Source organism: Arachis stenosperma, chromosome 5 (genome assembly GCF_014773155.1).
Source record: "Arachis stenosperma cultivar V10309 chromosome 5, arast.V10309.gnm1.PFL2, whole genome shotgun sequence".
NCBI lineage: Eukaryota > Viridiplantae > Streptophyta > Magnoliopsida > Fabales > Fabaceae > Arachis > Arachis stenosperma.
The window spans coordinates 6,015,877-6,160,055 of NC_080381.1; the positions used below are offsets into that span (position 1 = coordinate 6,015,877).

General features: G+C 34.3%; 12 protein-coding genes and 1 non-coding gene across 13 annotated transcripts; 5 read left to right on the forward strand and 8 right to left on the reverse strand.

Moving 5' to 3' along the window:
- Positions 1-3,135: 3,135 nt before the first annotated feature.
- Positions 3,136-4,228, reverse strand: LOC130982171 (glycine cleavage system H protein, mitochondrial-like). Its single transcript, XM_057906054.1, has 4 exons — positions 3,972-4,228; positions 3,807-3,895; positions 3,558-3,728; positions 3,136-3,475 (listed from the first exon to the last, which is right to left on the reverse strand). Exons 1-4 carry the CDS (start codon positions 4,084-4,086, stop codon positions 3,347-3,349), a joined length of 504 nt encoding a protein of 167 aa, XP_057762037.1. The 5' UTR covers positions 4,087-4,228; the 3' UTR covers positions 3,136-3,346.
- A 7,444-nt stretch (positions 4,229-11,672) lies between these two features.
- Positions 11,673-12,200, reverse strand: LOC130980331 (uncharacterized). The gene is made up of 2 exons (XM_057904023.1): positions 12,059-12,200; positions 11,673-11,980 (listed from the first exon to the last, which is right to left on the reverse strand). Exons 1-2 carry the CDS (start codon positions 12,198-12,200, stop codon positions 11,673-11,675), a joined length of 450 nt encoding a protein of 149 aa, XP_057760006.1.
- A 42,423-nt stretch (positions 12,201-54,623) lies between these two features.
- On the forward strand, positions 54,624-59,953 carry LOC130982058 (protein phosphatase 2C 29). Its single transcript, XM_057905904.1, has 4 exons — positions 54,624-56,649; positions 57,310-57,423; positions 57,909-58,173; positions 59,084-59,953. The coding sequence occupies exons 1-4, from the start codon at positions 54,823-54,825 to the stop codon at positions 59,206-59,208; spliced, it is 2,331 nt and encodes a 776-aa protein (XP_057761887.1). The 5' UTR covers positions 54,624-54,822; the 3' UTR covers positions 59,209-59,953.
- Positions 59,954-61,691: 1,738 nt separating this feature from the next.
- On the reverse strand, positions 61,692-61,819 carry LOC130984531 (U6atac minor spliceosomal RNA). Its single transcript, XR_009088464.1, has one exon. It is a non-coding gene; the product is annotated as a U6atac minor spliceosomal RNA (small nuclear RNA).
- A 340-nt stretch (positions 61,820-62,159) lies between these two features.
- LOC130981875 (protein ABCI7, chloroplastic) lies at positions 62,160-64,862 on the reverse strand. The gene is made up of 3 exons (XM_057905617.1): positions 63,939-64,862; positions 62,908-63,167; positions 62,160-62,665 (listed from the first exon to the last, which is right to left on the reverse strand). The coding sequence occupies exons 1-3, from the start codon at positions 64,794-64,796 to the stop codon at positions 62,356-62,358; spliced, it is 1,428 nt and encodes a 475-aa protein (XP_057761600.1). The 5' UTR covers positions 64,797-64,862; the 3' UTR covers positions 62,160-62,355.
- A 4,673-nt stretch (positions 64,863-69,535) lies between these two features.
- On the forward strand, positions 69,536-72,125 carry LOC130981876 (NAC domain-containing protein 71-like). Its single transcript, XM_057905618.1, has 4 exons — positions 69,536-70,293; positions 70,546-70,844; positions 70,927-71,253; positions 71,343-72,125. The coding sequence occupies exons 1-4, from the start codon at positions 70,137-70,139 to the stop codon at positions 71,628-71,630; spliced, it is 1,071 nt and encodes a 356-aa protein (XP_057761601.1). The 5' UTR covers positions 69,536-70,136; the 3' UTR covers positions 71,631-72,125.
- A 1,590-nt stretch (positions 72,126-73,715) lies between these two features.
- LOC130981874 (aluminum-activated malate transporter 12-like) lies at positions 73,716-76,143 on the reverse strand. The gene is made up of 6 exons (XM_057905616.1): positions 75,696-76,143; positions 75,466-75,606; positions 75,101-75,373; positions 74,903-75,024; positions 74,667-74,804; positions 73,716-74,574 (listed from the first exon to the last, which is right to left on the reverse strand). The coding sequence occupies exons 1-6, from the start codon at positions 76,027-76,029 to the stop codon at positions 73,942-73,944; spliced, it is 1,641 nt and encodes a 546-aa protein (XP_057761599.1). The 5' UTR covers positions 76,030-76,143; the 3' UTR covers positions 73,716-73,941.
- A 1,845-nt stretch (positions 76,144-77,988) lies between these two features.
- On the reverse strand, positions 77,989-81,160 carry LOC130981873 (MND1-interacting protein 1-like). Its single transcript, XM_057905615.1, has 2 exons — positions 79,499-81,160; positions 77,989-78,739 (listed from the first exon to the last, which is right to left on the reverse strand). The coding sequence occupies exons 1-2, from the start codon at positions 80,993-80,995 to the stop codon at positions 78,224-78,226; spliced, it is 2,013 nt and encodes a 670-aa protein (XP_057761598.1). The 5' UTR covers positions 80,996-81,160; the 3' UTR covers positions 77,989-78,223.
- Positions 81,161-101,884: 20,724 nt separating this feature from the next.
- On the forward strand, positions 101,885-104,225 carry LOC130979764 (protein LOL1). The gene is made up of 6 exons (XM_057903302.1): positions 101,885-102,238; positions 102,348-102,511; positions 102,670-102,783; positions 102,858-102,971; positions 103,052-103,161; positions 103,915-104,225. Exons 2-6 carry the CDS (start codon positions 102,445-102,447, stop codon positions 103,954-103,956), a joined length of 447 nt encoding a protein of 148 aa, XP_057759285.1. The 5' UTR covers positions 101,885-102,238; positions 102,348-102,444; the 3' UTR covers positions 103,957-104,225.
- A 3,939-nt stretch (positions 104,226-108,164) lies between these two features.
- Positions 108,165-110,429, reverse strand: LOC130983228 (uncharacterized). Its single transcript, XM_057907427.1, has 2 exons — positions 109,975-110,429; positions 108,165-108,944 (listed from the first exon to the last, which is right to left on the reverse strand). The coding sequence occupies exons 1-2, from the start codon at positions 110,212-110,214 to the stop codon at positions 108,708-108,710; spliced, it is 477 nt and encodes a 158-aa protein (XP_057763410.1). The 5' UTR covers positions 110,215-110,429; the 3' UTR covers positions 108,165-108,707.
- A 3,364-nt stretch (positions 110,430-113,793) lies between these two features.
- On the forward strand, positions 113,794-118,278 carry LOC130983252 (AT-hook motif nuclear-localized protein 8-like). The gene is made up of 5 exons (XM_057907458.1): positions 113,794-114,663; positions 114,752-114,804; positions 115,311-115,442; positions 117,215-117,376; positions 117,551-118,278. The coding sequence occupies exons 1-5, from the start codon at positions 114,057-114,059 to the stop codon at positions 117,827-117,829; spliced, it is 1,233 nt and encodes a 410-aa protein (XP_057763441.1). The 5' UTR covers positions 113,794-114,056; the 3' UTR covers positions 117,830-118,278.
- Positions 118,279-119,300: 1,022 nt separating this feature from the next.
- Positions 119,301-120,200, forward strand: LOC130982339 (auxin-responsive protein SAUR77). The gene has a single exon (XM_057906311.1). The coding sequence runs from the start codon at positions 119,539-119,541 to the stop codon at positions 119,917-119,919; it is 381 nt and encodes a 126-aa protein (XP_057762294.1). The 5' UTR covers positions 119,301-119,538; the 3' UTR covers positions 119,920-120,200.
- Positions 120,201-127,162: 6,962 nt separating this feature from the next.
- LOC130981961 (AT-hook motif nuclear-localized protein 23-like) lies at positions 127,163-128,801 on the reverse strand. The gene has a single exon (XM_057905739.1). It carries the CDS (start codon positions 128,367-128,369, stop codon positions 127,500-127,502), a length of 870 nt encoding a protein of 289 aa, XP_057761722.1. The 5' UTR covers positions 128,370-128,801; the 3' UTR covers positions 127,163-127,499.
- Positions 128,802-144,179: the final 15,378 nt, after the last annotated feature.

Below are 144,179 nucleotides of genomic sequence, written 5' to 3' on the forward strand. Positions count from 1 at the left end.
TTTTCATAATCTATACCAGGCCTTTGTGAAAAATCTTGTGCCACAAGTCGAGCCTTGTAGCATACAACTTTATTTTTCTCATTTCGTTTTCTCACAAATACCCACATGTATCCAACAGGTTTTACATCTTCTGATGTACGGACTACAGGTCCAAAGACTTCACGTTTTGCAAGTGAGTCTAACTTAACCTTCATAGCTTCTTCCCATTTTGGCCAATCATTCATTTGTCGACATTCTTCAATTATTCTTGGCTCAAGATCCTTACTTTGATGAATGATATTTAATGCCACATTATATGCAAATATTCATTGACAATTGTCTTATTTCGCTCCCATTTTTCTCCTATAAAGACGTAATTTATCGAGATTTCATCATTTTCACAATTTTCAGGTACCTGAACGTCTTCTGGCGTTAAAATCATATCAGAATTTTGGACAACTACAGGTGTCTTTACTATGTCTTTATCTTTTTCAACAGAAGTAGTATTTACCTCTTTTCTTTTTCGAAGATTTTTGCTTTTGGAACCGACATGCCTGCCACACTTCTGACGTGAATTTGCTTCGGTGGCAATTTGTCTGACTGGGTCATCAATTCAAATTGGAGCATTTTCAGCTAGTATATAGGATTTAGTTATCCTTTTCGTATCAGAAAATACATCGGGCAATTCATTTGCTATTCTTCGCAAATATATAATCTTTTGAACTTCTAGTTTTCATTTCCCTTATCAAGGATCTAAATGTATTAAGGATGATGCATTCCAATTAAGTTCCTTTTCAGGAAGCTTATTCTCTCCCCCTAATATTGGAAATTTTGATTCATTAAAATGATAATCCGTAAATCGGGCTTTAAATACATCTCTAGTTTGTATCTCAAGATACCTTACTATAGAGGGAGAATCATATCCAACCTATATCCCCAATTTTTTTTGGGGTCCCATTTTGGTGCGAAAAAATGGTGCAATGGGAACATATATCACACACTCGAATATTCTTAAATGAAAAACATTTGGCTGCTGACCAAAAGCTAATTGCATAGGAGAAAACTGATGGTAACTTGTTGGCCTCAAACAAATAAGTGTTGCGGTATGTAAAATAGCATTTCTCCAAATCGAGGTTGGAAGATTTGTTCTAATAAGTAAGGGTCTAGCAATTAATTGGAAGTGTTTAATAAGTGATTCTGCTAATCCATTTTGTGTGTGAACATGAACTACTAGATATTCAACGCTTATTCCATTAGCCATACAATAAGCATCAAAGGCATGGGAAATAAATTCACCAGCATTATCATGACGAATTGCTTTGATTGGATTTTCTGGAAACTGTGCTTTTAATCAAATAATTTGAGCAAGTAATCTCACAAACACCAGGTTGCGAGATAATAAGCACACATGTGACCATCTTGAAGATGCGTCTATTAGAACCGTAAAATATCTAAAAGATCCACATGGTGGATGAATATGTCCACATATATCGCCTTGAATCATTTCTAGGAATTCAGGGGACTCAAATCCAATCTTTATTTGTGATAGCCTTAAAATTAGTTTTCCTTAAGAACATGCAACACAACAAAATTCACTAGATTTAAGAATTTTCGGACTCTTTAGTGAATGTCCATGGGAGTTTTCAATAATTCTCCGCATCATGGTTATTCCCGGATGACCCAATCGATCATGCCAAGTTATGAATTCATTTGGGCTAGTAAACTTCTGGTTTACAATGGCATGTGATTCAATTGCACGAATTTTGGTATAATATAACCCATATGAAAGTGAGGGTAACTTTTTTAATATAACCTTTTTATTTGAATCATGAGTTGTGATATAAAAGTACTCATGATTTTTCTCACTCATAGTTTCAATATGATATCCATTTCGGCGAATATCTTTGAAGCTTAATAAGTTTCTCAGATACTAGTAGACAATAGTTCATTATTTTTTATGAATTTTGTTCCCCTAGAAACAAAATTATATCTCTTTCGGAGCCTTCTATCACATGTCAATAATAGTATTACCATATTCTTCTTTTGGCACAAGATGAGCAAAGAATATATTACTTTTGAGAATGGTGTGCGAACTTGCACTATTCGTAACGCATACATCTTCACTATATATCCTTGCCATTTTTTTCAAAGACAAATAATAATAAAATGAGTAAAAAAATTTACGCAGTAAAGTTATTTTTTTAATTGAAAATATTTTTCTAAGAATTATAGTATATACTAAAAATTTTATTATTATTATTATCTTGGCACATTTAGTAATTTAAAAATTCATAAACATAAATATTTTATCAAACGTTATTTATATACGTCACACTTGAAATTCAAATGCATAGAAAATAAAATTTAACAAGAAGTTTCTTACATTATTTATTTACATGAATACTTAACAAACTCACATATTAAATTTTTTTATCATTGATCAAATGGTCAATATTTTTTTCAGGATCCTCAAAGAAATTAGATACATCATAATGAGTGGTGTAATTTTTAGCATCATTTGAAACAAAATTAGACTTCTTTCTTTTGTCGTCCCTCTTCAAAGACATTTGATAAAAATCGACTAGGTATCTTGGAGTATGACAAGTACTTGACCAATGGCCATTTCCACCGCAACGAAAATATTTATTATTTGTTGATTTATTTTACCCATTGTTTCTTTCTTTATCTTATTTCTGGTGAGATCCTTTCTTGTAAATATAATTTTTCTTCCTTCTATAATTTTTCTTGTTACTAAAACCTTGTCATTTACTTCTTTAATTTGTAGCATTTACGGGCTCTTGATAATTTTTATTACTCCTTTTGTATTGTAGTAAATAATATCTTTGAATAATTGAGCCCTTAGGGGCCATGAAATTTTAATGTTCGTTTTAGCAAATAGGCCAATAAAAGAAAAATGGTGGAGAGAAATGAAATGGTTGGTAATTGGCATTGCATTATGATTTAGTAAGAGTTTGTCCATAATTTAAATTAATTCCAATTAAGAAAGCGCTGATTCTGAAAGTACGACAGAAAAAATTTTCTCTTGTCCAACCTACTTCAATTTGTATCAACGTCAAAGTCTGAGAAACATCATCTTATTGTGTATAACTTAAATTAGTTGTGACTTGTACTAAGAACAACATTAACATTAACATATTAAAAATATAACTATTCATATAACACCTTTTCTTAGCATAAATAATTCCACTCCATTACATTGTACAACGGTTTCAAACTTCAAAGTTTAGAAGAAAGGGAAAAGCAGTTGAAAAAAGAAACAGCTATCTATTAAGATAACAAGATGATGATGACGACGATGATATAAGATAGTGAAAAAACAGTTAGTCCGATGCATATTAGAAGATATTCAATGTGCAGCATCTTCTTCTTGGCAGAATTTAGTGTACTCCTTTGGTCCCAGCAAGGAATCCAATTCAGCTGGACTATTTGGCTTTACTTTTATCATCCATCCACCTTCGTACGGGCTCGAGTTTATCTTCATTAATGTCACAATAAGCATAATTGTTAGTCTGCTAATTAATATATATTGACTTAGTAAGTAACTAACATATACATACCAGGCCAGGGGTTTCCTTAAGAGAAGCGTTAACCTCAATGATTTCACCAGAGATTGGAGAGTTGACATCACTGGTTGCCTTCACACTCTCAACGGCTCCAAAGCTACCTCCTTGTTTCACTGAACCACCTGGTTCAGGCAGATCTACAAACACAACCTCTCCAAGATGATCCTGATTATGCAAATTCAATTTGTTGAATTCATTACTTCAATTTCATTGGAAATAACTATATGTGTAGTAATAACAAACCTGAGCATGGTCAGTGATTCCAATGGTGGCCACTGAGCCTTCATGTTTGACCCATTCATGTGAGTTTGCGTACTTGAGTCCATCCAACACTGCAAACATGATAATTAATTAAGCAAAACAAAATGAACGAACAGAATAGAGTGTATGGTAGAATGTTATATATACCGGTAGAGAAGCATCTGGAGAGAGAGAAGGGAGATGAGAGGTGATGAGTTCTACAAGCTGCTGAAGATAGTTTGAGTACATTTGCAGTTGAAGAAGCCCACAGCCTGAGTGCCATGGTTCTAAGAAGAATATGATAGAGAGATACGTGTGTCTATTTTATCTCTGGCAAAATTTTCCCTTTATCTTGGATGTATGGTAGCCAGCCAATACCTCATCCTTATACTTTGTGTTTCCACCGTCTCCTCTATCTTATTCTTCTTTAATGTTATCCATAAAACATATGCTACTATTACTCTCTTTAAATTCACTTTAGACGAATTTAATTCTTATCAACCAATTGCTTCCTTCACAGGACAGAACCACAGTCAAGACTAATGCCTTCTTTCATTGTTGGGCTCTCAAAGCCCACTGTACACTTAGACAAGAAAAAAATAGGTTTTACTCTCAACGAACAGTTTCATCTTTCTATGACATATAAATTGAAAGAAAAAAAATTAAGAATCTGCCGAGAGCTCGAATCCTGACTTGTGCATTCAGCAACTCATTGGTCAGCGATAAATTGTTAAATGGAACTTAAATCCACAGCGGATTAACCTTTAACCGTTGAAGAATACCGTGGACAATCAAATAAAAATTTGATAATAACAAAAAAAACAAATTTATAGTTATTATTTTAAAACTTTAATTAACAATTTAAAAATAGTTATAGCCATAATCTTAAACAAGACATAATTATACATTATATTTTCTCTTTTATTACTCTAAATTTTCTCAGTATTTATTTTCCTATTCATATAAAAATTTAGTTATTTCAAATCATATATTTGTCCATTAATATATCAAATTTTTACAGCAAAAAAATTAGGTTTTATGGATTCAGAAGATTGCAATCATTTGTGCCAAAGCAAATATCATGCAACGTTGGCCTATACTCAATTCCCAAAGTATAAATGTACAGCTTTTTTATTGTTTGAAATACCTTTACTTCAAGTTCCAACAGCACCCACTATCTTCAAATTTTAAATGGTTTTGGCTCTCACTCACTTTTCTCTCCTGAGTTATTAATTAAGTTGAAAATATTTAAATTTGTTTTTAGGTTAGTAAAGTAAAGTTTAACTTTGATAGAGAAATTGTAAAGCACGTACATATGCATTTGTGCATGTTTGAATTAAAGTTTGTAAACAATAGTTTGTATAAAATTATTTTTATAAAATTAATTTTAATTAAAAATGAATTAGTATTAATATGATTTATTTTTTACAATTTTATATTAAAATAAATTATAATAAAATAAATATTGTTTGGATTATATTATTAAAAATTATTTTTAAGTAAAAATTTACTAAAGAACATGAATTTAAATTATTATTTTATTATTTTATTTTAAATATTTAAATAAATTTTATGAACCAATTTTATAATAAAAATTAATATTTAATTATTAAATTAAAAATAACATATAAAAATGTACAAAATATATTTTATATCAAAAACAAAAATAATATATGAATAATATATCAAAATATACTCTATTAAATTATATTATTCATAATTTTTTTAGTACTTTAAGTACTCTTTTATTTAATATTATTTTAAATTATAAATTTTAATTATTTATCACTTTATTATTTATTTTGTTCTTTTTAATAGGATCAATAATTTATATTATAATAAAATTATAATAATAAACTAATATACAAGTATTACACTCACAAATTTTAACAGAGACAAACAAAAAATAAAAAAATTTATTCATAACAAAAAATACAAATTTTATAAAAAAATATCATTATATGTTTAAAAGATTTGAGTACTAAAGAGATTACAAAAAGAGAAATAAAGAGTAGAATTGATATATAAGAAAAAAAATAAACATTTCAATATGATTTCTTAAACGTAGAAGTTATAATTTCTAACTTTTTATAAACGCACGTTGAGAACATAAAATTACTTTTATGTTTAGAATAAAAAAACATTCAAACATAAAAAGAAAACGTTCAATATACTCAAACGTATTTTTTTAGGTTTAATTACTCTGTTAGTTCCTATAGTTTCGTAAAATTTTTAATTAGGTCCCTATGCTTTTTTACTTTTTAATTTGGGTCCCTGCACTAATTTTTTTTTTTCAATTAAGTCCCTCTTAGTAGTAATTGACTTAATTTTATAGGGATCCAACTAAAAAAAAGAATTGGTATAAGGACCTAAATAAAAGGAAAAAAATGTAGGGATCCAATTAAAAAAAATTTTGGTGCAAGGACTCAATTAAAAGAAAAAAAAAGTATAGAAACCTAATTAAAAATTTCGCAAAATTATAAAAACCAACAGAATAATTAAATTTTTTTTCATGCTAAATTAAACACAGCTTTAGAAATTAAAACACCAACTCACTCTTACGTCAGTTATGTCGACGAGGGATCACCAAACAATGACGTAATAATAAAAATTTAATTTTAATATATTATTAATATAAAATAATTTTTTTATATATATCTAATTATATAATATTGGAAGCATTTCAAGTGCACTGAGAGTACCGATGCACCAATTATTTTAACTGTTGATCTGAATTATAAAAAATATATATAATATATATTAATTCAGATCAACGGTTAAAACAATTGGTGCACCGGTACTCTCCGGTGCACTTGAAATGTTTCCTATAATATTACATGTGTATTTGCTTGCTTTACTAAGGACTCCAATAAGAATTGTGTGTCTTATTCTTTACTAGTAATGACAGTAGTAGCAATCATCATTATTATCCATATATAGTGAGGTTCGAATTAATTGATTTGACTCATATTGTTGTTAATAACTGTTTAACATGGCATGAAAAAGTTTAAAATACTTTTCATTTTTTTGTTTGTAAAATAGATTAATTTATCTTAAAATTCATTTATATATTAGAACATAGGCAATGAAGTTGTTAATTAGGATTTAAAGTTAAGTCACTAGAATTTGACTTAATTTGATTTTAAAACTAACTTTATTATGAAACATAGTGTCTATTTTATCTATATAATAATAAACAATATAATGTACCCCATACCTGAATTTAATTTACTTTTCTTTCAAAACATCTCTGATCAACAATTCAACACAAACATGCTCATGCAATGAAAATGCTCATAACATTGAAGACTGCAGGAGCAAAATCTCACTGAGTGAGATTCACTGTCTCATCAACCACCAATCAAATAAAATTATGTCGCATATTGTTTGTTTTTACTTGATTTATTATTACAGGTGATCTAATAAACTACAATTATGTGAATTTTTATAAGATTCGTAATTTTGTTTTAGAATTATTTGTTTAATATTATAACAACAACAAAATCTTGTTTCATTAGATGGAGTCAGCTACATTATTGTTTAATATTAATTGAATAAAAAATATATAGCTTTGCTAAATTAACATGTAGAAATGAAAGGAAAAAAATAGAAAAATAAATTTAAATTGGCCTCTCAATTTTTAGGTTGATAAGGTTAGTCATTTCGATTTTAAATCATTATGAAATAAGCATTTGATTCCGATCAACTGCAAAGAGCACTGGGTACAACACATGTGTAGCTTGTGGGGTTGTAAGGAAGGTCCCTCCCAGTTAGATACCTTGAAATTCCTTTGGGTACTAACCTAAAGTTGGTCAAGACCTGAAAGCCTATAATTGACAAGGTAGAAGAGAAACTAAACCTCTGGAAAGCTAAGGTACTAAACAAAGCCGGGAAGCTAGTGCTTATCAAGTCAGTGTTAAATAGTTTGTTGGTGTATTACTTGAGCTTGTATAAGATGGCGAAGGCGGTTGCGGAGAAATTAATTTCCTTGCAGAGAAGGTTTCATTTGAGCAAGGAGGATGGCAGGAATGGTATGGCATTGGTTCGATGGGAGTTGGTGTAGGTCCCAAAGAGGTTAGGTGGTTTGGGAGTGGGAGACGCTATGATTCGAAACACTGCACTCTTGTTTAAGTGGTGGTGGCGGTTTGCGAAGGAAGAGTGTCCTTTGTGGAAAAAGGTGGTATGCTCCTGTAATAATCTGAAGCATGATGAGTTACTGGCCACTCAGATGTTACCTACCAGAAGAGGCCATTGGAAGGATATATACCAGATATGCAGATAACATATCAACTATTAAGGGATAAGATGATTACAAGTTTGTCCATGGAAGTTGGTGATGGTCACCAGACTCGGTTCTGGGAGGATGTTTGGCTACATTGTGGTGCCTTGAAAGATCGGTTCTCCCGCCTATTCTCTGTTTCAAATCAGTGTGTTTTTTTTATTGGGATTGTGGGTGTAGAACTTCCTATGGAGGAGAGAGCTCTTCGAGTGAAAATTGGGACTTGTGGGTCAGTTGCATGAGACTTTGCGACCTGTGAGGCTAGTAAACACTAAGGAGGATAGAGTGGTGTGGAAATATGATAGACTTGGTATTTATTCGACTAATTCTTTTGTGCAGGTGCTACAAGAAGGAATGCTTGGAGAGGATATTACCAGCTACAGCTTCACTAGCTCCATTTGAAAAGGTTTAGTTCCACCGAAAGTAGAGCTGTTTACCTGGTTTGTACTGATAGGCAGGGTGAACACGAAGGAAAGGCTGAGTCGATTTGGGATCCTCAATCAGGAGGATACGAGGTGTGTCTTATGCAACAGGAATGTTGAGCAGGTCCATCACTTGTTTCTTGGATGCGATTTTGCCTAGCAGGTGTGAAATGCTTGGATATCTGTGTTTGGCCGACTATGGTCTCTTCCAGAATTGATGAAGGACCACTTTTTAAGCTGGACAGAAGAACCGCGTAGAAAGAAGGATCATAAGCAGCGGTTGAGGTGTTTCTGTACCGTCATCTGGAACATTTGGATGGAAAGAAATATGAGGATATTTCAGAATGAAAGCAGAGGTGTCAAAGAAATCATCAATATATCCTTGCTTAGCGTTAAAGAGTGGGAAGGTGTGTGCTCTTCGTGTTGTTGATGGCTATGCTGGAGATGACATGAAAAGCTTCTTTATGTTGTGTTTGCTTTAGGTGTTGTTCATTTGCTTGTTTTTACGTTTGCTCCACTCTATTGTGTTGAGCTCCTTTATTTCAAAAAAAATATCTCCTTCAACTAATCAGTCAATGAGATTAACAATTTTTTTTCCAGAATCTTAACTATCATGTGACATATTATTAGGTAAGTTGATATGATACCTAAAAAAATGTTTCATGCAATTCCTAACTACTAAAATAAAAATACAAAAATACGAGTTTTTGTAACTTTATAATGAATAAAACAGTTAACTAAAATTGTGAATTAACATGAAATAATCATATAACTAAATTATATTCTTATAAAAAAGACTAAGATTTAGTTTTTCTAATTATTAAAAGTTATCACGATATAACATTAAAATTTAATAGCACAAAATAATTTTTAAATTGGTCTACCAAATTGATTGAAACATTTTTTTTGTGATATGCAGTGCCAGCTTATCTAATAATATGTCTCGCAATAGTTAAGGTTCTAATGAGATTTTCGTTAATGTCATTGAAGTATCAATTCATGAAGAAATTAATTTGGTTGATAATTTAAAATAAAAAAAATTAATTTGATTATTTAAAAATTGAAAAACTATATTTTTATACTGATCTTACACATCTTAAGTACAAAAGATGGATAAAAAATAATCATAAATATTAGATATTGTACACCGAAATGTGTAATACTTAAAAAAAAAAAACTCGAATGTATCCAAAATAAATTATATCTACATGAGTTGTATAGATTTAAAATGTTGTACACCTGAAATCAGGAAAAAACAATTTTAAATTTAATTGGTTGAGTTAAATATCAAATTTGTCCCTGAAAGATATCTCGATCTCCATATTAGTCTCTGGAAGATAATCAAAAGAGTCCCCAAAAGTTACACGAGTGAATCACGTTTGTCCTTCCGTTAACTCCTTTGGTGACCTGGCTAACGTCTGTTGACGTGTGTCGTTAGCTTCCAACGTGGAAGAGGCCAACATGTCATAACCTATTGTTGACAAGGTAAGTTTGGCAAAACAGTTCAAATAAGTCCCTAAGTGTTTGAAACCTAATCCAAATTTCCACGATAAATAGGTCGCCTTCAGCAATCAGAGGGCCATATGCGTGGGTTCATGTTGAAATTGCTGGTTTGGGGCGACGATGGAGGCAGGAAATGGAGGCCGTGGTGGTGGTGTGTCGTTCCTCTCGAACGGCAGTAATGGTTCCAGCGCCTCAATGCGAACCAGGAGGAAAACCCATGAAGAATCATGTTTCTATGGGTTGAAGGCTGCGATAAGAAAATCTGGGACAGCGGAGAACCCAGATAGACTATTTCGTGCATATCCAAGATACCGGATGAGTGTTATGTAAGAAGTTAAGGATTTTCCATGTTGTTTTGTGTTTTGGGGTTTTGTTTAATTTTTTATTTTCTGATTTTTGAATTTGCAGAAGGGCATTCACTACAACTACTTTAAGTGGGTTGAGAATGATGAGTATGAAGGGATGGGCGAAGGTGGAAGAAAGAAAGATTATGGGGCTGAGCTGCAGGTTGATAGTGACTGTGATGAATGGAGGTTGAAGGTGGCATGGAGACTGGGCAGTTTGGAAGCTGAAGTAAAAGCATTAAAAATGTTAATAGTTTTCCTGTTTGTGGTAGTTGTGCTTAATGTGATCGTTTGTAGTTTGTTATCTCGTTCCAAGTAAAGCAAATTCTGTTGATATGTAATGGTGTAATAAGATGAATCCATTGAATGAGAATTGATGTTGCATTTGGTTTTTTAAGATGAAGACAACACAATCCAATTCAAAGGTTCCAAACCAATTCGGATCACTCTTAAACATTGAGTAGTCAAAGTACTCTTAAACATTGAGTTGCCATAGAAGGCTAGATGTCACATTGTCTTAAGGACCAAAATAAAAAGGTTTAACATGAGGATACGGACCACATCAAAGTCATAAGCTTTTACATGAGGATACAAAACCTAAAAAGTATCCTAGACTAAAATAAAAGGGCATAGTACAACTTTCAGTTACATAGATAACCAAAATGTAGATAATGGAACTTCAATTGCCTTGTGCAAAAAAAACATGGAGTATCCTCACACAAAAACAAATTCAACCATAATACATTTCAACACCAATCAAAGTCATTTATCAGTCTTTCTTGGGGGTTTGAAGCCTGGAGTAGGAACGAAGGTCATAAAGTCGGCCAGTTTTTTAGCAGTGGCTGAACTAGTCCTCTTGATTGTCTCAGCAGAGATAGCGACTGGTGCGGCTACATTAGGTTTAGGAGAGGACTGAAGTTTGGCTTTCCCTTTAATGACCTTTAACTTGGATGGCCTAGCTGTGATTTGTTCCTACATAATTTAATGGTAGATCTAGATTTAGATTTAGCTTATAAAAGAAATGAGATATGTTTAAAAGAAATAACAAATGTTTAAAATAAATCACATATGGCAGATTACCTGTTGTGTTTCTTGGGTTGGTGGTATGCTTTCAAACTGGCTAATATCAATTACTGTTGGAATCTGTGTTGGTGATGGAGCTATATCTGCTGGAGCTAGATTAGGTTCAGCTGGGACAATGCTTGCTTCAGGTCAGCCCCTTCTGCAGCAGGGGCAACCACAGCTAGTTGCAGCTGCAGCTGCCTAGCATGCTCCTCAGCTTCCGTAGCTTTCTTCTTTGCACAGCTTCGCTTGTTGTGTCCTATCTCATGCAATACATGCATCTGATAGGGTTATACTTCCTCTTCATCTTTGTTTTTGACCCAGTAGGTTGTTCCTCTTTGTCCCTTCTCCTTTTTTTCGTTGGCCTTCTAGGCTTTGCCTTAAATGGTGGTGGGACGGGAGCTGGGTGTGGAGTATTTTTCCACAGATCCTGACCTTTCACTGGATTCACATTGAAGCAATAAGTCTTCCTGTACGCTTCCATCTTCAACCAGTCGTGACAATAGTCTTCAGCACGTTTGTCATTCTTATCCTGTATAGCCGAGATTGCGTGCATACACAGCATCCCTTACAAAGACAAATCAATCATTATTTAAAGATCGTGCGTAAAAGTAGATGACAATAAGTAAATGTTGAATTTGTTACCTATGAGTTGCCAAAAGCGACAGCTGTATGTGTGCTTTTCCAGGTCAACCACCATATTGGTTGGCCAGCCATGAACTTCATACAGTTCTTCTTTTTCATCACTAGACCATTGAGGAGCCCAGTGGCTAGACAACGTTGTCATGGCTTCAAGTCTACTCTGCTGAACAGGGGGAGAATCCCTTGATAGTTCTCTAGCTTCTTCCGATTGTCAACAATACTCTTCATGATGATTCTTCTAACTTCCTCAGCTAATGTCAGAATCGGCTTGCCCCTGTCATGCTTGATTTTCGCGTTGAAAGACTCGCAAGCATTGTTGCAGATGTTATCTACCTTTGGAAGTTCACTAAAGTGGGCCTTTGTCCATGCATCTTTAGGTCATTTGTCGAGATATTCCCAGGCTTTTTGATTAATTAGCTTCACTCTGTTCATGTTTCGATTGAATTCAATTGTTGTCCTAGACCGAGCACTTTCCCAAACCATATCTTTCAGTTCAGTGCTTGACCATTGTTTTGAGAAATTGCGCCATAAATACCAGACGCAGAATCGATGGTGTACCTTGGAAAACATTTCCTGAACAGCTGATATTAAACCCTGCAAGTTAAAACAGACACGAGAAGATGTCAAATCAAAATTGTCCCTACAATAACTTCATTAAATCAAATTCATCCCTCAATGTAACTTCATTAAATCAAAATAGTCCTACTAATTCCTAGTCGTAAGTCAATAAAATGCTCACCTTCTGCATGTCTGAAATGAAGCACCATTTGTTCTCCCTGTAGTCTTCCAGGTCATTGTGCAGTAACTCAAGGAACCATTCCAATTGTCTTTGTTTTCAACACTAACTATGGCATAAGCAATCACAAATATGTGATTGTTAGCATCCTGTCCACAAGCTATTAAAACTTGACCCCCATGTAGTGTCTTCAGAAACGCTCCATCAAGACCAATTAAGGGTCTGCAACCTACCTTAAACCCCCTCTTGCAAGCATCAAGACAAACATAGAAGCGATCAAACAGGGGAGGACTGTCAGGCATGGGGATAACAGATACTTGAATTGTGGAGCCGGGGTTACTAGTCAGCAACTCATTGGCATAGTCCCACACCAACCCATATTGAGCTATCTCATCACCCTCCACTATTTTTCTAGCGGCTTTCAAAGCTCTTGTAATGCATGTGCTATTCAGATAGACGTCGCACTTTCTAACAAACGAGTCGTAAACCTCTCGATGCTTCATGGTAGGGTGTTTTCTAAGCTTAGGTACTAGTTTACTCAGGGTCCAGGTTTGGGTTGCAGCTCTATTTTTCCTCCTTCTTAGACAAGTGTGACTATCTACTAGTGTCTTAATTTGCCAATATCCATCTTGTTTATTACATGCACAGTAAACTACCCATGGACAATCTTCAGACTTACAGACAGCTCTAACTCTAACCTTGTCATTTTTTGAAAACAAAATATTTCTACCCCACTGGATTGTATAATCCATAGTTGCTTGCATGAATTCAGACTTGGACTTAAATACCATACTGACCTCAAATTTCAACTGCCTAAACTTTATTTTCTCATTGAACTGAGGGTATACAGCTGGTGATTCTTCATCAGACTCCAACACCTTATCAGAATCCTCTGAATGCCAGGAGTCAGCATCTGAGGCACCATCATTATCATCTAAATCTGGTAACAAAAAGTTGAAAACATAAGATACCATAACATTTGCAAAATAGTTCAAAAAACAAGTAACCCTAATGGAATTAACATACCAGACTCAGAGCTTTCTTCATCTTCAGACCCCTCATAGTTAGAATCATCAGTGTCTATTTCTTTATCAGCTAATATTTTTTTAGGGGGCTTGTGCTTCTCTCTGACTTCAGACCTGCTGTCCCTTTCTCCACTTCTTTTTCCCTTCCCAGAGTCACTGTCACTGTCACTGCTATAGAGGTTGTCTCTTACAACTTTTGGAGGCCTATACAGTTCATCTTCAGTACTCTCATAAGAGTCATGAGAGTAAGTGTCATCTTCCTGGAGGGGAGCTTCCTTCACTTGTCTTCTAGATCTTGTGACTCTGTAGCCACTGCTACTTTGTTTGTCCTTTGCCCCTTGTGAGTTATTGGCTGTCTCTGATGATGAATTTGATTGAAGTGGGACTGATTTAGCCTGATAACTGGTCTTCTTGGCCTGAGGAACAGGCTTCATGGGCTAAGCTGTTGTCTTTTTGGGCTGAGATGTTGTCTTCTTGAGCTGGTGGGCTGGTTTATTGGGCCGAGACATGGGCTTCATTGTTGGATTAGGCTGTGACTTGGGCTGTGAGGTTGTTCTGTTGGGGTGAGAGGTTTGCTTGTTGGACTCAAGATCCATTGTTGTGGGTTTCTTCACAGGTTGGGAACTGCACTTCTTAGCTTCGAAATACTTCCCCTGTTTCAACCTTTCTACTTCCACATTCACTACTTCCTCCTCAATGTGGTCTACTATACAAGGCTGAGAAATACAATTCTCCAGGTATATATTGATTAGATTGTGGTTTCTTCTGCAATCCTTGCACATGGCAACCAAGTCTGCGTCTGTGACTAAGCTTCTCAACCCTGATGAAAGGGGAACTCCAGGATCTTTCCACCAACAGTTTCCAGCTTCAATGTAACCCAACTCCCTATAATAACCCCTTACAAAGAAGACGTCAAGCGTGTCTCCTTCAACCCCTATCAACACCTCCGTATTATCGGGTTCATATACCATATCTCCTTCCGCATTCTTCTTAAACAATCCACCATGGTGAAACACAAAGGTCATCGGAGGACCTTCCATCTACAATCAGAAAAAAGAAAACATTCTTAGCCCACACAGATTGCAACTAGCTATTCTCAATCATAACATAACAAACCCTAACCCCAACACAAACATGCAACAACGAAAACTAACCCTCATTAAAATAAAAGACCCATAACTCAATATCATCACAACGGCAGTCAAAGCAATGCATTCTGACACTTCAACAATAGTCACACAAACCCTTAGCCTCCTCAAACCCCTACCCGTAATCAGACAGAGACATACACAACGCCACCCCTAAGTCATCACGCTACAAACTGACTTCAAAAAAAGGAAAAAATTTTAATGCTTACCTCTAACCGTCATGATTGCTTCTTCCACAATTAATGTTGCTAACAGAGCCGACGACCTCTGTTCTCAGTAACAACACCTACTCGGCTTTGATCGTCAACCAACAACGAGAAACGTGGATGGCGACGTTCGAATGCAAGGTGAAGAGGTTAGGGCATGGCTTGAGGGAGACGAAACATTTTGGAGCCAAACATGGAGATACTTGTTATGGAAGATGGTGAATCTACTCTGCAACGTTTTGAATCTACGCTGCCCACAAAACGACGCCAAGTCATGTCTATCTAGACATTCACTCAAAACGGCGTCGTTTTCCTTCTCTGCCAGCATGGCAGTTAACGTCCCACATGAGCAGACGTTAGCCATGTCATCAAGCAATTTGACGGAAGGACGAACCTGATTCACTCATGTAACTTTCGGGGACTCTTTTGATTAAGTTTATCTTTCGGAGACTAATATAGAGATCGAGGTATCTTTCAGGGACGAATTTGAGTATTAACTTTGATATCTCTGAGCATACATATATGGTCAACTTGCCATATGTTTTTAAAAATATGCAAACAAACTCTCCAAACAAATTCTTTCCAAATGAAAAACACATCTCAGCTGCACTAAAATATAAGTGCGAATGTGTTGATCTCGAGTGTTGAGACTTGATAATAAGGTAAAATTCAGATGTAGTCGATTTCACGTGAAGTTAATAGTTGAGAGTTATTAGATGAAAATTTAGTTAAATTATCTAAGGACTCTCAGTTATCAATTTTAGGTGAAAATCGACTACATCTGAATTTTCGCCTGAGAATAAAGGAACTTTTCTACCACATCCTAATTGCGCGTCACACAAATAGAGATTTATTATATATTTCGAGTATACTTAAGATCGGTTTAAAATTTCATATTTTTTGTTTCAAGTGTATACACTTGAGATCTAATTTGATTAAGACCGCAATCTCAATATATGATATGTGACACATTGTACATAATAATAAATATTTTATGGATTATATATTTTGATAAATAAAATATTTAATTAATTTAAATAAAAAATTTATGTTAGCAAAATATTTACTGCCTAATTTGATTGTTATATCTCTATTTATTATTATTTGATAAGAAATAAAAAGATGAGTAAGACAATTATGGTGCGTAGGCCAATAACTAAAGAAACAAACATGTAGCAAGCTAAGAGCCTAAGACCCTTAAAAAAAAAGTCCAAATTTCAGAACACTTGTCCTTATGCTGTCATGTGAGACTCTGAGATGGAGAATGAATTATATTTTACATGACAAATTAGGAGTGACTTTAACCATAGGGTATCAAACTGATAATTACTATGGCCATGTGGATATGTAAAGATCTATTAGGCTGCTATTGTTTTTTAAACAGGACAAAGAGAGATATACAATAAATATTTAATTAAAAAGTGTTTGAACAGAAAGATATGAATATTAGATACCGTACTTTTAGAATAATTTTTTTGTTTATTTTTAAACAAAAGACAATGATAGACATATCATTTGAGGAGGTGGATATAAATTTTTAATTATTTTTTATAGATAATTTTTGTTATTTTATTATTATTCTTTTTTATTTTCTTACAAAAAAACTTTAATTTAAAATTTTTGTTTATATCGTTGTTTTCAGAGAGATATTCTTTTTTTTTGTTCTTTCTTTATTTTTATGTTTTTTTTTATGTTCTTCTTCTTCTTTCAATTAGGGTAAAAAGATTGAATCTAACATGTATTGAATTTTTTAATTTACATAATTAAAAATTTAGAAGCAAAAAAATAAAAAAAATACAAAAATACAAAAATAATTATATTCACACAATTTTGAATGTTGGTAGCTTTGGTGGACTTGATGAACGAAAAAGAAGACATCTATAACAACGTATTCTTCTAATTTCTTCTTCACGAGTAGTGGTTGATAGAAAAGAGAGTGAACAATGAGGTCACTGGTGGTGGGTTGGCAACTACGACGGCAGGAGACTTGTAGTGATAGTGTCAAATGAGGAGAATAGCTAAAAATTTCATATTTTATATTTTTGAAGAGGAGAAGGAGGAGAGACTAAATTAGCAAAATCAGAATTTATCCTCTACCATCTTTTGGCAATTGAAAAAGAATTAGGCAACAGAAAAAAAGGTGAGAGATAGCGAAAGAGAGAGGAGAATATTAGAGATATATCTATTTTAGTAATTTTGAATAATATTTTAGTTTTATTTATGTGTGTCAAAACATAATACTAAATATTATATTAGTATCTTATACATTATATTTAAACATAATGCATAAAAAATAAATCTTAATATCTCTATTCTATTAATTCGAATATAATATTCTATTGTAGTGTCTAATAAACACAGTTTTAGACTTACCTAGATGCATGAGTTGTTTTTTTTAGAAAGCTTTCTAAAAAGAAGGTCAATGACATGGCTGATTTTTTTTATATGGAAGAAATATTGGTATTTTTTTAGAAAATGGGATTATTTGGTATAATTACAGATAGGTAGATTTTGTAGGTGAAAAGTCAACACGTGGAAGGCGTGTTGGACACGTGGCAGCGTATTGGCCAACATGTGGGGGGCATGGTGCAACACGTGAGGGGCGTGTTGAATGAGTTCCATAATACTGTAATACACTTCAAATATCAATATTCAATCAAAACACCATCTCTATTTCTATATTAAAAATAATTTCTGCAATGACATATAGGTTTTTTTTTTTTTTTTATACACTTAGTTCTTTGACTTTCAATTAAATATTTTTTAAAATCTAATTAGAATTTTTGTACTACAATAATGATATAGATCTTTTTTATATTGAATATTCATTCACATAGTTGTATAACATTGTTTTGAAGTATAAAATTAAAAGGAGTGGGCAACTGCGCATCAAGGAGGTTGAATCGGGTTGAAGTGTATTCGGACAGACCTATCTTAATTTCTAGAAACAAATACTTTAGTTAGGAATTTAATCTGATTGTAGATGATTACAATTCGAAAATTTTGAGTCAATTAAATTTAGATAATATATATGTTTAATAAGGTATAGTGTGATGTAGAGCTTAAAGCCAGAATTTATTAAACATTTCCCTTACACGTATGTTATATTAAATTATTTTAATTTAATACAAAAGTAATATTTTATAATATGTAAAAGTATTGCTTAAAACATAAAAGTCTAACCATTCAACTAAAATTGAACTTCTAGTACTTGGGAGAAATTTTTATTTTGAAAATATACTATTTTTACTCAAAAATATTCAGAAGTCAAAATATTAGCATAATTATTTACACAAAAAATTAAAACTAATATTTTATTCTAAAATATAAACTCTATATAACAAAAATATCTATATCTTAAAAAATTATTTTAATTTTAAATTATCCTTGTTAATATTATTACCGTCACTATTATTATCGTCCAAAAATCTTTTTTTTTTCTCTTTATTTTCTTTTTTCCTTTCTTACCATTTTCCTTCAAAATTAGGATATTGAATAAAATGCTTTTCTTTCATCTCCAATCACTTAAAAGAGAATAAAAATTGGTTTCAGTATTTTAAAGTTTAATTTTAAATCTTCTTTTTTTTATTCTACCGTTCATATTCGAAGATATGAAGATTGAGAATTTTAAATTTAAAAATGATTGAGGATAGGAAAGAACACTAATAATTTAAAGTGTTATTACCTAGTAGAGAGTCTAAGGCATGAAATTTTAACATAGAGAGAAGAAGAGTTGATTAAATTAAGAGTGGTTTTCAAAATGGTCAGAGGCCACACTGTTAGTGTTGCAAGTGTGAGGAGTGTTGCAAGTGTGAGGAGTGTTGAAATTAGTCCCATATCAAAGAAAGCATAGAAGAGTGAAGAGTTTATAAGATGATAGACCCATTTACTTGACACCTTAAAGTTTTGAGTTAGATATGGTGTCTTCTCATCTTATGTTCTCTCACTTGATTCCTTCCCGAAATCTTCCCGGTAGTCGAGATCTCCCCACGGTTGGCCCAACAAAGTGGTATCAGAGCCGATGGTTTAATCGGTCTGGTGGTTTTAAAGGGTATTCAAGGTGAAGCATCGAAAGTCTTCCCGGCAAAGGTGGTTCAGGCGGCGTGTCCCGCTGTGTTTTGCGGCAGTGTGATGGACGAATACTCATGGTGGTGGAGGAGCTAGAGGGGAGTTGATGCTTGATGTGGAGGCTCACACTTGAGGGGGAGATTGTTAGTGTTGCAAGTGTGAGGAGTGTTGAAGTTAGTCCCATATCAAAGAAAGCATAGAAGAGTGAAGAGTTTATAAGATGAGAGACCCATTTACTTGACACCTTAAGGTTTTGAGTTAGATGTGGTGTATTCTCATCTTATGTTCTCTCACTTGATTCCTCCCCGAAATCTCCCCGGTAGTCGAGATCTCCCCACGGTTGGCCCAACACACACTTGAGATGGTATAGTTATATCCAACTACTTGTTCTATTAATGAGAAAACTCCAATGCCATGCTTAAATATGATGCACAAGAACAAGAGAAGCAAGCTAGCTCTTCTTTTATTCCTACTTCTTATTCTATTATTTAGTGCGTGTTGATTGGTGATTAAAATGTTAATTTGGGTCTGACTTGTGCAATGCTGAGGTGTCGCCTGTTTGAATTCCGTGTAAGAAGGTGAGGATGGTACTTATAAGAGACTCCGATACTTAAGTCAGCAATAGTACAAGTAGATTTATAATAGATTAGATTTTTTGGTGACTGAAAAGAAAATAAATAAAAACAAAGAACGAGAAAAAAAACAAGAAACTGCTTAAGAAAGGCAGTCCTGTTGAGTACTACTCTCAAATTCTTTCCAAGGCAACGGAAGCTCCACTTGGGGAGAAAGGGTCCTCATTGTGGTCTTTGCCATGTTGTCTGCTACTGTATTTGCATCTTTCAAGATCAACCGAAGATCAGCACGCCATTTCCAAGACATGATATCTCGAATTTTTAACACCAAAGGATCAATAAACCCAGAGCAATCTTGTAAATTATTGACAATAGTAAAAGCCTCCACACAATCTGTCTCACATATAATGTCTCTTTGTCCCGAGTCACATGCTAAAAGAAAGCCTCTCCAAATAGCAAACAACTCTCTTTGCAAAATGTTATGACTCTCAATTGTTCCCAGACAGCCTCGTTGTCACCTTCCCTTCCAATCTCTGCTAACACAAGCAAAACTAACTCGAGCACCACTGCCAGGATAGCTAGCATCACAATTAATCTTAAAGGTACCCACTGAGGGGGGAATCCAAGAGCCACTAATGGTTGAGGGGATAGACAGTCGTTGCAACTCAAAAATATTTCGGAGCTCCTTTTCCAAGGACAAAGCCATACCAATCACCTTGTCTGTGGTCCAATGGTCGTGAGGATGAAAGATCTCGTTATTCCTCGAACGCCAAATCCACCAGAGACCAGAAAAGAATCTAAAGGGGCGCTGTTTGCTATTATGTAAGAACCAACTCATCAAATCCACTGGTTGATCGGAGATCCCTAAAGCTTGCCAAACAAGTTGGGCTTTTGGACAATCCCGAATACAATGTAATACCGATTCCTGACCTGAGAAACATCGTGGACAGCTATCCGTGTGCGAAATGCCCCTCCTAAAACGAAATGCAGCAGTAGGAAGAGCCTCCCGAAGACATAGCCAGGCCAAAAATTTGTGCTTTTTCGGAACATGTTGACGCCAAAGCCAAAGCCAATTACCCCTATCCTCCCAACTAAACATCTTCTTACTGAGCCACAAATAATAGATTAGATTTTAATTTTACTTGAGGGTATAAGTGTATTTATAAGTGATAAACTAATAACTACCGTTAGAGTAGTTCCACTATTGATGGTGAATAACCGTCCCTTTTAAGTAGGGAATTGTTAGGATATTCTTCTAGAAGTGAGTGAGACTTGAGAGATAGTAAAGATTAGTTATAATTCTTTCAATGGGAAGTTACTTCTTTGTGGTGTCTTGTCTTATCTTATTTGGCGACGATCTTTTTAGACTTTTCCTACTTTAGGCCTGGCTTATATTTTGGGTCAGGATATAAACAATTTGTTTCTTAGAAGAGATAGAGAAAGTTAAAGTGATGCTGAGACGAGGGTGTAAATAATACCGATGATAATAATAATAATAATAATAAAGAGAATTTTAGAATAGTCATTTATTAAGATTTGGATATTTTTGTTATACAGAATTTGTTTTTTATGTGTGAAATGTTATTTTTATTTTTTTGAATAATTTTATCGACATTTTGAATATTCATCCACAGAAATGATAATTTTTTTCTTTGTAATTTGCACTTTTTTTAGATTTTTTCAATTAAAAAAAAACTTTTTGTGATGGGATGGATTCAACTTCTGGTGGAATTTTTTTTCTTTAACAAATCGACCTTAATGTATAACAATCTTAAACTTTTTCACATTTTGCAAAAAATGTGTCAATTTTTTTGTATTTTGCGAAAAACAAAGATTCTGCAAACATGTAAATCACTCAAAATTCTATTTTATTGAATTACACCAAAATTAATCCCATTTTAAAATTAATTTTACGTTCAACTAACATTAATTTTGTTTAAAATAGAACTCTTTAAAATATATATAAATTCAGGTTGGCTTATGATAACCCAACATGAAAACGGCAAGACGAAAGAATTTATAATAAATAAAATCCAGAAAATTAAATTAAAGGAGAGATATTCTAAGCGACTATATTAATATGCAGTAAAAAATTATTTAGTAATAAAATATAAAATATATGAAAAATATTTAAAATAACACATGTAAAATACATAAATATATAATTATAAATTTTGTGGTTAATTTTGTATATATATAATAATTTTATATTTAAATTAGTTTAAAGTTGAATAATTTAATTTTAAATAAAATAAGAAACAACATTTTAAATAATTTAATTTCTCATATATATTTTTAAAAATTAAAAATTAATATACTTTTTTTAAAAATATTGAAAATTTTTTATTTTATTAGAAATTTATTTGTGTATAATAAAAGTAGCACTTAAACCAAATTAGATTGATTTAGTAGTTAGCTTACTAATCCGCTTAAATATGGCTGGCAATGGGTAGAGTAGAAACCCTACCCTATCTCTACCCGCGGATAAGGGGTAGCAGTGGGGCGAGTTTTTGCCCTACCCGATCCCGCCTCGCCCTCCTTGCACTCCACTACTACCCGCTTCACCCTTATCCGCGGGTAGTAGGCTACTCTACTATAACCAGTCCCGCGCCTACCCGCTCCTATAAAAATTTAATAATAGTTTAATTTTTACACATTCATATATAAATTAAAATACAAACATAAAATTTATACAATGTCAAATAACTTGAAATTTAAAAAAAGTTCATACCTTATCAAATAACTAAATTAAAATAACAAACATAAAGAAATTACATCATTAAAATATAAAAAAGTCTTCAATCCTTATTCTTTATAACTTTTCACATCTTCATCATCATTAAAGGTTTGAAAGTCAAGATTCATACCTAAAAATCAAAAGAAATAGCAATTAATAAATTAATTACTATTATGTAAAAAATTAATATAAATGAAATATTAAGTAATATATTACTTTATTTTCTAAAACTGTCTACAGCCAATTTGGCCACACATCAAAGCTTCAATTATGCTTTTTTTGAGCTTTTCGTGATGGGGAGAAATTACACGACTTGTATTAAAAGCATATTCAGAAATAACAGTGGATACCGGAATGACATATATATCCTTGGCTATTTTTGCCGAAACTTTAAATTTCATTTGATTGTTCTTTCACCATTTTAAAACATTAAAGTTAGGATCCTTTTGAGGATGAATTTCCTCCTCAAGATAATGATCAAACTCAACATTTACACATGAACCCCTTGTCATTTTTCTTCTTTTAAGATACACCGTATAATCATCACCCCCAAATATGCTTATATTTTCATTTTCATCAACTTCTTTTGTACCAACACATGACACATCAAAACTCATTTTTTGATTGTATTCATTAACCAACTCATTACACAACTGATGAATTCTGTCAATTTTTTTGGAACATTCTATTGGATCTAGATATATTTTTTAAATTAAAACTCAACCCCAACCATCTTGTACCTAGAATATAAAATAGCAACAACACCCATAATGCTATGAATCTCATCCCAATACTTCTCAAATTTCTTCTTCATGCTAGAAGTAATATTAGTAATTAAAGAATTACTAGAAAGTTGTCATTCATTCAATGAGACTTTTATTTTACATACCAGAGTAAAGTAAAGATTGGCAATCAGAAATTTAGAGCCAGAAAACAGTTGAGTAACATCATAAAACAACTTCAATCTATTACATATTGCCTTGGCAAGTTTCCACTCCTCATTACTTGGCACAATTTTATATTGGAGTTTCTTCTGCCTTAACCTAGGAAAGACAACTCTATACAACAATGCAGTTTCTAACATCAAATAAGTTGAGTTCCACCTAGTCGGACAATCAAGAACCAATTTCTTAGTAAATAGAATCGCTGTTTTAGCACACCAACTCACAAAAAATTTCGTTCATTTTCTACGTTGCAGTCCAATACAATACACTACTACGAATCTTTTCAATACTTTCCTTAACTATACTCAAACCATCCTTCACAATCAAATTCAATATCTGAGCACAACAACGCATATGCAACAATTTACCCCCAACATAAAAAATGAAGAATCTAGACGCCCCAACAGTTCATCTATCATAGCATCATTAATAGAACAATTATCTAATGTAACAGTAGACAGTTTTCTATCAACGTTCCATTCTAACAATATTTTTATTAATGTTTGAGTAAGAACTTCACTTGTATGGGGACAAAAAACATAACAAAAGTTGAAAAATAAAACAAACATGTATGCATTTTAGATTAACGAACCTCAACATACAAAAACAATGCAATGTATAAAAATTTATGAAGTTTTTGAAGTACCTCAATAGGCGCATTTACAACTTTCACGAACTATTGATAAAGTGAGCTGTGACAACCATGTAACCTTTTTTCTTGATGGGAAGTCCACATGTCGCTAGTTATTGTAACTCTACTATCATTTTTATCTAGTTGAAGAGTTAACTTCAGCTTCTCATCCCCAAACATCTTCAAGATGTCTTTTTTAACTGTGTTGCGACTAGGCATTTTAAATGTTGGTTGCATTGATGCAAACACTCACCTCAGTGCATGGTGGTCCACACAACTCAAAGGATACTCATGCAGGATAATCATTTCGGTCACACACTTTCTTGTCTTTGAAGGGTCAAATACAAAGCCATCTTCATTTACTTTGTGCGCTTGTGCTTGCTTTGCTAGTGATTCAAAAATTGATGATTGCCTTGAGTTCGCCACTTTTATTCTCTTACAATATCGGTCCACATGGTTTCTCAATGACTTGGTACCATTCTTCGAATTTGCATTAAGCACACTCTTGCAAAATTCGTATTTTGCCTTCTATTCACCGTCAATTTTTAAATGATTAAAATACTTCCAATAAACACTCTTAACATTAGCCTTATTGTCACATTCAACAGGAGTTGATCCTTTTGGATTTGAGACATTATTATCCGTTACTTGTGAAGTTTCTAAAGTTAAATTAGCATTACTTTAAACTTTAATTTCATTATCGGTAGGAGCAACATTATTATTTTGTGTATTTTTTCTAACATTACTAGCCATAAAATTATTTTAACAAACCTACATTGAAAACACAAAGCATATAACTAAAGATATATACTTGTGGAGGATAATAAAGAGATCAAATAGTTAGAGAGTATAAATTAAATATAATAGTTAGAGAGTATATATAAAACCATAACAACAGTAAAAACAAAATCATAATAAAGGCAAAATCATATAAAATAACAAATGTTAGCACTTATAAAAAAATTTATGTCTAGCACATAAAAAGCTTACAGGATCATATGATAATATTGTATAAAGAAGATCATCATATAAATTACTTAAAAAAGCTACTAATTGAAGCATGACGAGAAAAATGCAATAGTTTCAGTCATGTAACAAAAGTCATGCTTCTCAGTTTCTCAATTTTGTATAATTAGTTAATCAAATTTGTTGTATCATTAAAATGAATAATCAGTTACTCAAATTTTAATAATATGGTCCATTAAATACAAACTCAAGAAAGAATATGATCCACTAAAATAAACAATCAGTTAATTAGATTTTAATAAAAAGTCAATCCAACACAACACAGTTTCTTCTACATATATGCATTTATATAGTAAAATAGAACAAGAACAGAAATCAAAGCTATCTTTCTTTTTCTTATCTTCTCTTAAAAAGATCTGAAACAGAACAGAAATTATCTGAACAAACACAAAATTTCAATCACAATAAGAGGAAACAATTTAAAAAAAAAATACAACACAAAATTTAATGTAAGAAAAAAGTGATAAATGAACAATCTTCAGTCACACTCTAACAAGAACTATGATGATCATGATAAAAAAAAAATGAAAACCATATAATTGAAGCTACCTGATGAAGCAAAAATAAATAATTAAACTTAAAATTAAAAATAAGTAAAAAATAACTAAAGACCAGTATATATGTGAATTGAAGAATAAATCGATCAAGAACTTCCAAGAAAAAATAGATAGAGCATAATGTCAAAGAAAGAAGCATATTCAGATTCAAACATTTAGTGGTTTTTTAATAGAGATGTCTTTTTTTTTATTTAAATGAATTCTTTGTTTGTTTTTTCATTTGACAAGCATCACAAGTGATGTCTTTGTCAAATTTTATCAAAAAAAGACTTCTCACTAATCTTTTCTTGACAAGCTTGTTCATTTGAAACATACTAGCATGGCCCAATCTCTTGTGCCATAGCCACTTTTCAAATTCTTTAGAGTGAAAACAAGCAACATTTTGATCATTTAGTTCATCAAGAGTAAGTCCATACACATTATCACAACGCTTAGCAATGAACAATACATCATTGATCTTTTCATTCACAATACAACACTCCAATCTTTTGAAAGTCACCAAATAACCCAAATCACACAATTGACTTATACTCAAAAGATTATGCCTTAAGCCATTAACCAAAAAGACATCATCAATAAAAGTAGAGTAATCATTATCTATTTTTTCAACAGCAATAATTTTACCTTTTCCATCATCTCCAATGGTCACAAAACCTCCATCATACTTGTTTAGTTTGATAAAAAAAGTTGACATTCCAGTCATGTGCCTAGAACACCCACTATCCAAGTACCACATATCTTTTTTTTTCTTGGATGCTAAGCAAATCTGCATATGATCATTTCAATCGACCTTAAGTATCCAAATTAATTTGGATCCTTTGAAATTAATCCACCTTGGTTGTCCAAGTGCATTAAGGTCACAAACAACATTGTAAATTTGATTTCCTACTTTTCTTTTTTCAAGGAAGCATTGTAAGTAAGAGTGATCAGTTTTCTTACAATTAAAATAATAATTTCCTGAAATATGTTGTTGAAACTGATGTTTATTTCGATGTTGGAAATGATTAAAAGGTTGAGTTTTCCTAATTTTTAAAGGATAAGCATTTCTCCTAACAAAATAATTTTTGTTGTTGCTTTTCCTTTTTGTAAATGCATCTAAACCAGAATTTTTAATCTCATATGGGCTTCTCAATTGTGAAGTTCTTTTAAAAAAATTGTGGGTTTTTAAAAGCAACTTCATTTTTTGAGATATAGCCCAGACCCGACTTGTTTGATGCAGGTTTAGTCCTTGAAGAAAATGATACAATTTCATCAAAATAATATTTTCCAAATTTCTCTTCATAGGAGGGAACATGTACCAGACCATATTTATTCATGATGGATTTTATTTTTGAAGAAGAGGTTATCAATTTTGTTGAAAGGTTATCAAAAACTGCATTATCTTTTGTCACATATCTTAACCCAGATTTTTCAAACAATAGTCTTTGATTTGCAGGTAATTTATCCAAGTTGCTGAAACTTTGAGAAAATTTTGCTAAATTATTGTTCAATTTTTTAATCGTTTCATTTAATCATTCATTTTCAGCAATAAGCTCTTGAGAATGATCCACAATGTGCTTTCCTTTTAGTTTCTCAAGATCAGATTTCAGAAATCTGTTTTCTTCAATAATGTCCAAAGCACATTCGGATTCCTTCACCTTCTCTCTAAAAAAAAAATCATTTTCAACTTTCAACATTTCTTTTTCAGATTTATATTTATTGTATTTTTTCAGTAGTTTTGCAGAATTTAGTGCGAGATCATCAATTATGACATGTAAATCATCTATGGGCAAGTCATAGTAATTTACCTCATCAAGTTGATCTTCACCAATCATGAAGCAGATTTGAGCTTCGCATTTTGAGTCCTCTTCCTCATCCAAATCATTTTCAAACTTTCCAAGATGTCATGAGCACTCACTTCTTTTTTTTCTTTCTTTTGTCCTCCTTTTTGAGTTTTGGATAGTTGTACTTGAGATGCTTAGCCTCCTTGCAATGGTGACAAATCACTTTACTCATGTCCTTCTTATACTCCTTTGAATTTGAACCTTTGTACATGTCTTTGTTCCTCATTATCCTTCTAAGTCTCCTAGTAAAAAACACAAGTTCATCATCTGAAAAATCGTCACTAGACTCACTTTCTTTTGATTCAACTCTTGACTTAAGAGTTATTCTCCTTTTCTTTGAGTCTTGGTTTGTGTGTGTGATTTTATAGGTAAGAAGTTTTCCTCTTAATTCATTATAGGTTATGGGACTTAGGTTGTTACTCTCGGCTAGAACAGTGGCTTTTGTTTTCCATTCCTTTGTGAGGCTTCTAAGAACTTTTCTCACTAGAGTTTGTTCTGTGTGAGTTAAACCCATAGCATCAAGGCTGTTTATTATGATTGAGAATCTCTCAAACATTTCATTAATACTTTCTCCATCCTTCATGTTGAACATCTTATACTCTTTTTGCAGCATATCAATCATCATTTTTTTGACTTGCTTGGTGTCTTCGTGTGTAACCTAGAGTTTTTCCCAGATTTTTTTGGTTGTCTTGTATCTTGACACTTTTCGATACTGCTCAAAGCTGATAGCACAGTGTAGAAGGTCGATGGCGTTAGCGTTAAGCTCCACTTTCTTCTTGTCATTTTCATTCCATTCAGTTTCTTCTTTTAGAGTCACCACTCTATCAGCACTTGTTTTTGTTAGAATTTTGGGGCCGCTTACAACAATCTTCCATATGTTGTAATCAATAGATTGGATGAAGATCTGCATCCTCTCTTTCCAGTAGGCATAGTTCTTCCCGTTGAAGAAGGGAGGCCTGTTGTTTGACTGGCCTTCTGTTAGAGTGTAGGCAGCTGTGGCTGTGCCCAAGTTATTCGCCATTGGACCTTTGCTCCAAGCGGTGAAGTTTGATTCTTGAGACCTTGGCTCTAGATACCAATTGAAGGTTGTAGAAGGCTTAGAGAATGGGGGTTTAATCTATTACCTTTTTTACCTTAAGGAAATAAACCTTTACTTATAAGCTTTCACTTAGATTCTGTTTGAACTGTGCATCGGAAACTTTATGAGACAATTTCATTTTGTCTCATAAATATCAGAAAATAGAACATAAAAAAAGAGAAGAAGAATGACACCAGCGTGTATCCTAGTTTTGTTGCCTTGTGCAATGCAACCTACATCCAATCTCCACCACAACAGTGGTAAAATTTTCACTATAGTTAAAATATTGCATACACCAATTTCACAGGATTGACACAATCCTTTCCCTCTCAAGTTCTATCCTAACTTGACTTGGTTATATTAATACCTAACTTTTCACTCTAAGTGCTAATCCAACTTAAAAAGGGGTACCTCACAGGTACAAGACACAAGACATAATAACTGTTACGGTGGGTAACCGGAGATTAATAAGATGGATGGCTTTGTTTGGCCCAATCGTCCGCGGATGGTGGCTTCCGAGCTGGTTTGCACGTTGGAGCCTCCTTTCGACTTGCGCTCGTGAGTGAATGGGGGGTGGTACCTGCAAAGACACTCCGATGCCTAAGTTAGCAAGGGTGTGAGTAGGTCTAGAGAGTATTGGGCTTAGAGATACCTGAGGGGTGTCAGTGTATTTATAGTGGTGAGCCAATAACCACCGTTGGAGTAGTGCCATATTTTTAGGGTGTTAACCGTCCCATTATCTTAGGGAGGTTAAGATATGGCTCGATAAAGTAGTTAGAGAGATTTTAGGGGTAGTTACTCATTTGAATGAGTGCTTATCTGCCAACTATTCTCCGTCCCGACTTCTTGGGAGTAAGTCGGGTTTGGCACCGACTTCTTGGTGTGAAGGTTGGTGCTTAGTAAGGCTCAATTCTCTGGACTAGGCCTTTTATTTGGACCTGGGACTTCATTATTGTGCCAGGGTATGAACAGTGCCCCTACTTGAGCCCAAGATTCCTTTAGTGCTTGGGTTCAAGTATTTAACTCGGGTTCGTAGCCGACTTTCTCGGAGTAAACACGGGTTTTTAAACCGACGTGATTTTCGCGACCTTTTGTTTCTGACAGTTACGTCTATTCAAGCGTCGTGTCCGTTAGGGATGCACTTAGGGATTGATGGCTTTGGTAACGGTGCACTCTCATTAATGACTGCTCCGTTTTTACCATTATGCCCCTTAGCATGTTCATAAATACTTTCCCTCTCTTTCATTTTTTCGTTTCTGCAATTTTTCAAATTTGCTTTGTTCTTCGTTCGTGCTGCATTCTTGCGCTTGAAGACTTCTGCTTCCTTCAACCTCCACCTTTTCAGATAAAGGTTAGCTTTTCTCCTCTTATGATACGCCTTGTGTTTGCATGCTTTTATTTTGCGGGTAGATAGGTTGGTTTGTAGCTTTTTGGCTTCGTGTCTCCTCCCTTTAGAGACCGTATTTTTTTATTTTTCTTTTCTTTTTTCTTTTTGTAGGTTTCTGTCACCTTTTATAAGAAAAAGAAAATGGCTTCTGTAGATGTTCTTTCTCAGTGGGTTGATGTTACGGTCCTGGGAGAGGAACCCTTGGTTGATGCTGAGTTTATTACTCACCTTCGTAGTCACCACAGGGTTTGTACTTCGGAGGAGGACGAGCCAAAATATGAGTTGGTAATCCCGGGTCCGGAAGACCGGGTTTGTTTTGGGAGGGCCAATGAGGCGGCCCCTCATTTTTTTCTTTATGTATGAGTGTATGATCACCCGTTTGGGTGTTTTTCTTCCTTTTTCAGATTTTGAAATATCTGTTTTACACCACTGTCGAGTTGCCCCTACCCAACTTCACCCCAACTCTTGGGGTTTCTTGAAAATTTACCAGTTTATTAGCCATGCTTTGGACTTCCCGACCTTTTTGAGGATTTTCTTCTTTCTTTTTCACATGACTAAGCCCTTTAGTGGGCTAAACAATAAACAACAATGGGTTTCCTTCCGAGCCATACAAGGTCGGAGAATTTTTACCCTTTTTGACGAGTCTTTCCATGACTTTAAAAATTACTTTTTCAAAGTGCAAGCTATAGAGGGTCACCACCCCTTTTTTCTGGACGACAACTCCTCTCCTCGCTTTCCCTTATACTGGCTGGAGGCTTCTCCTTGTGAAAAGTACAGCCTAGACAATCTGGACGAGGTAGAGGTGGCCATTGTGGGGTTTTTCCAAGAAGTGTGGGGGAGGGCCCCATACTTAGACACTAGGAAATTCCTCCAAGGGTCGCCGACCTTTGTTCAGTCGCAACTAGGTAGTATACGTATTCCTTTTCTTCTGACTTGTATTTGCCGACTTTTGGTTTGCCGACTTGTAATCTTTGCTATTTGTCTTTTTTGCAGACATGGCAAGGAAGAATGCTCAGGAATCTTACCAAAGAGTTCAGGAGGCTAAGGCAATGTCCCGGGCCAGGGCAGGTGGTGCCAGGGCCATCATCTCTCCTCCTCCTCCTCCTCCTCCTCAAAACGTGGGGACTCCCTTTCAACCCATTGTGATTTCTTCAACTTTGTCTCGGCCACTCCCCTCCGCCCGACTTCTTCCTGAGCCGGAGAAGAAGAAGCGCAATACTTTAGAGTCTGGCTCTTCTTTTGATGGTGGGGTTAAGGCGGATGCTCTCGTCTTCGTCCGAAAGAACATCTATCCTCATATAAGTATGGATGATGTTTCTGTTCGAAACCACCTCACCGCTCTGGCTGAGGAGAGTTTTAGGGCGGCGGGTGTTTGTGGGAAGCTTTTGGACATTTTTGAGAAGACTCCTCTCAGCTCTTTGGGGATAACCTCGAAGGTTGAAGAGTTGGAGGGGAGGCTTCTTTCTTACCAGGACCACGAGAGGGAGTTGAAGGAGGAGGTAGCTAAACTAAGGGCGGAGAGAGATAGCCTTCGGGAGAAGGAGAGCAAGCTGCGGGCCCAATGCAACATGGAGGCGAACTTGAGGAAGACAGCACAGGAGAGTTATCAGAGTTTATTTCAAGACCTTGTGTCTGTGAAGAAGGATTTGCTGAATTCTCGGAATGCGTACGCCGAGTTGGAGGACTCTATCGCTGATGGTGTCGAGGAGTCTTGGAGGATTTTTCTGGAGCAAGTCAGAGTTATTGCTCCCGACTTGGATCTTTCTCCTTTGCATCCTGACAAGGTTGTTATTGATGGTGCTATCGTGGATCCTCCTGCCCCCGTGATTGTTTCCGAGTCAGAATTGAAGACTCGGGGGCAGAGGATCATCGAGTCCCCTCCTCGTTCTAAGGACGCTCCGAGTTCTTCAGTTGTTCCTCCGATTTCCTCTTCATCTCCTGTGGCTGCCTCTCTTCCTGGTCCTGATGGCGCTCTTCCTGGCTCTGGTGGTGGTGATCAATCTACTCCTCTGAAAAAATAACTTTTTATGGCTATATGGGGGCTCAGCCTGTGAGTCCCCCTTTTTTAAACTTTTATTTCTTGTTAGTTGGTTGAACAATTTCTTTTGGCCTTTTAAGGCCGTAAACAAAATATTTTATGCGTGCCCCTTTTAATAAGGGTTTTAACTTAACAAAATAAATACCCTTTTTTGGATAAGGGTTTAAGTTACCTTATGCGTGTATGCCTTTTTGATTTTCTGAATTCCCCTTGACCTTTTCTTGAAAACCTTTGGCTTGTTTGTTTTTCTGAGCTTTTTTGTTTAAGGACTTTTGGGACAGCCTTTAAACTTCTTTCTAGGTTTTCCTATCTCTTTTCGTTATCCCTCATATTCAACTTAGTTTTAGTGAGTTCTTATGACTTAGGTTATTTCTGCGATGCGTTTTTCTTCTGCTCGGTCCTTCACTCCGACCTATGGATCGTAGTATTCCCGAGCTTTTCTACTCGGGATCTCGTTTCGACTTGCGAGTTGGATTTGTTCCCGAGTTTTTACGATCGACTTCTTATAACCTCTTTACACCGACTTGTACCTCGTCGTTTTATCCTGACGACCATTTAGGTCGGTTCATGGAATTTTCACGTTTTGTCGAGCTTAAGTCAGTGCGTTTCGTAGAAAAAAAATAAAAAATGAAAAAGGATTTTATAAGAGATATCGTAGATGAAAAAGATCTTTATTAATCGGGGAGGTACCTTTTTGCTACTAAGGGTTTTGATAATCTATTTCCCTTAGCCTCTACTATGATGCCTCATTAAAAACCCTTCTCCAGAAAAAACCCTTTTGGGAAAAAATCATGAAGTTGGGAAAAGAGTACATCAGGGAGTAGAGTTCGCTTTTAGCTATAGTACCTTTTCATGTTACAAGCATGCCACGACCTTGGGAGCTCAGTGCCGTTCAGGTCGATTATTTTATAATAACCTTTTCTTAAAACTTCATTGACTTTGTATGGTCCCTTCCAATTTGCGGCGAGCTTTCCTTCTCCCGATTTGTTGACTCCAATGTCGTTTCTGATTAAGACCAAATCATCTGGAGCAAATGTTCTTCGAATGACTTTTTTGTTGTACCTTGTAGTCATTCTTTGCTTCAACGCTGCTTCTCTTATCTGGGCATCTTCTCGGACTTCGGGGAGCAGGTCGAGCTCCTCTTTGTGCCCCTGTATGTTTCCGATCTCGTCATGGAGAATTACCCTTGGGCTTTGCTAATTGATTTCTATTGGTATCATTGCCTCCACACCATAGACTAGTCGGAAGGGTGTTTCTCCAGTGGCGGATTGGGGTGTTGTCCTGTAAGCCCATAGCACTTGAGGGAGCTCTTCAACCCAAGCTCCTTTCGCTTCTTGCAGACTCTTCTTTAGTCCTGCCAGTATGACTTTGTTGGCTGCCTCGGCTTGCCCATTGGCTTGTGGGTGCTCCACCGAGGTGAACTGATGCTTGATTTTCATACTGGCTACTAAGCTTCTGAAGGTAGCATCGGTGAATTGGGTTCCATTATCGGTAGTGATGGAATAAGGTATCCCATATCTTGTGATGATATTTTTGTAGAGGAACCTCCGACTTCTTTGAGCGGTGATGGTGGCCAATGGTTCTGCTTCTATCCACTTTGTGAAATAATCTATTCCCACGATCAGGTATTTGACTTGTCCAGGCGCTTGGGGAAAAGGACCTAACAGATCCATTCCCCATTTTGCAAAAGGCCATGGAGAAGTGATACTGATAAGCTCTTCTGGTGGAGCCACATGGAAATTTGCATGCATTTGACATGGTTGACATTTTTTCACAAATTCTGTGGCATCTTTCTGCAAGGTCAGCCAATAGAATCCAGCTCGGATTACTTTCCTGGCTAGTGACCTTGCTCCGAGATGGTTTCCGCAGATTCCACTATGTACTTCCTCCAATACCTCGGTGGTTCTTGAGGTCGGTACGCACTTTAACAATGGTGTTGATATCCCCCTTCTGTAGAGGATATTTCTCACCAAGGTGTAGTGTTGTGCTTCCCTTCGGATCTTTTTAGCTTCTTTCTCCTCGTTAGGGAGGATGTCGAATTTTATGTATTCAACTAAGGGGTTCATCCATCCGAAGTTTAAACCGACTACCTCAAGCACTTCTGGTTTATCTTTTATTACTGAGGGTTCCTGGAGGGTTTCTTGGATCAGGCTTCTGTTGTTCCCTCCTGGTTTGGTACTTGCTAACTTGGATAGGGCGTCTGCTCTGCTGTTTAGATCCCGAGTTATGTGTTTGACCTCGGTTTCTGCAAAGCGCCCAAGGTATTCCAAAGTTTTTTCCAAGTACCTCTTCATATTTGGGTCCTTTGCCTGATACTCTCCACTTATTTGGGAGGTCACCACTTGCGAGTCGCTGTATATCATCACCTTTGTAGCACCGACTTCTTCTGCTAGTTTTAGCCCAGCAATCAAGGCTTCATATTCTGCCTGATTATTTGAGGCTGGGAATTCAAATTTTAGAGAAACCTCTATCTGGGTTCCTCTTTCATCTACCAATATTATGCCTGCGCCGCTTCCCGTTTTGTTGGAGGATCCATCTACATAGAGTTCCCATGTAGTTGGTTTTTCCTCTTGATCCCCTGCGTATTCTGCAACGAAGTCGGCGAGGCATTGAGCTTTGATCGCTGTCCGAGTTTCATATCTTAAGTCGAACTCGGAGAGCTCTATTGCCCATTGAACCATTCTCCCTGCAACATCCGTTTTTTGGAAGATTTGCTTCATGGGTTGGCTCGTACGGACTCTTATGGTGTGAGCTTGAAAGTAAGGCCGTAACCTTCGCGAGGCTATTACCAAGGAGTAAGCAAACCTTTCTAGTTTGTGGTACCTTAGTTCGGGGCCTTGTAAAACTTTACTGATGAAGTAGACTGGATGTTGTCCGACCTCGTCTTCTTTTATCAGGGCTGACGAGACAGCCTTGCTTGCTACGGACAAGTATAGGACGAGGTCTTTCCCAGGTACGGGTCGGGTTAGAATAGGAGGTTGGCTTAAAAACTTTTTGAACTCTTGGAATGCCTCCTCGCATTCAGGAGTCCATTCGAACTGGCATCCCTTTCTTAATAAGGAGAATAGTGGCAGGGATTTCAATGCCGAACCTGCCAAAAATCTGGAGAGAGCTGCAAGTCGACCGTTCAGCTGCTGGACTTCTCTCAAACAAGTCGGGCTTTTCATTTCTAGGATGGCTCTACACTTGTCGGGATTAGCTTCGATCCCTCTTTGTGTTAGCATAAACCCCAGAAATTTCCCTGCTTCCACCGCGAAGGCGCATTTTGCGGGGTTTAGTCTCATTCCGTGCAGCCTTATGGTGTCAAAGACTTGAGAGAGGTCTGATAAAAGGTCGACTTCTTTCTTGGTCTTTACCAGCATGTCGTCGACGTATACTTCCATTAGACTCCCCAGATGAGGGGAAAACACTTTATTCATCAACCTTTGATATGTGGCCCCTGCATTCTTTAATCCGAATGGCATGACCACGTAGCAGAAATTAGCTCTGGGTGTGATGAATAATGTTTTCTCCTGGTCGGGTTCGTACATCGGGATTTGATTATATCCCGAGTAGGCATCCATAAATGATAAGTATTGGTAACCCGAGCTAGAGTCTACTAGGGTATCAATACTTGGCAAGGGATAAGGGTCCTTAGGACATGCCTTATTTAAGTCGGTATAGTCGACACACATTCTCCATTTGCCGTTCTGTTTTTTTACTAGCACTACATTGGCTAGCCATGTTGGGTACTTGACTTCTCTGATGAAGCCAGCTTCCAGGAGCACCTGTACTTGTTCTTCCACTATTAGAGCTCGTTTTGGGCCGAGCTTGCGTCTTCTTTGTTGTACAGGTCGGGATCCTGGGTAAACCGAGAGCTTATGGGACATGAGCTCGGGGTCAATCCCAGGCATATCAGAGGCCTTCCAGGCGAAGAGGTCGGAATTATCTCTTAGGAGCCTAGTCAACCCTTGTTTTAGAGTTTTCCCTAGGTTGGCTCCTATATGAGTGTTCTTCCCTTCCTCTTTACCAACCTGTATCTCCTCGGTTTTTCCTCCCGGTTGTGGTCGCAGATCTTCTCTGGCCCTTGCGCCACCGAGCTCTATTGTGTTAACTTCTCTGCCCTTTCCCCTTAGGTTTAGGCTTTCATTGTAGCACTTCCTTGCTAACTTTTGATCTCCCCTTACCGTTGCTATTCCCGCTGAGGTCGGGAATTTCATGCAGAGGTGAGGAGTAGATACCACTGCTCCGAGTCGATTGAGGGTAGCTCTGCCGATTAGAGCATTATATGCTGACCCCACATCAATGACTATGAAGTCTATACTCAGAGTTTTTTATTTTTCCCCTTTTCCAAAAGTAGTGTGAAGGGGTAAAAATCCTAGTGGTTTTATTGGCGTGTCCCCTAATCCGTATAGGGTGTCTGGGTAGGCTCTTAATTTTTTCTCATCTAACCCTAGTTTGTCGAAAGCGGGCTTAAAAAGGATGTCTGCTGAGCTTCCTTGGTCTACTAGGGTTCTGTGGAGATGGGCATTTGCTAGAATCATAGTTATCACTACTGGATCATCATGTCCAGGAATTATTCCTTGCCCATCTTCTTTTGTGAATGAAATGGTGGAAAGGTCGGGTGTCTCCTCCCCGACCTGGTAGACTCTTTTGAGATGTCTTTTGCGAGAGGATTTGGTAAGTCCTCCTCCTGCAAACCCTCCTGAGATCATGTGGATATGCCTCTCTGGAGTCTGCGGCGGTGGGTCTCTTCTATCCATGTCGTCTCGCTTTCTCTTTCCATGACCGTCCGACCTTTCTATGAGATATCTATCAAGCCGACCTTCTCTAGCCAGCTTTTCTATCACATTTTTAAGGTCGTAACAGTCGTTTGTGGAGTGACCATATATCTTATGGTACTCACAGTAATCGTTGCGGCTTCCCCCTTTTTTATTTTTAATGGGTCTAGGGGGTGGCAATCTCTCAGTGTTACAAATCTCTCTATATACGTCCACTATAGAAACTTTCAAAGGAGTATAAGAGTGATATTTTCTTGGCCTTTCGAGACCGAGTTCTTCCTTTTTCTTGGTTTCCCTTTCCCTCTCTTTTGTTGAGGGAGGGGGCCCAGGTCGCCAACTCAGGTCTCTTAGTTTGGCGTTTTCCTCCATATTGATGTACTTTTCAGCTCTTTCCTGTACATCACTTAGAGAAACGGGATGTCTTTTGGCTATGGACTGCGAGAAGGGACCTTCTCTGAGTCCATTGACTAATCCCATTATGACCGCCTCTGTGGGCAGGTCTTGAATCTCCAAACATGCTTTGTTGAATCTTTCCATATAGGCTCGCAAAGATTCTCCGATTTCCTGTTTTATTCCCAGGAGGCTCGGTGCATGTTTCACTTTGTCTTTCTGGACTGAGAACCTCATCAAAAATTTCCTTGAGAGGTCTTCAAAGCTAGTAACCGACCTCGGGGGGAGGCTATCGAACCACTTCATCGCTGCTTTCGATAGAGTGGTCGGGAAGGCCTTGCATCGTGTAGCGTCGGAAGCGTCAGCTAGGTACATCCGACTTTTAAAGTTGCTCAGGTGATGCTTCGGATCCGTGGTCCCGTCATAGAGGTCCATGTCAGGGCTTTTGAAGTTTCTCGGAACTTTAGCCCTCATGATGTCCTCGCTGAAGGGATCCTCCCCACCTAAAGGTGGCTCTTCGTGTTCATCGCGGGAGTTGCGACTTTTGAGGGAGGATTCCAACTGTAAGAGCTTTCTTTCTAACTCTTTTTGTCGTTCCATCTCCTCTTTTAGGCTCTATTCAGTTTCCTTTTGTCGTTCTCGCTCCTGCTCTAATTGTTCCAGGCGGCTGTGGACTAATCCCATGAGTTCAGTTACATGGGGTGGTCCTTCTTTTTCTGATTCGCGCCCTTCTGAGGAGTTCACCTTCGGATTCTTTATTTCGGATGTGCCTTCCCTGTGTTGATTATCGATTTCTTGGTGGAGGTTGAGGTCCACATCGTTGTTGCCTGTGTCCAGATTCTCTTGTTCAGAGTCTGTCTCCACATGGCCTTCTTCGTGGGATCTATCTGCCATCGTTGGATGATCTCTCAGGTCCCCGGCAACGGCGCCAATGTTACGGTGGGTAACCGGAGATTAATAAGATGGATGGCTTTGTTTGGCCCAATCGTCCGCGGATGGTGGCTTCCGAGCTGGTTTGCACGTTGGAGCCTCCTTCCAACTTGCGCTCGTGAGTGAATGGGGGGTGGTACCTGCAAAGACACTCCGATGCCTAAGTTAGCAAGGGTGTGAGCAGGTCTAGAGAGTATTGGGTTTAGAGATACCTGAGGGGTGTCAGTGTATTTATAGTGGTGAGCCAATAACCACCGTTGGAGTAGTGCCATATTTTTAGGGTGTTAACCGTCCCATTATCTTAGGGAGGTTAAGATATGGCTCGATAAAGTAGTTAGAGAGATTTTAGGGGCAGTTACTCATTTGAATGAGTGCTTATCTGCCAACTATTCTCCGTCCCGACTTCTTGGGAGTAAGTCGGGTTTGGCACCGACTTCTTAGTGTGAAGGTTGGTGCTTAGTAAGGCTCAATCCTCTGGACTAGGCCTTTTATTTGGACCTGGGCCTTCATTATTGGGCCAGGGTATGAACAATAACCAACCTAAATAAATATGAAATCACTCTATACTTTTCTCTCAAGTGTTTTACTCAACCTTTTTATCATTCATAGGCTTTTTCTTAATTTCTCACATTCAGCCTTTTTCACTCAAGAAATTACAGAAAAATATACATTGAAAATGAAATTACAATCTGTAAAATATGAAGGAGATTGATGCTTCAACAGCATCTGTTGCTACGAGTTGAACCGGGTTGAGCAAACATTGATCAAGTTCTTCATCTTGGCGAAATGCTTTTTTGTATCTCTTACTAACTTAAGCATTGGAGATATCCAATTAGCCATTGTTTTGTAGGTTTATAAGTTGATGAATGAGTGATTAATCTTGAGGTAGATTGAAGAATTTGAAGATTATAAACAATGGAGGATCAACAAATTGAAGTTTATCATGGTTTAAGTGAGTATATACATGATGAAACTCAAAGGACTGAAGAAAGAACCACCAAAGGATGAAAATTTGGTGATTTTGGGCGAAATGATGTATGTTGCATCGATGCACCCAAGCTCTGCATCGATGCAAAGCACACGACGTGCTATGTGCATCGATGCAAAGCCTATTGCATTGATGCAAACTCGACCAAATTGCACAAAAACACGTGAATTTGGCATTTTTGAGCAACAAAACCCCACATTTTTGCACCAAAGTCACTTTTTATTGCTTTATGTTTATTTGATTATATGAATTGTTAAACTAACTCCTAGTAAGCTAAGAATTTCTATTATGGTTTAAATACTTTGATATTTCCTTCATAATTTTGTTTAATGATTAATGCTTGTATGCTTATTTGGTGAATAACTCAAAATAGGCTTGGTACCCCTATTTTAAGTTAATGTGCATGCCTTGATATATTTCACTTCTTTAGGGGGAATTATGCATGCTTGTTATATATAAAAAGAGGAAATCAAATTCTTTTTGAAAGGGGGAATATCTCATCCTTGAGATTAATAGAGAAATTGAACTTAAAAAAAAATTCATTGTTTTATGCATGCTTCTATGACACATTTCAAACTCCTTTCTTTTTGATAATGTCAAAAGGGGGAAGAAAAGTTTGAGGATATTTGAAGTTTTGAACTTTTGAAAAAGAAGAAGTTTGAGGATTTGAAAAGAAGAAATAAGTTTGCGAAACAATGATTTCAAAAAGACTTCCGCTAAGCAAAAACTTTGATATCTAAATCATTTTCTTTGATAAACGCCCTTTAAGGGAACAAATGCACATATTTAGGGGGAACTCCTGCAAAATTTTTGGTTAAACCTTCTACAAAGCTTTCTATAAAACAAAGTGCATTATTGTTGCTTTCAAAATCATTTATAAATGCATATCCTCAAAATTGGTTTGTCATTATCAAAAAGGGGGAAATTGTAAATCATGTTGCTTGTATGCGAAGTTTGTATTCATAGGTTTTGATGAATGACAAACCAACAAACGACATGAAAGACAAACCAACAAACAACTTGAATGAACAAGCATGATTGAAAGATCAACCAACATTCAACGTTGAGGAATGAAGAGTTGAAAGCAACACAACAACAACAAGAAACTCAAGTCCACAACATTTGAAGACAAGTATAGTGTCTTAGGACTTAGGTAACTTCTTGTTAAGAACCAATTGCTAAATCTCTCAACACACACTCACAAAATGTTTTGATGCACATCTTGCAATTCGATGCTAGCCAAATGGTTTAAAAACTTGTTTTCAAAGGTACAAAAGCATAGGAATTGACTCCAACAAGTTTGAGATCAATCCTAAGCATTTTGAAGTGATTTTAAGCCATTCTTTAAGGTTTGCATCGATGCACACTCATCTTGCATCGATGCAAAGCATGCAACGACTTGTTGCATCGATGCAAAGATGTTTGCATCGATGCAACCTAGCTGAAAATTCAAATTTCAGCGTCAAAGACACATTTGCATCGATGCAAAGTGTTATGCATCGATGCAAATAATTCAAAAACATAAAAACGGCTAGTTTTGACATAAAGGCTCCATCCCATTAATTCCCTAACGTTTCTAAGGTTTGGGGAATCTATAAATGGATGGATTGAAGCCTTATTTCATATCTTTGAGCATTTGCAAACTATCTTGTTCATATTCTTTCATTCTACACATTTTTAAGGTGTTATAATACACAATTTGAGAGAGCAATATCAATTGGTTCAATAGTGCTAAACTTGTAATCATACACTCTTCTAGAGAGTACCCATTTCATCTCAACAATTCTTTGAGAATTGTTTTCTTGTACACTTTGTAAATTGGAGTGTGATCTCCAAGGTTGAGTCAAGAGTTATAAACACTATAGTCGGTGAGGATACCAAAGAGGTATACTAACTACTCAAGGCAAATCTTAGAGAAGGTATCTCTAAGTGGAGTGGGTTAGTATACGAGTGGTGATCATATACCGTGAGGTGTTAGAAACTAAGGACTCGGATTGTAAAAGGTTTTGCGCGAGCACCTTGAAGCTTGGCAATAGTGGAACTTCTCAATTGCGATTGAGAAAGAAAGTGGACGTAGGACAAGGATTGTGCCGAACCACTCTAAATAGCGTTTGCATCTCTCCAAACTCATCTCTTCAATATTATTGTCTTTTACCTTTGAGCAAATAAATTGTGATCGAAAAGTAGCTTCGTAAGTACTTAAGGAATAGCTTAAGTCCGATTGGTGAAAAGCTTGATCAATTTATTTGAGTTGGTGTCTATTGGAAAGTAAAAGCTCCTTATAAATGCTTAGCAATTGAGTTAAGCTCTTGGAAAAATACTAGTACAATAACACTTTTGTATATTGTCTTTAACTTTCGCAAAAATATTCATTGTTGTTGTAATACTCAATTCACCCCCCCCTCTTGAGTAATTGTGCATAGGTTCTACAAGTGGCATCAGAGCTTAACCCTTTGAAAGACTTAACCGTTTAAGGGAAAAGATCATGGCAAGCACAGGCTTTAACAACAACAACACTAGCGAAGGTAACTCAACCGCTAGACCTCCTCTTTTTAGCGGAACAAATTACTCTTATTGGAAAAATAAGATGAGAATTTGGATCCGTTCTCAAGATGTGAAAATTTGGAAAGTGATTGAGAACGGAAATCACATTCCAACAAAGACAACAAGCGCTAAAGAAGGAGAAGCCTCCGTCTTAAAGCAAGTACCGAAAGGAGAAGATGAATATAGTGATGATGATTGGAAGAAAGTGGCAATGAATGATAAAGCCATCAACTTCATTCATTGTGCACTTAATGAGCATGATTATATGAAGATCTCTACATGTGAAACCGCTAAAGAGATTTGGGATAAACTCCAAATCACTTACGAAGGAACCGACCACGTTAAAGAATCAAAGGTATTTATGTTGGTTCATGAATGGGAAAATTTTAAAATGAAAGACGAAGAAAGCATTGAAGAAGCTCTTGAAAGACTCTCCAAGATCTTCAACAATCTAAGCATGCTTGGCACAAAGTACAATAATAAACAAATTGTGACCAAGGTTCTTACAAGCCTTACACCAAAATGGAACTCCAAAGTAAACGCCATTGTGGAAGGAAGGCTCTATGATCAACTTACATTTGATCAACTACGAGGTAATCTACTCACCTATGAAATGACTATGCTAAATAGACAAAAAGGTGAAGAAAGCAAGAAGAAAAGTCTCGCCCTTAAAACAACATCACTACAAGAAGAGAGTGATGATAATGAAGAAGAAGGAGATGAAGAATTTGCACTCTTATTAAAAAGATTCAATAAGTTTGCAATGAAGAAAAATTTCAAGAGCAAAACAAAGGTACCAAAATGCTATGAGTGTGGAGAAGTTGGACACATCAAACCCAATTGTCCAAAACTTCAAAAGGAGGACAAAAACAAGAAATTTAAGAAGAAGGAGAAAGCATACATATCATGGGAGAACGAGGATGAATCCGACTCCGATGACGACGAGGTTGCAAATCTTTGCTTAATGGCAAGCGAAGAAAAGGTACGTGTTGGAGCTAAGGATGCAAATTGGTATGTTGATAGTGGATGCTCCAAACACATGACCGGCGATGAATCAAAATTCACCGCAATAGAGCCTACAAACGGAGGAAACGTGATCTATGGAGACAACAACACCGGCAAAGTAATCGGCGTTGGAAAAGTTGGTAAAAATCCTTCTACCTCCATAGATAATGTTATACTTGTCAAAGGTCTCAAACATAATCTCATTAGTGTTAGCCAACTTTGTGACAAAGGAAACTTAGTCACCTTTGATTCAAAATGTTGTTTGATAAAAAGGCAAGACACTAATGAAATTGTGCTAATTGGGCACCGTGTTGACAATGTATACATGATTAATCTAAATGAAGTCTCCACAAATGATGTGAAATGCCTTGTTAGTAAAAATGATGAAACTTGGTTATGGCATCGTAGAGTAGCTCATGCTAACATGGACCATCTTAACAAGTTGGTCTCTAAAGAGTTAGTAATTGGCTTACCAAAGCTACGTTTTGAAAAAGACGTCATTTGCGACGCATGTCAAAAGGGAAAACAAGTAAAGGCCTCTTTTAAATCCAAAAACATTGTTTCAACAACAAGGCCATTACAACTTTTGCACATGGATTTATTTGGTCCTTCTAGGACTATGAGCTTTGGTGGCAATTACTATGCTTTAGTTATTGTTGATGATTACTCTCGATTTACATGGACCTTGTTCCTAGCAAACAAGAGTGATGCATTTCGAGCATTCAAAAGATTAGCCAAAGTTATTCAAAATGAAAAGAATTTGCATATATCATCTATTAGAAGTGATCATGGTGGAGAATTTGAAAACAATCTTTTTGAAACTTTTTGTGAAGAAAATGGCATTGAGCATAATTTTTCCTCTCCTAGAACACCACAACAAAATGGTGTGGTTGAAAGGAAAAATCGTCATTTAGAAGAAATGGCGAGAACTATGCTCAATGAGGCTAATATTCCTAAGTACTTTTGGGCGGATGCGGTTAGTACCGCGTGTTATGTTATGAATAGGATTATCATTCGACCTATTCTTAAGAAAACACCGTACGAATTGTACAAAGGAAGAAAGCCAAATATTTCCCACCTTCACGTCTTTGGTTGTAAATGCTTTATTCTAAATAATGGAAAAGATAACTTAGGCAAATTTGATGCTAAGGCTGATGAAGGAATCTTCTTAGGCTATTCTTTAACTAGCAAAGCTTTTAGAGTATATAATAAACGCATCATGACTATGGAAGAAAGTATTCATGTCACTTTTGATGAAACTAACCGTTATTGTGCTAGAAAAGATTTTGATGAAAATGTAGAAAACTTTGATTCACTAAATTTGAATGGTGAAGACAAAGAAAAAGGTTTAAATGAAGCCTCTACAAGCTCAACAAAGGATAGTGTTCAAGTTGAAGAAATTGAACCATCACAAGCACAAATAAATGCACTTCCAAAGGATTGGCGTACTTCAAAGGATCATCCTCTAGACAACGTCATTGGTGATGTTTCGAAAGGGGTAACAACTCGATCCACTTTTAGAAATTTATTTGCATATAGTGCTTTTGTTTCTCAAATTGAACCATCTACCATTGAGTCCGCAATTGATGATGAACATTGGGCTATGGCAATGCAAGAGGAGCTTAACCAATTCAAACGAAATGACGTTTGGGAATTGGTGCCTAAACCAAGTAATCAAACAATTGTAGGAACAAAATGGGTTTTTAGAAATAAACTTGATGAAAATGGTACAATTGTTAGAAACAAAGCTAGATTAGTAGCTAAAGGTTATAATCAAGAGGAAGGCATTGATTATGACGAAACTTATGCTCCCGTAGCTAGATTAGAAGCAATTAGAATGTTACTTGCTTTTGCATCCTCTTATAACTTCAAACTTTATCAAATGGATGTTAAGAGTGCCTTTCTTAATGGTTTCATTAAAGAAGAAGTATATGTTGAACAACCTCCCGGTTTTGAGGATTATGAAAATCCTAATCATGTTTTTAAACTCAAGAAAGCTCTTTATGGTCTTAAACAAGCTCCAAGAGCTTGGTATGAACGTTTGAGCAAGTTTTTAATAGAAAAGGGTTTTAGAAGAGGGAAGGTTGATACAACTTTATTTATCTTGATAGAAAACAAAAATATCCTTTTGATACAAGTTTATGTCGATGACATAATATTTGGTTCAACTAACGAATCACTTTGCAAGTTTTTCTCAAACCTCATGCAAAGTGAATTTGAAATGTCCATGATGGGCGAACTCAACTTCTTCCTTGGTTTGCAAATCAAACAAGGAAAAGAAGGAACTTTCGTTAGCCAAACCAAATATTGCAAGGAACTGCTCAAAAGATTTGGAATTGACAATGCTAAGGCAATGGACACACCAATGAGCACTACTTGCTACCTTGATAAAGATGAACAAGGTAAAAGCATAGATGTAAAGAAGTATAGAGGCATGATAGGATCATTACTTTATCTAACGGCAAGTAGGCCAGATATCATGTTTAGTGTATGCATGTGTGCGAGATACCAAGCTAATCCTAAGGAATCTCACTTAAGTGCGGTAAAAAGGATTATGAAGTATCTCATAGGAACATTAAATGTTGGATTGTGATATCCGAAAGGATCCACTTGTGATTTGATTGGTTATTCCGATTCCGATTTTGCCGGTTGCAAATTAGATAGGAAAAGCACTAGCGGCACTTGTCACTTGCTAGGAAACTCTCTTGTTTCATGGCATAGTAAGAAACAAGTAAGTGTAGCCTTGTCTACCGCCGAAGCCGAGTATGTAGCCGCCGGTAGTTGTTGCGCCCAAATTTTATGGATGAAACAACAACTTATGGACTATGGACTCATGCTTGATCACATTCCTATCAAATGTGATAATACTAGTGCAATAAATTTAACCAAGAATCCGGTTCAACATTCAAGAACCAAGCATATTGAGATTAGACATCACTTCATAAGAGACCATGTTGAAAAGGGTGATGTGGTTATTGAATTTGTCGAAACTAGTAAACAACTAGCGGACATCTTCACTAAACCTTTATGTAAAGAAAGTTTTTTTAACATCCGAAATGAACTTGGTATCTTGGATTCTAATCTAATATAATTTGTTTGAATTCATTGTATTCATATTGCTTTTTTTTGTATCTCTTACTAACTTAAGCATTGGAGATATCCAATTAGCCATTGTTTTGTAGGTTTATAAGTTGATGAATGAGTGATTAATCTTGAGGTAGATTGAAGAATTTGAAGATTATAAACAATGGAGGATCAACAAATTGAAGTTTATCATGGTTTAAGTGAGTATATACATGATGAAACTCAAAGGACTGAAGAAAGAACCACCAAAGGATGAAAATTTGGTGATTTTGGGCGAAATGATGTATGTTGCATCGATGCAACCAAGCTCTGCATCGATGCAAAGCACACGACGTGCTATGTGCATCGATGCAAAGCCTATTGCATCGATGCAAACTCGACCAAATTGCACAAAAACACGTGAATTTGGCATTTTTGAGCAACAAAACCCCACATTTTTGCACCAAAGTCACTTTTTATTGCTTTATGTTTATTTGATTATATGAATTGTTAAACTAACTCCTAGTAAGCTAAGAATTTCTATTATGGTTTAAATACTTTGATATTTCCTTCATAATTTTGTTTAATGATTAATGCTTGTATGCTTATTTGGTGAATAACTCAAAATAGGCTTGGTACCCCTATTTTAAGTTAATGTGCATGCCTTGATATATTTCACTTCTTTAGGGGGAATTATGCATGCTTGTTATATATAAAAAGAGGAAATCAAATTCTTTTTGAAAGGGGGAATATCTCATCCTTGAGATTAATAGAGAAATTGAACTTAAAAAAAAAATTCATTGTTTTATGCATGCTTCTATGACACATTTCAAACTCCTTTCTTTTTGATAATGTCAAAAGGGGGAAGAAAAGTTTGAGGATATTTGAAGTTTTGAACTTTTGAAAAAGAAGAAGTTTGAGGATTTGAAAAGAAGAAATAAGTTTGCGAAACAATGATTTCAAAAAGACTTCCGCTAAGCAAAAACTTTGATATCTAAATCATTTTCTTTGATAAACGCCCTTTAAGGGAACAAATGCACATATTTAGGGGGAACTCCTGCAAAATTTTTGGTTAAACCTTCTACAAAGCTTTCTATAAAACAAAGTGCATTATTGTTGCTTTCAAAATCATTTATAAATGCATATCCTCAAAATTGGTTTGTCATTATCAAAAAGGGGGAAATTGTAAATCATGTTGCTTGTATGCGAAGTTTGTATTCGTAGGTTTTGATGAATGACAAACCAACAAACGACATGAAAGACAAACCAACAAACAACTTGAATGAACAAGCATGATTGAAAGATCAACCAACATTCAACGTTGAGGAATGAAGAGTTGAAAGCAACACAACAACAACAAGAAACTCAAGTCCACAACATTTGAAGACAAGTATAGTGTCTTAGGACTTAGGTAACTTCTTGTTAAGAACCAATTGCTAAATCTCTCAACACACACTCACAAAATGTTTTGATGCACATCTTGCAATTCGATGCTAGCCAAATGGTTTAAAAACTTGTTTTCAAAGGTACAAAAGCATAGGAATTGACTCCAACAAGTTTGAGATCAATCCTAAGCATTTTGAAGTGATTTTAAGCCATTCTTTAAGGTTTGCATCGATGCACACTCATCTTGCATCGATGCAAAGCATGCAACGACTTGTTGCATCGATGCAAAGATGTTTGCATCGATGCAACCTAGCTGAAAATTCAAATTTCAGCGTCAAAGACACATTTGCATCGATGCAAAGTGTTATGCATCGATGCAAATAATTCAAAAACATAAAAAACGGCTAGTTTTGACATAAAGGCTCCATCCCATTAATTCCCTAACGTTTCTAAGGTTTGGAGAATCTATAAATGGATGGATTGAAGCCTTATTTCATATCTTTGAGCATTTGCAAACTATCTTGTTCATATTCTTTCATTCTACACATTTTTAAGGTGTTATAATACACAATTTGAGAGAGCAATATCAATTGGTTCAATAGTGCTAAACTTGTAATCATACACTCTTCTAGAGAGTACCCATTTCATCTCAACAATTCTTTGAGAATTGTTTTCTTGTACACTTTGTAAATTGGAGTGTGATCTCCAAGGTTGAGTCAAGAGTTATAAACACTATAGTCGGTGAGGATACCAACGAGGTATACTAAGTACTCAAGGCAAATCTTAGAGAAGGTATCTCTAAGTGGAGTGGGTTAGTATACGAGTGGTGATCATATACCGTGAGGTGTTAGAAACTAAGGACTCGGATTGTAAAAGGTTTTGCGCGAGCACCTTGAAGCTTGGCAATAGTGGAACTTCTCAATTGCGATTGAGAAAGAAAGTGGACGTAGGACAAGGATTGTGCCGAACCACTCTAAATAGCGTTTGCATCTCTCCAAACTCATCTCTTCAATATTATTGTCTTTTACCTTTGAGCAAATAAATTGTGATCGAAAAGTAGCTTCGTAAGTACTTAAGGAATAGCTTAAGTCCGATTGGTGAAAAGCTTGATCAATTTATTTGAGTTGGTGTCTATTGGAAAGTAAAAGCTCCTTATAAATGCTTAGCAATTGAGTTAAGCTCTTGGAAAAATACTAGTACAATAACACTTTTGTATATTGTCTTTAACTTTCGCAAAAATATTCATTGTTGTTGTAATACTCAATTCACCCCCCCTCTTGAGTAATTGTGCATAGGTTCTACAACATACCTTTCAGCCCATGAGATTCCTTTGTTATTTCTTATTTGGGCTTTGTTTGTAAATGTTGCCCACAAGAACAGATTCAGTTTTTTTGTTCCATTTTGGACTGCTGCTTTGTTTACTAATTGTGGCCTGCATCACTTAGTCAAGTATGATCAATACTAATTAGGTAGTTAACCCTAATAAAACAATGTTTATCATCATCAAGTAATTTAATTAATTTCTTAATTCAACAGGGCGGGTTTGCCCTGACCTCGATCCCGCCCCACATTGCTCAACCACACACCCTTGATCGAAACCCACCCCGCTCCGGGTCGAGTTTAAACCCGCCCCCGATCGGGTTGGGGTGGATCGGGTACCCGTGGGTTCGGGTGCTCCTGCCATCCCTAATCGCGGGTTGAAATTTTTATTAAAACTCTATCATATTCTACCTGCGGGTTGAGAATCTCCCAACCCTAATTCTACCCGCACCCTAAAGTTCTAAACCCTATCCTACCTTACTCGCAGAAATATCAAATTTTTTCAAAGCAAATATAAAATTCAATCATTCTAAATTTTATACATATTAAAAAATAAAAAACTAAATACAAATTAAAAATAAAAATAATAAAATCTTAAAAAATTCAACATAAAATTACAAACATACATATTATTATAAATATACAAATATTTTAAATTATTATATTAATTAACTAATTTACTGATAATTTATTTATAATAAATTATTATATGAGAAAGATTATGAATTTAATTCTTATCTTTTTTATTATATATTTAATTTTTATAAAATATGTGTTATACCGAAAAATATACTCGAATTGTTTAAATAGGTGTTGGAGATTAAAAAAAAAAATAGCGCTGATAATAAATTTGAGAGGAGAGTGGAGAAAGGAAATTTGAGAGCAGAGGGGTGACTAGAGTAGAGAAAGGAAATTAGCACCAGAAAAGGTCCCGACAAGGCTTACGTCAAAGTCGAAAACGGTGGACCTAAGTTTCAGCAACTCTGTCAAAGTCGTTGACCAACTGATCTATGTCGTGGGCCCCATACCCGCATAATCAATTTCTCTTATTTCATTTACTTTCTCTAATTTTATATCCAATTTTTATACAGTAAGAATGTCGTTCAACAGTAGTATTATGTTATCACAAGAAGACACTCAAAAAAAAGACAATTTATGTTATCACAAGTCTCTCTCCAACTCTATCTCGTTTTCATAGTTAAATTAAATCTACTTAACTTAGTTTTTATCTAGACATATTTTATATTTAACTATATTATTTTTAATAGATTAAAAATGTTCAAAATGAAAATTATATTTTAAAATAAAAGGTAATATAGTGCTAGAGCTAATTCATAAAAACTTTACATTTTATATATTCATTTATGAGCATGAAGGATGTGTTATCATAGTTTTTGGAATATTTATCAGTATGAAACACGTTTTAACTCTTAAACTAATTTTTAAAGTTGAGTTAGATTTATTAAATTTTAATATGCATTATTATTCCTACAAAATTTGTGTTCCAAATTAGTGAATTAAACATTTTTTTTGTGACTGAAATAAATTAAATAAAGAAAAACAAAACAAACAAAATAAGGAACTGCTTAAATAGAGGGACAGTTCCGTTTAAGGCTATTCTTAAACTCCTTCTAAGGTGAAAGAAGCTCCACATGCGAAAGTTGTAACTTCATCGCCATCTTTGCCATAGTATCTGCTACCGTATTTGCATCTCTCATAATCAAACGAAAGTCAACACGCAAATTCTAACGCATGATATCTCTTATTTTGAGCACCAATGGATCAATAAACCCAAAACCATATTGAGTAACAAGATTAAATGCTTTCACACAATCATTCTCACAAATAACATCTCCTTGACCCACATTCCAAACTAAGAGATATTCTCTCTAAATAGCAAACAATTCTCCTTGAAAAATACTATTACTCTCAATCATTCCCAAACACTTCATTCACCAACTCCCATTACAATCTCTAATAACACAAGCAAAACCAACACTATCACCCGAACCAAAACATTCTTATTTATTTATCTACACACCACGCCTTTTATAATGTAAATAATAAGAATAAAAACGATACTATAGGATTTTTTTTTATTAAATTTTCTAAATACATTATTTAGTAAATAATAATTTAAAGTAATTCATTTTCTAATCTAAATATTACAATTCAAAAATTTAGCTAACTGTTCTTATAGTACTAATCATTGTTCTTTTTAAGAAATATATATTTATTAGTTGTTACTCGTTTTGTTCTTGAATAAGGATAGCCTTTTTATTGAATTAAATAACTGAGAATCATATAATGAGTTGAATTAAATAATTTTGTAAAACATATTTAAACTAAGTATGTTATTTTATTGTTTTATATATGTAATTAACTAATATATATATTAAGGATACAAATTAAGATTACTTTTAGTATAAACTTTAAAATTCTTTTACATCATTAAAATATAATAAAAATATTAAGAATTTATATTTTATTTATTTTTTTAATGGATAATTTTAATATGTAATTTTAAGATATGTAATTTTAGAATACATAGTAATTAATCGGTTATTTCTTAGAGCATCTCTAATGTATAATTTTAATTTTATTTTATTTTGAACCATAAATATTTGTAGAATCATATATTATAAAACTTAATTATTTAGAATTTAATATAAAATTTATTACTCTAATACTTAGTCTCATTTTAATAATAATATTATAATATAATAATGTTACAATATTTATTTAGTGAGAATTTAAGAAATTATACAAATAGTAATATTTTACTGATTTTTCTTTAAAGTAATATCATATTTTTTTTATTGATATTAATATTATTTTAAAAATAATATTCAATATAAATTATAATTTTAAATTATTTTAATTATTATAAAAATAAAAAATATATCTAAAATTGATCCGATTCGAGTTGCGTAGAGGAGCTGGCATCATTGTCTGCGGGGAGACCATAGATAAAGAAGAAATGCAAGCAATAGTCAAAAAATTATCCAAATATATTTTCTAAAAATAGATTAGGTAAAGACAAGTAATAACTAATAAGCAGAATATGAATTGAAATTTGGTTTCCCTTGGGTCAATGTCACTGGTGCCTTCAGACTTCAAGTCTTCAACCATGCGGGAGATTAAATATGGCCGTATTTGGTTCTCACAATTGGATAAAACATTCAGAATAATATATAAAAAATAATATAAAAATTAATATTTTTATATTTTATATAATAAATTAAAATAAATTATAAAAATTTAATTTATTTTTTATTTAAAATTAAAAAAAGTATAATAATAAAAAATATAATTATAAAATATGAATAAAAAAATAAAAAAATTGTATCTTTATTAATATTTTTATATTTTTTAAAATTAATACAAAATATATTAATTTAATATTTTTAAATAAAATATTTTTATTTATATTTTATCTATCAAATATAATTTTATATTTCTATATTTTTATTTCATATCCTAATTCTGTGAACAAATGTAGTTAACTTCACGTGAAGTTGATATTTGAAGGTCGTTAGATAATTTGATTGATTTAACTAAATTTTTTTCTAACCGCTCTCAATATTAATTTTATATGAAGTCGATTTCACCTGAAATTTTTATCAAAAAAGGAAAAAAAGTTGGTTTACTGCTCAAATAAGGAGAAATATGAACTAATTTATTATGGATGAAATATGTATTAATTATTTGAGAGTTTATATGAAAGGAACAAAAAGGATTGGGGTTCACAGCAGTCGCGTGACATTAGACACTGTTCGTCGTTTAGCATCTGCCTTTTTCTTCAACCAACAAACTCTTTGACTTGCAGAGAGACACGGGAACACACACAGGTTTTCGTTTTAAAATTTCATGCTGCTTTCCTACTAACTAAGCTTTTCTTTAATTTAATCTAATTCTGCCTTAAAATAATTCGTTTTATATTTGCTTAACAAAGTTGAGAAGTAGTGTATTTACCATTTAAGTAAACAAAATTTTGAAGAAAATCTAAAACATTGAATGAATATGTGAAATAGGCTTTTATTGCAAATTGCAATTATTAGTAGCGTATTCAAGTACTGTGCCAGTTAGTTATATTTTTCAAGTTCGCCAAGGGTCCCACTCGTTTGAAAAAACATGTTTAATCAATTTGATGGTTAGTAGCACTCAATTGTGCTATTGTTATTACATGTTTAATGATTCCTTAATTATAGAATATGTACGATAAGTTTTGAAGTTCCACTTCAAGACAATTTAATTTGTCTTCATTCATGATCTAGCCTGGATGTGTAGCAACTTTTTTTTTTTAAGAAAATATATTTTAATAAAAATTTAATTTTGATACATCAAAATTTAAAATTTTTTATATAATCATTTAATTAGGTTCATTCGTTTAAATAAATTTTTAAAATATGTGTTTAAAAATTGTTATTTTTATTAATGTACCAATATATATCTAAATATATGTAAAAGTATTTTATATGGTCTTAGCATAAAAATTAAATTCATTGCAATAAAACCAAATTACATGCAAAGTTTACTTCAAACTAAGGTTGAAAATTAGATAAATGAGGTTTTATTATTTTTATTATACACCTCTTTTGTATACTTTCTTGTTAATATATAAAAAATATTTTTTTTTCTTTTCTTCTTATTAATTACTTTCAATACAAAAAATGAAAAGCATACAAAAAACAAATTGCATACACACATAGTGCACATAATATTCATTTAAGAACATCGTTTTTAGGGAGTTTATAGTTTGTTTTTAGCTATTAAAAGATATAAAAAATAATTTAAGGATATCAAAGATAACATTATTTACAAAAGCTATGAAATATTAAAAGTTTAATAATATCAAATATATTAAAGATTATTTTGTTATAAATATTGATTAATTATTGAAGATTTGAAGACCTACTAAAAGATTATAAAAAATTAAACTTAACGTATCTTCTTAATTTATTACTTTTGTCAATATCTCAATAGACATTAAATAAAACCGTTAATGCATTAAAAGATAGAATACATATATTTTAAAATTTTGTAGTGGTGTCTATTTTTTTAAATGAATTTACAGTATGAAAAGAGATTAATTAGTATGAAAAAGTTTAGGGATTAGCAACTTTATTAAATTTTGACCAGCATGTAATTAGCAAAAAAAATGAGTTATTGAATAAAATTTCACACTATTAAATTATTATTAATAATTATTTGATAATTAATTGACTATAAATCACAAAAGTTACTGGTCCTAACACTTCTCTTTTCAAATAAAAACAAAAAAATCTCTATTGTTGATATGCCACGTTTCATAGTGAAATAAAACGATATGCCACTTAAAAAAATGGTTAAATTAAAACATCATGTGTATATTAATTTAGTTTTTGAAAGAATAAATTATTAAGAAATACAACAATGACAAATTGATCATTCATTTGATTAAATATAATGTGTTATAAAAATATTTATATCGTGTTATATTATTGAGTAATAGAAAGACTAATCTAACTTATAATATAATTTTTATGGCGTGATTAGCCAAATATAATATAATTAATTTTTTATGTTATAAAATATGTTATCTAATTTTCTTAATGTATTTATTAAGAAAGCCTAATTATTGTTAGAGTATTCAAATTAAACCTAATTGATAAATATAAGAAAGGAAAGAAAATAATTATTAATAGAATAAAGGAAGTAAACAAAGTAAAAAATGCAGAAGAGAAATTATGATAAAGGCATAAATGAATGTCCAAATTTAATAGGATAAATTCAGGAAAAAGAAAAAAAAAAAGAAAGAAACAGAGTGGATTTTAGAAAGAGGCCAGCTCATGAGCTCATGTAACCGTCAACTCGGACCGTGACAAACAACTGCTCACAACAGACAACACAACAAATATATACTACTCCTACTCTTTTTTTGTTTTTTCATTTCAAACCAACGCAAGAAAATTACCCCTCTCAACTAAATATTTTTATAACAATCCCGCTAGAAAAGGGTCTAGCTAATAACAAGTGTTTTTCAACTGCATTTCATATTAATTAATTAAATTTTATTTTTAAAAATATAAGATTAATAATTATTAATTAAAAATGATTTATCTGTATTTATTCTTTTTATAAATACCAGCACCTGCATTATTATTTCAATTTCAATTAATAAATAAATAGAAGGGGGAAATAAGAAAAAAAATTGGACAAGTCCTTTCTTTTGCTCCTCCTGCTTACTTTCTTTCGTTTCCTCTCTCTTTCTCTCTCTCTCTCTTTCTCTCTCTCTCTGTGACTAGTTTGTTTGTGTGGGTTGGGGAGGGATTTTCTGGGAAAATCGGTGGGTAGAATCTTCTGCGCCGCCAAACACTCCCTTCCCTCCCCCTCAACGCTTCAACTAAACTCAACTCAAATGTCATGGGAAGAACCTCCTCACTCTGCAACCTCTTCTCTTGCTTCGCACCACCCTCCACCAACGACCACCACCAACAACCACCCGAGCTCGCATTCCAAGAAACCGAACCGCTAGACGAAACCCTAGGTCACTCATTCTGCTACGTCAGATCCTCAAATCGCTTCGTCTCTTCTCCCACTCACTCACCCTCTCATTCCGATCGCTTCCTCTCTTCCCCTTCCGCCTCCCTCCGCTTCTCCCCAACCCACACCGAACCCGTTTTCAAGTCCATTTCCGGTGCCTCCGTTAGCGCCAACAGCTCCGCTCCCAAAACCGTTCTCCAATTTGACGCTGATGCCGCAGCTGGTTTCCCTCCCAGGGGCAGTATCGTAAATGGATTCGAAGCCACGTCGTCGTTTAGCGCCCTCCCGCTTCAGCCAGCTCCCAGAGGCAATGGTGAGCCTTCTGGAAGGGCTTTCTTCCTCTCCGGTCCAATCGAGAGCGGAGCTATGTCTGGTCCACTTGACGCCGGCGCCGCCGCGGAAGGGGGAGGACCCGCCTCCGGCGCCGGTGTTCCTTTCTCGGCGCCGCTGGGCGGGTTGTACGCCAAGAAGAAGCGGAAGAAGGGGATCCCCGGGCTTAGGAAGGCGTTCCATCGGAGAAGCCTCTCGGAGATGAAGCGGCCTTGGGTGGTGCCCGTGCTGAACTTCGTCGGGAGGAAGGAAGATCCGCCGGAGACTGAAGGAGGGAGCGGGGCTGCAGCGGCGGAGGTGGGGAAGGGCGAGAGCAATGTGCAGTGGGCGCTGGGGAAGGCGGGGGAGGATCGCGTGCACGTGGTGGTGTCGGAGGAGCAGGGTTGGTTGTTCGTGGGGATCTACGACGGCTTCAACGGCCCCGACGCGCCGGAGTTCTTAATGGGTCACCTCTACCGTGCTGTTCACAGTGAGCTTCAGGGGTTGTTTTGGGAAGTCGAAGAAGAAGAAAAAGCAGTGGAAACTAACCCCTCGTGTGAACCTGCATCTGCACCTGCAGCTGAATCGTCAATGGCTGCTGAAGAAGATTTCAAGGACGATGGAGGGTCAGCAAAGAGAGTGACATTTCAGGTGGAGGGAACGGAGAGCAGGCGGCGCAGGCTGTGGGAGCTTCTTGCGGAGGATGCTGCTGAAGATGGGCTTGATCTTTCGGGTTCGGACAGGTTTGCATTTTCGGTTGATGATGCACTCAGCGTGAGCAAGGAGGGATCATCAGGTAGTAGAAGGTGGATGGTGTTGTCAAAATTGAAGCATGGATTGTCAAAGCACAAGGAGGGCCGTGGGGGGAAGTTGCTACCTTGGAACTTGGCTACGGAAGATAAGGAGAAGGTTGAGGTGGAAACCCGGGCAGAAGAGAAATCTCATGGTGGGGATGGCACTGGCAATGGCAATGGTGGTGGTAGAAGACGGAAAGTGGGTCCAGTGGATCATGATCTGGTTTTGAGGGCATTGTCTCGGGCACTTGAGATGACAGAACTTGCATATTTGGATATGACGGATAAGGTTATCGATACAAATCCGGAGCTTGCTCTAATGGGGTCTTGCCTTCTAGTTGCTTTGATGAGGGGCGAGGATGTGTATGTGATGAACGTGGGTGATAGCAGGGCCATTGTTGCTCAGTATGAGCCCATAGAAGTTGGTTGTAGCAAGGAATCCGGAAGTCATGGGGACGTTGGGTCAGGTGCAGAGAGCATTACAGAGGAGTCTTCATTAGGCCAAGGTGAACGTGCCATCAGGTCGGGGAAGGAGGGTCCTGCTCAGGAAATGAGGTTGGTGGCATTGCAATTGTCCACTGACCACAGCACGAGTGTTGAAGAGGCAAGTTGATTATTCAGCTTTTCATCTCCTTTTAGCTAATTGGATCATTTTCTTTTCAAATGATTGAGTTGTGGATGTGGTGGAAACTGGAAACTTCTCTGTTATTTCCTTTTGTTAGCTGCGTTCTTATGTTCCTATTTCCCTTTTCGGCACATGTTTAATGTCAAACAATTTTGTCTTAGAACTAGTGGAGATTTCATACTGTTGCTTTTTCTGAATTTCCCAATCTTCTTAATTGACTTGCTATTGCCTTATATAATTTCCTCAGTTTTTAAGGTGTTAAATGCTTATTGACCTTGAAGGGTCTAAATTTTGAATTTTTCATATTCTTTATTTATTTGTCTCCCTGTCCTAGTGTATTAATTTGTTTCTTTGATTACAAAAATAGTTCTTTGACATCATTGATCGTTCCCTTGTTTTGTCTATATATGCCCCATCTTTTGGATCTTTACAAGACAACTTTGGTATCATTGCTTTCTTCGTTAACTTCTGTCAAGTTTGTTTTTCTATGTGTCAGATTATGGACAAGTTTGATGAGTCACATTTATAAGTCCCACTTTTAGTAGTTGATGCTGGTATTAAGCTTGTTTTCTTTTTCTTCTGTTGTATTGCAATCTATTATATCAGTTGTCTAAAAGCTTCGCCTTATTGTTTTTGCAGGAAATCATTAGGATCAAGAATGAACATCCTGATGATAGCCACTGTATTGTAAATGATAGAGTGAAAGGCCGTCTTAAGGTCACCAGAGCATTCGGGGCAGGATTTTTGAAACAGGTGTCTTTAAAATTGCTTCATCGTAGTAATACTTCATTCTTACAATAAGCTTGTGAATAATGTTGCAGAGAAAATTAATGATAGGGTGGACTGATTAGTTAAAATGGAAATTGATACATAAATTATTAACAGAAACTATGATTTTGATAATCTGCTCTAAACTTTTATTTATATGCTGCACTTTGAGAACTTGTACATATAAAAATCTGTCATCGGCCTTCCAGATTTTAGATGTTAGTACTTCTTAGTGAGGATCAGTCCTTGGTTTTAGAGTATGCCAAACTTAAATTCTAGCCATGGAAAATAGTTTTACATATATTTTCACTTTGTTAGTGCTTATGTGCTGCTATACATGATCATGTTGAATATAATATTACTTTTTTTTTTTCACCACATCTCTGCTCTTGGCTTGGCTTTATAGACTTATTTAATAACTTTAGTAAATGGATTCTTATGCGATGGTATGATTTTACATGTTCCTGCAGCCAAAATTCAATGATGCAGTACTAGAAATGTTTCGAAATGAATATATTGGAACTGCTCCATATGTATCCTGCTGCCCTTCATTACGTCATCATAGATTATGCCCTAGAGATCAGTTCTTGATCCTCTCATCTGATGGGTTATATCAATATCTAAGCAATCAAGAAGTGGTTTCTCAAGTGGAGAGCTTCATGGAAAAGTTTCCTGATGGAGATCCTGCCCAACATTTGATTGAGGAGCTGCTTGTCCGTGCAGCCAAAAAGGCTGGTAAACAAGCCTTTTCATCTCATGAATCTTTCTTTTACTTTTTGCAGTCTTGTTGAACATGTCCAATATGTTGAATTACCAAATATGGTGAATCGATAATTTATCTGTTTACTTATTTATTTCAAAATATTTTTCCCCCAATATATGGAGCAAGAAGGTTTATAATTAAAATTTCTGATTTTCTCTTCAACTTCTTTTGCTACTGTGTCCTTTTCTTTTAGCTTACGCCGAAAAGCTTTGTGTCATTCTTTATTATGCTATCTTCGTTTCTTTAGTATACCAATTAGTTAACATACTGCCACCAAACTTGTGTTGCAGCCCGTGGTATTAAATCCACAGCTTTATCTTTTGTGCCAACAATGAAAAATTGTTTCTCCTTGCTGCATCAATAACCAAATCATAAGTTTCTGATAAAAAGCGAGCAGTTCTTGTAAGATTTAGAATATGAATACCCTTACGTTTTTTTGGATATATAAGATGCCGTTCTGGGATTCCATTTTCTAGCCTATGTATTTCAACTTGCATCCTTGTGCTGCAGCAACTGGATATACTTCTGTAGATCCATAAACTGTTACTCATTTCCCGATATATATATTCCTTCTTTTGTCACAATGCTATCACTTGGGACTATTGTGGAGTTTTGTAGCATCTATGTGCATTCTTTGAACTTGAATGGTTTGTTTGATTCTCTTATTTAGAGAAAACACTTTTTTGTTACACTTCTTTTATGCTAGTTGATCTGTTTGTATTCAAACTCTGCCTGGCAGTGAGGAAAAGGTAATAGAACAAAAGGGATTGAAATGAAAATATTATCAGTTTAATGTGGATAATATATTTTTGGTGCTTCTCCACCGCCATTAACCTGCAACTTGCGTTCAGATTTGATAATGTATCTTCCTATTTGTTACAGGAATGGATTTTCATGAGTTGCTGGATATCCCTCAAGGAGATCGGAGGAAGTACCATGATGATGTTACTGTTATGGTGATATCACTCGAAGGAAGAATCTGGAAGTCATCAGGGAAGTACCCGTGAGGCCTTGCACAAATTGCTGTTGGCTGTACATATGTGATTGGAGAGCATATCACCCAAGGGTGCGAAAGTGTCAGCAACGAAGCTTCACAACTGATCCACCTTTCGTGGGTCTTCGGTGTTCATATGGATGTTACTCCATATAGAGTTACAGACTGAGGAATTTCACTTATCAATGGCAAGAGGCTAGTCAGCACCCAAAAAGAAAGAATGGTCAAGAATTGGGAGATGCAAATGCAAATTGGTAAAAGCTCAAGAACAGGCATAGGAGATGGTTTTTTTTTTAAGTTCCTTTAGGCGGAAGAGCAAAGTATAGCCTTTTTATAAATTGTTTCTCAAATCCAATCTGTAGTTTTTCTCTTTTCCCCGTTTGTAGATGAAAAGTGATAGAAGTTTTGGATACCGTAGGCTCGTTCCATTCATTTTTTGTTTTTGTTCTTGTCCTTTTTCGTTCTCTGGCAGAGAGCCAAGAGAATGTGGGTGTACATTGGTGGGGATACAAATGTACTGATTGAACTTTTAGTAGTCCCTAGTCGGAAAGGAACTTGTGTAATTGAGGGTGTATTTCCACCTTTGCGGATTAACATTCATCTGAATTAGAGATCTCAATCAAGTCATGTACAATATAATCTGCTCCTTGTGAAAACTAAACGTGGTATCAGATTTAAACATCGATATGATATATCCACATATGATTCCTCGTCATTTGTCTATCAAAGTTTGTGGATAATGAAGGCATTTTGATTCAGACTTCAGAAAAGTCTTCAGATAATATTATATCTATCTATTCTTATTATATAAAAGTTGTTGGTTAAGTTTTTTTACAGTGTTTAAGCTATATTTCTCTTTTTAGTGATGTCATGTCAACAATTTTTACATAATTGATAATATTCTACTACTCTTTCAAATAAGTTTAATTTTACCACTTTTTTTTATTAAATATATCTAAATATATCATGATTATAAAATTAATTCATCATACTAGTACAATGATGTGACTACATTTTCCATTATTGGTACCGTAGTTGATTAATACTAACTACTTTGTAATAAGCTGGTAATTACGACGAATTCCAAGTAATAAAGGTATCCCTAATGAAACCGATACATAACATGTCTGATAAAACAGCTCACTGCCTCCAATCAATCCACCATCTTCTTCTTGTTTAAGTTGAATGTTCAAACTTCAAAGCATATTCCATATATCTATATATCTATCTATCTGTTGCATAGTAGTAGTGGCAGTAGTATAATTGAGATAGTGGTTAAGGTGGTGGTGGCTTGGTTGGTGGGGAAGAATAAATGCCCGGGCAAGAGAAACTGGTCTCTACTCAAAACAACTCAGGAACAGGACAACTTAGAGGTGCTGGTGGTAGTAACTGAGAAGTGAGAACTCAAGCTCAAACACATATATGGGACAGAACACATAATAATAATAATAGTTGAGGTTTCCACTTTCCATTATAGAAACTAGAAAGGGCATCATTTGCATATGAATAAGGGTGAGTGAGTGCCACTCTAATGCACATAGTTGAGTCTTCACCCTTCAGTTGGTGGCAAGAAGAAGGTTCTCTCAATTTATATTTCACAACACAATCCAACAGTATTTATTACTACTAAAAGAAACAAGAGAAGAGTGAAAACCCCTTATTTATTAATTCCCTCTCACCTGCTTCCCTTTCCAGCAAAGCTACAGCCACCATCCTCCATTTACTCCCTCTCCCATTCCTCCTTGCCTTCCATTTCCTCTCTCTCTACTTCAAGCTCACATTTTTATCCCACCATTTCCACCCCACAAACATCAAATCATACAAATTGAACAAGGGATTAAAAGGGTTACTTTATTAGTCTACAGAACTTTCCAAGAAATCTTTTTTATTTTCTTATTTTTTTTCTCTTTCTTCTCCAAGCTCGGTCCCCTTAATTGAGGATGCTCCCGGTTGGTGATGATGATGCCGATGTTCATGTTCTTCGTTTCTCATTGGTTCAACAGTTGCAAAGACTCAAACTTTGCAGCTGAGAGGAAACAACAACCTCAACCTCCACCGCAATTTGGTTCCAACAGTGATAATAATGCCTAACGGGTAATAACATTCCCACCGACGACGCCTCTGTTTCGAGAGCATCAGAAAACACCGCCAAATTCACTTCTGTCATGCTCTGTTATGCTCCATTCGCTGCTTGGTTTCTTGTGTAACGGTATCACCAGCTACTGAGAGAGATTCTGCAACAATTCAAGGGCAACATCCCAGAGGACCCTTTCAACAGCTTGAGTTCATGGGTCTCCACCCCCTGCCAAGGATTACAGAGGTGTTTTCTGCAACGATGAAGGTTCTGTGGAAAGGATCATTCTTTGGAACACTATCTTGGCTGGGGTGTTGTCTCCAGCATGGTCTGGTTTGAAGAGGTTGACGACATCATTGTTTGGGAACCGCTTCAATGGAAGATCAATTTCAGCTCTAAGATGTGACTTGTGAGGGAGAGGGAAAAAAATTGGGTAAGATCCATCTATACAGATGGTAAGCCTTAACCGAGTGTGTATAACAGGAAAGCCCGAAGGCTGTTCCCGTCCCTGTCAGGGGAGATGCCAACCATCTCTCCTTTTCACGAACACAATGAATCTTCGTATGATCTACTTTATAAATGTGAAATGCTTTAATCTTTTACCCGATGTAGGACTAAAAGACGGCAAAAGAGTCGCTTAAAGTTTCCACTTCTTACCTATTAATTGCTTGGACACTTCCACTCTAACTTCCAATTTGCAGAAAAGGAACCGGTTATGCATGGTGATCAACATTTTAATTTTGAATTTTGAATTTGATGTTTTTTTAGTGTGCCATGAAAGTACAAATAACTATGCTAAGAAAATGTCAGCAATCTTTCTTTTTATTTATTATTTTTCTTGGTTATGTGTAACTTCATCCGCTTCTAAAATTATGAAAAATCTCATAATCTTACATTATTTAACAAATGCATTTACCATTAAGAAAACAAATACAACTATAAATTAGTTATACATAATTATACAGGATGCACCAAATGTTATTGATTTAATACACAGTAAACTTTTCATTCTTTCTTAACCAATGGGAGTCCAGAACCATCACAAATAAAGGACCTTTGCTTTGGTTTCGATTCAGAATTTTATGATCATTTTGGCGATGGATCTAGTAAACTTTTAATCTGACTTCGTACTCTCTCTCTGATGGAAGGGTAAGGCAACTTCTCTATCACCTCCCCTCCAAAGGCAAATATTAGAACTCTTCTAGCTGACTTTGGGTCGATGCCACGTGCTCGGAAATACAGGAGTTGGCTTTCTTCTAGATCACTTATCGCAGCTCCATGGGAGCACTTGACATCATCAGCCACAATTTGGAGATTTGGTTTTACATTTATGCTAGCGCGAGGCTCGAGGAGAAGGCTTCTTGTTAACTGTCCAGCATCTGTCTGCTGAGCATACCTACAATAGAACAGTATACCGTTGACACAGAGTGACTCATCTGATGAAGTACAAGACATTTGTAAAACAAATGCATCTATATTAGCTAAATTAATAATATAAGAAATGGCTTAATCTCATTAGACCGTACTGATGAAACACTCCACAATCCACAATTCCACTTTAGGGAAAAGAAAACTCATTAACATATTAGCATAAGACTGGGAATCAAAGATTGAATATTTATTGGTCAAGAGAATTACCTGTTAACCTTGATATTGCCATCAAAAACAGCTTGTCCCTTTGAATGTGCCACAATGCATTTATGAAGTTGACGGGAATAGCCCCGGGGGTGGTCCAAGACCAGACTACTATGCAGATCCTGTGTCTGATCACCAACAGACAAGTGCAAGGTTGATAACTCAGTCACCGTGTCTGGGCCAAGCTGTTGTATATGAAGATTGTGCCTCCCCAATTTTCCTCCCGTGCTTATCTCTGTAAGCTCATATGTACTAGATGATTCCTGCAAACAAGCAACAAAAAATCACAAACTGCTCATCACATTTCTTCAATGTACCACTGTTATAACCTCTCAGGAGAAAAGAGCATTCTTTGGAGTTGTTAGATTTTAAAGGCAACAGAAATACTTTATAGGTAGCGCTTAAATATCATGATCTTCACTAATATTTGTGACTGAAAGCAAGGTTTCAACTACAAGAAATGCTCTTTTTGAACAGCAGGTCCTTTAAAATCGCGTCAATGCCCAGCATCCTAACTCTCTGCTTCCTAAACAAGTTCAACAGACACGTCAATTTTTGGGTTGCGAAGAAAACCCAGCTCATTTATGAGGCAGGCATCACATTAATTGGATTCAATCAAATCTAAACACCAATAAGTTCTTCCTCAATTCCTCACTGCATATCTGGCTTAAACAAGTTACTACCTATAGCTATACATGTATATCATGATGCTAGCAAAGTTGAACAACCCACATCAGGTTCCACATACTATGTACTGGTAAGTAGAATGGCGTGACCTATTCGAGAAACAGCACAAAGCCACACTTGCCACTACCATTTTCTATTTAATCTATCTATTGTCCTGTGATTTCGGTGATTAAAAGTCATAAGGCAGTTCCTTTTTGGTCAAGAAAAGAAAGGCTACTATTTGGTACAAGTGACATGGTTCTACAAGAAGGAATTTTCCCAAATAATCAATGAATTAATGGTACATATTCCAATAGAAGCTATGCTATAGAATCAATCAACACAATGATAAGAGCGAGGTTGTTGACCTGGCGAATAGAGGTCCACTTGATATGTGCAGAACTCGATGATTGGTTTTGAATATAAGAATGAGTAAGCTTAGCACCTTCTCCGACCACCGCCTCCAAAGCGGAGTTTGTCCAATAACAGTCATTCCCTTCTTCCGCAGCCGAAAACTCCTCGATGATACCCACTTCGGCGCCCTTTTCCACCACCACCACCACTCTCGGATTCGACATTCGCATCGTCTTCGAGCCCTCCGCACCTCCCTCGACGGCCAAGTACCTCAAATAGATGGGAGTATCCACGCGGCACCCTTCCGGCACGTACACCACCGTGGCGTCGGGAGCACCGACACCGTTGATTGACCAGAATAGATCGCCGGCGTCGAAAGCGCACATGAGCTCCGTTACGCGGTCAATTATGGGGGTGGATGCGAGAGCGGACAGAGTGCCTACGTAGACGCCTTGTGGAAGCTGGGAGGAGTTGGAGAGGGGCGTGACGGGGTGGCCGTCAGCGATGTTGAGTGAGAGGAAGGAGGTGGAGTCGGCGGCGGTGGGGAGAGTGGTGGTGGGAGGGTGTTGAGAAACGGGGAGGATGTTGGAGTAGCGGAGGAAGGAGAGATCGGTGAACCTGAAAGGCTCGTCTCTGCGGGAAGGCCATGGTGTTGAGAGGAGTGATTCGGAGGAAGCTTCTCGAAGCTTCTGGAGAGGGGCTGTTGAGGAAGGTAGAGAGTCTTCGAGGGTTTCTGCGAGTTCTAAAACGAAGGGATCTGAGGTTACGATGGCTTTTGATTGGAGTGAGAATCTGTTGGGTTTGGTTCTCACGAATTTGTGAGAATTGAAGGAAGGATTCAAAGGTGTTGGGGTGAAGGCTACAGTACTCATTATCTCTTTCTGCTTCCTTCAATCTCTTCACTCCTTTCTTCTCTCTCTGTGAGTGCCTGAGAGACACAACTGAGCGAGTTCAGTATTTTTGGCAATTGGGCTTTTCTTGGGCCTAACACAACTTGGGCTTTTCACACATCCCGACAAGATGTCTGCGCGCCAACTACGTCCTACGTTTCAACTTTCAACCACCTGCGTGCTGACGTCCCATGAATCTATGTCGGAATCATGTCCCCTCACTCCATATTCCATTCTCTGATCTTGCCACATTCAAATGTGTTTCACGCTCATATGCATCAACATCTCATCTACCCTTCAATTGCTTCATACTTCCTACCTACCGTATTAGTATTGGAAAGTTATCAGGTGTACCTAAGAACATCGGTGTTCCAGTTGTTTTAACCGTTGATTTTAATTAATATATATATATATTTTTTATAATTTAGATCAACGGTTAAAATAACTGGAACACCGATGTTCTCGGTACACCTAATAACCTTCTATTAGTATTTTCGTTTGTCATGCCACTATTTCACATACCATATCAGCACTTAATAACATAAACTAATAATAAAAACTAAAATAATTAATTTTTAAATTTTATTTTACTGCCATTAAAATAAATAAGATATTCAGGTCCAGTTTGGATAAATAACTTAATTAAGTTTTTTAAAAAAATAGTTTAAACAATAAATATTTATATTAAAAGTAATTTATAAATAAATTATTTTGTATTTGATTTTTTAGTTCTAAAAGTACTTATTTTAAGAAAAAAGTGATAAAAAGCTTTTTATTATGGGAGAAGTCATTTTTTTAAACTTCTCCTTAAGCATTAAAATAGTTTTTTAGAAAGTTGCAATTTTATTTTAAAAATTGTATCATACATTAATATTACACCTTTTCATAAGTTAAAAGTTAAAAAAAGTCACTTATAAACCTATCCAAACCAACCATAAATATGTTTACTATTTGTTTTTTACTGAAAATTTACTTGGTAAGTATGGTAAGCATTATTATTTGAATTTGGCCCTCTATTCTTTTCCGGTATTTTAAAGTAACATTTTTTAAGTTGAACAGATGCAATATTTAGAAAGAAAAAGCACAAGAAGTGATTAATATATTTCTTAACATTATCCATGTACTAATAAAAGATTCAGCAGCTACTGCGATACCTGCTTCTTTCGCAGAAACTTTTTGTTGGGAAATTACTCGAAATGTTGAGGAATTTCTCAAAATGCTGTCAAGATATTAATATCTTTCATTTCATATTCTGTAAAGAGAAGAGCTCCATTCATTATCTTAACCGATACATCGATCCAATAGGATAAGTTATTATCTTACTAGGTTGTTAGGTGGATTGATTTCTTTGTTTGCTTGCTACACTTGAATGTTGAGCTCTCTTATTTTTAATATATATATATATTGTTAAAAAACGATAGAAGAGATAAAAAAAACATATATAAAAGTTATTTATAAGTGATAAATAAATCATATCAGAAAATAATCAAAATAATAATGCTTCTAATATATAAATATAATAGAAACTAAAAATTTTTGCAAGCCTTCTTATAATTAACCACCTACTTGTAATTGTTGTGGCCTTTCATGTCTCTATTGGGCAAACAGTTTTTCTAAAAGCACTAAAGCCAATCGCATCATAATGCAGCCAAATTATGTATACATGCACCTCATTATTCCTCCCATAGTTCCATATCTTCCATCTTCCATTGATAGGGTTGATCATTCTCCCCTAAGGTATGGTGTCAACATGATTAAAGAGAAGACTTCAATCTATGCGTATTCTCCGCCGCATACTTGTTACTTTACTAGTTGAGCCATTTTATCTTCGATATGCATTTTATTATAAATATGAACTTAATTTTGAAGCATTACAATTTTAGCTAGCTTTCCATCTTATATAACTGTACTTGGTTATCACTAACATCAATTATCGATCTAAAATCTAATCCCCACTTAGCACAAGTTAAGTGACCAAATTGGAAGTTGACTTTTTTTTTTTTAATAACCTCTGAATGGTACTACTGTATAATGCACTTGAGTGTAGTATGAGAATGTTGAAGAATGGTTGTGCATTGCTGTGAACTTGCACCGAGAGTCAAGAGACAAAGAAACCGAAAGGAGCAGACAAACAACAACATCGGATAAGCTAATAAGGTTCATTGTCTTCATGTTTTTGTCCACTTCATTCCCCAATGGAACTGTACACATGGAAATCTTTTATTTTCTTCATTTTCCACCTCACAACCCAACAACCCAAATTCACCCTTGTCATGTGCATACCAAATAAGAAATAAAGAAAATATGTACATAAAATGCCATCCCTTTATTTTTTGGTTTTTCACGGACATCCCAATCTAACCGGCCAAAGATGAATCCGTTGCAAATTATAGCTCTATTTAAAAGCTTATCGTTGACCAATGAGTTATTATATGTGGTGAAATTCAAACTCTAACACTTATTTAAACGAATTAGTGAATTAATGCCAGACCAACCCAAATTAGTTTAGTGTTCCTTTATTGTAAAGGAGAATTTCCATTCCCACCTAGTGACTATGAATCCGAAAAATGAAGTCAATGAAATCTCTACAATGTTCATACGTAATCAATCAAAAGTTTAAATTTCTGTAATAAACACAAAAACAGATCATCTCAACTACTGCTAAGTTCTTTATTTCTTTAGCCATCTATTTGACACTATAGATATCTATATCTTTTCATTCCCTCTAAATGTTCTTAAACTACTCTTAATTCATTGGTTCGATAATATTCTACCCACATAATAATCTTTGCAGATTTATTAATATATGATATCATCTATAGAAAAGTAAAAAGATAAGGATAAGAATATAAGAGAGGATTAAGGTTGGAATAAATGGAGTGTGACACAAGGCAGAAAAAAATTGCTGATAAAGTTGTACATGTGTGTATAACTGTATATATATATAAGCCACTTGTTTTTAAATAGACCAAACTAGCAATACCGTTTCCTATGCACAATGTGAACCCAAAATTCCGTTGGATTAATTAAAATGTAAAAAGAAAGAAAGGGAGAATAAGAATCACATCAAAACTCAAAATAGAAAAACAAAGGCTCACAGCATTGGCAAGAGGAACACACTTAATTATTTTACTCCTTTTGCCTTTTTTTCACATCTTAAAAAGGAATAGTCCCACTTGATTACTGCTTTGTCTAATATAACTTGTTAGCCACATCAGCATAGAAAATAGACCAATGTATAAAATATAAATGAAACCAAGAAGTTTTTAAATGGTCCAATAATGAGAAAATTAACTTTTATTCTGCCCCTGGATGGCTGGGTCGCTCTGCTTTTCTTTGTTTTTTTTTTTCCATGTCACAATGTTGAAAAAGCAAAAGCTTTTGTTCTTGTGTCTTTGATTTCTTCACTAATAAATGTAAAGAGCAAAATGCTTAACCTACAATTTTGTAATGTGATTGTATATAGTTTAGTTTTTTTCTTTTCTTTGTTTCTAAAAAGAAAGCAGATATTACAAATATTAACCATGGACCATTATTCATGCAAGATTAATATAGAAAGAGCCCAAAAGAAAACTAAAAGGTCTTGCATAGTTAAGAAAGAAAAATGTCACAAATATTCTCATTCTCAATCCCAAACTTGTAGCTCTGCATTTTTCCTCCATTCAACCTCAAATGTTATAAAATCCAATGCAAATACCCATGATAGTATGATATCTTTTACAAAAATTTCACAAGGAGTAGGGTCAGATTTTATTTATTTTTATTTTAGTATTTTTTTTTAATTAAAAAAAAAGTTGATTGTGGAGTGGTAAGAATATGGCAGAAAGGACAAAGTTGAAAGCATAATAAAACTGACGTCAAAGCAAGCTTTAATTTTTAACTTTTCTTTGTGCTTTCTTGGTCATACACTCATATCTACGCAAGACAATTCCACTAATTACCGCGTATTTTGCTTCAGCATCCACTCCATAGTCCCTACTAGTTGGTCCCAGCAATGGCAGTTTAAAAAATGGAGCCAGATTGCTTTTAACAATCTACATGTGAATTTTGAAGTGAGAATATAAAAGAGACTCTCTGAAAGTTTTTTAGGAGACTTGGACCCTCACCCTCTTTGATGACACAATCACATGAATTAAAGTGTTCAATCCGACACAATATGATGTGGATTTAACTTGATGTTCAGGGTCTTGGTCGCATCATCCATCCATTTAGGTACCCTATTCCTGTTTTTTTACATGTTCACACAAAATTGAAAATTCTTTGCTTTCTCAGCAAAATTAAGTGATATGATATGTCATATGTGTTCAACCAAAATTGTCCTGCAAAGTTTGTGCTGAGATTTGGGAATTGAAATGTAGTCAACAGTCACCAATAATTTGAACCGCCAAAAATAAACTAAGAAAACATGTTATGAGTTTATATTAAATGTGAGAAACTATATGAATATATGGACTTATATATATATGAACAGAACTAGAAAACTAAAACTTTATAGGTGTGAACGGGGCTGATGAAGTGGTTGGTGGGGCCATTTGCTTTGGAATTTTGGGTGCACTTGAGACAAGCAATCTCAATTCTCAAACTTTCGGTGTGTTGTGTGCAATAATCTTTAACTGTTAATTCCTTCTCCCAACTGTTATATATAGCACACCATCTCTGGCTTCTTTTACTCTACTCTACTCTACTCTCTACTCTCCACTCTCCACTCTCCACTCTCTTCCTTATTTCTATCAATTTTTTTCTGTTTCCAACTCAATTTCACATTCTCCATACAAAGTAACTACATTACTATTTAATTTGGTTCATCTTAACTTCTGGGGCTTTCAAAAGCTTCCAACTTTTTTGGAAAATCTTTCCTACTCAAATTTTGGACTAGTGCCCATTTTTCTTTTGTGAAAGTTGGTATTTGGGTTACACTGATTTGAACATCTGGTTACTTACACCTCAGTTTGGTTCATTTTTTCTTAACGGGGATTAATATCAAAGGGGTGTTGGTGGGGGAAGGGTGTGATAGCTTCATAAGAGACCTCAAATTTCTTTTTAAGACCATGATTCTGGCACACAACGGGTGCCTTCTGTTGAATTCTCGCCTTATTCTTCACAAAGAATATATCATAGACAAAAGTTTCTACTTTTGGATCTTTCAGATTTTTAATAGCTATAGTCTTGGTACCTAACAGGAAAATTCTATATCCTTCACCAACATTCTTGAAAATACTATCTTTTTTGTTGTGTTAAATTGAGACCGGAAGAGACTAGAAAACTGCATATACCTTTGGTTCCTTGTTTCTCAATTATACACTTTCCATTCTGTAAGTGAGAATGGGAGGGGCATCACTGCCTCCGGGTTTTCGTTTCCACCCTACTGATGAAGAACTGATAGGATACTACCTGAAAAGAAAAGTTGAGGAGCTTGAAATTGAACTTGAAGTTATCCCTGTGATTGATTTGTACAAGTTTGATCCTTGGGAGTTGCCGGGTAATCTTAAATTTCACATCTTAATCATTTACTTAAACACAAGAAAGATTTTCATCTATGCTAGTGTGAACATACACTTTATGGATGCTATAAAAATACTAGAAAGCAGTGTTTTGTATGTTTACTTTACTTCAGTGGTTAATAATTATTGCTGAAGCACTAACTTTTCAGCTTTACTTTAGTGTTAAAAATCAATGGAATCAAAAGAAAAAACAATGATTTCGTTTCTAAGAGGCCTAATTTGAATTGCAGAGAAGTCATTCTTACCAAAAAGAGACTTGGAATGGTTCTTCTTTTGTCCAAGGGATCGAAAGTATCCGAATGGATCAAGAACAAACAGAGCTACCAAAGCAGGATACTGGAAAGCCACTGGAAAAGACAAAAAGGTTGTGTGCCAATCTAGTCCATCAACATCAATCATGAAAGCCACCGGATATCGCAAGACCCTTGTTTTCTATCGCGGAAGAGCCCCTTTAGGCGACCGAACGGATTGGGTTATGCACGAATATCGCCTCTGTGATGATCTTGGCCAAGACTCACCAAGTTTTCAGGTAAATATTTGGTTCTAGTCTTTCATATGTTAATGCTTTGCTTTGGATTGGATTGGCCTTAAAGATTTAGTTCCTTTTGTAGGGAGCTTATGCTTTGTGCCGGGTTATTAAGAAGAATGACAAGGCCAGTGATTACAAGGGTAAAAGAGGTGTCAGCAGTTCCAAGAATGAGAATGAGAATGAGAATGAGAGCTCAATGAGATTGTCATCCTCTAAGGAGCACTTGAGCATCTCTGCTGATATTTCTTCTCAAGCAAGTCAGCTATGCAGCGAGAGTCGTTATTCGAGCCCTATAGCTTCTCCTTGTGCATACAATGTGGCTGCAACGGCCGTGTTTGAGCCACCTTCTGTGGACACTAATCCTTCAACCTTCTTGGTCTCCCCTGATATGATTCTTGATTCTTCAAAGGTAGTGTGTTTTGTAGCAAAAGAAGGAACACTTGATTGAGTAGCTATGTGTTAGGGGATAAGTTTATGACATTTTTGCTCAAATTGCAGGACTTTGCTCAAACACAAGATGTTATTTCAGGATTCTTTCCGCATCATGGTTTGCCAAGTACAATGACACCATGGCAATCATTGGAACATACAGAAATTTCATCCAGTTCATCCTACTCAAATTTCAATGGGGAGATAGAATTCTCTGATGAACTAGGCCTAATTGGCCGAATGTCGCGTTACTCAGGACAAGTAGACATGTTAGACTTCTATGGAAATGAGGAAGTGCTGTATGAATATGAAGGATATGACCAGATCAATTCAATCAGAGATCCAAGACAATTCTGAAGTGAAAAGGAAAATTTCTCCTTTTCTTGCAATGCTAAGCATATATGGGAATGGAAAGTAAGGGAGATCTTGATGATGGAGGGATCTCTGAGGCAACGCCTTTTAATGTGTGTCTTGGAGTGAAAAATAATGAGTACAAGCTCCTTCTTCTGCACAAATGCTCTTAGCTATGTTTATCATTTTATGCAGTTGTGTAAGATGCTCGGGTGACATCACATTTTTTAAATTGCACTCGGTGTTTGGTCTTAAATTCATTCACCTTATGTAATGAAGGAGAATTTCTTATGTTTCTTATTATTCACCTTTCTTTACATACTAACTTAGTAACTTACATGAATTGAAATGCATGCTTAAGCATTTGCTTTTCCTCCAATGTTTGCCGAATTTGTTAAACACAGCAAATAACTATGGGATATGAGGCATGAATCATTCTTTTTATATTAAATCTTCATTAAGGTAAGTTAGAGTTGAACTGTATTCTCCACCCTATTCCAAAAGCAAAGAAATCAAAATGTTTGGCTTTGAAAAGTTCCAAATTATATGCAGACAAACTAAAATAGCTAGATTGAGCATATGAACAAAATCAAACTCCTGTTTCTCCTTTATGTCACAAGAGCCGTCATGTATGCTTATCACTGAATAGTTTTTATTTGAAAATAAAGCTTGGGGATGAGTTTTACTTTTAGAGTTGACAAGACATTCCAATCTTTAGTTGCTTTGAGAAGCATCCAACAAGCTTTCTAGGGGCCAACTCTTTTAACTCTTAGTGGGAAATGATCATTAAAATCTTGTTGAGTTTTCCAACAAATTTTTGTTATAAATAAATCAAATTCATCCATAAAAAGTTTCACCTTATCATTTATGAAGAGAAAAGGCAGTGCTATAGTGCAAGCAAACAAAAAACAAAAGATTGAATATCATTACTAAGATTTGACAAATCAGTTTAAGATGAGAAATTCTGTGATATTACTTTATCTTTAGATCAGTGCAGTCTCCTGTGGTGCTATCATTGTTTTCACTTTGGGTGCTATCTTAGTTTGAAATTTGATATAAACCTTATGCTTTTACGCTTTGACCCTCTTGAACTTCCTGTTCAATCCCCCCATTGAATTCACTGCATCCTCACCAAGCAGAGAAAATGCAAATCTATAAATATTAGGGTGTCACATGGAAAGCAAAAAGGAAAAGAGGTTAAGCCTACACCAAATAAGCTAATTAGAAATAGTCAAATGTGAATCATGGATTCTTAGCTACACATTTTCTTACAACACTTGACTAGTTTAACATTACACATAGATCTAAAATCTGAAGCCAGATAGAGCATGGAGAACAAGAATCTAAACCTAGCATGATAAGAGATGAAAGACAGGTTGAATTTTCATGATCATTCTGGTTTCTGTTCACTACCAATATCGGACTAAATTGAGTATTAACTCGTGTCGAAATGGATTAATCCATTCTTTTGGTTAGCAATTTCCAAACACTAACCAAGATTTTAGGGTATGTTTTCTTCTGATTCTGTTGGAAGAGTTTTGGCCAAACAAGAACAAAGAAGATTGAATCATGGACTAATAATGCATGACCTTTTGGATTGCTTTCCTAAAGCAGTAACAACTGTCAAACTATAAACTGTAACAAATTGAAAACAATCTCTTGTTACAATCTTTGGCATCTACCACCCTGTGATTCCCAACCAAAAAGTGTATTATATATGTGACATGTTCCTCACTAAGCAGACATCTTTGATAGAAAAACTTGTCTAACCACTATGCTCCACTTGTAGAGTTGAAAACGAAATGAGTGAAAAGCAATCTCAATGGAAGTTATTTTATTGACACTGCTATTTGATATGTTGATCAATTTCTTGTTGAATGTGGGAGGGACTTTATTTGTATTGGTTGCTAATGAAAAATGAAGAAAAGATTATAGATACTGCCAAAACTTTCAACTATGAGAGAAAGTGGCCCTTTGATATATATAAAAAATCAGAAAAATTCTTCCCTTGTTAGCTTGTTCTCTGATTTTGATATGCTTGCAGCACAATTTGGTGACTATTTGCAATTAAATCCTTAGATTGGGAATGTCTTATAATAATAACAGGTAAGATTCTCATTTTGGTGAGCAATCCAGGTTACAATGGAAGTCAAAAGCTTAGACAGAACACAAATACTAGTCTACTACCCTTTTGACATCATGCATCTTATAACCTGAACTATATTATGATTAAGAGAATGTTTATATTAATAAGTTTCTACTAAGAGTACATTAAAAATTGAAAACATACTCAAAACATAATATATAAGAATTAAGATCATGCATCACCATGTGAAGGCAAATGGTTCTGCATCACATCGACTCGGGGTTCCTCACAAGTCACAACAATGTTATCATCAGGCCTGAAGTCTTTGAAGCATGCTAACCTGCCCAGTTCCTCAATTTCCTCAATGACAAGGTCTAGTTTGGCCACCATTTCCACAAGCAAAGATGCAAAAGCAGCAAAAGGGAGAGCCTCAGAGAACTCAAGGCTAGTGATAGCAATCTTACTCAACTGTGGTCTCAAGGACTTTCCTTCTGTTTCCTTTGAATGTTCATTGCAACCCCTCTTTGTTTTCCATTCCAACAATGCAGAAGAGTCCGTCTTAACGCTCGATAAGGAGAATCCAGATGCCTTTCCCTGTCTTTCTTGGCCAACTTGTGCTGCAGCTATCTTGAACATGCTGTTACCATGGTTGTGCTTGTTCTTGGAGCCCAAGAAAAGGCGTGGCTGGGATTTTATGGCAGTGTTAAGGTCCTGCAGGGCTTCATGGAGATGATCAGAGAGTATTTCTGGAGAGATATGGCGCCGGTGCCTTATGCTGTTAGCAAGTTCTATCAGTGCTTTTGATACCTCTGCTGAAAGCCTTATGCAGGGGTCCTTGAACATGGCTCTAACAGATCTTGGAGTCTAAAACAAATAAAAAAATCAAACTTGAACTATCAATATCACTCTATCAGTGAGATTTAAAGCTCAAACTTATGAAATTACTGATGCATTACCTGAATTTCTGTTCTCAAACAGCCATGTAAAGCAACCACAGTGTATCCGAATTGGCGAAGAACAGCTCCCACTTTAACATACTGCTGCCATGGAAATCTGTGACATGAATGCCTTGGCTCCCAACTTGCATGTAATGCCTATCCAAATTAAAATAGGATCATTGCATTACTAGAAGATCTTCTATCATCAATACTTCATTGGAATAGTGAACCAAGGAATGATTAAATGGACTTACCAACATTTCATCAGAGGATTTTGAATCCAAAACAGCTTTATAGCCTTTGTATATTGGATCCTCAGATGATTTGTCCTCTCCAGAGGATTCAATTTCTCCATAAAAGTATTCATTCACACAAGCTGCAACATATCTCAGCATGGTTAAGTGCTAATTATGGCAAATTATCAATTGATTGTATATATAAATTCATATCACCTTCTATTGATTTTGCTAGGCCTTCAAGCTTGTAAACTGTTGAATTATGGAGATCTTCCCCTGACCAATTTGGGAATATGAGCAAACTCATGAGGAGGCAAATGCCACAGCCTATAGCAATGGTGTAGATTCTGTCATGTGCAATCTTCAACACATTGTCAACCCTATAGCTTGACACAGTAATCAAGTTGAAGGTCAAGAGGAATATGATTATGCCATAGTCATAGTTCTTCTTTATATAGGGAAAGAACCTTGTATAAGTAGCTACAGCTCCTGGCTCAAGAATAACAAAATAAACCTCAAAATTATTAGTCATCACAACCTTGTTGCTACTCAATTGTCACAACCATTATTAAAGTATATACCTATAACAAAAACTGCAGCCCCAATGAAAATAGCTTGAACAACCCTACTACATGCATTTGCAATATATCCAACAATAAATGCCAAAGACCCTGCTAGCAGTGTCCCTAATCCTCTATTCAGCCCTTTGCATAAAGTTGCTCCTGCACCCCTCACAACACGAACAAGATATTAATATATACAAAAATGTTACGTGCGCATAAAAAATCAGCTACTAAATCAGTCATTGTACCTGCAGTGAACTCGAGGACGACGACAACAGTCATGACGGCCCAGATGGCACTCTGGCCAATCCAATGGTACATGGGCTCCAAGAGATACATCAAAGAAACAAGAGTGAGAGAGAGACCAACTTTGAATGCATGGATCAACCTTCTAGGGTCTTCACGCCCCACACTCCACGTAGTCTTCCATGCAACACTAGGAAACTTTCTCATCCTCTCACCAAACACATTTGCACGCTTCATCCACTTCCCATCAATAATGCTTCTGCTTCTTCCATTGTTCTCATTGTTATTATTCTCCCCAGCTGCCATTTCCAACCCTGCATGAACTTTAGGAACCATTTTCTTTTTAACTAAGTTGTAATATATGATTAGTGTTATCAACTAGCTCGATGATCATGCATGTTTGAGCATGCAAGAAAATAATAAAATCGAAGTGGGGATTGTAAATGTATGACATGTGAACCCCAACTTTGTGACACGGAGCAGCTTCAAATTTATAGGGAGAAGCTACTGGTGATGCCATTTTCTACCCTTCATCACATGCATTCCATTAAAGTGAGTAGCTTTAATTTCTCTCTAGTGTTATTTAGAAGTCAGCAAAGCGTGGAACCACATTTATACGATAACTATTTTTGTGGTCAATTGTTAGGAAGGACACATGTGTATGTAAACCATTCAAAATTGACCAATATATTAATCAAAGAAAATGTTAATCTATTGATATTAATAATAATCTTTTTACGACACTATATTATTATATTCTTTTTATAAAAAGCTAAAGCTTATAAAAGTTCAAAACTTATTCTTCACTGCTGCTAATAACAGTTAACATGAAATTAATTTAGGTCGGTCAATTGGTCAGTTCACTCATTAGCTTGAATATAAATTGAGAATTTGAATTACATGTTGTGTATACAGTAATTTATTTATCAATAATAAATTTTTAAATAAAGCTTGGATTTACATATTAGTTCTTAGTCTCTGGAAGTGAGAGATACCTTTAAACCAAAATAATAGAGAACATGCAAAGTTGCAAACGATTGTCTATGAATATATAAAAGATTTGTTTTGTAAAGTGTAAACTTAAAAACATCCACCAGTTCATTGAAGACACGACTAAAACTCCTCCAAAGTGATAAAAAATGATTAAATAATTACGGTTTAGATTAAAAAAAAAGTTGGTTAAATATCTTGAATATGATACTCTTATGATGACTCTTCACATGAAGATAGTATTGTGGACTATTAAATGAGTTGATATATTTAACTAAATATGTTTAATTAATCATCTAAAAATTCACAATATTATCTTTATATGAAGATATCATCATGTGACTATGTGGGTATTTCCTTAAATAAATGAGGGCCACAAAATAAATAAAGTTGCACCGACCAAGCTAAGGGTACGAAGTACGTCCGTCCATGAAGGTACAATAATGCGGCAGCAGAAGTTCAACTAACGGTGCATTATTTTATTTTGTGTATATTAATTCCAGTTTTCAGTAACTCAAAAATCAAAATATTATTATATTCTTGGTGTGATTGAGTGAGAATCTAGCTAAGCTAGCTGGCATTATTAAAGGGTCCAGCTGCCACACACGAACATTTCACGGGAAAAATGTTTGATATGATAATGGCCATAACATAACATAATAATGCGAATGAATATATAAAAAGGAAAGAGGCGAGCCGTGCGTGTGAACTGTTTTGTTTGATTGATGTGAACGTAACTCTATTTCTAAATCAAAAACGTAACTGTCCTCAACAACCAGCTGGTGTTGATGTTTTGTGAGCGGTTCTCTCGTGCACTTCTAACTTGTCCCTCCATGACTTCAATCCATTTGAAGCTCGTATTTCACCATCTGGTTCCACACACAACTTGCCATTTGTGTTGTTCTCTTCTATTCGTATCTTTCTTAGATACTACAATCTATATAAATAGATGCTGCACCATTCTAGACTGAAAACAGGTATACATGCATTTTTGGCCTCTCACTTCTTGATTTTTTAATTACATTTTTCATTCCTTCTATGACATCTGACTAAAATAGAACATATTATATACCTTAAATAGTAACTAATATCACCTATTAAAATAAAAGATTTATATATTTCACTATTCGATTCCCTATTTAAGTAGGATAAGGAATGGATTTCAGTATCAGCATGAACTGCCATTGATACTTAATATTTTCAATTATAACACAAGTAACATATCCCAACATAACATAACCCTAACTATTATGTTTATAAAATGATTTCGGTCACTTGCCAAACACTAAAATGATATAGTTGCCTCTTGCATGTTTGTTATTTACAAGCAAATGGCAGCAACCACCAAAACTGCAGCTATTCAAAAGAGAAGCTGACGCCAGAAATAAAGATTTTATTTATATGCAAATTGCTGATTAGGCTCTCGCCTCACAGCATACAGTAAACAGTATTTTTGGGGGGGGGGGGGGGGGGGGGGGGATAAAAGGGCAAGAAATGACTACAAAGAAATGAGAAGTTCACTGCATAAACCAATGCAACCTTAAGAACCTGCACCAAATACACGGATTCTCTGTTCAATTGGAACCCGGCAGCAGGGACAGGTAGCTTTGCCCTTCCTCCCATACTCCTGGCTGCAGCTACCACACATAATTTGGTGTGCACACGGCAAGAAAACAATTGAAACTTCGTCTCCCTTGCATATGATACATTCTCTAGCACCGTTGACTTCTTCTTCAAAATCCTCAAGATTGTCTAATTCTTTAAGAAGCTTTGTGATTGTCTCCCTTTGGGGCTTTGCAACATCAGAATTGCCTGTCCGTGAAGCTTTTGATTTCCGATGCTTATCAGCAGATCGAGAAGATACTTTAAGGCATGAAAGCTCCTGCTCAAGCCTCAGGAGATCATCCTTGCGACGTTGGAAATCTATCTCTATCTTCAGGCGTAAAGCCTTAAGATTTCTCTTACTGTCAACCTCAGCTGCTTCCTTACTATGGCGTTCCTCCTCAATTAGTACCAGGGCTTCCTCTTTAGCCTTCAACTCTTCCCTGACCTTGACCTGTCAAAAGTTATTATTCAGATTCAACTATTCAGAAGAAGCATGTGCTTGGCAATGAACATTTGTATTAAATAATTTCAGTAAAAAGCATGCATAAACAGAAAATTTCAAAAAGTTCAGCCCAAAAAATGAAGTTCTCAATTCATAGCATGAGCATCAGACTTAGCAGAACGCTGCAAATTCATAGCTTAGTCATAGAAAGGACTTGAATATAATCAACAGACAGAAAACTCAGGTATAGCTAATTAGCAAATAGCAATGGGGAATAACCAAATAATCTACTTCCAGAATTACGAATCAGAGAACACCTGTGTTGCAAATAAATATAATTAAGAAAGCTAAGAACCGATATAAAATCATGTACCCTCCAACAATATCTGTACAAATACGTAAGATGCTATACCTTGTAGGAGCAATTCTCCACAAAAGTGATCAATTCAAGAACACTAGTACAATTAGTGAATTCAAATGGATTCTACTGCATAAACCTGTAATATACAAACACGATCCTACAAATGAAAGACATCATAAACAATAAGGTTTCAAAATCACAATGTAGCTGTAGACAACAAATTCAAGTTAGATCCACATTCATTTGTTCAGGTTAAAGTCCAAAGTCCTTCATGCAGAAAATATAGATTTCAGTATCACAAGAGCAAAAAACAAACAACACATCACAGGTAAATAAAATTCCTTTTAATGGGGCCTGAGTGTGAGCATTGTCTATAAATAAATAGATTAGAGGTGGGAAAGAGCAACCTCAGCTTCTTTCTGACACTGTCTAATCCGAGCCAATTCTTCTTCAATCTCCACTATCTTCTGTTTTTCATCTGAAATCTCCTGTTGTAGCTTTGCTATCTGTTTTTCCCAAGCAAGAAGCCTCTTTAAACACTTTTTCTCCCTTTTCTCAACCTGTGTACAGTTTTTGACAGACTCTGATGCACTCAATTTAGAAGCCTCCAACTCTGCTCTAATTTCTGCATTCTCCGTCTCTAACTTTTTGACAGTTGAATTTGCCTGATCAACTTCACCACTAGTCTTCCTCAAGGCCTCCTCCATCTCTAATAGTTTCTTCATTGTCGCGTCGTCAAGCGCCTGCTTGCCTTTCTTTAACTTCTGAGCCTCCTCTCTTTGGCTTTCCGCCCTCAACATTTTCAACTCAGCCATATCATTGCTCAGCTTTGTAGCTGCTTGCACTGCTCTCTCATGAGCCCAATCCTTTCGGACCTTGAGCTCTTTCTCGAGATCCTTAACCTGATTAAACAGAGCAAGTAACACCTCATCCTTCTGATCCTCTGCAAGAAGCTTCATACAATCATCGAGATTTAGCTCGCGAAATTTATTCATCATGGAGGTAACAGCGTCCTCTGCCGGCCCAGTGCTACCAGCGGGAATGGCCACGGCTTGTGGCTGCGGCAACTGTTTTGAGTGAGCCTTAAAACCAGCAGCGCACAATGCAACATTTCTTTTCAACAAGGACTTCATCGAAGGAGAAAGATTAAACCTTTTTGGGAATTCAATATCTCTCTGCAACCGCAAACTCATCTCATGGCCGCAAGCGAAGACCAAATTAAAATCCGGAGGTCCCCCTCGAGACTCACAAAAATGTGGAGATGGAGACACAACACCAACTGCATTGTCACCAGTGTTGGTGGTAGTAGTAGTAGTAGTAGTAGTAGCAGTACGCGAAGAACAACAAGTACATTCATTGTTTGCAACCGGAACCTGAATTGTGCTAGCCTTTCCGACATGAAAATCAGTGACTAGCAAACACCACAATGCATCACCCTTAGTCAAATTGGGCCTCAACTGCTGCAAGAGACACACCATAGCAGCAAGAGAATACGCCTCCAATTGCATCAAATCGGTGAAAACAGGCATAGTGTCATCGCTACCCTCCAAATTGCCGTTGCTTTTGAGATAAGCCAAGGAATTGTTGAGTATGTTCTCCAGCGCATCGACGCCGCCGAAGCAATGGCCATTGTTGAGGACCGCCTTGAGAGCTTGGTCCTCGCTGTAGCCCATGGACACGATCTTGGAAACGACGTCGGCGTAGACGATCTCCATGTTCCTCAAGAGAAGCTCTTGGAGCTCGTCTTCGGTGCAGAAACCCCAGCTGTAGGGAGGAATGTTAGGGTTTCGGTTGGAATTAGGCGTGGCCACCGTTTTATTATGGCAGGAATCCGAATTGGAATTAGGATTGGGCGAGGATCGAGGTTTGCGATTGGTTCGGGTGTGCTTGTCTTTGGCCCTCATCCCTTTATATCCGATTATTCGTGCAATTTTTGGAAGAGGAGACTCTTGAAGATAGCAAGGAGAAGAAGAAGATGATGATCAAGAAGAAGAAGAGGAGCAGTAGAAGAAGTTGCAGTGATCAGTCGGTGAGTGAGTGAGTGAGTGAGAGAAATGAAGGGGGATTTTTGTGCGTTGTGTTCGTGCTTCGCTTCGCTTTTCCCTCCTCAAGAATAAAAAGTAGACCAATCCAAACTGCAATAGTGAGGTTTAGGGTTTGGGTTTTAAATTTTTTTTTTATAGGAAGTTTGGGCCTGGGGTTTTGAATTACATGGGCCCCATCCATACTCTTTGTCAATTTCCAGCCCTTCTTCTCATGCCCAACAATTTTTCTTATGTTTTTGTAGTTTTTTTTCCACCGTATCTCTACACCAATCTGCTGTAGATTTAAATTTTATTTAAAGATTTTTACCAAAAAAAAAAAGATTTGTTATTGATCAACCTGCAATACTTATTTATTTATTTATTTTTATTTGTTCAAACCCCTAATTCTAAACATCACAGACTCACACACTATACACTCATCCACATATTTAAGAGTTCTACCACTATTTGGCCATTGCCAAAGTTTGAAACTGGATATAACATGTTAAGAGGCATCATATATTGCCACTTAACCTATGCTACAGCTGCGATGTCACATTGAATGTGTGCAATGAATCCCAGCTTAATAAAGGTAGAAGTCCGTTCTATTTCCAAGCTGCTTGGCTATTACATTCTGATTTCTCTAATATAATTAATGTTATTGTGAAAATATGATAAAAGTAGATAAATAGGAGCAAACATTTAGATATGAGAATATAAAGAAGTTGTATCTTGATCATATTCTCACAATATAACGAATAAATAATCATTTCTAATTATGAATAATTTAGACCCTGATAAAATTGATTATACCAAAAAAAAATTAAAGTTACATTTATGAAAGATAAATTATGTTTGACAAAATTATCCAATCATTAATTTTTTATTAATATCATTAAAAAATGAATTAAAATACTCAAACTACCTCTGTCTTATTATCTTCCTCCTTTCAACTCTTTCCTTATTTTTGTTGACACCACCATTGTTAGCCATCTGAAAAAAAAATTACATCATTCTAATTTCATTGTTGTTTACGTCTTCTCCCTCACCACTATTATCTCCTGCATCTTCTTTTCATTTTTTATTCTCAAAAGAAAAAGAAAAAAAAAGGAAAGTAAAACTCAGATCAGAAAAAGGGCAAGGCGGAGCTGAACGACAATCTTCTCTGACAACGCATTCTTCCTCCTTTCCTCCTTTAACTGTTTTCTTTTTCGAATCTTTCCTCTCTTTCGTGTGTGGAGCTTGAGGTGGCAAAGGCATGGACTTTGGTGGAACACCGAGTGCTGCTGCACCATTAGCTATAGATGAGGGATGTGGTTTGTTTGCATGCCCGTGATAACTTGGATTTAAAATATAATTGTAGCGTGAACATCTTTAAATTTGGGTCCTAGTGTAAGAAAAAATTTAGTGTAAACTTATCAATCTTCATTCTAGGGGCCTTGAAAGCAATGATTTCATATGGTTCAACCGCAAACAAAAGATATTGATATCTTTTATCAAATGGTTGCACCTTCTGCTCATAAGAAGATATAAATCGGTAACTTGGTTTTGTTAGGTCTTCAATCTGAAAAATTAGATATTTTGCTTTGTCTCTGATCATATTGCTTTATCACTCGATATCCAAACCGACCAATCCTGACTGTTTTGCGAATGAAAACTTTGCGCTTGTGAGGTTGAGGTTGAGTTGGAGCATCTTTAGCTTCACGAGCAGCATGCTTCGCTAAATTGGTTTGATGTCGTTTCCCTTGCATATGAGCCAAATTGGTTCAATGTCGGCGGCGATGATTCTTGTCTGTATGTGCGCGGTGGTGGTTCAATGTTGGTGGTGGTAGTAGCGGTTCGTGTGTCTGTATGTGAAGTCTCGGTTGTGATTTAATGTCGGCGGCGATGGTAGTAGTTTGAGTCACGTTTTCGGCCTTGTCAATGTCAGCGACGGTGTGTGTGTGTGTGGCAGTGTGGTGTGTGTATGTGTGCAGCTGTGGTTCCGGCCACCGCTACTGTGGTTCAATGCCGGTAGCAGTGGTGGTGGTTTGTCTGTATGTAAACTTGTTTTTTGAGGGTGGTTAACAATGTAAGGGTGGCGGCAGTTATTATATTACCTAACGGGCATCCAATTTAAAAAATTAATATAAACAACACAATTATTCCACAAACAATTCAATTATTCCTAAACAATATAACTATTAAATGTTTAATTCTATATAAAAGCCTTTACTTAAATAATACAAACACAAATAAAATATTATAATATAATATTATATTTATATATCACTAAAATAAAATTAGTTTTTATATAAATAAAAATGTTAAATTAATAATTGACTATCTTAACTCAATAGTAAAGACTTTTTACATTAAGTAAGACGTCTTTTGCATTAATAAAATCTACTCCGCACTTAACACTATGTCATTACCCGCAGAATGGGATTGACAATTCTATCCGACCAGATTAAATAGGTGTATATGGGTCAGGCCACACCGAGTTTGGCCTAACCAAGACCCGAACTAAAATATATACCGAACCTAAATTTTAGACTCAAATCTAATTCTAAACCCGATAAAATTTACACACCTTCGAAATGGGTGAAAACCGAATCTTTAGCATGTAAAAATCTTCAAATCTCCAACCATTATTTCATAATTTACATAATAAAATTCACTTAAAAAATTATAAAAAAAAAACTTCAAATTTTCAATTTCTACTGTTTTTGTTCTCTTCGGTGATTGGTGAAGGATCTCCTTCTCCCATTGTTCGTATCCTAAACAAATAAAATCAAGAGTTAATTAGAAATTTCTCTTAATTTTTTGGTAAAAAATCATATACATCTTTATTAGAAGTTAATAGTTAAAAATTTATAAATAATTTGACATATTTGATTAAATTGATATATAAAATTTTTTTATTATCAAATATCATCATATGAATTCTCCACTGAATTTTAAACCTCTAATGTCTAAACTATCTATATCCACTGTCCTTAAGTTCTAGTGTTCGTCCACTCCAAAATTCAAACACTTTTATACACATTACAAAACATAAATCTATTTTAAAAACAAGACAAATACACACAATAAACACATAATTTTTCATTCAACACCATCATAATGTTCCTATGTTTTCTATTCTATCAAAATCATAAATTTCAATAATCAAAATTTCTAATAAGAAATTTCAATAACAGAAAGAATAATAATGACTTAATCAAAATACTAACAGGGAGAGGACTACGATGGAAAAGCTGGCAGCAACACTGTCAAGGCTTGAGGGGAAGGGTTGAGAGGAAACTGAAATTTGAAGGTGGCACTGTGGCAGGCTCAGGATGTGTGGAAAAGGGCTTATGAGGCATAGAGGCAGTGAACTGAGTGAAGCTTGTGAAGTGAATGCATGCCCCCTAACTCAAGTAGAGAAAATTAAAAACTATGATCCCCCACCAGGCCGGCCCAGGTGACCCGAGCTATACTCCAATCCCAGTTTCATCTCCCATTTTGGTTTTTTTTTTATTCTTTGGTCATTTTTGAGCCATTTCGAGTTCGTGTCAACATGTCCCAAAAATCTTTAGGTTTGTGCGGATCTTTGGGTCGGACCGAATCTTGTACACTCTTAGAATTGAATACCCACAGATAGGATACATATTGTCACTCCTATAACAATGGTAGTGTTAGAGATAAGAAAGAAAGATTGAAGATAATAGGATATGAATAATTTAGGTATTTTAATTCATTCTTTAACGAAATTAATAAAAAATTAATGATTAGATATTTTTGTCAAACATAATTTATTTTTTATAGATATAATTTTAATTTCAGTTTTTTAAGGTTAGTTTTAACAGCTCCTAAATCATTCATAATAAGAAAATGGCTATTTTTTTCAATAGAACACTTAGTAATTATAAAGATAGATTTTTTATTACACAAAAATGATATACAAGAATTCAATACAAGAACTAAGATAATGTAAACTTTGTAAAATTTGTGTGTCTTGAAATTTTTTTTTAAGATTTATTTATAGATAAAGGTTTTAAAATAAATAATAGTGAGATATTATTTACCTAACTCATTTACTAATTAGTTAAAATACATTATGAAAATCTATATCCTATTAGTTGATAATATTCCATAATTCATTATATATAATAACACTCTATACTCTATAATATGATATCCATAATAATAATCATTTTATAACAAATATATACTGAAAGATACAGGGCTGATGAATAGGAATGGCAATTTTTTTTATGGGACTAGGAATGGAAAAAAGTAAGCGGTCTGCAGTCTGGTTTAGTCTGATTTAATTTGACTTATTATAAAATAAGCACAGATTTAAATTTTTTTAAAAGTCTTAATATGCATTAATAGGTCAAATTCAAAGTCACTAATTAGTTTTATTGGCTTGTCAAACTTGTCTAAATTTGTTAAAACATAATTAAATATATAAATAATTTTTTATTATTAATAAAATTATGAGATATTTTAAATTTATTATATTTTATTATAAATATTTTTGTATATTTTAAATACTTTAAAAAATTAAAAATTTTTTTATAAATATTAAACATGACATATTACATATAAATATTTTTTATTAAAAAATAATTTTTTAAATAATAATTTTATTTTTGTAAAATAAATTATCAAATTTTTTAATAAATTTTAAGTCAAACCAGATTGAATAACAGATCAAATCTAATACTTTATAAAAAATTTATAACAGATTATAAATTAAAATTAAGACAATTAACTACATAATAAATTAAGTCTGTTAAAAATAAAACCTAATCTAACTTAGTCTATTTCCATTCCTAGATGACATAGATATCCACAAAATTTATTCGTCGAAGAACAAATTTGAGAGCTATTTTCTCCCCGCTCTCGCGGGGAATGGATATATGTTTAATAAACGTGGCAAAGGACAAGTGGTGTGGATACCCTTTTAATTGTTTTTAGTTTTTGCATCAAAGCTCCACTTATAAAATTGTGCGAAAGTAATTGTTTTTATTTTTTAAATTTTTATATTTGCATTTAAATTAAGTTTGGTGTCATCGTTTTGAACACATTCTAATGCTATGATGTTAGTACTTAAATTTACTTAACTTCTTAAATTAAAACTAAATCAACTTAACCAATATTTAGCAAAAAATATTAAGAATATAAGAAAAAAAATTAATAAAAAGAATATTTTATTGTTAAAGTATTTGTTACAAATGACTCACGTACATTAATTCAAAATTTTTATTTTTTATTTATTTATAATCGGTTTAATTACTTTGTAGGTCCCTATAATTTTACTAAATTTTCAATTAGGTCCTTATATTTTTTTTTTCTTTTCAATTAGGTCCCTGAATCTTAATTTTTTTTCAATTAAGTTCCTGTTAACGTTTAACGTTTAAAAAAACGTTAGCGAGTTGTGAAATGACTTATTTACCCCTGTCTTCTCCCTATAAACACTCTCGTTGAACTATATGAGGTTTCTCTTCTTCTCTCTTTTTCATTTTCAATTTTTATATTTCCTAAATTTATGGCTCAAAGTCAAAGAACCTCATTCATTCTCTCTTCTGGAAACTGTGTTTCCACTTTCCAAGAGCTCCAACCCGAAGGAAAGAAGACACCTGTGTTTCTGTGGAGAGGCAGTAACCGTCCGCCGTTTCTCAGCCGTTTTTAACCATGGTAAAAGGTATGTTACTTGTGGGAAGATACTAAAATGCAATATTTTTTAGTGGATTGATGATTTTGATTGGATTGAGGTTGACGACGGTGCAAAGAATGGGTGGCCAAAGAAAAAGGAAAAACCTTGTTACATAGGGTGTTTCATAATTTTGTAGGGATGATAGATGTCTGCTGTCCTATGATGTCAGCCTAGGATCTTCATAAAGCTTGGCTAGAGGTAGATTTTAGGGTATGACTAGAATGTTAGTTGCATTGGTTTTTTGGTATAGACTTTGAATTCTAATCGTAATTCTGCCTAATGAATCATGCTATGAAAAATATTTTATTGTTAAAGTATTTGTTACAAATGACTCACGTACATTAATTCAAAATTTTTATTTTTTATTTATTTATAGTCGGTTTAATTACTTTGTAGGTCCCTATAATTTCACTAAATTTTCAATTAGGTCCTTATATTTTTTTTCTTTTCAATTAGGTCCCTGAATCTTAATTTTTTTTCAATTAAGTCCCTGTTAACGTTTAACGTTTAAAAAAACGTTAGCTGCTGATACAGGACATTCAGCCAATGAACCAGACATAGCTGCTGAACTAGTGGCTGCAAATGAGAAACTAAAAAATATAATCAAGAATAAAAGGAACTGAAGTTACTCAACAAACAAACAAACGAAGAATAAAGGTGTCCAACGGGCGACTGATATGCAAATATTTCTGGTTTATGATATTGTTATCTTATTGGGAATTGTTTGTTTCAAAATACTAAGCATACTGTACCATAACCCCCAAATTTTCTTTCATCATTGTTTCAAAGGAAATGGGAGGAAGTTTAATTTATTATAAATTTATGATTCTGAATGTGGTCTGTTAATTTACTTAACACGAAACACAAATCAATGGTATTACATAAATCATTGTAATTTTGGTATTGTAAAGAATTCTGTTATTACACAAATTAATGATGATACAACAAAAACACATATTCACCCTTTTCTTCAATATTACACCAAAGCCACTAAAAATTCAATGATGATATTGAACAAATCTCTCTAATGCCCCATAGAAGCCTCCTATGTAGGATTCCTGATAGCTCCTTGGAACAGTTAAAGTCCTCCTTCCTCGTGAACAAGATTTCGAATTGGAAGCAACACCATTACTTATAAGTGAAGAAGCATCATTTTGACGTGGCTTTGCTGTGTCCTTTGGCTTTGCAATCTTTGAAGGCTTTTTAAGAATAACACTTAGTTTGCAAGGCGTTCCAAGAACAACCTTTTCTTTCTTCCTAGACAAACCACGCAATAAGGCACTTATATCGATCAATTTCCAAAAAACATAATAAAACATACATAAATACACTATGAATATGATAACTGCTTACTTACCTTGGAAGCTTAACAGCTTTAAGCTGCATCAGTTGGGGTGTTGCTAACTTGTATCCATGTCCAGGTGTATTGCTAACTTGCTAACACTTTCATACTTTCACAAATCCCCTATTGAAAGCAGAATCCATTTAATAAAAACAGAAGCAAAATCTATTTAAAGCAGCACCATCACAATAACAACAGTCAACCAATACCATATTTAAAAAAAAAACATAAACATCAACTTTTAAAATTGAAAAAAGGACGCTTTTTTTTGTCACCTACTTGCAGAAAGTTCGAGTGCAAGGGGATGGAGCAGAAGCATAATGCGGGGACGGGAGGCCAGGCACTCGGACGTTCGGCAAGGTGCGGCGCGGTGACTCCAGGCGATGGGCTTCACCGCGAGGGACGGAGACGCCTTGGCCGGACAAACAATGGAGAAGACCTCCGACAATAACAACGCAGATGGGCCCAGCGCAGAGGGAAGGCGACGGATAGCACACCAGCAAGCGTCCATTGCAGTCGATGCCAGACACAGACGCCGACGACGGACCAACGCAGGAGATGCAGGAGAGGAGAGCAACTTAGAGTTTTCTTTTTTTCTTAGGAATGAAATGCGAGGGGTTCTTTGGGTATTTGGGAAAAATTCAGAATAGTTCACCTAGACACTTTAGCTAAATGATATGAATATTCTTTTTTTATCAAGAATATTCTGTTATCTCAAACGTTATACTGACAGCAGGGACTTAATTGAAAAAAAAAATTTAGGTACAGGGACTCAATTGAAAAGAAAAAAAAGTATAGGGACTTAATTGAAAATTCGGTAAAACTATAGGGACTTGCAAAGTAATTAAACCTTTATAGTCATTTACTTCCTTAATAGACGGTTAAGATTAAATCTAATTAATAGTCTAAATTAAATATTCAAAATTTTTATTATAAATATTTTACTTACTGTATTTATCTAAATACTTTTAAATTATTCTAAACCACTCTTTACACTTTTATATATATTTATACTTTTCTAAAATGCTATATGACATTTTAAAATCTCATAGAATTTTGTAGAATTTTTAGAAATTTTTAAAATATTTTAAAAATATTTCAGAACCATTTAAAATATTTTTAAAATTCTAAAATACCGTACAAATACCATTAAATATAATATTCTAAAATTTATTGTGATATTGAACTTAGAGTCTTTTATTTTTTTTGGATTGATACTAGATTATTATAAAATTATAAACAAAAACAAGTTAAAAGAAATGAAAGATAATAATATTATTTTAGAATTAATTTTAAAAAAACTAAAATATCCTTTAAAATTAAGATGATTTTAATTTGAATTAAAATTTAATTTAATTTTAAAAGGAGTAAAATAAGCTTGTAATTAATTTTAAAAAGATAAAAATATCTTTTTGAGATTAAAGTTGTTTGGTTGTTTTAAAAATTAAACATTTATATTTAAATTAAAAAGATAAAATTATTATTTATGTATTATCTATTATATCTATTATATATTATTAAAATTGAATTTCTTCTATTAATAGCATAACTGACATGATATGTTTTTGAAGATGTTTCTTGTTTATGTTGTGTAATTCATTCAAACGCGTTAATTAATTGATTATTTATTTGATTTAATTAATATTAAAATCAAATTATTTATTTTTTACCACATTAATTATAATTAATCAATTATATTAATTCTTTTATTTGACTAGAATAAATGAAATAATTTTATTTTGATTTGTATTAATTTTTTATTATATGTATTTTAATTAATAATTGTAAAAAGTGTTATAATTATTTATTTATTTGATTTGATTAAGATAAATATTAAATTATTTAATATTTTATTTGACCGTATATTTTGTTTTAGCTAGAATAAATAAATTAATTTATTTTAATTTGTATTAATTTTTTTGCCTTATATATTTTAATTAATAATTTTTAAAAATGTTATAATTTTTACGTGATATATTTATAAGATATTTTTATTTATTTAATTTAATTTAATTCAAATATATGTTAATATTTGGGTCGTTGTTTACCAAAAATTTCTCTTATTTTTTTTGTCTTGAATAGTTTGATTCTAAATTTTAAAATTTTATTCATTGTTCATATTTATTTTAATATCAAATCTAATATTTTTTTGTAATTTATTGTCTAATAACTATTTGTCTATTATTAATTATATGATTGTAAATTAAAAAATATAATTTTATTTTTTTATTTATTTCTATATTTCATAACTTATCTATTATCTATTTTCTATTATATATTATTAAAATCGAATTTTTTTCAATTAATAGTATAGTTCACCTAACATGACGTTGAAGGTTTTTTTTTATTATTTTATTTGATTCATTAAATGCGTTAATTAATTGACTATTTATTTAATTATATTAGTTATTTATTTGATTGGAATAAATAAATTAATTTTTTTAATTTATTTTAATTTTTTGTCTTAAGTATTTTGACTAATGATTTTTAAATGTGTTATAATTTATTATTTATTTAATTTGATTGAGATAAATATTAAATTATTTAATATTTAGTTTAACCATATTTACTATAACTAATTAATTATATCAATTATTTAATTTAATTAAAATAAATAAATAAATTTTATTTTAATTTATATTAATTTTTTCGTCTTATATATTTTTATTGATAATTTTTAAAATTGTTATAATTTTTGCATAAACATAAAATATTTTTATTTATTTAACTTATTTTATTGAGTCAACAATTATAATTAGTTTATTATATTAATGATTTAATTTGATTAATTCAAATAAATGTAATAAATATCAATTATAATTAATTTATTTACCTTACGAAGATAATGTTAAAATTAGTTCTTAAAAAATGGAGCGTTCTTTAAATTCGTTCTTGAAAAATTTTATCAATTAAATTAGTTTTTTAAAGATTACAAATTAATCATATTTATTCTCTAGTCATTCTATGAACAATTTTCATCAACAATTTATGATGTAGAATGTTAATTTGATAATATATATGACACCTAATATGTCCAATAGATATTGACCAGAGGAGTGCTACACATACAAGTCTTTTTGACTTACAAGTCTTACAAGTTATAGACCTTTTAATGCGTTATTCAACGTTTTCTGTTTTCAAAGCACTACACTCAGAACGGTTCTTCTTCTTCCTCTTCCTCTTCCTCTTCCTCTTCCTCTTCCTCTTCTTCTTCTTCGTTTTTTTTTTTCGATTTTCATGGTTTCTGAAATCAAGCTTTGAAATCGTTTTGAAGAAGAAGAAACAACAGAATATGAGGAGAAAGAGAAAGAGTTATGAATTATGCAACGAATTTTGGGTGTATTTCTTAAATACTTTGGGTGTATTTTTTGTAATCCTTTGGGTGTATTTCTGTAATCCTTTTGAAGATAATGGAACTTCAGAAATACACCCAAACGATTACAGAAGTACACCCAAAATGATTACAGAAATACATCCAAAGGATTACAGAAATACACCCAAACGGTTACAGGAATTCACCCAAACGATTATAGAAATACACCCAAAGGATTACATAAAATACACCCAAAGGATTTAAAGAAATACACCCAAAATTCGTTAAAATACATCTTATGCATAATTCAGAACTCTTTCTCTTTCTCCTCCTCATCTTCTACTGCTTCTTCTTCTTCAAAAACGATTTCACCATGAAAAATCGAAAAAAAAAGATAAAACAGAGAGAAAAGAACGTAAATGAAGAAGAAGAGGAAGACGATGAAGAAAAATGTGCAGAAACGAAAGAAAATGAGAAGAAGAAGAGTAAGAGGAAGAAGAACGTGCAACAAGAAGAAGAAGAAGAAGGAGAAAGAGAAGGCAAGAAACGAAAGAAAAGAAGAAGGAGAAGGAGAAGACGAATAGGAAGAAGAATGGTTTGAAGCGTGTTTTGAGCGTTAGTTTTAATTGAACTTGTAAGGCTTACAAGCCTTAATCGCTTGTATGCCAAGAATTACTCTATTGACCAAATATATGTATTAAAATCTATTAATTTAGTATCTTTCTTCAAACATAAACCCTAGACATATTAGGTATTATGTAAGTTGTCAATTAACATTCTACATCATCAATCGTTGACGAAAATTATTAATACAATAACCAGAGAACGAATATGATTAATTTAATTTATAATTTTTAAGAAACTGATTTGATTGATAAAATTTTTCAAAGACAAATTTAAAAAATGTTCTATCTTTTAGAGACTAATTGATTATTAACCCATTAACTTATTTAATATTTCAATTATGAAAAGTAAACAGAAAAAACATACTATTAGGCCCTAAACCATTTGCTACATGCTAGAATCCAACTAAATTTTCTCTAAGATACTAGCAATCTTGGTTTTGTTTGGGAGCAAAAGAACAAATACATGGTTTTCAGCTTCTTCTGAGGAGGTAGCATTAGTCCATTAACGAGGGTGTGGAAGGTGCTCCTTCTCCAAATTGAAAGCTGAATTATTGATTGATATTTCTATCTAGAACAATATATTGAAGGGAAGGAATATGCACTTGGAATCATGCTTATTACAATGGATGGATCCAACACAAACAGCATAAAAACTTTGTGGTCCCCATCCTTCTTGCTGTCTTCCATGCTTATCTATGGACCACTTTAATTTGTAGTATTAACATGATTTACTTCTACTTAGGAATGAGTAGTATTTTTCAAATATTTTAAAAGTAACCAAACATTATATTCTAGATCTCTCTCAACTCTGATTATAGTGTTCATTTTGATAGCGGGACATATGTTCTATAAACACACATCAGATATTAATTAAATATAAATATATATGCTGATGTGATGAGAGTATATATATTGAATGAAGGACTAAAATCTTTTCTTCTATAAAAGCAAAAATATATATAAGGATAATTTTTTTCTTTTGGCATGAATATGTTTATCAATTGAAACTGGAACTACATACAAATATTAGAGAATTTAATCAAACTATATATAAAAAGTATATTAATCTAAAATAATTAAAAAATTTTAATTATTCTATCATTTAATTTCTTATCATTTTAAGAAATTTTTATTTTGGTCATCCTTACTATTTAAAAATTTATAATTAAATCTATATGTTAGATAAAACTTAAAAAAAAATTCAATTAGTCCTTGTTAATTTTTTTTTTTGAAAAATATGAAATATTCTTGGAGTATTTATTTTTTATATTTGATGTAAGGTGAATTACGAATATTTTATAATTATTATTCTTTTTAAATAACTACTAGTAAGAATTTAACTAACAATTTTATCTAACTAATATACGTATAAATTTTTTTATTAATTAAGTTGAACTAAATTAGTCTAATATCAATAAAAAAAAATTTGTCACTCTCACTCACCTACTCACCCAAATTTTATTGTTCAATTTAATTAAACTTAGTTCACAAAAAATCTTACACGTGTAGTATATCTCTTTTTATCTAGTACATCTATCTAATTATAAACTTTTATATTACAAGAACTTGATTAAATAATTAGTTAAACTATGTGAACTAACAAAATAATCAAACTAAAAAATAATTTACAATTATTCATCTCTTTTTATTTCCAACATAATTAAATATCACTGTTTAATATATGTTCTAAAACAAGTATTCAACTATTCATTATCGACTATTCAATTACAAAAGCTAGTTTTATAATATGATGGCAAAATTTTTAAAAAAATAGATAATATAATTTATTATCTCAACTAACTATTGAAAATAAGAAAAAAAATTATTAATTTCTTTTATGTTTAAAAAACTAATTTTCTTTTATTACGGTCATAAAGTTCACTATCCTTGTTTATTGATTTTTTAATTGAATTGGTTTATTTATTTATTTATTTTTAATATAAAATCAAATTTTTAGTATGGTAATTATTATTACTATTATTATTATTATATCAAATTTAATAAAATAACTTTCTTAACATAAACTTAAGAAAATAATTTATGTTTTATTATGAAATAAACACAATTCAACAATAATGATATATATATCATATAGGATAAAAAACACAAATAAACCATGGAAGGAAACTTGTTACATGAATAAGCCAAATAGAAAAGTGACTCACGAATCAGTCAAAGCCTATTTCTATATAATTCGAACCTAATAGGTTCGAACTCTATTTGAACTTAAATCGAACCTAATTGGTTCGAATTACTCTTCATTTCGTGGCTCAAATAATTCGAACCTAATTGGTTCGAATTACTTTAAATACAAATTGAACCAAGATGGTTCGAATTAGTAAGGAACAGAGCTGAATATGTTACGTGCATGGGAATAAATTAGTGTACGAGTTACATTAATCAAGACATGATGCGGCAATTAAATAACATCAAAATACTAAGTACAGATGTTTTCAGAGTAACACAGACATACATGTAAAGGTGGATACGAAGTAATACTGGTAACAAAATACATAGACCAACATGGGTAACATACAACTCGGCACATAAATCATCTAAAAAGGTGCGAGCCCGTGAAGCAACGACGTGGAACCCGTGTCCTCTGACCTCTCCGGATAAGCGGCTCCTCATCCTCGATCTCGTCGTCCTCGTCCTCGTCCTGCGGGGTTGGCTGTGCAGGCGTCCTAGGTTGGACATGTACCGGTCGGGATGAGGACGGCCCAGCAACTGAATGTGACCCAGCAGTATGTACCGACGCTAGGGTACCACCCAAAGCGAAATACTTAGGAGGAGGCACGGAGAGCGGCTCATTCAGATCGACATCTAACGTTGCCTGTGTCCCCGTCGTCTGACTCCGCCCAGGGACAGCCTCATCATCATGCATCATGGCACTGATGTCATCAAAGAAGGGGGATCCAAGATCCCCAGCAAACCCAATACTGGCAAGTAAGTCTGAAAACGTGCTGCCTGGACTCACCCATTGCCTACTCTCCTGAGGTGTGTGGTCGTAAGGGGGAACTCCAACGAAGTAATCTCCCAGCGGCACCTCCCCAAGTCCAGCCTCAGCATGGGCAGCGGGATCTCCGGTGGCGTGCCCCTATCCACCAAGGCCACCAGCCTCACCATGGTCCTGGCCCGCAACGGGTGCCCTCCGTGTAGGGGTGGCAGTGGGGCGGGTAGGGGCAGATTTTTGCCCTACCCGACCCCGTCCCGCCGTCCTGTTACTCATATACTACCCGCCCCGTCACTACCCGCGGGTAGTAAACTGTAGTACCCTAACCCGTCCCTGCGGGTACCCGCCCCGCCCCTACCCGCCCCTATAAAAATTAAATAACATTTTAATTATTACATATTCATATATAAATTAAGACAAAAACTTAAAATTCATGCATAAATTAAAATACAAACATAAGATTTATATAATGTCAATAACTTAAAATTAAAAAAAGCTAATGTTTGATCACTATAAATTTAACACCATTATAAAAAAATTACGACATTAATATAAAAGAGTATTCGATCTTTATTTTTGATCATTTTCCACCGTTCTTGTCCTCAAAAGACAATGACAATCAAGGCATACTTTCCAATCCTTTCTTAAAGGATTCTTCTTACTCATCAAGAGATATCATCACAATCTCAAAGCTCTCATCATCTGACCTTAACTTGTCATAAAACTCCACCAGACCGAAAGTAAAGTCAGTGCATCTTTCATATGAACTCGACCGAAATAAAGCCCAACCATCTTGCTCTTGAATTCAAAAACAGCTATCTGAATGAATGAATAAATATACACACAATCACATTTGAAAACTGCTAGATATGTTTTAATTTACAAGTTAATTAATTAGTAGCTTACTTTATTTCCATAATAAGAAATCACAAAGTCACCAGAAGGAGATAGCAAGAAAGATTTTAAGGATTGGTTCCTCTTAACTTCCTCTTCAAGATTCTTCAATTCTTGAATCTTTGCTAATGTAAAAGTTGGAAGCACTTTGAAAACTTTACAAAGAAGCATTATAGCATAGGTAAGTATTAGATTGTAAATACTAGTATAAATTATAGAAGTACTAAATTTTTATTGTTCTGTTGATCTAAAGCATGAATATGATAGCCTCATTCTCAATCTAACATATATAACTAGTTGCAACATGCCAACATCATGAAAAATACTAGAGCCGATAACAATTTAAAATGATAAAGAACTGCAATCAAACACATATAAACAAAATTGTAATTACAATGTCTCTTATTCTCATTCAAAATAAAAAATTAAAAAACTGCAATTAGACACATAAAAGTAAAATTACAATCACAAAGTCTCAAATGCTCAATCAAAATGAAAAATGAAAAACTACCATCAGAGACACAAACAAATTGCAATCAACAAAGTAATTCTCAATCAACAAATTTACAACAAAATTCTCAATCAAACACATATAAACCCACTTCAGCACATACATTTACAAAATTGAATAAAAAATTGTAAAACTTACAGTCACAGACTCAGAGAGACAAAGAGAAGGGGCTCCGGTGACAGGCTCACATGCAATGGCGATGGCCAAGCTCACAGCGACGGCAACCAAGAGATGAATATGTGGAAGAACAAAAAAGAACTTAGATCTCACAATATGATGAGGCTGAAGGAACTCAATGACATCAAAGTTAACATCAACATCAAACTAAGTTCATATTTTGTTAACCAAGAAAACAGAACAGTATGTAGTTTGTAATTCTCTCCATAATTAGAACACCATGACAATTGTAAAATCAGAATAAAATCAAAATTCAGAATCCAGAATAAAATTAAAATCAAGTTGTTCCACTTACAAGTCCCATTCTCCTTTTTAAGTTTTAATAAACAAACACACGGTTCTCATAGCGTAGAGTTCAATTGACATGCAATCAGAGTCAAAAATCAATCAGAACAAAAACAGAATAACACTTAAGAGCATGAGCATTGAGCACAAAAAAATGACTTCTAAACAAAACAAACTCAAAGTAGCCAATTAAAATTCAAAAATGAAGAACAAACACATGATTTCTGAACATTGAGGAATGAGGAGTGACCACTGACCAGTGAGCAGTGAGCATTGAGGATTGTTAATATGATTTCTGAACAAAAAATAAAAAAAATGAAGAACTACAGCAGTGTGCAGATCTAAACCTAATCATTCAGGATTTCAATATGATTTCTGAAAAAAATGAAAAAAAAATGAAGAAGCTTCGACGAGCACAACGGACAAGAAGCCATTACCTTCGAGGGACGAGCACGACGGACGACGGCGACGAGCACGACGAGGGACGGCGGGCAAAGCGCGACTGAGCAGCGAGAAGAACGGACGAAGAACATGGGAACGAGGAGAGGGGCTGGAGCACGACGAACAGACGAAGCTTTTGGGCGCGACGGACGGCGGCGGCGGTGGAGGAGGCTAGGGTTTTTTTGGGGAAAACAGGAAGAGCTCTGTTCTTTTTGAGGGTGAAGACGTGAAGTGAAGAGAAACTGAGAGTGATGAGAGGACTCACTATGGTCTTGGAGAAGAGCTGAGGAACAGAGGAAGTGAGAAATGAGAAAGGGGTTTCTAACCTTAACTGAGTGAGTGACGGTGAGAATTGAGGTTTTTTCAAACTAACCCTAATCTAAAAATATATATATATATATATATATATATATATATATATATATATATATATCTGCCTCCACGCCCTCGTCCTCGACGACCACCCCTACCTGCCTCATCAGCCTCGTCGTTAGCCTGCTCTACCCACCTCCACTCATGCTGGCTCCGTCGTGTCCCGACACGAGCTCTCCTCTCAACCCGTCGCCTATCAGGGACGTCGTCAACTCGATCCATGTCGGGAACTCGCCCAGGACCCCTCTGTGATGCCTCGACAGGAATAGGAACGCCCCTCGGATCCCCCAGATCAAACTCGGGTGATAAGAACCTCTTTCCATGCCGACTCCACCAGTCTAGGAAGGCATGCGAAGGTCCAGGGTCGGCAACAACATCGAACCGGAGAACGTGGTCCGCACGGGTCTCCCAAAGAGTATGCCAATGCTGTAATACAGACGGGAACCAATGATCACTGCCTCTCCCGTCCTTCGACATCAGAAAGTCGATGTTAAGGGTGGGATGCGAGAGGGGCTGCACACAACCGAACTGAGCTAGAACCCTATCTACCTGATGCCACTCTACAATGGCAAAGTATATAAGCGACGTGACAGACCGCCAAAGCGCCGTGTGGCGAGGCTCCAACGCCTCCGGATGCACAACCTAAAATACATCGGGGGAGCTATACGGCATCCAGATAAACTGCACAGAAAAATAGCTATGTTGTCACGCCAACTCATATAATACAGAAACATCTGATGTCTAGTTATTCAAATAAAAGTATGACAGGAACAACACTCACATCCCTGGGCTGCAACATGTCTATCTTCAGTCGCGTGCTCTGTACTCTAGGACCCTTCTCGCTGTAGGAAGGGCTGTAACCTGACCACCTGCAGCGCACATGGGTGTGATGGTTAATCAGAAATATGACATATTTGTAATACACTACAAGCGTACATGAAGAATATCTATCTTAACTTGGAATATAAAAGCGTGAGTAGCATACCTCGATGCCAAAGGCCAGCTGCACGTGTCATACCCAGCAGGCCTAAACCTGGGAAAGCGCCAGAATATCCAGGACTGAAGTAGCTGTAGTGGGCCCGCTAACTTCACCACATGTCTGTTTGCCACTCGGCACATGCACCGGTACAACCAAGCCAATGCAGCAGACCCCCAACTGTAAGAACCTATCTCCTCAAGCCTAGCAACGTAGGGAAGCCATCTGATGTGAATGCGGTTGCCGGACTTATCTCCAAACAACTGAGTGCCTAACAACATCATGATATAGGCACGAGCAAATCGGCGCACAGTCTCCTCATCGGCTCCCGCGGGGCACTCTCCAAAAGTCTCCTGGAACCAGATGCAGTTAACTGCGAACTTCTGAACCTGGCTTGGAGGAGGAATCACTCCAAGCAACTCCTTGAACCACACCCAAGCTGGACGTCCACCCTCAATATACATATGAAAATATGTAAGGCAACCGCTGACATAACGCCCGTCCACTGCCAACCCTAACTGGTACGTCACGTCCTGAAGCGTGATGGTGCACTCTCCGAAGGGCATATGAAAGGTGTGCGTCTCAGGACGCCACCGCTCGACAAAGGCGCTGACAAGGGGCTCATATAACCGATACCATCTATCGTTGAGCCTAGCCAGATGGTATAACCCGGCCATCTGCAAGTATGGAACATAATGTTCATCGAGTGGCATGCCTTGTTGCAGCCGCATGCTCCTGATGCATTGCTGTGGCTGCGCATTAAATGGACCGCATTATTAGAACCACATACAATACTGGTAAGCAAAAAAAAAACTAACACAATAAACCACTTACATAAACTACTTACAAAAAACCACTTATCATAAACCACCAACCAAACCGCATGCAAAACCACTAAAATAAACCATTTGCAATACCACTACAATAAACCACTAACAATACCACCTAACATAAACCGCTAATATAAACCACTTACATAAACAATTAACACAACCACATATAAAACCACCTACAAAAAATCACTTAGCATAAACCACCAACTAAACCGCATGCAAAACCTCTAAAATAAACCATTTGCAATTAACACCACCACTAAAACCACAAGCAAAACCACTAACTCAAATAAACCATGTGCACAAAGTTTTCTACGTACTAACCTCGTCCTTGATAACTCCGGCTATATGAGCAACCCCGTCCAACTGGTACAGCCTTTCAGGATCGTCCCCCATAAGCTGAGTCCTCGGTTCAACTATTTCTTGGATCGAATCTGGGTCGTTTTCTCTGGGATTTGGTGGGGTATGAGAAATGAGAAGTGGTTCGAATTTGCTTGATTCGAACTTCTTTTATACCACAATTGCATGTAATTCGAACCAATTAGGTTCGAATTATTTGAGCCACGAAATAAAGAGTAATTCGAACCAATTAGGTTCACATTATAGCTATGAAGTTCGAACCAATTAGGTTCGATTTACGTTCAAATAGAGTTCGAACCTATTAAGTTCGAATTATATAGAAATAGGCTTTGGCTTATTCGTGAGTCACTTTTCCATATATATATATATATATATATATATATATATATATATATATATATATATATATATATATATATATAAGTAACGAGATTATGTATTTGGTACATACAAAAAATTAATTATTTATATAAAATACATGTTAAAATATAAAATATAAATTAAAAATAATTTAATATATATATATATATAAATATAATGATTAATTTAAAGTTTAATTATTCTTTCTGTCTCTATATATAGTTTTACTAAATTTTTAATTAAATCTTTATACTTTTTTGTTAGAATTAATAAAATATCATGTTAAACAAAACAAATATGCCTGGATTAAATATTCTGTATAATTTAATAGAATATTTTATTAATTCTAACATTTTTATTACAGTAGGAACTTAGTTACAAAATTTAATATAGTATATAAGAACGGAATTGAAAAAAAATATAAATCTAATTAAAAATTTGATAAAACTATAAAAATCGACAGAATAATTAAACCTTAATTTAATAACATTTTTTAGTACACCGTTAGTATCCATATAACATTTTTACAAATTTACTTATTGTCACAGATAAACTACAAAAAATATATTTGAATAATTTTGTTGTTGAGAAGAATGTACCTAAATTTTGTTATCGATAAAAATACTCTCAAATAATTTTAAAACGCGACAAAAATATTCAATATTAAATATATATTTCTAAAAAAATAATTAGAACTTGAATTTTGATGCAATTTTTTGCAAGCATGATTAGAAAGTTGAGATATTTTTATTCTTAAATTTTGGTGATTTTTCACTAACTATATATTTTTTGTAATTTTTTAAAAGTATTATTAGTTGTTGACAAAAAAACACAAAAAATCTATACTTAACGAAAAATTATAAAATTTTAAGAATAAAAATATCTCAATTTTCAAATCATGCTTGTAAAAAATTGCATTAAAATTCAATCTCTAAAACACTTTTTGAGAATACATATTTAATGTTGGGTATTTTTATCGCATTTTTAAATTATTTAAAGACATTTTTATCAATAATAAAATTTAAATACATTTTTATCAACAACAACAATTATTCGAATACATTTTTTTGTAATTTATCCTATTATCACTCGCTTGTTCAATAGAATAATAAGAGAAGAAAGGATAATTAAGCAGAATCCTAAAGCATGAGAGTTACTCATGAACTGTTCCCCCCACCCCCACAATACCTAATTCAGCTATGAGAAGTTATAATCTTTAAAAATGTCCTACAAAATTAGTTGTGATATTACAAGTTTGCAGGTGAAGGGAAATGAGAGTCTTCAATGGCACTTGTGCAGGACCACAATTACAATCAGAGGCATTATCCCAGCACACAGAATAATAATAGTAATATAATGCAAATCACTCTCATACAAACAATACTCATTTAACTTTAACTGTTCAGGCTACGTGGTTCAATGTGAACCATCAAATCTTAACCATGAGAAGAAAGAAACAATTACATTCCTGCTGAACTCAAGTGCTTCCACTGTTATTCACTTATTCCACCAATGGCTGAGCTTCAAAGCTACAAAGTAGGACCAGCCTTCCCATGTCAGACTTGATCTCGAGAATACTTATTTTAATTTTAATTATTTACAAATTACAATAGACCATTAAATAGTGAAGAAGATGAAAAGAGTTCTTTTTTTTTTTCTTCTTCTTTCACTTACCTATGGCCATTGCCCATTAGTACTACCTTAACGTTTATTAAATTAATTTAATGATTGTTTTTCCCCAAGTGACATCCTTTCTTGGGCCCTTTTCATTTATAAGTGTATGTGTCTCTCTCTCCACCTTATCTAGAGCAAGCTGTGAAGGCAAGTTTGCATATTCGCCCCCACTTTCACATTATTCAACCAAAAAAGTCTCATTTTTTTCTGGTGAGAGGGCCTAGCTTAGGTAGTACTTCCTTCTCTTTAATTAGCTCCATGCATGGTTGAAGGCCTCCACTCTTATTCTTCTTCTGCTTCTGTGCTGCTGCTGCTAATTGGTACTAATTAATGGCAAACTCTTAACTAATTAACTTTCCTTCATGCCTTTTTATTCCCCATCATCACTTGTTTTGATGCTTTGCTTTGCAATGTTTTCACATTTTGTAGGAGCTGTGAAAATGGGAGAAAGAGGGAGCTTTATGCTCTGATTAGAGTTCTAAAAAAGAAGAAAAAAAAATACATATTGTTTGAGAGTTTTGTTATAATGCCACCAGTTCCACTTGCTCCCTACCCAACACCCTCGGTTCCATATACTACGCCTCCATCAAATGGTATCTTTCTCTCTGTTTGGGAAATTCCAATATCTAGTAGTTGTTTGAAGACTAATATTCTAATTTTTTGTGACGTTTGGATTTGATTTAATAAGTGGTTAGATGTTGATATTATTATGAATAAATAGATAATGTGAAAACGTGAATGGTCTAAGTAGGTGCACAGAGTCAACTTGTGTGTTCCGGTTGCAGAAACCTACTGATGTATCCAGTTGGAGCCACGTCAGTGTGTTGTGCAGTTTGCAATGCAGTGACAGCAGTGCCACCACCTGGTATGATCCAATTCACAAATTTCTCTGTTTTGTTTGTTTCTCAAAAGAACCAAGCATTTTATTAATGTGTGCAGGCACAGAAATGGCCCAGTTAATTTGTGGAGGATGTCACACTTTACTGATGTACATCCGCGGAGCGACAAGTGTACAATGCTCTTGTTGCCACACCGTCAATCTAGCACTGGAAGGTACGATGATGTTATTATGGGTTTATTATGTCTATCTATCTAAATGTTTTGTTAATGTATGGTTGTGATTGTTGTAACAGCAAATCAAGTGGCGCATGTTAATTGTGGCAACTGTAGGATGTTGCTGATGTACCAATATGGAGCAAGATCCGTGAAATGTGCGGTCTGCAGTTTTGTAACCTCTGTTGGGGTCAGTACACTGCTTTTCTCCAGTTTCAACTTCATAATCAACTTAGCTTCCCCACAAATCACATCTAATACTCACTTGCTAAATATCATATTTTTCTATTACTAGTAGAGGAAATAGTCAAATTAGTACATATCACTCATTTCTTAAATTAGTTTTTGAAAGGTTTTTCCGTTAGCAGTCAAAATTTGTTGATGTGGTACGATAAGTAATATCAGGACACACACCTAGTAGTTCTAATTGAGTATTAATATGATTAATTTAAGAAATTACATCAAATTAACTTCAAATTGAAAAATTTCAATATTTCAAGTTCTCCTCTTAATTAGGTCTTGATTTAATCTAAGTTTATAAATTTATTATGTTAATAGTCAATTAAATTTTTTAGAAATGTGTTGCGATGTCGGTCAACGTGCCACATTAACACATTTTTATACTACCAACAAAAAAATGACAAAATGACTAATATAACTAATTTAAAATTTTTAAAAAACGAATTTAATTAAAAAATCTTTAAAAGACTAAGCTAAAAAACGAGTGATCTTTCATAAATTAATTTGACCATTTACTCATTATTAGTAATAAGCTAATATGAACTGAAAATTAGTATTCTAAGAAGTAAAATTTATTATCTGAAATTAATAATAATTGAGAGCGATCAGATCACAATTTAATTAAATTTGTTAAATTATTTGTTATAAGGTATATATTGGTCTAATGGTTTAATATGATGTAATTGGGAATGATGCATTGCAGGACTCATCAACAAGCACCACAGAGCAGAAATTCAGCACTTGATAACAAAGTACAAGCTCTAAAAACCTTGGTTTTGCTATTGACATATATATATAAACACCATATTACATATGATATATTATAATATATCACCCTTGAGAGAATAACAAGAGCATAAAAGACGAGTAAGATGGAGGAGATTCTCTTCACATGTATAGAGCTATTTTTCCCTCGAGTGATTTGATTAAATAGTTTTGGTATTATTATTGGGGTGTAAGGATAAACTATTTATCATTATATGTTTTTCCTGCTTCTGGGTGCTTTTGAAGAAATTTAATTTTTTGTTGTATTTTTTTTCCCCTGCCCCTTCAAACAACAAAAGGTCCAAGTACGGCCACCGAATCTTGGTTTTCATTACATAAAACGCCACAACCCACATGGGTCCATAAATTCGACAGGATAACATCTGAGTGTGAAATCCAACATACATACAGATTCCTGTTCAAAATCCATAGTACTTACAATAATTTATGATCCAACTTAGTGACTTACAAGAGAAAATCACTAGATTTTGACATCATAAATACTAGAAATCTGTCTAGTAATATATTTTTTTATGAATTAAATATATAATAGTAACAAATTTGAAATTATTTTAGTAAATCTTTAATATTCTAATAAGTTTTTGGGTTTGAGTCTGCAAAATAGTAAAAATATATTTTTTACAATTTATAAATAATAGAAAAATATTTAAAAGTATTAGTTCATTCTCTTAATTTTTTTTCTTCTAATTTTAAAATAAGTTCTTTTATCATTTTGATATTAAAAAAATAACATATATTTCAATTTTTATTTATTCAAATATTAGAATGATAATTAGAAGGATGAATTAAAATTCCTAAACATTATTCTATATAATAAAGAGTATTTTAGAAAAAGAAATTTATGCATCAAATTCCTCCCATATCATTTTTATATAAGAGATATAAGATAGAATATATATCATAACGGTGATTCTCGTTTAAAATTTATTATTAAGACGAAAAAGTTCCACCTTGAGCTTGGTAAAATGAGATAAATAACAGTTTAATCATCTATGAATCAAGATAGTAAAACTTATACATTATCAAAGTTTAAAATTTAATAGTGATTAAACCATCACTTTTTTACTTTCTAATTTTTTCATGAGAGGATCATTTTTCATGTAAGTGTTAGATTAAAAGCTTATATGCCATGGCTCATCTCTAAGAAAAATTCATCTCAATTCAAAATCGTTTGGTATCTTTTTTGATATATACTATAAAATTATAAAATCGACCTAATATATTTATTTAAAATATACATAAATAAAGTGTTCTTTAATTACATTTTTATTGATGTCCGATTTGGTGAAATCTAGTAGAGATGATATTCATTGTATGTTATTTATGATTCAATAATTAGATAGATAAAATATTTATCATCTAAAATGCTATAAGCGACATAATTTTACATAAATTGACATAGGTTTCATTTGATCCTAACTCTAATTGTGTATATATATATATTCACAGTTCGAAATAGATATATATCCAAATTTAACCCCCAAAGATAAAAGCCTAATAATATCTTATGTTTTGTTGCTAAAAGCAAACATGAAAAGATCCAAAATAAGTCCAATGCATTAATTAATTTCACCTGTCCCAACTTCTGTAGTTGTCACCCCCAACTTCCAAGTTGATTATAGCCAATGGACCAATTCTGTGGAACAATGTGAGAGAAGATTGTGCCCCACAATCTAAGTTCCATGGTTACTAACAACTGATTTTGACTTGCATGACTGGTGCCACCAGTATTCTAGGAAGGCAAATTGATTAATCGATAGTCGCATTCCCATTCAAATTTTGAGGCTATTATTATCAAAATATGAATGTGACCATAGTGCAACTTTTCAATTAAATTTTTCATGAGACAGAAAACTGTGGTGAAGAGAGCAAACATTTTGATCTCTAAAGAATTTTGGACAAGATATTTTAGTTTCTAACTAAAATTAATTATTCGATTGGTCCCTAATAATTAATTTCGTTAATCACTTAAATCCTTTGCTTTGCCAACTCTATCGAAGACAAAATAGTCTCTAGCAATTCTAATAGCGAACAAATGGTCCCTAACCTCCTCTGTTCGGAAACACACTGTCTTCCTCCAATTTCTATCATATCTCGCATATATCGCACAACTCTAACTGTTTAACTCATCAACTTCAAGTTACACAATGCACACTCTGCAACTTCAATGTTTACAAGAATAAAAATCTTCAATTTATTCTTAACCAATTCATATTAAAAAAACTAATGACTATGTCTCTCAAGTACTTGTCGTCTTCGATGGATTCTATGAATCTAGACAGCAAGTCCAGTTTGTTAAGACCCGTCGTCGTCGTCACCATCTCCCTCCTCCTCTACCCTATTATCTCCATGGCCATCTTGTCTACCACTATGATCGCTTTATTTAGCTTCTTCTCCGAACCAATATTCAGTAATCGCTGCAGTTTCGATATAAGCAGCGATGACGATATTGCTCGCTGTACTGATAGCTTGGATGCAAGGTTGAAACTATTTGCCAGCTTGGACTCGAAGGAATGAAGCATTCGGGGTCCATTCCAAATGAGAATTTGCATATGATGTCAAAGGAGAATCTTCTCATGATGTCCTAATGACCAATAATCTATATTGCTTGTTGGAGAATAGAGAAAGGCATGTCCTTGGGGTAGTTGAGGAACTTGGTCTTGAAGATGTAGTGGATGTTATCGGGGTTGGAGGTGATACTGTTATCAGGACTTGGAGGTGGATGCTTCTGGTGGGTAAAGTGCGGAGGAGGTGGATGTACTAGTCACAGAGATTTAGGAAGTGTGTGGTCCATGATATGTTGAGGTAGGTGTGATACGCGTGGCAATTACACTATGACTTGATCTTAAAGCTGAAGAGGAGGAAGGAAAAGATGGATAAAAAGACTGTGAAGGTGAGAAGAAGAGTATAAAAATTAGGGTTATACGAGATATGATGGAAATTGGGAAAGAACGATATCGTTTCCGAACTGAGGGGCTCAGAGATCATTTTGTCCCCTATTAGAGTTGCTAGGAACTATTTTGTCCCCCATTAGAGTTGATGGAACAAAAAACCTAAATAACTGACGGAGTTAATTATTAGAGACCAATCGAGTAATTAATTTTAATTAAGGACTAAAATTTCTAGTCCGAAAATATTTGGAGACCAAAATGGATAAATACTCAATTTAGCATGTTGCAGACATGTTGAATAGACAATAGGCCAATGTATCTTTAAACCGAACAACAATCACAGCAACATATGCAGCCTTTTGGTTATATAGATAGATCAAAGCTCTTTTCAGAGTCTTCTGTGCCGATCTTCCCGTGTTCTGTCTTCAACTTGAACCATTAGGAGGTAGCAAAATCTATCTAACCCCACTATATATTTGGATTCAATCATTACAAGAATGTCAGGATCAATTGAAAGTTACTATTTTGTGTTCATCAGGCGTGCATCATTTTAACTTGATGACTTTGCATAGTTGCCTGTGAAAAAGAAATATCAAATATCAAATATCAAATATCAAAAGTAGTGGTTATGGGTGCAAAGTTGAGGAAGAAACCATCTTACTAACTAGGTCCTGAAAATCTCAAAATCCTATTCCTTAATCTGGTTAATTTGTTGTTACTGGCTCCAATTAAATGGGAGTCAAAAAATAGTTCCCAGTGGACCAAAGTGTCACCATACCCACGAAAACTTCTTCAACACAAGAGATAAATTACATTCACCTTATCAATGTATGGTCCAAATTTTGGACCACCAAGTATCAATTTATAGCTGTATAAAATTGACACCCACAACCACAAGCAACACTAAATAAAAGTGTCAAGAATTAATAATTGCATTTGCATTATGCAAAAGTGTGCTCTGGCAAACTCACAATAGCAAAACAACGACTAAGAAGTATGCCAAAAGATATGGTTCAATAATTGAACAAAAGCTTTTACTGTTAAATAAATGCGTTTCCCTACAATGGTTAATCTTATAATGACCTTATCAGTAATTCAATTCAATACGCTAATGAATGCCTCTATTGGCAGACAAATCAATGAAACATTTACGTTTAGTTTACATATTATGTAGAAGAAGAGAACAGAGACACAAGCCAGGCACATGTAATCAGATGGTAACAACCACTCTCCTTATCAATGGCCTGTTTTTATACCCTTAATTTTGACATTCACATAATATCAAACTATTTAGCATAACAAACAGTTAAAACAGTAGTTAGAAAGAGACAAAGAACAGATCGGCTTTTTGGTTAGCAGAATCAAACGTGCAACATTTCAATAATTACAGAACACTGCCATTCCTCGCAACTCGCAAGGAGCTTCGTTGGAAAACTACTTGGAGCTTGGAAGTTAAGAGCTCCATAACTCTCCTCAAACATGGTCCTGTTCAATCAAATACCCTTCTACATTACATTATTCAATGTTTGTACCAAAAAATGCAGAAACTTGACACAAAAGCTGTGTATAATACTAGAGAGAAGATTCAGAAGCTTAATTTGTAGGGTGACTCACTCGGACTTTCTTAAATTTTACATTGAATCCCCACAAGCATTTCCCAGGCATATTCATAACTTAAGATATATCCAAAGAGCAAAAAGGAACCATCAAGTAAAGCTCATTTAAAACACTAGTTTTTAGACCCTTTCTTGTGCAACTTCCCCCACCGTACAGAAAGTCCAAAGAATCAATTTCTAGACCGGTTTCATGTAAGGATATTTTATACCAACAACAATCTGCCCTGGTGTTCCACACAATGCTGAAGTTTCCTCTCATCTGACATGATCTGTTTTCTCACTTTGACCAGTTTAGTATTGTACTTCAGCTTAAACCTTGGCTCCATTTGATAATGATCTACTGCAGGTGCTGATGACTCTGAAGAAATCTCCTCAATGAATTCGTCTGCTACATCTCCATCTTCATCTATCCTAAGACGCTTTGCATACCACTTTAGACCCTGATAAAGAGAAACACGACAACTCAAAAAGATTAATGACCTGCTAGGTGCTCATCAGTGAATAACTGGACAAAGCGGAAAAAGTTTAAAAATGCAAAATGTCATCTAACTATGCAACTCGCCTAATGTATTTGAAAACACAAAATAAATGCATCAATCAGATTTAGCAGAACCCGCAAAAAATGAAGCACTGGAAACTGCATAAGCAAGAAGCAATGCAAAACCTTATCCAGATTTCAGGCAGAAAAGTTACTATAATTCTCTTTTATCAAGCAGGACAATGCCCATTCATATGCAATTAACAAGGCCAGTGAAATATTTTGGATACAAGGCATATGACAAACCGAGCAGTCTAAAATTTCACTGCTTAACAATTCAAGTGACATAAAAGTGAGCAGAATAGGCTTAATGCTTGATGTAACATGCATAGTTAAACTAAATCCAGCAGAAGATAGTAAAGCATGCACAAGCTTCATATGTTACCAATACTACCATAGTACCTAATTCCTCTATTTTCAGTCAATACAATGCCAAACCCCATTAAAATGCATAAAAACAAAAAATTAGGTTAACGATATTGCAAAATTCCACATTCCACAAGAATAAGATTTTCCTAGTTTAAGAATGATAGTAATAACATTCTCACAACCACCAAAAACACGATACAAAAATGTAGCAGGCAATAGCAGTTCTACTCTATATATAGATGCAGGAACTCCAAGCGAAAACAATGGAAGGGTCATATGATCTGCATTCTTCATGATCATGACCATGAAAACAAACACTACAACAGTTACCAATTTATACCCTGAAATTCAGACACTTAGCAGCGCAGAAGGTAAATAAAAAGCATAAATTGAGCATCCCGAATACACCAAGTTAAGCCCTTTTTCTGGTCGCGCAAATTAGATTCAAGGTCTCAGGAAATTAGATTCGATTCAAAGTTAATCAAAACCAAAACTACCTTCAATTCAAGCAAGTGAAAGGGGAAAAAATAAAATTGGCTAATTGAAATTGACGATTGACGGACCTGAACTCCGCCGTTGCCGGAGGTACAAGGCGTGATAACGGGACCAGGTTGGGGGCGATCGACGACGACTTGGGCGGGAACGCTAAAGCCCCTTCTCGGAAGCCCAGTTTCCTGGACGCGAAGCGGTGTAGCACGAGGTTGAGCATCGGGTTCGGCGTCGGCATCGTGCCTGGGATCGTGGTCATGGGGTTCGTCCTTCGAAAACCCTAACAATCCAGCTACCTTTTTGAAGAATCCCATTAGTCAGATGGAATACAGAAAACGACGTCGTGGCAGCAGTAACAGCAGCGTTTGGTTTGATTGGTGTGTTTTCTGCACGCAAGCTTAGAAATTTTGAAGCAGCTAAACGAAGAGACTTAGCAACGACACCAATCTGCTTTGATGATGCACGCTCTCCTTTCGAGTTTCTATGCCAATTTAAAGTGTAATAATAAATCAGGATAAAAAAACGGATAAATTCAACAGTAATGAATATTCCAATTCCAATATAATCAATTCCAGGTGATGTGGATTTTGGTCCTCAAATTGAATGGTTGACTCAATGGGATTTTTAACTTGTAAAATAGTTTATTCAAATTGAAAAATTAAAATTTGATGAAAAATCCCACTTATAATTATAATGGACAAAGTTAAAGATGCCTTGTTTTGAAGGAAGTGGGGGAAAGATGAATGAGTTACAAAGATTTTTTTTCAATGGTATTTTTTTAAAAGATTTTTTATAAAAATAAGAATAATTTTATTTTTTGATATCTCATATAAAAATATTTTTTATTTATTAATTATGTTTGAATAAAATAAAATAAAAATATTTTTTGTTAATTTATTATGTAAAAATATCTTTTTTTTAAAAAAAAATTTTTTAAAAAATTATAAATTGTAATTTTAAAAAAAAAAAATATTTTTATTTTTACTATTAAAAATTTATTAAATATATTAAAAAAATACTTTTTATTAAAAAAAATTTATTATCAATTTAATAGCAACCGAACAAGCACAAAGCCACAAACTTAGTAGTTACTATTGCCATCTATTTGAAATCTCTATCTTTTTTATTTTGACCCTTCAAATTAGAGGTTAAAGAGGAAAACACACTAAAAATCCTTTGCATTTCATAAAAACTTTAATGTCCAAAACAGTAGAATGACATGTTCTTGCCTATTTTTCTCGTTGCTTTTCGATTCTAATATATTTAATTATTTATTATGAGACATGTCTTTTAATTGTTCATAAAACTTTTTACACATAGGGTAAAATTCTAGATAACTTTTCACTTATTAAGATGGTTATGGGCCAAAGAGGGGGAACAATTTTAATATAGGACCAAAACTTGAGTTTTCAAGTATATTATTTTTTCACCCCAAAATATGGAGATAGTTTAGCAGAAAATAAAATCAAATGATCTGATTTTAATTTTAATTTTTTTATTTTTTAAAAAAAATCAGAGTGTTTAAAAGTAAAAGAAAGCCTTAGCGTCCAATTCTAAATAAACTTTAGTACATAATCTTAATCATATTTGCACTTGTCAATAATAAACTAACTCATTTTTACATATATTTACCAGGAGTTTTAGTCATACTTCATCGTTTCGTCGTCGCTTGTACGACCTTAGGCGAACGAGAATTATCGGCTCTACAACCTCGCAAAACACTACTATAGAGTTCTTTTGGTTTCCATCGAAAAACTTTAAAGATTAACCTACTGAACAATAGAGATTATTATCTATGCAATTTTTGGATAAATTGATTTTCCTTGATCGGATTGCCTTTTTTGACTGTCTGATCATCAATCTAATCACAAAATTTTAAATTTTTTATTTTTTAAAATAAAAATTAAAAGGTCTGATTCGATTTGAAATAAATAATTTAAAATATTTTAATTTTTTAAAAATAGAAATTAAAAAGCTCGATTTTTTCCCCTTAAAAATCAGAAGGTTCGGATTTATTTTTTTCAAAATATAGAGAGTCAATTTTTTTTTAAATAAAATGGTGCTACAAGTAAAATTAACACTCTTAAAAATTCATAATCTTAAAAAATGGTCCGATGAGTTTTAAATCATTTGTCACCTCTATATAATACCACCAAAATCCAAATAACATATATACTGGATTATGTTAAATTTTAGATTTAATTTTTAAATTTGGCTAACAAATACTTTTATCTTTATTTACGTTATGAAATATAACAAAAGTACATTTTTTTATAAGTCTTTTGTATTTACTAAACCACTTGTATATTTGATCCTAAATTTGGTAGGAATGTTTAAATAACAATTTAAAAAATGTATAAAAAATAAACTAAAATTCAATTTTTAAATTTTTTATTTTTAAAAATAGTTTAGTCCATTTATAAAAATATGGAAAAAAATTTATTTATTTAAATATTAAATTTTAAGAATAAAAATATATCATTTTTCTATATTTGTTAAAAATGATATCAAATTTTAATTTTTAAAATTTTTGAAAATATATATTTAATGATTGGATATTTTTATCGCATTTTAAAATATTTTGAGATTATTTTTCAGCACATATTTTCCATTATTATATTGACATTGAAATTCTCGTATATTTTTAACTTCTCATCACCTTCATAAATTCTAACACAGTTTTCATATATTTTTTATTTTTTAACCTGATCTTCACAAATTTCAATACAAATACATCTCTATCACATATTAAGTATGGACTTCTATCTATTTATATTACTTTTTTGTGCGTTGTTTTTGTATTTTTTTAATAGATATATGTTTGTTTGTTTTTTATCTTTTCTTTGAAATATGAAGAGGTTGACTTGGTTTATGAAAATTAATCATAAAATTTTTCTTACAAGAACATTAGTCAAAATTATAATAACAATATATATAATCATAAGAGTAGTTTATTTGAGATATGTGTCCCATTTTTTGTGATCTGTAGAGGTGAGCTAATATACATATAAATTTTATTATTGACTAATGATAACTCTATTTATATTAGTACAATCAAGTAAATATTTAAACTATTAGTCTCTAAAATTTGAGTTAGGTAATTTAGTATTTTTAATAATAATATTTAGAATAAAAAAAATTTTTATAATATTTATATAAAATTTTAAATTTAAAAAATAAAAGAGTTTATTTATTACAATTATGTTTATTATGAATTTTTTATTTTAAAATTATTTTATTTTAAAATATTATATAAAATTTTAAAGAATTTAAAAAAATAAATTATTCTTCGTTATAAACATATTTATTATAATTTTTTTAAGTTTTAAAAGATATTTTATTAAACATAATTGTGGTACTTGTGCTTACTAAAAGTCATTTTTAATTTGATTTTACCAAATGCAAGTGTTGCAGCTTTTAAAAAGTAGCTTTCATAAACTACTTTCAAAAAATAAAAATTTTACCAAACCAAATCTAACATTAGTGAAGATAATATGCTTGTTTGGACGCTATTATTTTAATAAAAAATGTCTTTTTTATTTTTTAACGTATTTAATAAATTTTTAATAATAAAAATAAAAATACTAAAAAAATAAAAATATATCTTTTTTGTTTACATCTTTTTTTAAAAATTTTTTTTTTAAAAAAAGATATTTTTCATGTAAAAAATAAATAAAAAAATATTTTTATATTATTATATCCAAACATAATTAATAAATAAATTTTTTTTTATATAAACATAAAATTACCTCTATATCATAAGATTAAAAAAAAAAACTAAAAAAAATCTTTTTTAGAAGTTCGGCTAAACAAACCCAGTAACGATGAATAGTAAATAAGGCGAAAAGGAGGAGGGGAATAAGATGGAAATCTAAGAGAGATTACAAAACCCTAAATTAATAAACCCAAAGAAAAGAAAGAAGGAAGAGAAGGTTTCCCAGGCAATGTGTGTATTTATGAATGAGAGAGAGTGTTGGGGTCCGCGTTCCCATTGTTCCAGTCAGCCGAGTCAGTGATATACTCACTCGTATTTTGTTTTGTTTATACAAATCCCACTCTCTCTTTCTCTCTCTTCAAATCTTCCCTTCAATTAGAGGCAGCACCGCAACCATCGCCAACAACCTCACTTCTCTCGTTTCCCGTAACCGCATTCTCCATGGATTCTCGGGAACCCCACCACCAACCTTCCCATCACCACCACCCTCACCACCACCACCACCAGCAACCACCACCTCCTCCCAACATGATGGTCGGCATGGGACCCACCCAATACTCTCCCTCCATGATGGCCCCCACCACCGCCCGATTTCCCTTTACCTCCGTCGTCCACCACCAGCATCAGCAGCACCAGCAACAACAACAGCAGCAACAGCAGCAGCAGCACCACCAGCACCAGCACCAGCACCAGCAGCCGCCCGTTCCACCCACCAACAACAACGGCAACGCCGCTAACGATAACAACAACACCGTCGCGCTTTACGACGGTTCCTCTTCCGCCCTTAAGCCCTGCGGATTCCCCACCACCGACTCCGCCTCCGCCGCCAAGAAGAAGAGGGGCCGACCCCGGAAGTACTCCCCAGACGGCAACATTGCCTTGGGACTCTCTACCACCCACGCCTCTCCCTCTCCCGCAGTACCACCACGCGCCGATTCCTCTGCCGGAGGTTCTGGTGGCGGTGGCGCAACCCCCTCATCGGAGCCTCTGGCCAAGAAGCACAGAGGGAGGCCTCCTGGCTCCGGCAAAAAGCAGATGGATGCGCTTGGTACTATTATTTGTTTGAAGTAATTTTCTTTTTAATGTCATTGGTTCGTTGGTTATCGATTAATGGCTTTCTTTATTGGAATGTGCAGGAGCTGGTGGGATAGGTTTTACTCCGCACGTGATCTTGGTGGAGTCTGGTGAGGTATGCAGTAGGATCACTGAGACATAGATGAAGCTAATGATTATGAGTTCTATATAGTCTACAAATCACTGATATTAACTAATTATCTATCTTCTTAGTTGCATTTTTTTGGGTTTTGATGACTATTTGGTTCAATGGATGCTTGAAATAGAAGCAGAATTAATACTTGCAATGAGTTTAGATTGTTTTGTTTACTGTAGTATCTCAATATATTTGGTAAATGGAAGTGGCATGAAGGGTTCATGTATTCATTGAGTGTTGATGTTGGTACCGTGTTATTGGATTGCCTCTTTCCATTTTAGTGATGATGGATATAATGCTTCGCTTTCAGGATTTTGAAGGTTGGTTATGTTATAAATTGCATTGATAGTGTAGATCACCTGTATCTGTATTGCAATCTTTTATTGTGAATTACTTTCTTTTAGGTAGGTTTATAAATCATCTTCTTCTTAGGTATCCATTGTCTTATATCCTTCTTCTCACTGGCATGTTTCTCTTGTTTGCAGGATGTTGCAGCTAAAATTATGGCCTTCTGCCAGCAAGGACCTCGGACTGTAGTCATTCTTTCGGCTAATGGTGCAATCTGTAATGTCACCCTTAAGCAGCCGACAACGTTGGGGGGTACTGTGACATACGAGGTACTTTTTTAGGTCCCTTTTACAATATATTAACAACTGTTTATCTGTCATATGAAAGATTTATGAATATTGTTTATATCAATGATATGGTATAATATATACTTGCTTGATAATTGATATGCATATTCCTAAAAGTATGGGTTGGCGACGACATGAAACTACATGCATTTCTTGTTGTCTAGCATGTAATCAACATATTCCATATTCTCCACTATTTTGCTTTTAAATGTATAATCTATCACTATTATATATCATAGTGCTTCATTTACCTCCTAATAAAACATGAAAGCCTGTGTACCTTGTGGGATACCAGCTGAAATAATAGTTTTGTATCTTTAATTTAACATCCTTTCTTTATATTCCTGTCGTTTTGGTTGGTTAAATAATTTGCAAGCGTTATTTTCTGTGCCATTGAAGAGATTTGGAATCATAAAATCTTGAATTACTGGAACTATTTAGGCACATCGACTTTAAGAAAAGGTTTCAAAAGGTATGCTGAATTATGCATGTTCAGTTAGAATTAAAAACCTTAAAATTGATTTGAATGATATTGGATTAGAATCTGAGTTATGAGATGCATATGAAATGTTTTCATATTTTTCTTTTTTATCCATGAATGAGCTGGAAAATATGTTCTTTGGACATTTATTCCTGCTGGAGGGAGCTGGACCTTACATTGTATGGTGCAGCTCCACAAGGATTCTGTATCCATATGTAATTTGGCCAGTGAAGGAAAGATCTTTCATATTTTGAAGTGCCTTCCACAATTTAATTTGTCAGGTTAAAAGTCATCACCTTTCTACTCCCTTTCTTGTCTATCTCAGGTTTTTCTGTTGATCCAACAACTAAGAATGCTGTGAAGTTTTACGTAAAGTATTACTTATAAGAATATCTTGATGAGAATTTTTCATGGTTGCTTAATTAAAAATGTTAAATAAACACATGGATCAGCACTCATTTTCTTGATGTATATTTAATCCTCTGATCAGCACTCATTTATTATATTTTTTGTTTTTAGGATTGTGAAGGAATTATGAGACACAGGAAATTAGAAAAATGTTTTATTATTTATTCTTTTTCCATCACAAAATTTTGAAAAGAAAAAAACACCAAAATTGAAAGTCAGAAAATGAAAATAGATGCCAAACACTTCGCGTGTTTTTTTCAAGTGTTGTTTTAACCTGTTTTTCTTAGACCAGTTGTTGTTGGTCTGATAATAATTTGGGTAGTGGTGATGGGGGGTCAGAAGTTTGGTACATTTTGGAGTGTGGTTTTTTTGTCCTAATTCCTAATTCTGAGAATAACTACTATTTGTAGATGCTCCTTAATTTCATTCCTGGTTGGTGTTGTTGACCTTCACTGAACCAAGTTTTGGAACACATAATTGAGCATATTAAGGGTCTCTGCGATTTATGTTTCCTGTTTTTAAATTTTAACAAAGAAAAGAATAAAGAAAACAATGAAAAGGTGTTTTCATTTCCTATTTTCAATTTTTCCTTCACATAATACTGAAAATGAAACAAGTTTGTTGGAATAATTTGATTCACATCACATTCAGGTTTACCCCTTAAAATTTATTTTCAAATTCACTGTTTGGACTTATGGTGGTTTGTTTTTTGAGAAGGAACCAGGTTTCTCAGAATCTTCCATTCCATATAATAGCTTTAAATTTATATAAAGATATGAAGATGTCATTTTTTGACATTGTTGGTTGATTACATTATTATGCATATAGGTTTAATAATTCTCTTCACTTGATGTTTTCGTTACAGGGCCGATTTGAAATTATATCTCTGTCGGGTTCTTTACTACATTCTGAAAATAATAGTGATCGAAGCAGACCGGGCGGCTTGAATGTCTCCCTTGCAGGTTCCGATGGACGAGTTTTAGGGGGTGGAGTTGCTGGAATGCTAACTGCAGCATCACCAGTACAGGTAAAGCTCTTAAGTGGTAGAAAATTTATATCTATTTTTCATAATGGTTCTCGGCCTTAACCCTGTATAGATTATCTAAAATTGTTTATAGTTCATCACCTCAGGCACTGAGGGTTTTCCTCCCCTTTCGGCATGAATGATTAAACTGTGTGGCTTATTTAAAATGATTAACAGGTCATTGTGGGTAGCTTTATTGAAGATGGCAAAAAGTCAAATAGCTCAAGTAACAATAAATCAGGGCCTTCGTCAACGCCATCAACCCAAATGCTAAATTTTGGCGCTCCTATGACTCCAACCAGTCCTACCTCTCAGGGGGCTTCCTCGGAATCATCTGACGACAATGATCAGAGTCCTCCTAATAGGGGGCCTGGACTCTACAATAATGCTAGTCAGCCCATTCATAATATGTCGATGTACCATCATCAACTATGGGCTGGCCAAACTCAGCAGTGAGGACAGATTTTAGGTTTGAAGAGTTCAGTGCAGTGCGGGGGCGGGGTATTTTCATGATGACTGTTGAATGTAGTGGCTAGAGGTCAAATTCTAAAATGCTAACATGCCTTATTGGGACTGATTTCGAAGAGCCTATCCTAAGGCTGGAGTTTGTTTCTCTCCATTTTTATGTTGATTAGGGTTTTTAAAATCATAATTCAGGTGATGCTAACGTTGCCAGTGATGATAGCTTTTAGTCTTTTGAGCTTGTTGCGGAATTTGATCCGTTTGTGTTCATTAGGTGCATGTATTGTGTTCTGCTCATCTGAGGTACGTGTCCATTTTTAGATGCTGTGTGGTATATATCTCTTTGGCTTTGCTTAAGCAGTTAAGCTTACCAAAGCGCTCTGTCAATGGACATCAAATTGCTATCCTGCCTCATCCATAGATTGAGTCAAATTCTTTCTGGTTGCATTGGCTTTGACAAATATGTGGTTTGGTCAACCAAGACTAACTTTGCAGCCAAATTTGTCCTTTGACATGCATTATTAAATTATGGGATGAGTATCGCGGTTCCATTAATAGTTGAGATGTCAGCTTTTTATTCTCTTCTAATATTTGTGATGGGTTATGGGTGCAAAAGTTGTTTTAAAGTAAGCCATAGGTGATAAGGTGGTGATCATCACACTAGGGACACGTAGAAATACATATATTTTATATACAAATGGCTGAGTTTAATAACCCAAGCTTTATGTGTGATTTGATTGAATTGTAATTTAGGAATTGGAGCACTATATGTGACCAAAATCACGATTTTGGTTGGTAGTCTGCACTATGGCCTATGGTATGAAATGGACGAAAAACCGTGCAAAGTGTAGAGTAACATGATAATGACCAAGTTTGATTAAGTCCACTTAGAATATGGCTTCGCATGACGACTTATGTTGATACCCAATCAGCTTCTGAACCGTGTATGGATGCGCCACAATATTTTCTCGCCGACGTACCAACACAATACCCAACCCTCTTCGGTTCTTCATTTTCGTTTTTCAACAGTTCTTGGCCTTTTGACTCCCAATCTAGTAGGCAGATGTTTTCAAAATTTTAAATACTCGCCATATTTCTAGTTCAGCAAGGAATAACTTATTTCCATATTTAAATAAATAGCTTTTGCAATTAATTGTTGTGTTAGTTTCATGAGGAATCATTAAAACGCAGTAGTATTAATTAATTTCTGATGTAAGGGGTCAATGTCATTCTCATCCAACTAAATGGATACTGAGAGGCACGAAACGACAACTAGCTCCCTTTTTAAAAATATTCATGTGGATATCACTTGGGATTTTAAATGTTGAAAACCTAATCTTGAATTGATGCGTCACATGATGTATCATATTAGTATTATAAGTACTATACACTTTTTGGGTACATATTTATGTCCACATTGAATATGAAATGGTAACTAAAATTTAACATTAAAGACGGTGCTGGCTAACGAAGTTAACAATGGGTTATGTATATAAGTTGCGTGTCCAGGAGCCTAACACCACTGAAAGCGAGAGGCCACCTCATACACTCACACCACGCGCCTTCTCACACGCGTAAGCACTCTCCAACGGCTACTTTCCATGCAAACTTACTTAACCCACCAACATAAATAACCAAATTGCTAAGTTTGTTTTGTTCCCTTCTTGTTCCAATTTTCAATCTCTATTCTTCTAGCCCCTTCCATGGATTGCTTGGTGATGCCGGTCTCGTTGATCCGGCGACGCTCCGTGAACTCTCGGATGGGGTATAGGCCAGTGGGCGATGATGGGCTGTTGGATGATCATGAGAGGCCGGTGACTGTTGTGGTTGGGAAAGAGAGGAGGGTGTTCATGGTGGAGCCTTTCATCTTGCGAGAGAATCCATTCAGGGTTTTGATGGAAATTTCGATGAAGAAGGCGGAGAAGGATCACTTCCACTTCACGAGTAACGAGAGGAGAGTGATATTTGTGGACGTGGATTCAATATTGTTCGAGCATATGCTGTGGCTAATGCAAAACGATGCCTCTTCTCTCTTCCAGCTCAATTTGAAGGAGATCATTGACTTCTATTCTCAGGATATTTAATGTAATAATATAACTCATAGATTTCAGTAATATACCTCATAATTAATATGTTATCCCCTGTTTCTTTTCTTTTGCTAAATTTTAATTTTACCTTACTATAAACTAGGCTAAAGTCACTTTGTTATATAAGAATGTGGTTTAGTGCAGTTTCTAAACCATTCGGTTCGTTTCTAACAGAACTGCACCATAAACACCTCTAGATAAGATAATTTCAAAAGAATCCTGCTAGGATTTTTGTAACAATGTTCTCATACGCAATTAATAACAACCGAATTACGAGAGTTTAGTGTTATTGATTTCTAAATTATCTTATGTTGTGATTTGTGAGTGAGTAATTCAAGTTGTTGTTGGGGCTGTGGATTTGTCCCTATTAAGTTTCTTACCTTGTAATGTAACCCTTCTTTATACGGCGGATTGGATAAATTTGTTTCTTCAAATGTATGCTTTGCTGGCGTCATCTCTTGATAACTTCCAAAAGGCTTTTTCATGCTCATCATCTAATGCAAGATATAGACATGTTACATGTAGTTTTCTTTTTCTATCGATCAATCTAAAAGGCTTAAATTTCTAACTATATTTTTGTTGGTGTCTAAAAGACACTTAAAAACCATATTAAAATTGTAGGTCCCCTGTCAATTATCAGCTAATCTATACTTTATCGCCATGAAAGGAACCTTTGTTGCTTTTATCGTTTCATTTTTTCTATATTGCTATTTGCTAGTTTGCTACCATGAAAAGGAAACTACGTGCCCATTTTATTTAGCTTTCATTTTGCTTTTGGGCCTGTTTTAGGAAAATGGGTAATGTGTTGGGCTCAACGTAAAAATCATAGTACAAGTTGTAGGCCCACTTTTATGATGGATAACTATTACGGAGTCATTTCTTTCTTAAAAAGGGTGCATACAATTTTGGTCAACAGTCACAATTTCATAATCCATATCCAGAATTGGGCTTCACCTTTTTCTTTATTAGTTTTCTACAGATCTTACAGTTAGGTTTTTTTTGCCCAGATTTTACAATTAGGTTTGGCACAGTTTCTCAAATTTGGGCTAACTGGGACAGCAAGTTGTCCAATGCCTCTAATCCCACACCAAAAAAAAACGAGAAAAAAAAACCAAAAAAAAGTTGAAAAAGTTTGTACACAAAACCACTGAAGGCAACTGAGGCTTTGGTTGAATGAAGGGGTATATCATATATGTACTCTATCTATGGGTACCCAATTCGGTCAGGTAAAATTGCGAACTCAATTCGGTCGGGTAAAATTGCAAACTTGATCCGCAGCGAATAGGGTAGGGTTTTCATGCGGGTCGGGTAGGGTGCGGGTTGAGTTTCAATTCTACCTGGCCAACCTACATCCTATATATGTATATGTTATATACTTATATAAAAATATGTTTCAAGTAGATGTTGAATCAAAGACCTCTCACTAAATACAAAAGATCTTTATCCTTAGTCACTAAAAAAAATTATTAATTGATAATTTGATACGTTTTTTTTACATAAAAGTCAATTCTATTTTAAATTATCATTAAATTATATAATAATATTGCATCCTTTTAGTAACCCGTAGGTAAAGTCGGATATACACGGGTTAAGAATGGGTATGATTAACGTTGGGATATTCTCAATCCACAGATAGGATATGATTGAATTTATATAAAAATTTCAACCTATAGATAGGGTTAGAATTGGATTCAAACCCTATTCTACCCTATCCATTGTTACTCCTAGTTGAATGGCTATATGCGTTGTCTCTTAATATGTTGTACCCGGATTTAAATCTTGGCAATAAAAAACTAATTCTCTAAAATTAGGAGTTGTCTAATCTATCTGGAAAAAAAAATATTGAATAATTCCCTAATGTTAATCTGGATAATTTTGCCTGCAAATATTTTTCTTTTTAAGTGGTGCATGGGATTAAGGTTCAACTTATAGTTTAGTTGTTATGTTTACATGTCTCATTTGAACATGTAAGATTTTTTTTCCTTACTTTCATTGTTCTTAAAGTCTCTTCTTTTTTATTATGTCACATTTCGCATTACCTTCACTAAAATGATTGGAGCACATATTTCAATCAAGCAAGAAAAGAAAGACAGTTCAAATTTGACCCAATATTTAGAAGTTGGATTAATTCGGCCAAATCAGAACACAAGGGTAGAATCAAAGAAAGCGAAGAATAAAGTAAGCAAAAATCGTCTTTGACTTTACGGGAAACTTTTGATACAGTGTTCTCCCATAAGTTTAAACATTATTTCAGATTGTGACATCTTTAAGCGTATTTCACTCACCTACACCCAAAAGGTTATTATTATCTTCCTCTTAGCAGATTGAAGGGTCAAACAAACCTCATGTTAGCTCTATCGGCGTAGTTGCCGTACAGCCTTCAAATATCACAGTTTAAAGTTTTTTTTTTTTTTTTTAACTAATAGAGATATAGAAAAACCAATGCAAGTTGGTACAAATGGATGAAAGTTAGATATTCTAGTGTGAAACTTTCTTTAGATATTTTTTTATATATAATTTTAATTTTTTCTCTTTCCAAAATTTAAATCTAAAACTTTTTAGATAAATTATAAATTAATTATTATCTCAACTAATTCTATTTTTTTATATTTATATATATTTAATAAAAAATAATGCTTATAATTTATAAAAAATTAATAATATTTAACTAGTTTGCTGCTGAGATTCCTGAAATGGGGTTACATTATTATTACTTCATATACTTGTGATGAAATGGAGCCATATTATATTGTTGATATGTAGCATCTTTTGGAGTTAGGACAGCATGTCCAGAATATATATTAGGAAAAGTAGACCTTCAAGTTTCATCCCATGTCCCATGGTGATATATATATATATATATATATATATATATATATATATATATATATATACAATTAACATAAGTGTATGTTCATCATTACTTGAATTTTATATGTACTATGCCCTTTTATTGTTTAAAGCTTGATCAAATATAAGACCAAAGCAACTCCGTAGTACTTTGACATCATTGTAATTTTGGCCTCATCTCATATTGGTCACTATACGACAAACATCATAAAACAGCCCTCGATATAACGTGGTTTTGCTTTGTTGCTCTTGATTTTCAACGTATAATATTGAATTACAAAACTAATACTGCACGGCCAACATCAGCTACTAAAATTAATTATTATATATTTATATATAAATATATAATTTAATTTATTTTTAATATATACTTTATTTTATGATATATATTCTATTTTAATAAATAATTATAATATACACCTAGTATAATTAATTTAATTAAATTGAACACAAAACTAATAAGTTTTCTGTTTGAAATTAAGTATAAAATTCAACTGCTCTATCTTGTGGTATATTATATTTGAAAAGGTGACATCTTAGAATCAAATGGGTGCAAGCATTCGGATAAAATGGTATTAAATTAATAAATTCCACACACGACTAAGTCTCAGTTTGATTCTTTTATTCAAGACTACTATTTTATCTTCTTCTTTTTATATTTAAAAAAAAAACTTTATTAATTAACCAAACTTGCACTAATAATTTATGTTCGGGATGGAGTTGCAATCTTCCTTCCCAACAACCCCCTCAGGCGTCGTGTACCATGTTTCATATATGTTCTCATCAACTATGTGTTAAAACCTTCACTAGTAAATAATTATGAAGACTTGAATAAGTTCCCTCAAGATAAATCTATATATAATTCTTTTTTTTTTATGGGGATTAGTTCTTGAATCAATAAATTTCTCACCAGCTTAATGTAAATTAATACTAGAGGCGATTATTGTCTCACTTTTCAAATTTGGAAGAAATTTTATATTGGTAGTACGTAAGAGAATGTCTTTTATTATTATCGCTACATTTGGAAGAAATATTTAGTAAAATTTTTATTTTTTAAAAGTAGTTTATAAAAGTTAATTTTTTAAAAGTGGTAATATTTCTGTTTGGTAAATTAAATTAAAATAATTTTTAATAAGTATAAACAATAATAAATATATTTAGTAAAATAACTTTTAAAATATAAAAATATTATAATAGACAATAAATATTTTTAAAATAGCTTTTAAATTTAAAATTTAAAAATAGTATAATAGCTTTTAAAATTTAGATATTAATTAATATATGAGGTTATATTAGATTTTTTAATTTTGATAAATACAAGTCAATTTTAAAAAGTTTTTTTTAGGTATTTTTAAAAGCACTTCTAACTTTTAAAAGTTGCAAGTACAAATACATGAATTTTTTTATTCACTAAATACAAAATCAGGTGCTTGTACTTTTAAAAAACATAAATACCTTTTCAAAAAATTTTACCAAACCAAGCTTAAGAATAAGAGACAAGACTAAATTAAGTTTTTGTACTATATATATTAATGTAAAATATATTGAAATGAATATATCTTAATATCATATTTGATTTAAGATAAATATGAAGACTAAAAGATAAATTTAAAATTTAAAAATTAAATAAAATTATTTTTTAAAAAATATATTGTTAAAATTTCTATTTCTATCTTTTAAAATTTTAGTTTCAAATTCTAATTATCAAACACAATACTCAATTTTAGGCTCAAAAAGAAAAGTAATACTTTACTAATTGATTGTCAAAGAGAATCTATATATTTATGCTAGCTATACCTTATTAATTACATGATGGTCACTAGAGATTCTTAGTTTTGCTTAAATTAATAAAGTCAGAGATTTTTAAAACACAATCATTCAATAATGCTCAGATCTAAACATTAAAAATGCAGCTAAAATAGCAACAAGATATATATAATTTTAAATATTCTACAAAACTACTAAAGTATTAATTAAGTGTCATGTCCAAAGAAACTAGTATTAAAATTCTTCAAGTGTCACTTGCTTTTTCACTTGAACTAGCTAGCTAGTACTCCATTTTCAAATAATACTGAGATCAGAAAACATCTTAGATGTTTATAACCATCTAATAAGGTACGTAATAGTAACCAAAGATCATTGGTTGGACGGGGGCAAACTAGTTTTATTTTGGCAGCATATTCTCGAAGCTAAGTGCTTTATGGAATCAAAAAATGCATTTGAGGGGGAGGAATACGATATAAAGAAAGAAAGAAGCGCTTGTTTGATCAAAGTGTAATACGGTTTCCCTAGCTACTATGGTTGCAAACCCAGCACTTTGTCCATTAGAGAAATATGCAACCCACTTAGCATATAAATATAAAATAATAATATAGTGGGGAATAACTAAAAGTTGACATTACATGTTTGCTATATTAAAATCCTTTGGGCGCCGGAAACCTAGCTGCCTACTCTTATATAATTATTTGCTTATCTAAGACATATATATAATTGATGAGTCGTTGAACTTCGAAATTAGACCCTCCATGCTTCTCAAAACTTAGTTGTAATAAGATGAGTGCTATTCCGGCAAACAAAGGGGAACTTGGTAGGTCGTACGCAATCGATTTCACAATTTATAATTTAGAAAGTGTTAGGAGTAAGCAGATTTTAGTAATTTTGGGCTGCAATTAACTAACAAAAATATTTTATTTTATTAATTTATACGTGTAAATTTTAGTAAATGTGGATATAAATTATGTTGATTTATTTATGTAAATTTTAATAAATATAAATATAAATTATGTATCTCATATGTGCAAATTTTTTTAAATATAAATACAAATTATTGTGATCACGTATTAATTTAAAATAATAATATTTACTGGTTATATAATATTACTGATTATAATTAATTGTCTTGGTAGAGTTAGAAAGCGTTTCTAACAATATTTTTCATTTGAGATAATATTAATAATACTAATTAAGCAAGTGGATTAGCCAAATAGCTATGGTTGTTTTTTTTACAAAGTTAAAAATAAAATTCAAATTCAAAATCTTCATATGAGAATAAAAAAATTATGCCATTTGAACTATACTTCGTTGGCTAGCTATATTTATTCCTTATGATTCTATATTTTTGGGGTTTAATTTGATTTCATTGACAGGAGTTTTGGTCCAAGTCTTAGGTTAAGATATATTATTGTGTTAGTTTTTTTTATTAGTTTAAATTTTTGAACAAATAATTTTAAAAAATAGTATTAGTTTTTTTTAGAATAAATGTCTTTTATAATTTCTAACTATTTTGTCAAAAAGACAAAAATATTTTTTTATAATTCAAAAAGAACTACGAGATCCTTAATACTTCAACAGGTAATTATTTATAGAAACCGCTTAGACTAATTACTTGAAGGCTAATTAAAAATTTTTGAATTATAAAAAGATGTTTTGTTTTTTGAATAAATTAAATAATCATAAATTAAAAAGGGTATTTACTCATATTTTTATGGCACAAAAATTTAGAGTTTGAAATTTATACAAATTCTAAAGAGATTATTATAAAAATATGTGCTAAAAATATAATGATGCATTTATCTTATTTTATTGTTTTAAACTTTAAAGATAAGTAATTTTATATGAAAAAGAAGGCATACATTTCCTTAGTTTCTTTCTTTTACATAATTATGAAACGTTTAGCTCTCAAAAATAAGCAAAATGCAGAAAATTTAATTCTTATTAGAACAAACTTCAACCAAAAGAATTCTAAAATAAACTATCATCAGAGATTTTGGGTTCACAAATTTTGACTTCCATGGATGCAGCCACAAATTAAACAAAAATGACAGGAAAGCTTAGCTTGATGATGCATGCTGGCATATATATAAGTTAGCCTTTTGAGTTGGTAAAGGCTTATTTATTTATATATATCATTTCTCTCTATTGATATATTATTGCAGTGGGGAAAGCTTATCAAGAATAGGCTTAATAATCCAAACTAAAATATAGAGTGTGGCAGTGAACATGCGGAACATTAATAAAGATTTATTGACGAAAAATTGATAATGTGTTATATGTAATTACATGATGATTATATTATATTCTTGTGCATCACCAACTTGAAGTTCTTATACGGAAGAAACCTGCTATATATTTGATCTTATGCCAAGCTATATGTATGTGCGGTTTATTAATATACATTATTCAACGCCTGAATTATATTAAGACCGCTAATGTATCTATAATATCTTTTGTTATATTTATATCAAATATGTATCCTCCTTAATTAGGGATATGTAGGTATATAAAATAGAAGGCACCAGTGGATATGATTATTTAGATAGTAATTAATTAGAGAGACGAAATTTGAAGTTAAAAAAGAGAAAGATCAACATTACAGAACACTAACATACTATAAATATAGTTCAGTGGAAAGCTAAAGTTCTGAAAATTGAAATAAAAAACATTTGAGACAAACACTAATTAATTCATATAACAAAGTAATTAAAACAAGTGATAAAAAAAAAAGTACACATGACATGACTCACTGAATAAACCACACTACAAGAAGAAGAAGAAGAAGAAGAAGAACAAATATATATATGTAGTAGTCCACGATTTGATTTTGCTGACCTCAAATTCAAGAAAGGCAAACTCATGATCATCATGAAGGGGCGCGCAGTTGCAAAAATTGCTGGATCAACACTTTGAATATCCACATTAATTAGATTAAGAGTGCAATAGTAATCAAATTAAAATGGTGGTGGTGGACGTGAAAACCCATCCACTGCTGATGGCAACTGAACATTATTCGGCATATTCACCGGCAAATTAAAGAAAGGAAGCCCTGAGGATGGGTCACCAAACGGACTATTACCACCACCACCACCGGAACCCTGACCGCCGCCGCCACCTGGAAGCTGCTGTTCATCTTCGTCCAAAGGCAACCTCTCATAAGCCACGTTCGTGAACGAAGAAGCGATCACAATCACCGGCCCCGCCGCGATCAACTCCCCAACCACACTCCCTCCGACCACCTGTCCCTGACCTCCGGCGAGGTATATGCTTAGGCTGGTGGCGCCGGGGGGAGCCGGCGGCGGAAGGAACGAGCCGGAGAGGGACAATATCTCGAACCTGCCGTGGAGCGTGACTACTGCTCCGGCGGCGGCTGGTTGCCTGATGGTGACGTTATTGACGGTGCCGCTGCCACTGAGGATGCAGATCCCGCGCTGGCGGCGGCGGGCGTAGGTGGCGACGCTGTCAAAGACGTCGCAGCCGCTGGCTACCTCGAGGATGTGTGCTCTGAGCGTGTTGGCGCTCTCCCTGGTTATGATGACCGGCGGCTTGGGCTTGTTCTTGGATCCCGGCGGCCTACCCCTAGGACGGCGTGCGACGACATCCCCCGCGGAGGCCGTTGCGAGGTCCAAACCCGTGTGGTCGTGGGGAGCATCATCCTCATAGTGATCTTGGTGGTTGTTGTTGGCGTCTTCTTCAGAATCTTGTTGGTGATGATGATGATGATGATGTTGTTGTTGATGATGATGGTTGTGATGCAGGTTGAATTCCGGTCTGTGCAGGTTTTGAACGAAGCGTGAAGCTGTTCCTAAATCCAAACCAGCCATAGACACATCAAACCCAAGAGAGAGAAAGAGAGATTTATTTTTATTATTATTAGAATGAATTATATATTAACTCAAAACTAGTAAAAACTTTTTAATATATATATAGTATTTGATTTGATGTATATTATATTATTAATAATTAATAATATAGGATGGAATTGAAGTAGGAGTGAATTGAATAAATTTCTCCCTTATAAAAACTGTTCTTTTGCCCCCCCTTGCCTTTAAAATAAGGGAAGTAGTGTGTTTATGTAATATTGGATCATATAAATGCTTTTAGTTTATGTATAGAAAGATGAGAGAAGAGAGAAATGGAGAAGACAGAAGAGAGAGAGAGATAGAGAGGGTTGAAAAACAAAGGAGAGAGGACGGTATGATGGATGGAGTGCACAGAGAGAAAAAGGAATGAAGAAGAAGACGGAGGAGGAGAGAGTTGAAGGAGGAGACAAACACTAAGACGCAGTCATTTGTTTGGCCAAACAAAACTTTATTATTCAAATAATAATTGGTTGGGGAAATGAATGTTTTAATAAGCTTTCTTCTTCGAAGGACACAAATTGAATAAAAATATAATAGGTTGAAACATTTGATCACTCATGATCCCGGAGCGTGCCTACTACGCGATCCTAAATTTTTAAATTTATTATAAAGAGCAACTTACTTAAATAAAATTATTGAAATTCAAATTTACCATATTATAACTTTGTAAAACTTGATACGTATATGCAACTTTTTTTATCGAGATAATGACCAAATCAGTAACTGAAAGATTGAAACGCTGACATTTCAGTACTTCACTATTATAATTGACAAAATGGTACTTGGATAATTTTAAAAGCTGACATGTGTGTCCATGTGCTTGCCAGACCAAAGCTCCGGTGAGGACAATGCTGAGCTGGACACCAGATTTTGCTGACAAAACATGTTTTATTTGAGTTGTAATTTTCAATTAAGTAATTTGTTAGCCTAGGTGGAAATTAAATTAATTGAAATTGATTTTGCCCCCAAATCAGAGGTCTTTGCCCTAATTCCCAACATTGCTCTCTTCGTTCACTCGCAGGAGGGGAGCCAAAATTGAAAGATACATACAGTAAGGACTCGTGGAAAAGCTGCAACAGTGAGAAGGCAATCATCGATGCAAGCCTTCGACGTGGATGGTACTTCCGGTATTGTGAGCAAAACTTACGATGGCTGTTGCTTTTGTCTTCTTCCAGTGATTCCATTGAAGTCGAAGACAAGTAGCAACCCTGATAGATGGTTTCTACACTGCCCTATGTGAAAGGTAAGCTTGAAATTTTGATGAATATGTGAGGAATTAATGCAAACTTCCTTCTTGGTTTGTCGTCTGTGCTTATTCAATTTTAGTTTTCGATTGTTGTCTGATCTTTGAAATTTTGTGTTGTGCTAGAACACACAAATGCGTTGTGGATATTTTCAATGGTTGGATGAAATACAAGAGGAATGTGTAGAAGGAGAAGTTTCTTCAGAGAATAGTAATATGCTGGGCAAATCAGAACCAAAAAAGAAAAGCAGAATCAATGTCAAGTGTGGGGATGGCCAGAAAATTGATAGGATGATGATGGTACTATCTGTGGTGAATGACATGAAGGAGCATCTGAAGAGGATTGAGTTGTGCCTAATTTTTATGTGTATATTGATTGGGTTAAATGTGGCTTTGATTATGTTTAGTTTGGCTATGTAGGTAGACAGTGCACAGTATAATAGTACAACAATGACACTTTAGAATTTTGTAATCTTCTCCTCATTGTAATTGAGATGATTTAATGTATGATGTGTACTTCTTGTGCTGTGACTGAGTTATTGTTGTTGTGATGTGAGCAAGCTTTATAGATTATATGTAAGCCATGTAAAATAGATTTGTGAACAGAACCTCAATAAAACACCCAGAGCATAACATGAAGTTATAACCATTAACTATTCAGACTAACAAAGTTCAGGCCCCAAATAAGACTAGCAAAATGACACTTATGTTCATAGTAACTGCTACAGACCCAAAATGACACTAACAAAACACAAAAAAATTTGGTTTGCACTTACATGCCATAATGGCACTTGGGTTTATGTTAACTAAATCTTGTCCAAAATGGAGCTAACAACAAAATAAAAAACCCAAGATCAAAATCAGTTCAGTTCTTGTCATTTGTTGATGGCTTTGATGGTGGTGGTCCGGATGGATTTTTCTTCTTCAAGGATGGAGTGGGCATGAAGCCAATGAACCTGTTCTGTGTGGCTGGGCTTGCTGCTGTCATGGTCTCCCTAGTCACAGTTGGTGGCCTAAATGGTATTGTACGTTGGGCCTGAAGATTGGTCCTAAATAATGGACCTTGTGGCATTGACCTAGTCCCACTACATAGGACTACAGCATTGGATGGAGATGCAGGAATTTGAGAGCTAGACCCAAGATCAGGCCTGAAAACCCTAGGTTGAGCAGCGGATGATAGTGCAACTGTTGCATTTTGTCTTGGAGTTGGAGGTGTTGTAGTGGCTGCCAGTCCTCTTCGAGTGGTGCTGTCTCTTTCTCTTGGTGGAACTGGGTTGTCCCTTACAAAAGATGGTCTGCCTCTCCTTTTTGGTGTTGGTGCTGATTCTGAAATAGCTGTTGGACTAACCAAGTTGGTTGTTGTTGGTATAGTGGCTACATTAGGGGATGCAGCATTTGTTGTAGTATTCCCAGCATGTGTTGGACTAACCAAGTTATTCTGCATCAATTTGTCGATTCATGAAAACAAAGCTTTTATGGAAACAGATCCAACAGTTTGGAACAACAAGGTAACATAAATCACATTGTTTACCTGAGCAGGCTGACTTTGTGGATGGTTTTGAGTGAGGTCTTCCTCATCTGCAACATGTGCAGCGTGTGTAGTTTCCATGGTCTCCTTCCAGTTAGCTTCTTGCTCCCTAGCTTCTTCCTCATCAAGATCTGGTTCTTTAGCTCCTCTTCCAGTTTCTTTCTCAGGACAAGTTCTGCTATTATGTCCAGCCTTACAAAGAGCACATGAGTAAAATAAATAAGCATTCATTAAATTTACAAATAGCAAATAAAATGTAAAGTAAATAGATATTAATATTGGTTTTTGTTTTACTGACCCTCTTGCAGATTTGGCATGTTATCTATCCGTATATTCTCTTGGCCTTGTATTGGCTCCCAGAGCTTTGCTCAGTGCTATTCTTTTTTCTCTTCTTGGTAGGTCTGCCAATAGGCCTCTTGTATGAAAGGGGCAGATATGGCAGCCCTTTGTGATGTTCCCAATACTCTTGATTCGGTATGCTGCTAACGTGAAACTGGTAAGTCCTATTATATGCCTCAATGGTGAGCTTGTGATGGACATAATCTTCAGGCTTCTCATTCTTTCTTTGGATTGCTGCAATTCTATGATAGCATGGTAGTCCAGTCAGCTGCCATTTTCTGCATGAGCATGTCCTCTCTCGTGTATTGACTCTCACTCTATGTTGCCACTTTGTTACTTCAAACTGGTTGTGCTCATCATCACCACACCATTGTGTTTCCCAGTAGTTAGCTTGTCTTTTTTCTTTCTCTAGCCTACTGACTTGTACAGGGGCTATCTATCCAGTGTAAGCCATCAGTGAGTCCTTGTGAATTGCCATTGTCTTCATGATATAGAACCTAAGCTCCTCAAGCATTGTCAAAATGATCTTCCCCCACAGACCCACAATTGTTGAATTAAATGACTCATAATTATTACTTGTCAAACTATCTACCTTCGGTCATTCTAAAAACCTTGATCTCGACCACTGTTCTTGTTCGAATTTTGACAAATACTCCCATGCTTGTTTGTTGATCCGTTTTACAGTTGCCATTGCATCATTGAACTCTTGATCAGTAATTGTTTTTGCACATTGCCAAAATGCTGCCTTAAGTTCCTTATCCTTCCATCTCTTGTTCAGATTTCTCCACATATGCATACAACAAAATATGTGCTTGACCCCCGGCATCATGTCCTGCAATGCTAGTATTAATCCCTGCATTAAATGGTAACCACAAATAATTAGGAGACATTCAAAAAGTTACTTCTAGAAACATACAAGAATTCAAATACAATAGTCATAGTGCACATCACCTTTTGTTGGTCCAACATAAAAACTCAGCCATTCTCATTGTAGTCCCCTATGTCAGTGAGCAACTCCTCTGGAAAGAATCTCCAATTTTTCCTAGTTTCTGCATCAACAATCCCATACGCTATTGGAAAAAGTTGATTGTTCGCATCCTGACCAACGGCAGCAAGTAATTGCCCTCCAAAATAACCTTTCAAAAACGTCCCATCTAAAACTATAAAAGGTCTACACCCTGCTTTAAATCCATTCTTGCAAGCAGCCAAACAGATGTACAAGTTTCTAAACCTAGGCAACCCCTCTGGCTGTGGAGTAATCCCCATGTTGGCTCTTGAACCAGTATTAGCCTTCATGATTTCGTTCAGATAGTCTCTAAGCCTTAGGTATTGATCTTTTTCTGTTCCCTCAATAACTTCTTTGGCCTTGTCCATAGCCCTATACATCATCCTCTCATTAACTGAAATGTCATACTCCACTTTAAACCACTCCTGTGCCTCCCTCTGTAACATGTTGGGATGGATTCTGAGCTTTGGTATCAGCTCCTCAGCAACCCAAGAACATGTAACTAACTTACTCTTGTTGCTTCTGGGACATGTATGTTCGTCCACAAAAGTCTTTATATGAAAGGATGCTGGGTAGTTGGTCCTGGCACAGTAGCACAACCAAGGGCAGTCGGGGTCATAGCAAATCACCCTACACCTCTTCTTCTCATTCCTCAGATAGAATACCTGTCTCCCAATTTGTATGTTGTACTTCTGCACTGCTTCTTTGAAGTGGTCCATCGTCTCGAACTCCATATTCAACTCCAGAGTTATTTTCCCATATGGTGTGTTGGGATTATGTTGAGGAAATACAGGTTCCTCTTCATCGTCAGATGCAGGAGGGCTACAGAGTTCTTCAGACTCATATTGGTACATCTCAGGTTCACTTTCGCCATCTTCTCTATTCGGGTTAGACACCTCTACCCTTGGTGCTTCATCCTCCTTTCCAGGTACAATTCTTTGCCCAGACGGTTGATGTCTTGGATGATTTCTCCTTGTGTTGTTCCTCCCAGTTGTTTGTGTTACATTATCTGTTGCAAAATCATTTGAGATACATCAGAATTGATGCAATGCTTATGCACATAGCCTCTAACAAAAAAAAAAACCAAATTTACCTGTTGAATTTTCTGTAACAGGTTCCTCTAGCCTCAACTCATCCACAACTGGTTCTCCAAAATCAGAACCTTCATTCAGATCCTTAAGATCATCATCATTGGTCTCGTATGTGGGTTCATTTACTGCTTCAGCTTCTCGAGGATCACTCTCAGGAACCTCATTTTCGGCAGCTCTTCTTTCTCGGGATAAACCACTAGGTGGTAATTTTAGATGCCTCTTTCTAACCTTCTTAACACCCATCTGTGGAGCTGATGCTCCTTCAGTGTCTTTCTCCTCATTTCCGTCATTCGCAGCTTCTTCCCCTGCACCACTCTCATTTTTGTTCGACTCGTTTATATCAACAGTGGCCTCATTTACAACCTCATTCACAGTCTCCTTCACAATAACACTCAAAGCCATATTCAATTCATTAACCTCAGCACTGGTCTCATTCACACCTTCATTCTCATTCTCATTAGTCTGACCGACTACCTTATTAGTAACTTCAACCTCGTTCACATTATCACCACCTGGATTGACTTCAACCACACTATCACTACTACCATCAGACACAACTTCTTCATCAATGATTTCAGGGTTGACATCAATGGGGTGATCAAAATACAGGTGTACAATGTTGTCATTCTTCATCGCACTCTCACACATCCTCATCACTTCAGTATCTGTCCTAAGCACTCTAAGACCCTTACCTAAGTCTAAACCAGGTTCTAGCCAGTACAACTCATTGTATCCAGGGTAACCCAAGTCTAGAAATAACTCCTCAACAAAAAATAAATTACATGTCTCCACATTCACCCTGTGCATCTCAGTTACCAAACTCCCATCGTATATTACATTACCGTTCCCACCCCTTTTCAAGGCACCCATGTGATGATAAACAAACGTAACTAGACGATCCATCTAAAAAATCGTAGAGAGAAGATACAATGAATAAACAAGGAGTTACAAGCACAGAAAACAAACAACAAAAATGGCTTACTACTAAAACAATCAAAATGATCATAATGCTGTCCACAAAAGCCATGTAAATGAGAGGATGGAATGAAGGCAAACTTACCTCTTCGTAGGTTTCTTCCTAACGAAGAATGGAGTCGCGATGATGCCACTAGCAAACCCTCACACACTTGACGCTTTGACTTCGACAATGTATCTCACCTCATTTTCTTCTTCGCACCAAGATTACAGAGCAATGTCTCTCCCTCTTTACATGACCTTTCAGTTTTACTCCTAGTGAAACACTAAGTTACAGTAAGTAACCAACTAGTAACAGCAATTGTTAATTGGGAATTAGGGCAAAGACCTCTGATTTGGGGGCAAAATCAATTTCAATTAATTTAATTTTCACCTAGGCTAACAAATTACTTAATTGAAAATTACAACTCAAATAAAACATGTTTTGTCAGCAAAATCCGGTGTCCAGCTCAGCATTGTCCTCACTGGAGCTTTGGTCCGGCAAGCACATGGACACGCTTGTCATTTTTTAAAATTATCCGGGTACCATTTTGTCAATTACAATAGTGAGGTACCGAAATGTCAGCGTTTCAATCTTTCGGATATTGATTTGGTCATTACTTCTTTTTTATCTATATAAATTGCTACACGGTGTAGCACTGTAGCCATTTTTAAATTGGACATAATCTATTACAGACACCCGCAATTTACATAGACAAACAAGCTGGACAGAAACCGCTAGAGGCTGTAATAATTTCTGAAAGAGATGCAGATTACATAAATTGCTATTGGCTATAGCAATTTATGAAGAAAACAACAGCTTCCGTAAATTGCTAGAGGTTGTCGCGATTTACGTGAAGCCTGGTTATAAAACCGCGATAGCCACCAGCAGATCCTTCATTTAGGGTGGAGAGAGAATTTGGTTAGAGAGAGAACATTTTTGAGAGAGAGAAGAGGAGGATAGGAGAAGATTTGAGCTTTTTGGAGCGTGCATATTCAAGTAGGATTTTGGTGGATAAAGATCGCTTGTACTGACTTAACAGCGTTGCCCACGTTGCCGGAGGCATCAATGAAAAAGTTAGTTTGTTTTCTTTGTAGTATTAGAGTTTAGAATATAAAATCTAGTATTTAGGGTATAGGAATTAGAATATACAATTTAAGATTTATAGTTTAGTATTTAAAATTTTAGATTTAAAATTCAAAATTTAAATTTAAAAATTCAAAAATGATTAATTTGTATATAACTCGTTCTAAAATACATTAGCATTCATTCTATTTTTGTATTTAAACAGTCATATATATTAGAATTACCAGTAATTTATTGATTATATTTTAATATATTGGAATTTTTATGTTTCTTATTCTCACTTCTAAAGGATTGGATAGATAACAGTTACGTAGTTATTGCACCAGATTAGGACATTTGTAGTAATAATTTATAGTTTAGGCTTGTAAGTATTAGAATTTCATTAGGGTGTAGTTATTTTTATCACATGATGTAGTTTAGTAGGTGTATATTATTTACAGTGTTCGGAGGCAAGAGAATATACTCATGCATGAAATGATCATACCTTATTTGGAGAGGGCTGATTTATACCACTTGGCTAGGCTGAACAGTTGTTGGTTTTAGTTGGATGAGCCTATGGTCAGTGTATTCATTGAGAGGTGACATCCTGAGACGCAGACTTTTCACATGCCGTTCGGAGAGTGCACCATCATACTGCAAGATGTGGCGTATCAGTTGGGCTTGCCCATCGATGGGAAGGCTGTTAGTGGGTGCCTCACTGATTTTGAAAATTTTATGGAGGATGGCAGACCAGCTTGGGAATGATTTCAGGAGTTATTTGACGAGCTGCCATCGCCAAATAAGGTCAAGCAGATGATAGTCCACTTCACATAGTTCCACGAGAGGTTTAGGGTGCTACTAGCCGATGCGAGTGAGGACACTATTCCAAGACTCTGCATTTTTCCCTTCCACAAGTGCAAACACAAATGGCAAGATATTCGAGTTTCCATCTTACGCGATAGCCAGGAACAAAGTACCTCCATACTTGCCATACAAGTGAGTAGCATCGATGTCGACCAGTGGCTTGCAATGTTGAAAAGACCCAATACAAGGAGGAAAAGTTAAGTAAAGACGATAAAAGTATACGATAGATTCATCAACCTGATCACCAACTCTAATTGGAGAAGTCTTCAACAGAGTAATGGTTCCCTCCATGGTGGATTGCACACCGAAGATCCAATGGGGCAACTCGCCATAAGATTCTTCCTAATCTCTATAGATCTGTGCTATTGCCTTTTACTTCGCCATCCAGACCTTCCTGTCTCTAGGCCTGAATCCATAGGTTGTTTCTGTAGCTTGCTGCAACACCTTTATCGTAATTGCAGCATTATCTCTAACCAACGAAAAGATCCTCGCACAAATGACATGATAATCAAGTTGCCGATGATCGCATGAAATCGAGGTACCCAAGCAAGTATGAGGTCCGTTGTACTTTCTATCCTCTCAAGTACACTTTCGTTGCTGGAGTGTGATACGAATTAACTACGTGCAATCTTTATTGAACTACTTGCATCTCCCATGGTATTTGTTCATACCCTGGGTCGAGCTGTCCGACCCGGGATGTTCTACAGGCAAAGCGACCGACCTCTTCTCAAAGAGCTCGGCCAAGTCACAGAAAAGCCCAAACAAAGGGCCCAAATAGAGGAACACGTCCCAAATCCAAGGACAGCCCAAGCCCATAGAGATAAAGGCGGTTCCCTTAAAAGATGACCTCACTTAAAGATAAGATAAAAGATAAGATAAGATAAACTAACTTATCTTATCCACAGGAGGCCACATCTCACCATTATAAATACGCTGGAGCACCCAAGTATAACTCATACTCTGATTCTACTCAATACCTGCTTAATACCCTTGCTAACTTAAGCATCAGAGTCCCTTGCAGGTACCCCCACCCTCCGGGGACGAAGGATCAGCACCACCACCAAGTCCAACAAGTCGGACACACCAGCTCCAGCCGCTGTACACCTGCCGGACACGTCGGCTCCGACTAACACAGAAGATCTGGTCTGAGATCGACCTACAGTTTCAGGTAACCCTCGGAACAGTATTTAAGATGATCTGACTCTATTACCCTGTACTTAACTCTACGATGGATGCGGTAATTCTTTACACTCAACACAACTTCCTCCTTACTTTGGAAAATTTGGCCAATTTGAAGGAGCATTTCCATCATGCAGTTCTTGACTCCCAAAAGAAGGATCTACGTCTGGCTGTTGGCCGATGGCTTCCAAGTTCAAGTTTGAGAAATGTGGAGGATGTTGTTGTTGCCGGAACTCGATGGTTCATGATGTGTAGGTGGATTGTTCAGAGTATCCTAGTCACTGTTCCCAACAATGTCAATGGGCTCTTTGTCCGAATCATCTTCTCGCATTGCATTTTCAACTCAATCCGGTCCACCATCAACTGCAAAATTAGAAATCAGATGAAGTGAACTAGCCATCCCAACTACAAGACATGGAGGATTAACTAACGGACAAGGAGATGCAATCACAGGCATCGAGGTTGAAGCACCCCCAATGTACCGATTGAAGATTTGGCGCTGATACCCCAAAATTGTTGACACCGTCTCCTAACTTGGCAAACAACTCGTATATTCTAACTTCTGAAAAACTTTGCCTATAATAAAACAAGATGTGCATATATTCATTGGACCCTATGATAAATGTATCATACTTCACACCGGTTGATACAACAGTAATAGAGATATTGTAAAACAACTTTTTCACTCACTTTGTCTCACACACCTTCCAACTTTTGCAATATACTTATCTTTAGCTTTGGCAAGATATTTGATAATTGGATAAGGACACTTAACAATTCCCTATCTGAAAACTTAAACACCGTGTCTTTTACTTTTTTGAATTTTTTCAAAGTAATACACTAGAGTTAGGAAACTCTCCTCACCATCCATATGTAAAAATGACACTCTACTTCTTTCCAATTGCCTTTCACGGATATATATAGAGAATCTACCTATACATAAACCGCTACAGTGTGTCACGGATTGAGCAACATAATGTTTCTTCATAAACCGCTATAGCAAGTAGTAGTTTATGTAGAGTGTTATTTCCTTCAGAAATCACTACAGCCTTTAGCAGTTTCTGCCCAGCTCACTTTTTCACGTAAACCATGGCTATCTGTAGTAGATTACGTTCAGTTTAGAAACCGCTACAAGCTGTAGCAGTTTATATAGATATAAAAATGTTGCAAGAAAGATTAGAGGTAAGTAACACCTGAACTTTTAGTACTATCATGAGGTGTTAAAAGTAAGGGTGTTACATTATAGTATCAGAGCAGTTTATCTTGATTAGAGCCTTGGAAATGGACTGACTATGCTTCATTACATACTCTGAGCGTCTGTCATGTTGTAGGTCTTGTCCATATAACAAGAATTAGAGGTTTATGCACATGGTTGTCTATTAATTAACGCTGTTAGGTTACCATCGCATATCTGCTAATGTTAAGTCTTGCTAACTTAATGTTGATGGTTTATGTGTACGGCAAAGTTAATAGGTTATTATAGACGAATTGGAATTGATAAGTAATGGGTAATGCGAGTCACATGGTTTGGGAATGCTAGAGTTCACTTTTTGTGCTTGATTCGACTTTTGATTTTTGTTTGTGTTGCTTAAGTTGGCATATCGTTTCTTCTTTACTACTCTCATTGAAGTTCCTTGACTCAGATTCCTTTCTTGAACCATGATTTGACCATTTTCTGACCATGTTTTATTATTCGTCCATAACTTTGTTTGATTGTATTCTTGAGAGTGTTCTTGCATTTTTTTTAAAAATATCTGTTTTTATTATTGATTATACTCTTCTTCATGAATCTTGTGCTCATTAATCTTGTCTTGAACCTGATTTGGCGCGATGCATGATCCTTAAATCTTGAGCAGTCTAAACTTTGAAAGTTATTATTCAAAATAAGCTAATCATGTAATTTGATTCTTTTGCTTCATGTCTAATGTATATCGAGATCTGACCATATTCTTGATTATCTCTTAAATTTTCGACATCATAGTTCTTGATCTTGAATTTCTCTACGTGATCTGTGTAATTTCTTGATGTAAACTGAGCTTGTTATGGTGTGATGCATCATTCCTTACAATTTATTTCTAGAATTCTTGTTTTGGATTAAAAAAGTTTTAAATTGACTATTTCCTTGCCTAATTCTGTTCCCCAATCATCCTTTGAATTTTTTACGAGATCACTTTTATTTAGCATATACTTTCCCACATTGATTCAAAAAAGATTTTTTATATAGTTTATCCGGTATTCAAAAATTTATATATATGCCAAGATCATTTCTTACTTTTCTAAAGTATTTAAAGGTAAAATATTAAAACTATGTCATATCTTATGTATTATTTTAATTTTCGAAAACAAAATTTTTTATAAAGTGGGTAAGATGTAAGACCCAAAATTTTTAAAAAATCTTATTATGAGTTCATTTTAATTTATTTATTCAATAAAGACTTTTCTCTTTCATAATTAAAGATTCGGTTCATATTCGTAAAAATTCAATATTAAATAAATATAATATCAAGTTAAAGAATTAAAAGTAAGTAACACTTAAACTTTTAGTACGATTATGAGGTGTTAAAAATAAGGGTATTACATAAATCACCATAATCCTCTTCTATCACCACCTTTACTACCAGGGGCGGAGCTTAATTAAGACAAGGGGGGGTCATAGCCGCCCCAAACTTTTGTTAAAAAAATTAGTAGTACTTCTTCAAAAAATAAAAAATAATTTAGTTGACTCAAATACTTTACTATGACTTAAAATACCAAAATTTAATCTTCATCTCTTACTTTTATTGCACAATAGTTTTTAGTTTTAAACATTCAAACTTTGTTGGATTTGGACTGAACCGAATGTATTCGTATTTCGCAGTTCTCTATTCAATAAGCAACACTCCCTCTATTTTTGAGTTCAAATATAAAAAATTAGATATTTTTTATTTATGTAATTTAATATTATTTTATATTTTACTGTTTATTTAATTTAATTTTTTATATAATAAAAAATATTAGAATATTCAATAAGTATTGATATTATTGTATTTGCATAAATTGATAAAAAAATTTAATAAATATCATAAATTTTAATATTTGTCCTTCTAATTTTTTTTACATATTTTATAGGTTATATATTCAATTTTTATACAAAATAATCATAAAAAATCAAAGAATTGATGCATTTTTAAAAGGAAGGCTAATATTCAAGAAGGATAACATATAACTTTTACAATATCAACACATGTAGATAGTTCTTCTACTTTAATGAATTACGAAAAAAGTGAAATACAACCTTAAAAAGTTCAAATAGTTGCATGTGATGAGTTTGACCTTAATTTTTTGGAACGAGACTCTAGAAAACAGCTTCAAATTTGACAATATCACCCAAATTAAAGAGATAAGGTTAAATGAGCTTATCTTAAATAGGTCCATATCAAAAGCATCTTGACAATTATCTTCTATTTGACCCCCCAAAATTTTGTTTCAACCTCCGCCATTGTTTACTACTAACATCACCAACAACATCATCAAAATAACATAACACAGCAGAAAAATCACCTTTTATTGTGACCAAATATTTTAATAACTTTTTATTTTTATGGATTTGCAAAAGTTTGTTTTGCAGAAACTAACGGTATTTCCTCTCAAGCTTTTAGAATTTGTGGCTTTTGAACGATTATATGTAAAATCAATAAGATTCTTCCTTGTTATGATCATTAAAAGTTAAAAAGGTTGAAATTTTTCTCTTGTTCTTTAGAATATTCATTTTTCCTTCATTCTCAATCTTTACCTTACCGTGACCTCCCACACATCCATCTATGCTTCTCCTCCATCCTCGTCTTAAGCTCCACACCTCTATAAAATTTAGACTCAAAATACAAAAAAAAATTAAAAAATTGTTGCAATTATAGTTATAGAGACATAGTGATTATTGTTGTTGTTGATGATGTAGTGATATCATCGTAGTGGAGATTAGACTTGTGGTCCGAATCCGGGTGGCGAGCAGATCTGGCGGCGACAAAGCTGGCGATGAGAAGAAGCTATTGGCTGCGCAGAGTAGCTGGCAATCCAATGGTCACAACGAGATAACATGCAAGCGAGAAGAAGTAGATATAGCAGCAACGATATGAGGAGTTGAAGGTGATCGAAGATAGTGTTACTAAAAGATGAGCTTGTCATTATGATTGAGTGAGTGAGGTTGAATTCGGCGAGAATGGATGAGGAAGGTAATTTATTAGGTGAGGGATAATGAGGGAGATGAAAGTGAGGGGCTAAGTCAGCGAGAATAAGGAAGGTGAGTGTGAGGGCTAAGAGTTAATAGGGTTGATTCTGATTTTAAAAGGGGTTAGATTGAAGGGGTTAGGATGGAAAAGATGATAAAAAGAGTTATTTGGAAAATTTAGAAAAATTTTAATAGAATAAACTTAAAATTTAACGATGGATTACTTTTGTTAAACATATCAATCTTCTATGGATATAACATTTGTTTATTTTTTTTATAATTAATTTTATCAGCGTTTGAATTATTTATGGTTAGAAATAGTTATGTATTTATTATTATTTTTAAATAATAAATTCAATCAAACATTGATTTTGGATAGAGATAATTACAAAAATATTATTTTCATATTAAAATTAGTCATTAAAATTAATTATCGTGTATTTATATATAAATATATATATTGTTTAATTTATTTTTAATATGTATGTTATATTATAACATGTATTTTATATTAACAGTTAAATTTAATACTTGATTTTTGTATATATAGTATAATTGAATAATTGATACCCACCTATTTATTATTGGAAAACGATCTAGGTATTACTTTTTGTGTATATTTTTTTATATTTATAATAATATAAAAGATAAATATTTTGTTTTTTTATCAACTATTTTAATATTAAATAAAAGTATATAAAAATATATATAAAAAATGATGCATATATCATTTTTTTATTACCAACCAATAAATATTTAATTCCGAGGTTGGTGTGTCGGCTCACAAGGTGGTATTGTTTGAGCTTCTATAGAAAATAAATTAATAGTTACTAGCTAGGATTTTATATTGCTTGTAATTTTGTATTCAAGCCTTCTATATATATTTTACAAGTTAAGTGACATTTAGTTATGTCTTCTCTTAGATGACAACATTTCGGTTTTTAAAGAGAAAATATTAAGATTTAATAAAATTTATTATTTTTGTCTAATATTTTTAGTCATTAGTTTAATTTTTTAATTTAATAATTTAATAATATACTTTTAATTTATATCTTTAAATATTATTAACTAATTACGGACTAAAAATAATAAATTTTAGTAATCCTCTAGTATTTTTTTTTTCCATATATAACAACAGTTAATGAATAATTAAAAATGTTAGAGGATTGAATATTTAATTTGATATAATAGTGTGCATGTTAGCCTGCTTTAATTTATATATATCTTTCGCATTCTGTGCGGCTTTAATTTGGTCCAAAATCAACACCGAAAAGAGATTTTTTATTTTAGAACTTTTAACACTAATAACACACTAGAGATATATATATTATGATTAAAAGATGGCATGCGTTATATATATAAACTATAATTCCCTCTAACCATAAATCGTAAAGGGGTTTGGTTTGTTTTTAATTTTTTATTATGACTAGAGTTTAACGTACTCATCTACGCCAAGTGTCAAAGCCCCATAAATTGTTTATATTTCCTTTAATTTTGGCAAAGTCATAAATATTTTAGCCATGTCTCATTATTATGATTATGGCACTCCTCACCTTTGTCATGTTCCTACCATGATATATTCTAGCCATTTAAGAGCTCACAAACAGAACAGAACATAACTTGTTGGGGCTGTATATATGTGCACATGTATCTCTTTCATAAAATTTAATTAATTCATAGAATAACATGTCCTACCAATAATGCAAATGGAGAAATATTAAAAATAAATTATAATATCATCAAATTAATAATAAATAAAAATTCAAATGGCTAACTCTCATTAATAAGATATGAATGAGAACATAATAGCATTACAGATTATCTCTTATATTCTGGTTGTACTAATTAACTTACTACTACTAAATTGGTGCATATGGTGGGATTTTATTTATAAAAATATTATGCACACATATATAAAATAATTAGTCATTAAATCAATTATCACATAATTATATACAAATATATATTTTATTAAATTTATTTTTAATGTGTATTTTATATTTTAATATATATTTTATATCAATAATTAATTTAATAGTTAATTTTTTACATATAAAAAAAGTTATTATAGAAAGATAATAATTTAAAATTATTTTATTTAAGTTAATATTTATAACTTTATACATGTAGTATTTATAATTATATATTTATTATATTTAGTATTATTTAATTATTTTATGATAAATAAAAAATATAAAATAAGATAATTTTATACTTTTTATTTTTTTTTTTACATTTTTGTTAATAAACGTGGATGAAGAGAAATACTTACAAGAAACATATATGTTTAATGCATG

Excerpts from the sequence above, each read along its gene's own strand:
- LOC130982058 (XM_057905904.1), top strand. The coding sequence starts at position 54,823 with ATGGGAAGAACCTCCTCACTCTGCAACCTCTTCTCTTGCTTCGCACCA. Across the intron at positions 57,424-57,908 it reads GGGCAGGATTTTTGAAACAG|CCAAAATTCAATGATGCAGT; the intron begins GTGTCTTTAAAA and ends ATGTTCCTGCAG. Across the intron at positions 58,174-59,083 it reads CCGTGCAGCCAAAAAGGCTG|GAATGGATTTTCATGAGTTG; the intron begins GTAAACAAGCCT and ends TATTTGTTACAG.
- LOC130983252 (XM_057907458.1), top strand. The coding sequence starts at position 114,057 with ATGGATTCTCGGGAACCCCACCACCAACCTTCCCATCACCACCACCCT. Across the intron at positions 115,443-117,214 it reads GGGGTACTGTGACATACGAG|GGCCGATTTGAAATTATATC; the intron begins GTACTTTTTTAG and ends TTTTCGTTACAG. Across the intron at positions 117,377-117,550 it reads CTGCAGCATCACCAGTACAG|GTCATTGTGGGTAGCTTTAT; the intron begins GTAAAGCTCTTA and ends AATGATTAACAG.
- LOC130981873 (XM_057905615.1), bottom strand. The coding sequence starts at position 80,995 with ATGAGGGCCAAAGACAAGCACACCCGAACCAATCGCAAACCTCGATCC. Across the intron at positions 78,740-79,498 it reads AGTGTCAGAAAGAAGCTGAG|GTCAAGGTCAGGGAAGAGTT; the intron begins GTTGCTCTTTCC and ends AACTTTTGACAG.
- LOC130983228 (XM_057907427.1), bottom strand. The coding sequence starts at position 110,214 with ATGGGATTCTTCAAAAAGGTAGCTGGATTGTTAGGGTTTTCGAAGGAC. Across the intron at positions 108,945-109,974 it reads CCGGCAACGGCGGAGTTCAG|GGTCTAAAGTGGTATGCAAA; the intron begins GTCCGTCAATCG and ends TCTCTTTATCAG.
- LOC130981875 (XM_057905617.1), bottom strand. The coding sequence starts at position 64,796 with ATGAGTACTGTAGCCTTCACCCCAACACCTTTGAATCCTTCCTTCAAT. Across the intron at positions 63,168-63,938 it reads AGTGGACCTCTATTCGCCAG|GAATCATCTAGTACATATGA; the intron begins GTCAACAACCTC and ends GCTTGTTTGCAG. Across the intron at positions 62,666-62,907 it reads GGCAATATCAAGGTTAACAG|GTATGCTCAGCAGACAGATG; the intron begins GTAATTCTCTTG and ends GTTCTATTGTAG.
- LOC130981874 (XM_057905616.1), bottom strand. The coding sequence starts at position 76,029 with ATGGTTCCTAAAGTTCATGCAGGGTTGGAAATGGCAGCTGGGGAGAAT. Across the intron at positions 75,607-75,695 it reads CGTCCTCGAGTTCACTGCAG|GAGCAACTTTATGCAAAGGG; the intron begins GTACAATGACTG and ends TGAGGGGTGCAG. Across the intron at positions 74,575-74,666 it reads GTTTGAGAACAGAAATTCAG|ACTCCAAGATCTGTTAGAGC; the intron begins GTAATGCATCAG and ends TATTTGTTTTAG.
- LOC130982339 (XM_057906311.1), top strand. The coding sequence starts at position 119,539 with ATGGATTGCTTGGTGATGCCGGTCTCGTTGATCCGGCGACGCTCCGTG.
- LOC130979764 (XM_057903302.1), top strand. The coding sequence starts at position 102,445 with ATGCCACCAGTTCCACTTGCTCCCTACCCAACACCCTCGGTTCCATAT. Across the intron at positions 102,784-102,857 it reads GACAGCAGTGCCACCACCTG|GCACAGAAATGGCCCAGTTA; the intron begins GTATGATCCAAT and ends TAATGTGTGCAG. Across the intron at positions 102,972-103,051 it reads CGTCAATCTAGCACTGGAAG|CAAATCAAGTGGCGCATGTT; the intron begins GTACGATGATGT and ends TTGTTGTAACAG.
- LOC130980331 (XM_057904023.1), bottom strand. The coding sequence starts at position 12,200 with ATGACAACGTTGTCTAGCCACTGGGCTCCTCAATGGTCTAGTGATGAA. Across the intron at positions 11,981-12,058 it reads TCGCTTTTGGCAACTCATAG|GGATGCTGTGTATGCACGCA; the intron begins GTAACAAATTCA and ends TGTCTTTGTAAG.
- LOC130982171 (XM_057906054.1), bottom strand. The coding sequence starts at position 4,086 with ATGGCACTCAGGCTGTGGGCTTCTTCAACTGCAAATGTACTCAAACTA. Across the intron at positions 3,896-3,971 it reads CTCCAGATGCTTCTCTACCG|TGTTGGATGGACTCAAGTAC; the intron begins GTATATATAACA and ends TCATGTTTGCAG. Across the intron at positions 3,729-3,806 it reads GAATCACTGACCATGCTCAG|GATCATCTTGGAGAGGTTGT; the intron begins GTTTGTTATTAC and ends TTGCATAATCAG.
- LOC130981876 (XM_057905618.1), top strand. The coding sequence starts at position 70,137 with ATGGGAGGGGCATCACTGCCTCCGGGTTTTCGTTTCCACCCTACTGAT. Across the intron at positions 70,294-70,545 it reads TGATCCTTGGGAGTTGCCGG|AGAAGTCATTCTTACCAAAA; the intron begins GTAATCTTAAAT and ends TTTGAATTGCAG. Across the intron at positions 71,254-71,342 it reads TGATTCTTGATTCTTCAAAG|GACTTTGCTCAAACACAAGA; the intron begins GTAGTGTGTTTT and ends CTCAAATTGCAG.
- LOC130981961 (XM_057905739.1), bottom strand. The coding sequence starts at position 128,369 with ATGGCTGGTTTGGATTTAGGAACAGCTTCACGCTTCGTTCAAAACCTG.